The sequence below is a fragment of the Labrus bergylta genome, chromosome 11, assembly GCF_963930695.1.
Source record: "Labrus bergylta chromosome 11, fLabBer1.1, whole genome shotgun sequence".
NCBI classification, from domain to species: domain Eukaryota; kingdom Metazoa; phylum Chordata; class Actinopteri; order Labriformes; family Labridae; genus Labrus; species Labrus bergylta.
Window position 1 is genome coordinate 24,893,348 of NC_089205.1, and position 144,179 is coordinate 25,037,526.

General features: G+C 40.2%; 1 protein-coding gene across 2 annotated transcripts; it reads right to left on the reverse strand.

Annotated features, from left to right (window-relative positions):
- Positions 1–659: 659 nt before the first annotated feature.
- On the reverse strand, positions 660–111,275 carry cntn5 (contactin 5). 2 transcript variants are annotated; one of them, XM_020634915.2, is made up of 24 exons: positions 110,906–111,275; positions 78,801–78,918; positions 65,043–65,249; positions 60,171–60,294; positions 59,881–60,056; positions 51,941–52,036; positions 47,230–47,433; positions 40,696–40,798; positions 34,660–34,841; positions 30,584–30,720; positions 30,278–30,407; positions 27,447–27,591; positions 22,382–22,509; positions 21,787–21,974; positions 19,154–19,274; positions 17,504–17,662; positions 12,505–12,654; positions 11,458–11,528; positions 4,457–4,691; positions 4,242–4,351; positions 3,925–4,111; positions 3,637–3,749; positions 2,577–2,745; positions 660–2,049 (listed from the first exon to the last, which is right to left on the reverse strand). In XM_020634915.2, exons 2-24 carry the CDS (start codon positions 78,853–78,855, stop codon positions 1,946–1,948), a joined length of 3,294 nt encoding a protein of 1,097 aa, XP_020490571.2. In that variant the 5' UTR covers positions 78,856–78,918; positions 110,906–111,275; the 3' UTR covers positions 660–1,945. The 2 variants fall into 2 exon arrangements, with proteins under 2 accessions (XP_020490571.2, XP_020490572.2); XM_020634916.2 differs by having other exon boundaries at positions 661–2,049; positions 21,799–21,974.
- Positions 111,276–144,179: the final 32,904 nt, after the last annotated feature.

Sequence of the window (144,179 nt, forward strand, 5' to 3'; positions counted from 1 at the left end):
GGGATAGACAGCGCTCAGAGCAGCGTTTGTCCTCTGCGTAGCCGTGTGGTCCTATCTCTCGTGCTTGAGCTGGTACCCTTGTCTGAACCTGAGCGGGTAAGCCACGTTGCTATGAATGTGTAATGGAGAGTCCAGGGAGCTGCAGGCAGAGCAGGGGAAAAAGGTCTGCTCTGGCAAGCAGGTCTTAGGTCTACAGATCTCCATTCTAACATTAATTACACTTGAGGCAAATTCATTTGGATTCTTGCCCAGTGAGAGATAAGCTCTTACTGCAGACAAGGCAAGCAGAGGAGCCGGAGAGGAAAGGAGAGATACTCCTGATGCTGCCCTGTTCTGCTCTGCAGTGGCTCTTTTATCACACTAAGTTTTGTGGCCTCTAATGCCACGTGTGCGGAATTCAATCATCCAGACTTTAACACTGCTTCTTAAAAATACAGAAACGTCTCACAGCCCTGCAGCATTCTTACAGTGACAGATGGAATCTATGATTCAACTTTAAGGCTAAGTTTATAAAGTAGGGCATAACACCAAGTTGATATTTCATATAATTTATTACTAAATGGTTCCACCAGAATAAAGTGTATTTTGTTGTAGACAGATGAAATCCAGCTGTCACCATGGCGACTGCATCCATCCCCTCCCCTTCCCCCCTACACACCACACCCAGATAACCAACCCACAGACCCAGGAACACCCACCTCATGGATCGCTGCCTCCATTTCCTCAGATGCCTTCAAACATCTCTCATCTAACTTTGATGGTAGACAAAGAATGAAATGGTAAAAATGTTTTCCTTTACATTTTTAGTCAGTACACTTCAGATGTAACTGTGTAGTCGTTAATCATTTGTTTATTATTAAGCTAAAATATTTTCTGACTTCTATTACGTGTGAATCAAAAGACTTTCTTTCTTGTATTGATTGTAAATTGAATTCCTTTGGATCCTGGACTATAAGACAAACAAAGCCTTTTGAAGACGCCCCTTGGTGTTTAGAAATCACTGAATAGATAAAATGATTAATGTGTTCATCATTCAAAACACAACCGACAGATCAGTAATGCAAGTCATAGTTTGGCCCCTGAATGCATGGTCAGAAATTACAAACAACGAGCTTTTAAAAAATATACATCACATTTATTTGTACTGATACCAAGAGTCCGTACAGAGTTGTCTTTGTCTATTGATGTGTTTGGGCTCTACAGGTGACGACCTGTTTCCTACTTCCATACATCCAACAGTCAACAAACTGGATCACCAAGCGTTGCTTAACCACTACCAAAAAACAGAGAGTTTGACATAGCACACAACTGTGTTTGTTCTCTAAAGGTAACACAATGTACAAAAAGCAAGTCTGGAAATAGTAAGATTCTTGTTTCCATATAAAACTTTTTTTTTCCTCCTCAATGTGTGAATAAGAAAACAATGCACTTATCTCTACTGAGCTTCTGCTGCATTGCCTGTTAGGCGGCCAAGGGGTAAATTGATGCAGATAAGTAATGAAAAGAAACAGGCCGGCTGATCCCTGTATTACGACCACAGCAGCTTTTCGAGGAATTGTTCACGCTCTGCAGAGCCGCAGAGCTGCAGCAGCCGCCTGAAAGTGGTTAGACGCCAGTCAATGAGGGCAACACATGATGTTAAGAGTGAATGATTAAACAAACCTTTCCACACAATGTTCACTACAGTACAACACTACTGTCATGGTGGAAAGTTCTGTGCAAATCAAATGTCTGGGGCCTCAAAATGAAACAGGGAACTAAAAAAAAAAAAAAAAAAAAAAAAAGGGTGACGTCCGAAGAGAGCCGTATGTTAAACTGGCACACTGAACCCCCTTTGGCAGACCTCGGCCCCTCTGGGATGGTTTAAGGCCAAAGCAATCAGGCAGTCGGAGGGAGCGGAAGACCGGGTGGCTCCCACCGTGACAATGAGGACGCCACAGTGGCCTCACCAGGAAGCTGAAGGCACCAGAAGAACCAGCAGCAGTGCTGTCCATGTTAGGCTCTGTGGCGGGCAGTGCACAGAGCACTGGTTGCTTTTTGCTCGAACACCTGAGACATGGAACGAGGGAGAGAGAGGGAGAGAGAGAGAAAGGGTCAATGCTGATGAAAACAAAGATGCTTCACTAAATCTTGGCTGTGCATTCATAACTCTATTGATCTTTTGAATGAATTCTTCCTAGTGGTGATTTGTCTAGTAGGAAAAAAATAGATAAATGTATTTTTTTTGTAAGACAAGAAAATGGACGGTGAGGGGGAAATGGAAATGAGTAGGAAAGCAGCAATCCATCGCACTGAAAAGCCGCCTGTCCACATCACACTCAGGACTGCACACTTTCTCCTCATCCTGTTGCTCAGAAGTTAATTGGCTGTGCAGGAGTAGGAAGGCTTGTGTGGGCGATGTAATTAAAACAGTATTAGCCAAGGAAAACTTGGCTCGCACAACAGCTGTGGCGACTCAATTAAGGGCAGAACACAAGATTAGTACAAAGAGAAATGAGGCTGTGCATAGAGATGGGATTTCAGAGGTCATGTAATGCAGTGTGAGGGAGGAGATGAGTCGCTAACTCCCTGCTCACCGGAGGAGGTGACCAGTCGGACCTGGGAGCTGACCGCTCCCTCTCCCCCTTCGCTGAGAGCCCGCACCTCGATGATGTAGGTGCCTCCCTCTGGCAGTGAGAGGATGGTGGAGGGGTTAATGGTTCTTGTCACCTGGTTGTGGCCTCTGCCCTCCTGTTTGAGTAACACCTGCAGCACAGCGTTACACAATACACAACAGGTCAAACACACAGACATAACAAAAAGACATTAAAAGTTCAGTTTTTCCTCAGAGACAGTTCATTTCCGCTGTCAACAAATCCAGATAAGAAGTCTAAACCTTTGAAAGTAATTTGTATCTGTTTGTTCTAAGGCTTAGTACGTAAAGCTTACGTACATATTTAGATATTTGAATTTAAAGTTGACAGACTATGTGACTGCACGTGTCAGCAGAGAGGTCAAATAGGGGAACAAGGGGCTTTTTTAATGTTATAGCAAATAAGTGAGCTTCATTTTATGGCACATGCCACTAACAGCCGACTGAAGCTAACGGTTTAGAAAGCCTTATTTCACATTCGGCAGTTGAAACAGCTTGGCTCTCATATTGTGGATCATTGTTGGATGAATTCATAAACTTCTGGCAGATATCTTGCTTCCTTCTCGATAATGAGTTGTTCTGATTTCTGTTCTGCGGCCCCTCTCACCAGCTAAAACAACTTTAGTTTTATTAGTTTAAAGAACTTTTTGTCAAACCCCTCAGACAGTGCAAACTCATTGTCTCCGTCTCTCAGTTTAAGAGGTTACATGTACGGCTTTAAAATAAATCTAGAGAAGTATTGAGTAGTGTTAATGTATATTTGAATATTTAACTTAATCTACATTTCACAGCTTTTGTCCCTTCTATGATAACATGTGACAAACAGACTTGATTCATTATGAGTAGTGTTATCAAGCAGAGTCTCGTGTTTCTGCTCATCGTTGGTAAATATTGCTCCGATAACTTGTGTCCTCTCTCTGTTAGCATATTGGGTCTTCCCATGAATGTTTATGTCTTTTTTGTTTTGAAAGTGAAGAAACTCGACTTCAGACTCGGATAATTACCATGTACCCGATGACATCTGATTCGTTGTCTTTGGCCTTCACTGGGTCCCAGCTAAAAGTCACGTTGTTGCCCTCTTGAATCCACATGAGGTTGGATGGAGGCTGAGCCGGAGCTGAGGACAGAACGCAAAAAAAAACTCTGGGTGCAAATTCAAACAGACTTTTTAAGCTGAGTTTCAACCAAGTGGGTCAATTACTACACTTTTCCCCGGGGATTTGGAGCCAACTTAACAGGTAGCCTCTATTCCATAAATAGCATTACATGATTAGTGTCAGTGCTGCACTCACGGGCTTTCCTGGTCCTGGCTGTGACAGCGGCAGTGGCAGGACCCTGCCCGATGCTGTTGAATCCTTTTACTGTGATGAGATACATACTGTTGCCCTCCAGTCCTGTCAGAACCATGGACGTTTCATTCTTTAAAGTTCTCTGTTTCCTCCCAGACTCTTCCTGCTCTGAATCGTTCCAGTAGCTGACCTGTTTAAAAAGAGACAACAAAAACTTAAAAATAAGTACCTAAACCCGTGCAGTCAGGTGATCTTGCTCTGGAGAACTGTCGGATAGCGTTGGCAAATAGAAAACTGTGAATAAATCAGTTCACAAGCACCTCGTATCCTCTTGGTTTTCCAGGGCCAGGATTGGGCGGTTTCCAAGTGACCCTAATTTCTGATGAAGAAATGCTGTGAGCTTTCACATCAGACGGTGCTTCTCTTGGCTCTGTGAATATGAGGTCAGAGTGAAGGCTTTTAGAAATGCTGAAAACTGACTTCCCTCAGTACTGTTTTTTTTCAAATCCATGCAACCACACAAATATGAACTCACCCCCCTCGGCAGAATGGATGACGACAACTTTGCTGAACGGCCCGTCTCCTTTGTTGTTATACACTCCGACCTTCACTTCAAACGGGGTGAGGGGAGGGAAAGTCTCGTCTCTGTATTTGTAGGTCGTCGAGTCTGCTGAAGTCACCATCTTCTCCTTCCAGCCTCTGGACCCGTTGGCACGGAATGCAACAATATACCCAAAGCCCTCGCCGTTTTGAAACTCCTCCGATACAGGCTGAAAACACAGGAGAGAGAAACACAAGGATCAAAGAGGGCCTTTCGCTGAGAAGAAGTGCAAACGTGGTTGAATAGCACTGTGAAGGTGGATTATTCTCATATTTGACGAGCATCTTCAGCATGAACAATGACTCTTTCCTCGATGTTATTTTCAGATTTCACTTCACCCCCCCCCCCCCCCCCCCTTCACTGTAGCTGCCTGCCAGTGTTAATAAAGATGCGGTCAGTCTCCAGTAATGGAAACAAATTATATCTGGCTCTGTTGTTCCCATCATGTAGCAGTTTATCTTTCCATGTGTGACAGCAGGATTTTTTGGGACACAGGTTCTGTGTGCTGGCTTCCATGTGTATCTGCGGTTTTGTGCGGAAGTGGTGGAACTGGGAGCCGTCTTCCACAGCTGCTCCGTGTTTAATCAAATCAAACGGCAATTTATTAAGTGAGCTGGAATTTAATTAAAAATATGAGCTGCAGGGATTGAATCGTTGGCTATATTTAATAAATGACAAACACCTGTACACCTGTTTCTGGCTCCAAAAAACGGCTCCTGCTGTAAAGTGTTGATTTGCATAGGCTTCAAAGTAATATTGTCCCCTGAAGGCATCCGCCAAATTAGCCATCTAGTCTGCGGAGGGTTTGCTGCGAGATGGAGTTGTAGTTCACATTTCATTCAACAGGCACCAATCACAATGACTGCGTAATTACAGGGATGATCAGTGGAAATAAATGAGCTGCCATCAAAGTTATTATCGAAAGCTGGCGATACTTTTAAAGAGATGCAAAGGAGTGAGAGTCTTTAAAAAACAGCATGAAGAAATTATCTGGTTAAGCCCAGGCAGACTTGCTGGTTTGGGAATGGAGAAAGTGACAGAAAAGTGTGGACACAGTGAGAGGGCCGATCCACCTGAGGAGAGGCTTTTGGATGAAATTGAGGGGCCCTGCTGGACTCAGTGACGGTGACTGTGGGGGCATCACTAATGGTCCTCCTCCCAATGGCTCCCCGTGACAAAAAAAAAAGAAAAGAAAATCTCTCTCTCTCGCCGTCGACTGTAATGAGACGCCTGAATGAAGCTGCAGAGACTGTTTAGTCATTCATCCTGCTTAATAACCCTGCCCACCATGGCCGTCCACTCTCTGACAACTCTCCACAGATGATTGGAGAGGCAGAACTGCCATGCGGCTCACATGCCTCGACTGCCAAAAAGGGCCGACATTCCTGCTCCGTCTCCTTTAATATCCATCTCCATTGATCACTGACAAAGTCCTGATTTATTTCCAAAAGCGTTTAGCAGGAGCGGGGAGAAATAGGGCAGAGCTTAAAGCGACTTAAAAATGCAGAGAAGCAAAAAAAGGAGGACGCGGCACTAAGCGAAGCGTCTCAGCATCGGCCCGTTGTACTCTGAAAAAAAAACAACTGACAGAATCATCAATGTGTGACCAATTATTGTACCCTACAACGGGGGAGAAAGAAACACTATGTTTTAGGTAGTGCTTTAATTCTGCACTTTGTACACTCTGTACTTCAGATGGGAATTGATCTTGTGGCTAAACAAACTTCTGAATAAAACTTAGGAACAATCTGACTCACTTCTATGCGGATGCTTGCACAGGATACAAGTTGTTCCAATCTGTAAAAAAATCTGCATATACACAGTTTCTTGAGTACCATAATGAGAGAGGATTCCACACATCACAAAAATCACAGTTTGTAATTAAGATTCAGCACAGTGTGAGGGTCTCTATATCGTGGTTTTTATGTCTAACCAAGCACCAGGGGAGGATGTGTGTAACATTAAAGTATCCCATAATCATCCTGCCAGCACTGGGTCCTGTAGTTATTTATAAGGAGGTCGTCATCGTGTTATACTAGCTACTCTAATGACACTCTTGAGTTATAAATAGGAAATGGTGTAGAAGCAAACATCGACCCCATCTGGAATGGACATTATCCCCCATAATGTGCCACCCAGGGGCACTTCTCCTCATGTGAAGGTTATCCTCCCAGTGGCAGTTGGGCTCCCATACTTAATAACTACAAGAATAACTGTCAGTCGCTTCCACATCTGTTCACTGTTCCCCTGTTAATTTATCCTTCAACTGATCTCAATTGCAAATTCTCAGCTTTTCCTCATAGTGATTCTGTACATGCGGCTCCTTGAACCTGGCTGGGAGCCAAGCTGTCCACTTGGAAACCGCTCATACTAATTTCCTCGTTACTCGGCGTGTGAGATTTATTACCTTTTTGTACAATCATTGTCAAGACTGAGATTGCAAACAGATAGCCGTAAACATCCCTGGATTTTATTGGGAAGGACTCTGAGATTCAAGGTTAATCATCATCGCGCCTCTCTGGTGGGACCAAATTAAAAATTCACAACATCTTAATCACTGGGCCGGCTGATGCAGCTCTGTGTAAAACAACGGGCCACACGGCCCAGCTGGCCTCTCTTTTTCAGCTCGGTCAGCACATTCTGCAATTGTGACAAAGTTGTGCCCTCAAACTCTGAGACCCTGGATGGTTAAACAAATTTCCGGCAGATTTAAAGCGGGACCCGTTTTAAAATGCAATGTGCTCTGTGTCAGTGATGAAGCGGGAGCTTTTGCCCTGCTTGTAATGAAAATCTGCACATGGAAAACACACTTTGACACAACCTCTTAAAAAACTACAACCAAGGTAGTGATGAGGAAATGAAAGCACACCATCCTGGGCTGAAATGATTAGATGTCTGCATTTAAAGATCATCTATAAATCTGCCAATAGCCATGATTTCAATTCAATTTAAGGATGGTCTTAGCAAAATGATCCTCACATCTATCCTCTTGAATACTAATGCTTGTTTTGTATTCTCTACTGCTGCCATGAATGTATTTCCCCTGTGACCAATACAGTTAAATCTTTATCTCACACCCGTGCTTCCTCTTTACAATAACCACTTCAACCTCTGATCTGGTGGAACAGCATCCTGCCCTTCTACACTGAAGCAATTTCCCGTTTGGTTTGTTCCTTTGATGGAACGGTTGAAGCTTTTCTTCCAGGCTCAACCTGCTCAAACACCTCCAATGTAGAATTACGATTCGGTGAAATAGAATGTGACTGAAGATGGGTCCACAATGTCGCCCCTCTCAAATGTGGGAGAAAAAAAGAAGATCACTTTGCCTTAATGATGGGCGCTGACACGACCCCCCCCCCCTCACAAGACAGACCCTTTCTCTCCTGGTAGAGATAACTAACCTCCACCTTTGTGCTCTCCCACTGGATCTGATGTGAATCTCTCTTTTCTATCAGAAGGGTCACAGCTTCCTGGGAGTTCACTGATTCCACACCTGGGTTATTTCACCTCTGTCGCCACAGCTCTGGTGTTGACCTGTTTGTCCGCTGCGCTAGTGGAGGTACACAATTAAACAACAGAGTGTGTGCACCTGTCTTAGCTGGATGGGGTGTTTTTCTGATCAAGGGCGCCAACGTATATGACTTTAGCACTTTATTTAAGCAACACTTTAAAGCTAAGAAAACTCTGGGGCTCCGGTAGCATAGTGGCTAGTGCGAGCATGCCATGTATGGAGGCTATAATCCTCCAAACGAGCTTTCTGGGTTCAAATCCGGCTCCTTTCCTACATGTCATTCTCCACTCTCTCTCCCTCCTTGACTTCAGCCTCAATCCACTGTCCTATCTCTAAAATAAAGGCATAAAAATCCCCCAAATAAACCAGAAGGAAATGCTGACTACAGCTAAAGTCAATCACTGCATGAAGGAACCACAAACTGATTTGCATTTAAACACCAAGCTGTGGTAAATTAAACTATTTAGAAGTCAGTCTAGTTTAAACTTAATCTAATTGAGCTCCTTGTGATGGGAAGGCAAAGAGAATTCACCTGCTTCTTGTAATCGGTTTTAACTGCAAAGTAATACAAATTTAAGATCAAGTACACGTTAACGGGCTTATTAAGAGATTGGTGCAGATAATTCAACAGCCAGAGGACAAAATGGTCAAATGTGGTTTTCTGAATTTGATGCTTCAACTGTTTTCTTTAACCTTAAATAAACTGCTCACCATAAGAATCTCCCCCTCAGAAAGACCTTCCCTTAAACCGAGTGTTTCAGAAAGAGTCTTTAAACCATCGGTGCAGAAGTTGTCTTTGCCCAGATGTCGTCAACCTCGGATGCTCAACGTTCCTCTTTAAATATTCCTTCTGCAAATCCCTCAATGCATCCGCCTCTTCCAGGAACATCCCCACACTCCTCTCTTTATTTTCACTCGAGCCGCTGAAACTTTCCTCTATGTTTTAATTAGATCCCACTGTGATGGTTCAGGGAAAAAGACAGCAAGCACAACACAGGTCCCCAGCACGCAACACACAAAACTGCAGCTCCTCATCCGATCTCACCTGAAGTGAACACAACTGGCTGTAAACTAAATGCAACAATCTGAGCATCTTCAAATCATTAGACCGTTTCCCTTCAAGCGTAGGAACCTCAAGGACTAGCATCTTCCATCAACTGTTCTTCACCCCCCCCCTTAATAACGTCTGACAAGTATTCCCAGGCAACAGAAAGTGAAGGTGTTTAATGAATGGCACATGCAGTATAGCTACCTCTACATGATTATTAAGACACACTCACATGCAGGATTTATTACTTAGTGACAGTTACGCTCCTCAGGGAGCGATGACAAAGCTGTTGTTTCAGAACAGAAGTTTAAAGTCAACCTTTATTCAGCCCCCTTGTTTTCACTCTTGGATTACAACACTGATTCTCAGCCTGCGGGTTTGAAAATGTTTATCGTGGCAGATGGAGGATGATAAAATCTCTTACATACAGATCTTTTATTTATTTATTTTTTTACATGTGGTGAATAATAATATCACGTTATTATTACTCTGCAGGATTCTTTCTATATTTAATCATGAATAAAATCCCTGAAATAGTCATCAGTCTGTATTGGTATGCCTCCAACAGCGCAGAATGTGCTGTATGCAAACTTTCTTATTATGCATGTTCATACATTGTTCATTATGAAGGCAGCCATGATATGTATTATTAGTACGGTTATGTTTCATTGGTGATTATTATAATTAGCTTAACGTGTTTCCTCTTTAATGTAGCGTTCAGGATCCTCATCATGCTTATTAGTATCACTGTGACACCACAGATTATTGTAAGCCTTCTTTAAGGGTGGCTGACTTGATCTGCTTTTGTTTCTGAAACAGGGAATGTAAACTAAACTGCACAAAGTGATTTAAGACCAACGACCAAGCCATGTGTCTAGACTCTTTTTCTCATCTTCTCAATTATTTATGAAGATGAGCACCTATTTCCTTGTTTGTCTTGTTGACAGGAAATAATAACTGAGCATCTCGAGTCGAGGCTCGTCAAACCCACAGACACTTAAGTGTTCTTACGCCCTGAGTTCAGAAAAGAAAAACTGCCACACACAAAAAAAAGCCTTGAACGTGGAATAAAAGAGGACTTTTATGAAAGACAGATCCTATCTCAGCACTGAGACTTTTCAAGAGGTCGAGTGTCATCTGTACTGAATGTTCCAACTGAGAAAGAAACAGACTATGAAATAACATCGACTTATTCTCCAAGACATGATGGGTGTCAAATAAATGTGTGAACGTCAGATGTCTGAGCTTTCTGAAGTTTGAACAATATAAATTCATATTACTTAGTGTGTTTAAAACTGTCATGAACTTCACTGGAAAACACATCAGTGTAAAAAGAACAAATTCTACTTATTTCATATCGATCATCATGGCAGTCTTTATGCTGAACAAGCTAAGATATAAGATCAAATTTAATGGATTATTCCATCACTATCGTTCAGCTCCACATTCAGATCTCTAAAGACAACTCAAGACTTTAGGAGAATGTCATTCTATTATAATTATTTCCCAATGTTTATAACAATATTACAAATAATAATATTAACTGTAATAATAATCCATTTTATTTGTATAGCTCTTTTAAAAACACAGCTTAACAAAGTGCTTTTACACAAAAACAACAAACCACGACAACAAAGCAACCCACGGCAGAAACACCCAACCAACAACAACAACAACAACAACAAGCCCCCGACAGTAACAGAACCCAGACAAAGACCCGACCACCATCAGAACCAAAACATCATCAGAGTTCAGGCGACATCATAGCTTGTAATAACTCTTGTAATAACACAGGAAGCCAGGGAACTTAGGATGAGAATAAGAGGGCTGAGGATGTAAGAAGATCAAAAAGCAATGAAAAGAGAGAGAAACAATAATGGCCAACAGGGTAACCTGTGCACCCGAGCCTCTACGGTCTCAAGTGAGCACTGTTGCAGGAACATACCATGAAAAATGAATCAAAACTCTGTAGCACACTGAAAATAACTTTACTGTATTATATTGTGAGCGAACCCAGCAAGTTCTGATTCAATTTTAATTCAAACATGATCTTTGGTTGTGGCATAAGAATAAAAAAAAAAAGAAGTAACAAAGTCCTTAAAAAATAAGGTAGAAGTAAACAATTTTCATCCCTACACCTTTCTCACTTTTCTGCTATGAACTCATATATTATTAATTCCAAACTCTCTCTTGTTTCATGGAGATAGACATCTACTACACTCTCACTGCAGATTTTTAGATTTTTTTTTCCATTCAACAGAAATCAGAGTTTGCTGTCCTGACTCAAGCAGACCTAATGTGACATGCGTGTGTGTTTTTTTTCCCACATAGGTTGTCATTGCTGGTGCTGCGGAGGATGTTTGACGTGGAACCTACCTCCCACGAGATGACCAGTTCGTGCCTGCGGCCGTTTCCTCCGCTGACGTTGGCCGGTGCCACTGACGGGACTGTGTGAAAGGGAAAAGGTTAACGCTGCATCACTGCCCCAACACAAATAACTCACTTCTGCAAAGTTTTTCTTCAGAGCACTAGACTAAATGAAAGTACAGAGAAAAAAAAACACATTTCCTGAGAGGAGAACGGCCAAATCCTCTAATTATAACCACAGGAATGTGAGCTAAATCAACATGTTATCGATGCTAAAGTTTATCCTATGATAAAGCAAAACAGGAAATTAGTGACTCAACTGAAAAAAAAAAAACATGCTAAAACAAATTCTGAAGGAAACAAACCTTTGAATGATTAGAAAAGATAACACTCTCATTGTTGTTTGTCTGTATTTGTGCCTGCTTTTTAGTACCAGTCAATCATCTTGAGGGGGACAAAAGGGTTTTTCAGAGCTGCATTTTCATTTGGCTCCCTTGTGCTGACATTAGGATCATGGATTATAACTTGAATGTTTGATACCAGAACTTTGTGTGGATCCAGTAATTAGTCTGTTAATTATGCTGAAGAGAAAGGACAGATTAAATAAGCTTCTTCCAAATGACCACTGACCTTTGTAATTATTACATTTTTAGAGATGAGAAATGAGCAGTCAGCGGAGCGGCACGCCTCATCCACTCTGTCTCAGCTCATTTTTTGCAACACCATAAATAGTGCATTCTGTCTTTGCCTCGAGGCACATTCAATGACTGCCTGCTTGAGCAGAACCACTAAACTCGTTGCAATTCATGTAAGCAGCTTATTTTCAACATCTTGCCCAATTAAAATGGAGTATATCGACAATGGAAATTAAACTTGGTCATGAAGTGGCGTGCGGGGGCACAAGTTAATGTAAGCTCTCTAGCTACAATAAATCATCAGCTGGAATTTGAACCCAGCGTGTTATATAAAGTTCCTGGAATCTGGGTGATTATGTCTGTCAAGATGTGACTTGAATGTAGCTTCCACCTGGCACTGATGACGGCTAAGAGGATTTACCTGCTTCTTTAGTCCTGACTCCTCTCGAGGGAGCACTGGGATCTCCGGTGCCGATTGCATTGCTTGCCACCACCCTGAACTCATACTCCACCCACGGGTTGAGCTGCACAGCCATAGCCGACTCCATGTCGCCTGTCACCGGGTCTGGGTCTGCAGACAAGAGTGACTCTGATCAGGATGAGCAGCACATAACAGCTCCTGTACTAATGCTCTATAATGTTCTCATTCTGTGCAGTTTGTAGACAGTGTTTGGCATAATTCCCCCCTAGAAAACAATACCCACATGACCTGCTTCATTATTATTATTATCATTATGTCATGATTTGGTCTTTTCTAGTTTTGTATTTCAGTGTTTAGTGTTTCTTTATGTTCTAGTGTGTTTTGTTCATTCTTGAGTTCTGTGTGTCTTCAGTGTTTCCTGTATTTATTTTGTAGTTGTCCTCAGTGTTTCTTGTGTTCATTCCTTCCTCTGTGTGTTTCCCTCCATTGTGATCGCCCTCATTGTCTTCACCTGTGTCATTAGTCTCACCTGTGTTTGATTACCCCATGTCTATGAGTCTCTGTGTTTCTTCCCTTCTGTGTCAGTTCATTGTATGTGTCGGTTGTTGTATGTCAGTTTATGCTCCTTGTTTTCTCCTGTTTGGATTTTGGAAGTGAGTTTTTGTTTGTCTTTTTGAAGAATAAATAGTTTTTGTTTCATTAATAACATTGTATTATTGTATTATTATACTGTATTATTATTATTTAGCATCTATATATACTGTTCATTCTTATATATATTTTATTATGTTATCATATTAGTCTATATTATATTACATTTCATTATATTACACTAGATTGTTCATATTGCACTATATTATATTATATAACTGCACTCTGCATTACTGTGGTACAACACTGCCTCTCTTCTCTGCTGTTTACATTACTTTCAGCTATTTATCATACCAAGTCACTTTAATCATCACTTGTCACTTTATCTTGTCATTCTCTGCACATACTGTCTCGATTCCCTGCATAGTTAACTTCATCATTCATTCTGTACTTGTATATACCCCCTATTTGTATTTATCTTATCTAATCTATTCTGTTTAATTTGTATTTTGTATAACCTTACTTGTTTGTGCTGCTGTAACGCCTGAATTTCTGGGGATCAATAAAGTACTTTCCTATCCTATTTCACTTTACTAAGTATTACTTTAGAGTACTCACATTTCTTTTTTGTTGTAACGATGAATGCAAATATTAGTACTGCAACTCAAGTAATCCGCTAATTAGTTACTTAAAAGGAAAAACAATTGACATATTTTGATTTAACTTGAAACATCTGCGCTGTTTCTGTTTCTCTCTTACTCGTGTTGTGATGCAACAGTGATGATGAATACAGCATCATTCTCCTTTGAGGACAAACATCGTAGCTCTTGTGAGCAACTTTTGGTTAGTGGTGATTTTGGCGCCCCCTGTGGACAAAGCGGTTCATCGTATATCTTGCTGATGTTGCCCTGCATACGTGTAAAGGCTTTATATGCGATTTTTTGATCCAGCAGATGTCGCCCTTGAGCACCAGAATGAGACCAAAACAACTCGCGCTGCATTGTTGTGTTAGCATGCTAATGCTAGCGATCTTTATTATGCTGGTATCTTCACACTGCATGTAAATTTACCTGAAATGAGCGTGATCTAGAAACACAGTTAAGCAGTGAGTACAGTATGTTATTCTTCTTTTCTCTAGTCCCTCAATTAAACAACTTTTATACGTGAGGGGAGGAGTCAGCCGGCCATCTGGGCGATGTAAACAAACTGAAGATAGGACTCTGAAAACTCTGAAAACATCACAGACAGTGGGACTCGGGTGTTACACCCATTGTAGACAGTCATGACTCACAGAGTTATTACATTTAAGGGACAAGGGACATTACATTTAAATGTGAAAAATCAAATATAAAGCAATAATAATAATGGAAATATCGAACCTGTCTTCCTTTAGAAAGTTCTATCTAATCACAATTTGTAATGGAAAATATTTTTAACAGGGCTGTTTCTTTAGCACGCTTGCCTGACACCTACCCTCTATCTCATTAAAAAGATCAATATAGAAATAATCAATCTAGTTTGTTGATGTTCTTGTTCGCTTCTGTAGCTCATATGAACACATCAGTATTCATTTCAGTCTATTTCAGAAGTAGCTCAAAACTCGTCACAGGAGCTTTAAGTAACATCTCTTGAGTTACTCGATCGATTGAGTATTTTGACAGACTGTGTGAAGATGATCTCTATCCTCTGACTTGTGAAATAGCTGCCTTTCATCCAACTATGTACATCCCTATACATGAAGGGTAAGACAGAGGGAGATAACACGGCCAGGTAGAAATGTCATTATAATTCACTGCACATGTTTTTCTTTTGATTAGTAAATGAAAAGGTTTAAACTATTTACCTATAAACAATGTGAAATGTCGATCAGTCTGGGTCCATTTATTCTGGTGAGGTGTTTATATGAAGCAATCTTATTCAGTTTGGGCTTTTAAACAGATTTTTAATCAGGAAAAATAGGCTCTCTGTTAATGGCTCTAATGATCCTAAACAAACAGAAAAGGCAATAAGAGAGTTTTTTATGGTTGAGCGTTCTTGCTGAAATTGTTGGCTTTCATTGCTCTGTTGCTGGCTAAGGCAGACATCTGACCTCACACCACAGACTGAGCAGCTGTTTATTTCTTTATCCGAAGGCCTGACTGAGACAAGCATGAGTTGAAGATGTCTGGCAGAGCACCAACATGAAGACACCAAGTGCCTGCTGATGTCTGTGTAGCAAACAGGAAGTCTCACCTTCAAAGAATGATAAATCTGATAAACTAAGTCTTCCAAGTCTTTGTCCATTACGTACTTTTGTTCCCTAAAACTGGGGGATAATTCCTACACTGCTAACACCTGTAAGTAAAAGCTGCGAGTTGACAGTTTAAACCTCTTAGCCATTGTTTCATTTTAAATCCAGTTTACTGCTGAACAGAGCCAACAAAAGAAAAGAAAAAAAGACACAGCCATTGTCTTGGTTCTTATAGTCTTGCACAGTTTTGCACCTTCCCTCCGGATTTGCTGTGACTCTGCATATTTCAACACCAGCTGGTGACGACAACACATTTACCTAAACCTTGCATTTGATGTTTTGATGTCTGAACAACAGCTTACAAGCAGCTTTAGAGCACATTTGGAGATACAACTCATTACATGGAGGAAAGCTGATTTCAATCAATTCTTCTGCAGGAGACCGAGAGAGCGACGTGATTATACAACACATCCACAAACCGAAAAAACCTCAAGTTGTATGAACGTACTTTGAGTGGAATTACAAGCAGGTAACACAACTAATCTAGTTTCTTCAGACCTTCCATAATCCACCTCTGTCAATATTGATCCTGCAACAACAAACAAACATTGACTGAGAGCATATCCGTGTCACAAATGAAGCAGAGGTCTCTCTGTGCTAACTAAGGCAACATTCAGCGACGTGGCGGCGCTTACACTCTTATCATCCAAAGCAGCTCACAATGAGAGCGCGCTGTCAGGCAGGCTGCTCTTCAAACACGAGCTGATAACTCTGTTTGCAAGGAGTGGGAGCTAAAAGCCCAATCCCCTTCATGCTAATCTTAACAAGTTCAACACTGACAATACATCACAGAGTCCTAATTGTGCTTTATCAAATTTAATGTGGCTGAACAGACATGATGTGAGAGGAGTGTATACAAAGTATGATTTATATATCTGTGGGGATGAATCATTATCACACCTTAAACTCTGCTATTATGATCTCACGGCATATTAAGATGGATTACACACAATGCCTAGTAAGCCTTCATCCTTTTAAGCTAAGTGATAGTAATTGATAGCTTTTCTGTCAGGGTTCACAAAAAAAAGAAGCTAATGCATTTTTTTTTAAGAAATGAGCGCATTTCTATCAAATGAACATGGATAAGTCTTATAATTCAGGCCCAAAAGGTTAATTTCCCCACTATAATCGCTGATGTATCACAGAATGAATTCACAGTAATGACATTTGATATGGACTTAAATCGCTTTTTGTTAAGTTCTTTTGAACAACAGCCAAGATCAAACACTAAAAACCAGCTAGAGATGGAACTGCATTTCTACTTTTGGAACAGGCATCTAAAAAGTCCTGCACAGAGGTTAGTCCAGAAGAGGCCAGCGTGTCCAGACTTGTTCTATAGGGGTTGCCCAAGTGGTGCACAAGGTAACTTGTTTGTCTGTACACAAACACACAACTTTATAATAGACGGAAAACTTGTATGAGTAACGGTGTAAAAAAAAAAACCCTGAATCCTTTACTTTGTAGATTTGATTTAAAGTCTATTGTGTTAAAGGGATGTATCTCTGTGTCCTTGTGAAGTATACAGTATGAAAAACACCTATAGTTGTTGAAAATGTTCTCTATCTCTTGGTTCACATCTGAAAATCAGTTTCCCCCAGACCACCAGCACTGCCAGAGGACATAGATGTTGGCCTGGGAAAGCTACAGGCTTTGTCTGTTTGGATCTGTAGTCCTCTGCCTTGCCTGAATTGCCGACTAGCTTACTTTTCAAAAAGCGAAAAATGGGACCAAAAATACGAGCTTAGAGGATTTCATGGATGAGGATACACTTGCCTACACAGATATTACACAGAGCCAGGATGAGGCTGTGGTGCGTCCTGGTTCATGTAGGGACAGCCTGTGCGGCCCCTGAAGGTGGAGAACTCGGCCTCCCTCTGTCAATATCGCAAACACTGAGGAATTCATTGCTTTAACCGTTAACACCAGTGACGGACATCTGGGTGAAAAACTGGGTGAATATTCCCTTGAATATATAAAAAGTAATTATGTCCCTTTAATCCGGTGACCTTGTTCTAGTTTGGCTTTTCTTCTCTGCTCCCTACATGACTTTGGACCGGATTAAGGCCCCATATTAACCCCCGCTGCTCTAGATGCTGCAATTTTCACCTTATTGATTACCTGTTTTGACAGTTTGCCAGCCTAATGAAAATGGGCTGCGGGCCTGTAAATTATAGGTGCTGATAGGGCTGTGGTTGTCCAGGCCACGAGTCCAAGAGAGGGTAGCTGTGGTATCTGTGATCTCCTCCACTATCACTACTCCAGGGGGTCCTGGAGGACCTGGTGGGAAAGACAGAGATTAAATTACAAGTGTGAACGGCTGAACCACCAATGCTTCAGAAATGTCAAGACACAGGGGGAAGGTCAGTGTTTAAATCAATTCCAAGCTGGTTCATGATTTGAAGTCTTCATTATGCATTGTAGCTATTAGACACACTAATGAATGCAACCATGCATATATGTGCATCTGTTTGCACATGGTGACAACGTCAATAAATCGTTGTAATCGTCTCACAAGCAAACCACGAAAGAAATTCACCATTTTGGCTGACACAGGTCTGCATGCCGATTTAAGGATACTGAATCTTTTTTGAGTCAGTCTGCCAGTTCTGCGGTGCACGTCTGTGTGGTAGACCTTCCTGTGTTTTAATACAGCTGAACATATGTTTACCTCGGTCTTCAGAAGTAAATGTAATCTGCCAGTGTAGCAAACGTCTGAGGACTCTGGGGGAAACAGCTGTAAACAGAAAGCTGGCAGCTGGCACGCTCAATGAAAACCAATGTAGTGTGTCCCCAAAAAGTGCCCATTAGACTGTTCCACTGAAAGGTGCATTTGCATTTCAGGACATTAAGATGCATTTTGTGTCACTATAGGTACAGCAACCTCTTTCTTTGTGTTACCAGCCCCCGTGGCAATTAATTCTCCTCTGCATCAGTGCTTAATGAGAAAAAAATACATCACATAGTTCTCTGAAGAGGCCTGAACACAATGTCACAACAAAGAAATATGTTTTAGGGGAATTAGAAAGATCCCAAAGGCAGTCTATAAACTTCAATAGGACAGTGAGCTGCATGGACAATACTCATTCTGATATTAATTATCTTCAACAATCAGAATCAGCATCACAGATCCTGACAGCCAGACTCTTTATTCAAGTCTGTTTTACAGCTCATATTAAACTTGTTCATGCAGACAGACCGTCTGTCCAGCAATACTCACTGTGACCATGAAATAATCAGCCCTAATGCCCAAAAGGGGGCAATAAAGTGGAGACAGACATTGTTCAACAGTCTCCTCCATGGAGCACATTTCTTAAGTCTTATGTGATTAAGAAATTCCAAAAATCTTCTGGACGTGTTACATTTGAAGCCTCGTTTCCTGCATTCACAGACATTGTTATATCATCCCACCATAAAGGGATTGTAAGTGAGTAAAGTTTATTTATAAAGCACCTTTCAAGAGGAGACATCACACAATGCTTCGCAGACAAAGGGTTAGAGAAAGCAGAGACATGAAAAACAGACAGTTACATAAAATCAAAAATGAAGACAGATCAAACAAAGGCATGTCTGAACAGATGGGTCTGGAACTGCTTTTTAAAAGTTACAACAGTTTGACACGACATCCTTTTCACTGGACTCAACTTTCCAACAGTTATCAGTATCAGAATGGTCACTTAAATGGAAGCAGTCGGTCACTGATTGTAGTAAAAAAAAAGAAAAAAAGCGTACCACACATCACAGTATATCAGTAATGGACAGATAACTCACCTCTAACGAGAAGCTCAGCCTCTGCAAACACAGTGTCAGCACTGGTCTGGGCCCGGCATCCGTACTTTCCGGCGTGCTTCAACAAAATGCTCCTAATCATCAGGTCCACTGTGGAGGACTGCTGCAAAAGGCAAAGAAAAACAACAACAAAAAAGTGAAGTCTTAAGGAAGCCTAAATGTGCTTGACAGGGAGAAAGTGTGATTCCATTACATCGTGTAGAGGCTCATGCGGCTTGAGAGATTTCTGTTTAATTCAGGTGCTTGCTTGCTTGCTGCTACATTCTTCAGCTCCCAGTATTTTCTGTGTGCTGAAATGAGAAATGCCTAAGGCGAGACTGGGAATAATTCAAGGTCTACAGGCAGCTGTTTAGCTTGAAACCTGATTAAAATTACAAACCATGCATCAGCCAGGAATCTGTTGGGCCTTTAAAGAATTGTCACTGCAAATACTTTCCCTGCAGAGCCTGGCTAGTAGCAGAGGACACATCAGGCCAGATGTGATTTTAACATCCACTGTTGATAAAGGAATAGAGACATAAACAAGACTCCCCAGTCTACAGCAAATGTGGCTTCGAGTTTCATTTCATTGTGTACACATTAATGTTCCTTTTTAAAAACTGTGGAGAGGGGGGATTTAAAAAACTGCCTTGTTCAAACAATAAAAGTGAATTCATCTTCTTTAAACTCTGGAGAGAAAACAAACCTTTAATTGGTAAGTGCCAACAGGGCAGGAGTCATATCTGTCATAAACTTTGTATATTCCCGACAGTTTCTGTGGTAGATAATATTAACTGATCGACACAGACAGCTCATAGATACCATCTAAAACTGCATGCACATGAGGAGAGCACAATTTTCTGATATTGAGCTCAGCAGAACACCTCTGTTTACCATATATGGTCAACAAGGGGAACACAGGTGGTAGTAAGGAAATGTAAGGTAAGGAAGGGTCCACTCAAATGGAGAAAAGGGTTCAAAGGTTGTTAGGTGGGGGTTATTTCTGTGTGAGATGGACAATTATGAAATTGTGAAACAGACTGTGGATCATCTTAGATTTATTCAGCCATGGTCAGACAACACAGAAACACAACACACATGGCTGACAAAGTGCAGACCATCGCTGACCCATGCTGACCAAGATCACACAATCATTGACAAAGTGGCCATCATGGGCAAAATGGCAAAGTCTTCATTACACAGTGTTGCTTATATTCTGCTAGAAGGTACAGCCCACAAATTCCTTTCCATTTGGGTACATCACTATAAAACAATAAAGATGACATGACACTGATTTGTATACGTAACAGATGTAGACTCTCTGTCTAGTAAACAGTTGCTGACAACATATAGTTGGCTCCTATCCATTTATAGATCTGCTACTACTTAGGTGCTTCACCCATATAAGGTTAACGCTTCACAGACCCAAAAGTAGAATTACTGTGAGATGGTTGACACAATTTAAAGATATGTCCACAAAATTATCAAGATGAATGAATCCATGAAAATACGTACTAACAAAGGTGAAATGGAAAAGGTTGAAACTATGTTGTAACCTTGATGCTGAAGGGAGGCAGAAGAAGGCTCTGTGTGTGTGTTTATTTTGTGATTACATGAAGAATTTACAACATCTTCCGTTGAGGATCCTTGACCCTGATCCTTCGACCTCACCTAGAGAGACTCATGTCGAACAGAAAGACCCCTTCATTATCGTTCTTCCTGTTTGTCATTCCAATTTATGGTGCTGGTGAACTTTTTACCTTCTTACCTTTCATTGTCAGAATGAGTCAGCCTATGTGATATCAATGATGATGCGTCATTTTTATTAGCCCCAACCCGATGGGTGTTTTGTGAAATATGTAGAACACTAAAAAAAAACAAAAAGCGTAAAGGGAAATACTTTATGAACTTGAATGTGGAGACAGAAGAATAGTTTGTTGCAGCTTGTAAACACAACATTCAAAGCTGAACCCCTCCTTCTGGGCTCGTCTCCACCAGAAGCGCACATCTACTACAGGATTAGTGAGTACGTTTACTGCACCGCAGGCTACCTGAGAGTACTATATTTGTTGTAGGTGTTAATTAAGCTCTCTAGCACAAGCTAACAGCCAGAGTTTGACATCTGCCTGTCCAACAGAAAGCAGGCCGACTCCACTTCTGTGGGTCGAGGATCACCCACGTTTTGGAAGGAGCTTTATCTGCGTGGCAATTTGCCTCACTATGATTACATTTTCTCTTCTTTGCATCTATTTCAGCGTCCTCAATATTTCTCAACTTTGAACGGCGTCCAATTGCTGAATAACATCCACAACACTCTGCGTCTCTGCAGACACAGTCACCACCACACGTGTCTGGAGGACCATGAGTGATGATTGAGCCGCTTTACTTTTGTCTATATTTGATTTTTTTAGGAAACAGCTACAGAGTCTATTTATAGGTTAATTCTGAAAGTCAAACATTCTGAGAGTTTTTAATAAGATGGAACAGATAGAAATCGTCTTTTACCTGCAGATCAACAACTATACAGACAGACAACAGACGACAGAAACACACAGACAGACGACAGAAACACACAGACAGACGTGCAGAACGACAGAGACAGAAGAGGCCAAGACCAATATGATGAATGCTCTTACTCTCGCTCTTACTGTTTGGATGTATTCAAAGTGACCCCCGTCCTGTTGGAAGTTGATTGGCTTCTGGTTGAAGAACCACTGGAAAGCCACATCCAGCGACGTGTCATGTGCCGCCTTGCAGCTCAGCACCACGCTCTCCCCCACCGTCACCTCCACTCTGCTCGGGCTCAGCTCCACACGCATGGCCTCTGGAAGCACAAAGCTGCTACACTGTCACCTCAGGCTAACCAAAAGCTAGCGTCAAGCAGCTGCATTAGACTGTGACCTCAGTGCCGGAGCAATCACGGGGAACCCAACCCTAACTCGGGCAAAAAAAAAAAAACACTCACCTTTGTCAGATAAATATCCTGCTCGGCTCTGATCTAGACTGTGTACATTGCATCTCTGAGACAGAAGCCTTTACGCGGTTAAAGTGTGTCCTTGTAATATGATTCTTGAATGTGAGAGCCCTTTCGTTCACGCTCGAGCAAGCACAATACATTTCCTGGCACCCAGGCAAAGGTGGAGAGAAAATAAATGACATTGGGGACTGTTTGCTGGGTGCAGACTTGTGCTAATTTGGCAGAAAAATAAAGGCCCCCAGGGCATCACTTACCTTTTACCCACAGTATGGCAGTCATCTCCGCAGAGCCCAGCTGATTCTCCGCCCGGCATACATAGTTCCCCTCATCAGCTCGGCTGGAGTTAACAATTCTCAGAGTGTTGTTCCGTAACAACATAATCCTACGAGGAAGGAGACAAAAATCAATACTGCGTACGAGACACACATTCACGTATGAACAGTTGCACTACAAGAGCAGGCGGTGAGGTTACATGTGTGAGGTTTTGTCAGGAAACGAGAACAGGCAATATTCACGAGGGATGAGGAAAGAAAAAGTTAAAGCAAACTGCTCGGATACTCTTGTAAAAAAAAATAAAAAATCATCCGCTGGAGATTTGAGTGGAAAATATAAACCACACTTGTGTTTACAGCTCGCGAGTTTATTATGTGTGAACTGAAGGACAAAAAGCCTCTGACAGTAAGTTGTTTGTGTTACGAAAAAAGCTCAGAGGACTCTGGGATGTGAAGTCAAGAGCACTGTTTGTGTTTTGCTGTGCAACCTTCAGCGAGGGAACGTGGAAATAAACCTTATTCACCGAAGATCAATCAACACTTTAAATGCGTTAATGAATGTGATCTATAGATAACACTAAGTAGGCCTATCTTGAACAGGATTAAACACAGATGCTCTCAAAGATTCAGATAACGTTAGCGGGGACACGTTTGCAGTAAGAAGACAAAGAAAGTGACAGCACAGTATTGATGCGAGCCACAAAGAAACACAGTTTTCCACTGACTTTCAGTCCGGGCACAATGATGCACCTTATCTGATGTCGTGCCTTTGAAAGAACACAATCGGATGCCATCGGAGTAATGGCAGAGTCACTTTAAATTCATTAAAGCAACATTTAAAAACAACAGACTTTTTGTAGCACACACAAAAAAACTAAAACTAAAGCAGAAGCTCTGTTCCTACATTCCCCTGTATCTAATGTGAATAAAAGGTGCACTCATCCCGCACAGTGCTCATGAATCCACCTGACAATCCCTAAATATTGCTGCATTCAATAAATCTAAAGCAAAAGCTGTCAAACCGAGATGTGCATTTCACTGTGCCGTCCTCCTGGGAAACACAAACGTAATAGACAGAAAAAAGACGAGACTACGCCTGCATTCATAAGTAGCCCCCTTATCCAGCAGAACGATGCATGCAATCTGGATTGAACGTCTCTCTTTGCCGTGTAAATAACAGCTTGGAAATGAAATGCTTTGACAGCCGACAGCATAGGAAGTAACAGCACATGTGTGTAGTACAGATCGCTTCAGAGGAGGAATCATGTAAAAGAATAATATTATGATTTATGTTGAGCCTCTGCTTTCCCCCTGAAGAGTCCGGTGCAAGCCCCCCTTCTTTTTGCAAATATAAATATTTATGTCACATCTGATATGAGCGGTGCCTGCAGAGGTGGAAATGAATATTTACAAAGTTATTCTTCATTAGAATATCAATTTCATCCCCGAATCAAACAATCACGACGATGGGGTGTGACACATTCTCCTCGTCTTTCAATTTAACTGGCATTGTTTGGCATTTATATTTACAACACTAAGCTCTTTCATCACGGGCGAGGTGATTGAAACTGGGCAAAGAGACACTCATGAAGGCGTGACCAAGCCCTGTCACACAAAGACAACTCAGAAGGCAATCTGCAGCCAGGAGACATTTTTCCAAATTAGGGAGGAAATTCACATCCGACAAGGACGCTGAGGTAGAGAGGACAGGACGGGGACTGTGAGGTATACACAGTATAAAAATACAGCTTAGGATGTTTAAAGGAAACATTAAGACGATCAAAACAAATCTATACTGAAGCACTTAAATATGTACTTTTAATCTGAAATGCTCCAATCAATCAGACTGATAGAGGAATCTAATTTTATTTATTTATTTATTTTTTTTAAGATTTATTTTTAGGCATTTTGTGCCTTTAATGGAGAGATAAGATAGTGGATAGAGCTGGAAATCAAGGAGAGAGAGAGAGAGAGTGGGGAATAACATGCGGGAAAGGAGCCACAGGTCGGATTCAAACCTGGGCCGCCTGCTTGGAGGACTACAGCCTCCATACATGGGGCGCACGCTCTAACCACTGTGCCACCAGCGCCCCAAATCTCATTCTTTTTTAGGGTTTACATTCTGTTATTGGGAGACATGCTACTCACACACATAGGACACACCTGCACAAAGCGGACCCGTGGATATATATGGAGAGATGTCAGAGTGAGGGGTCTGCACACAGGGGGCCTCCCTGAACTGTTTGGGGCCACGTGCATTGCTCAAGAACACCTCGGCAGTACCCAGGAAGGGACCTGGCACCTCTCTAGCGACCACACAAATTTCTCATTTCCATACTTTGGTCTGTACCGGGACTTCCTGCGGTTACCAACAAGAGTCTACAGACTAAGCTACTGCCGCGCCCCCCTGTATCTGTAAGAAACACAATATATAAAAGACCTTTCACAGTTTTCCATTTAGAAAAAAACCTGCCTAAATCCTGCCCTGACTCTTGAAACAAAGAGTCTGAGGCTTTCAATAGAGTCTGCCACGTACTTTTAAACTAATGGGATTAATACTTTCTATTTAAGAGACAAAAGCCTCGAACATTAGCGGAAATCCATGTTCATTACCAACCTTCATTAAGTCAGCACAGCTGTCAATGCCAGATAAACGTGAAGCCGTTTCGATTCCTCCCGTTATTCCAAGAATAGAATAGTCTTTCCATCCATAAACTCTTTTCTTTACGACAGGTAATGGCAGAAAATCTCTACAGGAGTCACCCTGTCCAGGACCCCTAAATGAACGGCTCTTCTAGTTTATTTCACCTTTTTTTTTTTCCAGATAGCAATCACCATTTCACAAGCTTGACCTCCTGCTGAGCTGGGAAAAAAAAAAACACTCCTCCACCAAATATATTTATCCACTAGATAACAGAAGAGCTGTACCCTAATAGAGAGTCAAAACTGAATTGGACTTGTGTTTTCAAAAAAAAACATTGTGCAAAGCGGCAAAGAGGAGTCTGCAGGGAGAAGTTAACTTAACCATTAAGGAATGCTAAAATGTGAAGATTATGAAGACAATGAACCACATTCATAATCGCAGCACTTCACAGATAATAATGACCAATTATTCTGAGGGGAGAGATCTACTATCTGCTCGTGCTTTGCCAGTACTTTTTTTCTGAGCAATGTAGTGCCCCATTAAGAGATAAAGAGACGACTTTATCTGACGTCAGATAAAACATTCAGACAGGTATGAATCCTGTGTTGTGCTCCAACAACGCCGAGAAAACAGATTTGCAAGGGTTTGACAAATACCTCAAAAAGCTTTATCGGATCAGACAAGCCGGGGTCATCAATCACCATTTTAGGGCAGCACACTCACATACTTATCCCCATCCATCAGCTGCACCGAGGCCAGCTTTTTTTTTTTTTAAAGAAAATATCCAATATCACATCTGAGGACCTTTCTTAATGGGAAATGAAATATTTTGTTTTGCAGAATTGCCCCACCAAACCCCTGAATTAACAGTGCTAAACTAACTCCTGATTGCTGCTCATCCATCCACCTGTTAAAAGGCTTCAGCATTTGTCGCCGTTTGTTTGAAGCAGCAGCACACAGAGGATCTGATTATCAACTGGCTGCCCTTGCTGCGAGGCTGTCGAACAGACTGCTGAATCTTGGCTGATAAATAAAAAGGTCTTCTTCTCTCACTCAGAACTTAGGACGCTCAGCAGTGACTGATAATTTCACTCGTGTCGCTCAGTGTGATTGATGGACCCCTCGCTCTGCTCCTCCCCCCCCTCCCCCCCCAGGTGCAACACAGAGATGCTGCTCATAAAAGATGATGCATCAAAGCGAATGTGAATTCCAAATGCAATTGCCCGCTCTAAATTGTCAGCATCCCTGAGCAGGAGGTAGGCTTGAGGAAGGGTCTCTCGAGCTTTGCCAGCACCTTAGGTGTTTTATTTTAGTAGTGACACTTAATTTCGGTTACAGTAATGAAACTGTGATGTGTTACAACAGGACATGTTTGCAATTCCTCAAGGGCCCCGCGCCGGAAAAGATAACGCTCACAATTATGGCATGAAAATGAGATGAAAAAACAATATGAAGATATTGAAGGAGGCAAACTTTTAAGACTTCATCCATATTTTACAGGCCAATTAACTTGCTCTCATAATATTCTATTCTCTAAATTGTGCAATGGAAGAAAATCTGGTACTATTTCTAAAACAGAGCTCCAGCAAATCTACCACTGCGTGCAAAGACAGTAAAACAGCTTCTGTCCCGGTGATGAACAGCCAAACTTTACTCCTCCCCAAAGTCTGAAATAGTTTGAAAGGTTTCATGTCTGACTCAGGGAAAAAACATCCTCCAATGTTTTGCTATTTTGGACGCACAGTATAGAGCTCAAGGCCGATCATTACTTCAGCTATGGCACTAATTGATTTGTCTAAGTTTTACACATGTCTCTTACTTTTCAGGACTCAAAATCATGTCTCTAAGGAACATGGATGAAATAAGGATTAACTCTATACTTATACTTATTCAACAGCAGGCATGGGCCGTGCTATTTATTTGAGATATCACCATTTTCTGAATCTATGACTGCTTAGATTAGGTTAATGTCAAAAACATGAGGATCTTCTTTATAAATATTCTTTAACTTTAAAATGTAAAGGCTGCTGTCATGTACTGAGCATGTGTTTGACAGGCCGCTGAAGGTTGAGCTGAGGTTTAATATGATGACCTTAGTCTGTGATCTCAGATGCCAGCCTCTGCACAGGCAAACAACCGTGCCAGCTAAGTGTCCTTGAGCAGAAAACTGGATCTCTATCAGCTTTGTGGCTCTCGTAAGCTGCATTTCAATGAGAAATATTCTGGCACAGAACAAGAACTCAATGTATTTATAATGATTTCATTTAACAATGCAACCTGACAACAAAGGTTGAGGAGATATTCAGAACGAAAAAGGGCTTATTCTTTATGAGAGTTTTGATGATGAGGATGATGCATGATGATGATGATGATGATGCATGATACGTTTTTTTTTTGCTCTACCTTTTACTTTGCTGTATTCTTCGGTCTCCTCTCCTCCAGGTTATCCGCGGTTTGGGTGATGCTCTGGGTTTGCATTCCAGTGAAACATCTTTTCCAAGTGTGGCGATGACTCGGACAGGATTGTGGACAAAGACAGGTGCAGACGCTGCGTAGAGAGGAGACACAATATCTTCAAATAGAATACAATAATGCAGACATTGCATGGCTAACACACCGATTTCAAATTATTATTAGTAAAAAATAAATGTGTCTCTTGTGAAAGCAGCATGCTTTTGACTTTTAGGACATTTAAAAAATGCTATTAAACATTCATGAAGGGGCTGATCAAACGGTCTAACTTTGGACACATGAGGTTACACCTTTTGTGAAGCATGCATTTGGGTCTACTTACTTTCATGACATAATGTTTATATTTGTTTTTTCAAAACTCAACCCATTCTTTCATTGATAAAAATGTGGGCAGTGTTTTAACACTAAGTGCCAGCCAGACTCTGATTGTACACAAGCTGCTAAATAGATAATTACACTGAAGAGACTCTCAAGTCGTCCGATTCTGGATTTTATTTGATTTTTTTGCCCCTTTGTGATGAAACCACCCCTTATTGCAGATTGAATCACCGTGTTTGCTAAGAAGTAATAGATTAATAAAGGTAACAGCCGTTACACCTCTTCAACTGCGGCATTTGAAACTAATTACTTTGAAAATGCTAGAGGGTTTTAGACTGACATGTCGCTGCTTGATCAAAATGCTAATATATTTGGAAGAAATAACTAGATTTTCCACATGAACTATGACAAAGAATGCACGTACATCTGATTAAAAAATGCTTTTATGTACAGTATTCTAATGTGCCATACTTCTTAGTTCTGACTTAATTCAGCACTCACTTCAGTTAAATAAACATGCATTGTGTTCTGCGGCTTAATTACTGAATAACCGGCATAATGTTAATGATGACATGGTTGGATGGTTTGAACTGCTTTTAATGGAAATTGTACTTAACCCATATTTAACAAGGCAGCCTGAGTGAATGACAAATACATTATACAAACATTTGAACAATCACGGCTCGCTGGCAGGAAGGAATTAAGCGGTAATGGTCTAAATAAAAGCTTCAGGCTTCAAGTTGACGTGGTGCCGGTATACAGCTGCCTTACACATCAAGGCCATCTACAGGCTGCAAGGCCCTGTCAGCTGAGATTATTCAAATCCTGACTGATGCTTTATAGGTGACATTATACACAATGACAATTCAATCCCGTCTGTAGCTACAGGCTGACCCCTCTCCCTGTAACACTTGTGTCTTTGAGCCTGAGTAGTCGCCTGAGTGGCAGAGGTCCCTCTAGACACAAAAAGCAGCAGAAAACAGAGCAGTTGCTGTGTGTATTTGTTCTAATCAAAATAAGAGCAAGCCTGCAGCTGGTGGCAGCGGTACCCTTATTACTTCAGCCGGCACCCTCCCAGAAGAGCTGGATCTGGGACAAGATCACAGGCACGAGGGCAGCCGCTGCCCCGGCGTCGCCTCCAGTGATCGCTCATCTGCAGGCTGTTATTAACCATGTAATCTGTCCTGATAGTGTTTGCTTGTGGACATCACCACGGAGCACAGGTCACTCGGAAGAGATACCTTGGGGGTATAGTTATGAAAACATTCATCACAGGCTTCCGCACATCATCGTTGCGACTTTGACTCTGAGGGAGGCTAAAGCACCTCCTCGTCAGCTGAGACAAAGCTTTTGAAAATCCAGAACTTCTCACTCTCACAGACATCACTGTGGATTGCAGACAGTTGCAGACAGTGGGCAGTTTTACACAGATAATAAACTGATGGTTTGAAGATACACATTTTATAGATTTTGCACACACACATAAAAATCCCCCCAAAAATGTGTGCATCTGCCGCAAGATTTTTAAAATGCCACAGATTCCCCTTCAAAAAAGGGCATGCCACACAGACAGTAAATCAAACTGCCCCCTGGGGAAACATGAAAGGGGAACGGGTGTCACCAGATGTGTCCCAGTATAGAAGATGACAAGGAGAAAATAGTGCGTCAACACAGAACCGTGGACAGCCAGCCGGTATGACTGCTGTGTTTTAGCCTGAAGCCTTAAATCTGAAGAGCAGAATCCCTTTTTTCATGTCTTTACATTTAAAAGTGCATGCAATGAATTCTATGAACAAACACACAGTTCAAATACTAGAAAACATTGTGCATTTCATGAGTCTACAATTATGAATAATTAAAATGGTTCATCAAATGATAATTAGAAACTCTTGACTAATAAATACCAGACGAGCGTCATGCAGGAAGTGAAGCTTTTCTAAGTAATGGGGATTGTGATGTATGCCGTGCTTTGATGACAAACGATAGAGCTCAGATAAGATCCTAATGGAGTCATTAAACTCCATCAAACAAACCATTGATGTCTCTCTCCCAGTGTTTGCTCCCATTAGTATAAATCTATACCTACAAGTCATTGCTTTTCATTCTCAGCAGGATAACGTAGTACTGTTCCAGGCTCTCGTCTACTTGATGCGTGCAGACAGCTCGTTGACGATAACCATAAGGGTCCTTCTTTTATTCATGACGTCCACTGCCGGGGTTAAATCAGGGACGATTGATTGGCAATCAGCACATCTCGCAGTTTTTCCTTTCCCCCTCTTGCATTTCAATCTCCCCCAACCTATCATGTGGAACCTGGCTCACATGCCAATACTTGGTCTGAGGTTATATTCTTTGCGGAGTGCTTGGCTGAAAATGGCTCGAACATTTAAACCTTGATGCTTCATCCCGTCTTACTTCAGTAAAAATCCACAAGTATAACCTACCTAAAATCTTCAGTTCTGCATTCGAGTAGATGGCTCCATATTTATTTTCAGCAACACACTGGTACATTCCCGAGTCCGCCTGCTGCACTTTGTGTATCGTCAGCTCTCCATTCAGTATTTCAACTCGACCCTTTAACAAGAAAAAAAAAAAAAAAAGCACACAGGAACATTATATCTGAATATAGACATACTTTACATGATAATGCTGCATATAATGGATGCGAAGTTTCAAAGGAATAATTCAGATGTTTCATGGTACAATCAACCAAAAAGAGAGGGTAGTGTGCAGGGAGGTAAGGGAGGTACCTGGGATGTCAAGGGCAACCCATTACGGAGCCAGCGATAGGTGGGCCGGGGCCTCCCCATGGCCTTGCACTCCCATTGGAGCTTCTCTCCACTATCCATCTGAGTGTCATTAATCATTCTGACCCACACAGGGAGAGCTGGAGACAGAAAAAAAAAAAAGATTTCAGAATAAGTAATTTATCCTTGAAAGCCATACGAGGCACACTTATGGTTAGTCGTACTTTTACAAGAAGAAAAAAGCACTTTCTGAACACTGTTGAGTTTAATCTTTGATTTAATTCTTAAAGGTTATGATCGAGAAAGAAGCAGATATATAGCTTAGGATCAATTAGAAGACAATAGTTACCTATGGCACACTGGTTGTGTCTGAAATCACAGAATTCTCATATAGTGCACTATATAGAGTGAGCATGATCATACCCTATACAGTGGACTCACTGTATCCCACAATGCACTGTGAAAAGTACAGCCTATTTTCCCTAACCAAGCAATATCTTCAATCATGCATTGTGGTGCAAAGCTTTGGAAAGTGACATTCAACTGCTCTCATCCATGGTGGACGGAACAAGAAACACAAAGCAGTTAGGTTCAAGGGGAATTTTTTAATCAAAATCTAGAAGCTGTTTAAATAATAATTAAAGGATTTTTAAATGAGTTACGTTAATTTTTACCTCATGATGATGACAGGCATGAGAATATAGTCTGCTCAGGCATTAAAACTATGGTCTGTACGCATTCATTCAATTGTTTTGTGAACATATGCTCATTATAATATTAGTTAGCACTGAATTTTATAACGTTATTCTTCATCCCCAGCCAGCATTAAGCTGCATGTTTTAGCTATGCAACAGCAATGACTTCATTATCAGCAGCCAGAGAGAGAGAGACAGAGAGAGAGAGAGAGAGAGAGAGAGAGAGAGACAGAGAGAGAGAGACAGAGAGAGACAGAGAGAGAGAGAGCAGTGTCCAAAGTACTTTTTTTATTGTGCTGATGAGTGCACTATGTAGTTCCCTACAGAGGACCCCCTATGTAGAGAGGAGGGAATTCATGTGTGATTTTGGACACAGCACTGACTCTCAATAGTCCAGCCCCTTCATAAATCACTGAACAGTTTTGTCTTCATTTCATGATGTGTATCTTCTCTGTCTGATCCTCTTTTAAGCTCTTTAACCCTGAAGAACTGAAGGGGAATGAAAATGCTCCCCTTTTTTAATGAGCAGCTGGCTTACAGGCAGGAATGTTTAAAATGTGTACAGTACAAAATACCCCGGTGTTCTTTAAGCTTGACCTGGATGAAATATTTACAGAAGTAAACCTTCAGACTTGACAAAAACTATCCATACATTCGATCCAGTTATTATAATAATTTGAATGAATTTATTTTGGAGGTTGTTTTGAGTCTCAACATGTTCTTTTTTATTCCTCTTCCTCTGCATGACTGGCCTGTTGCAAAGGAAACCAGGCAACTGCCCTTTTCTTCTCTTTCTTTTTCCTGCAGCCGACTTGTTTGTTTCCAAGGCTGCATCCACAGTTACTGTCCAACTCCACATGCTGCAAAGACTCTCTCTTTCTCAACTCCACATCTGAGCACTGTATGGGCTGTATGTTCTTCCTTTTCATCTTGTAGTCTCTTTCCAACGTCCGAGTCTCATGCAGTGTGTGGTTCTGCATTTTTCACTTCTTGTACATTAAAGATTATAAAAATGTACACAGACGTTTGACTGGGGATAGATCACTCTGCCAGTTCTGTGTGATGAATGTTAATCAGTGAGTTAGTCACTAATCAAAGCCCCCTTCCCCCTTTAACGTCCAGCTCCTTTATCAGTGCCCTAATGTTGTTTATAAATGCACATGCTGTCATCAACATGATCAACATGTTAAGATGCAAATGTCATAATAATACCATACACTTTAATCAAAAAATGTAATACCATTTACAATATATAACCTTTTGTTCTGAGTCAATTTAATTAACAGGTATTAATAATGACATGATATTATTATATGGTGAAAGTTCAAACCAGTAGAGGTGTAATTAAACAATGCACATTGCAAACAGTGTGTGCAGGAAGGAGAACCCCCCCCCCCCCCCCCCCCCCGAGCTTCTTCTCTTACAGTAACATGCCGAGAACGTCCTTTGCTTTTCTTTGCATACGGCGGCACCTTGGTGGAACACTTTTCTTTTTGGCTGCTTTGATTGAATGATTATGGTCATGGAGGTCTCCCTCACAATGGAGGTTCAAACAAGCAGCTGACCTGTGTAAATTACATTTAGCGTGAGCCTGCTACAAATTAGGCTCCCTATTCTCCTTGTGATGTCAACAGAATGGAGGTTGCCAAGAAGTGCAGGGCCTCGGAAAATGTGTCCTACCAAGGCTGAGGCGGTCCATTATCTTGGTCCTGTGCACCTCGGGTTCAGAACAGGGAGGAATAGGGGACATGCACCCGCACGGATACGTTTATGATAACATGCGAAGGTGCAGACACTTTCTTAGCACTAAGAATGATGAGAACACTTTAAGCCTTCTGACTTAGTATAATTTCATGTGGTCTGTCATAAGAACTGATATGAAATCCGGATACAATAAGAATGATCATTGTGGTTTATGAAGGTGGTGGTGGGACTAGAATAAATGTCTGCGTACATAAGATTAGAACATTAGGATATTAGTAAAGATCTAATGAGGAGCGCTGGGTCTCATTATTGGTATCGAACCGCCTACAATTAATTTATCTTATTTGAAGAGATTTTTCCAATCTGTTTACTAAAACATTTTTTCCTAAGTATATAATTGAGTTTTCTCAGCACATTTATAGTAAGCACTGGCAGAGCAATTCAAAATAAATACATGTCAGTTTAACTAAATCATTTTTTTCTTTTTTATTGATTGATTGTTTAAGATGTGAGCACAATTTCAACAAACACAATTAGCACTTTTTTTGTTTGTCGAAATTGAGATTTAATGGATTATTTTGGGACTTTAGTAGGAAATGAGAGAGAGAGAGATAGAGAGAGAGAGTGGGAGAGAGGGGGGAATGACATGGGGGAAATCTGCTTGGAGCTTCTGTTTAATTTTTTAAATTATGTTTTTATTATTTATTGTGTTATTGTTCTAGTTTTGCATTTTTGTATTATTTTATAACACGTATTAATGCCTGATTCAAGTATGGTTAACTTTTATTTCAATTGTACAATGCTTGATCTCAACTGCAAAGGGTTAAATTGTGACAATAAAGAGCACTTACAAGAAGTTTTGTATGAAACAATATAAACCTACCTTCACACGGGTTTTTAAATGACAAACCTGTCAAATGTTCCATTGTCTAGAATAAATGTGGACCTCCTTTAAGTCATAATTCATTTGATAAATATGAAATATATCCATGTCTCTCATCAGTTTCATGTTATCTTCCCATCAGATTGACTTCATCGGGTGTTCTTCCTTTTCTGATTACAGCTTGATGAAGATTGCTACGATTACAGTGCTGTCTGAACTCCTGATATAATCCGATGTATCTGTTTGGAGTTAACATGTTGTATCCACGACTGATGCTGCTGAATATCATGTAATTCAATCTGCCTGTTTTGGTTTAATTCTGAGCAGCAGAACATCTACATTAGAACTAATTCAGTATTTTTAAGTTAGCGTCCAGTGCGCAATTGTTGAAAGATTTGAATTTGGGCATTCCTAATCTCTCTCTCTCTCTCTTATTTCGACTTTGTTCTCTTTTCAGTTCGGTGCGATCTCTGTGTGCGCACCCAGACATGCATTGACATGCCCTTATATGGGCATAAAAGGGGCATTTTTCTATGCTAATTAGGAATACCATGCACGAGCCTCCAGTTTACGAAGACTAGGCATTCATTAATTTGACAACATAGCTGTTTAAGAATAAAAAGTCATCAGAGTTATTTGTGAATGAAGCCGTGACTTACTAGAAATGTAACCTCATGAAATATCCCTCATAACTCTGCAGACAAAGCTCAGATGGCTTAAAACACATCAGCATGTGTTTCTATTCTTCTGTGAGGCTAATGTAAAGTGAACATGAATGAGAGCATGCTCACACTCACTGTACACTTGTAGATGTCCTTTGAAGGCGGTGCCGCCTCTCGGATTCTCGGCTTTGCATTCATAAGTTCCCGAGTCATCCAGCTGAATGTTGGGTATTTCCAGCACAGCCTGCGACTTCCTGAGTCGTGCTTTCTTGGGGATGTTGCCATTTATCTTCCTCCATGTGATTGTTGGCACTGGGCTGTGAGGAGAAGAGAGTGGGATTACACACTGTACTTTGCAAAGTTAAAAAAACAACATGCAGTATTTACACACAGAAGAGGCTGTTAGCTGTCCTGATGCTATTAGTTTTGTAAAACGATCACATTTTATCAAATTAACAACACTTCCATAAAGGTGGGTATGTTATATATATATATATTCTAATAAATCACCAGTAAGTGACCTTAAAGATCATATATGAACAAAGCAGTACATCCCATCTCTTTGCCAATTATTTCCTTGAAATAGCCATCCTTACATGTGAAAAAAAAAAGAACATCTCGACCCCCCTCAAACCTTTTTTTTAACAGTCAAATGTGTCAGGCACTTTGAAGCTTTGGAAAGTGTCAAAAAAAAAAAATAATCTGTTTCGGAAGTTTTTTTTACACCTACCCTCCTGAAGTGCTTTCCAACATAAAAAAAAACTCTATAGAAATAACCATTGTTGTCAATGACTGTCTTATTTGCTTTTGTAGGTCACATCCAGGTTTCAGTATAACTTTAACCCTGTTTCATTTCAAGTTAAAAACCCTCAGGAGCTTTAAATTAATAATAGAGTACTACAGATTTGTATGTGTACATTTATTTATATGATAACCACCTCATCACCTGGAGCGTTTGGAAATCTTTGTTTACCCAATCATTTAGAGCATGTCAATAAATGTAAAATAATCATCAGTATACTCAAGCATGAACATGAAGTCATCTGTAGAGACAACACAAGATATTTAAATGTTGGCAGTAACAAGTATAGGCGATGACATATGAGTCCATGAAGTCCTTCTTTTGTCTTTCAGTGTTACGTTTGGTTAGGTGAGGTTACTATCTGTTTCACAGTGAGGGAAATGTCCTCTTTTTACACAAACAATCCAAAGCACAAGACAAGACCACAGTGACGACAGAGCTTAATACTCAAAGGAGAACCCGGATACAACAAGACAAAAAGAAAACAAAAAGCTAAAAAGGCCAAAGAATACATCCTAAGTCATAAATAAAGTAAATAAACACAACGTAAACAGCATTGTTGGTTCTCCTCTACATGTGAATCACTGATCTCTGACCTCCTGTTATACATTCACTGCAAACATTGTCACATTAGACAACACGTTTCAGGGGAACAGAGAAAATATTTAAATCAGCTATTACACCAGCCGGACAGATTTCCATGATTAGTGTTCCAGCGACGTCACCTCTCCCTGTTTATTCACGGCTTGCCCTTATAGATGCTCATGATAGATGACTCGCACACGCCGGCAGAGAATGTCTTACCCATGTGCTCGCTTTCAGCAGCGGCCCTGTACGACAACTAGATTTGACAGGTGTCTGAAAGATGGAAATGTGACACCATACAAACCTCCAGTGAACCCATCAATCATTTAGGCAAGATGGAAATGTTACATCCCTGAGCTTTTTTTTTTATCTGCTCCAAACTCACAAGGACATCTGAGTGCTCTTGACTGCGTGAACTCGAATTAGGATTCAGCGCAGGTTTTCTATTAAAACACAACATTCTTTTTTTTTTTCTTTTCATTTTTGGACAGGAGTTTCTCATCATGTTGTGCGTACACTATTTGTCTGGACATATTCATTTACTTTTTGTTTTTGAATAGCTACATCATTACCTTACAGCGTGCATTAAGGCTGCCACACATCACTGAGAGCTCTGGAAAAAAAAAAAAAAAACGTACTGAAAAACAGTCGTTTCAAAATGGACTTCAGTTATTGAGAGCACAGAACTTCTGCTCATGAACTGGAGAATAATTCTGTGACTTTAAACTTGGAAAAGAATATAGAAACCTGTATCTTTGACCCTCATATAATATATGAGCAGTCATAGATAGTCACAATATCTCCAATTTTATTGCTATTTATGCAAAATGCATTCAGTTATGCACTTATTATACTGAATCCTTACCAACTATTGTAATGAATCAAACAATAATCCATACAAATAGTTTAGAGAACCATCATTATTTAGATATTGTCCCTGTTTTGTGCACATCTGCAGAATAGACAGTGCTACATATAAAGTATTCGGTATATCAATAACACATATCCTCTCATACAGCAGGGAGTGCAGAGACAGTATCTGGAGCCTGAGGTAAAACCAAATATCTCTGCTCTAATGTGGCTCCATTTGTTAGTACTTGGCATTCTTATTTTTAATGCCCTCCAGTGTTGCAAAGAAACAACATAAATAAATGCGAGAAACAGGCACAGAGATTGAATCAGTGCTCATGAATATGGCATGCCGTTGTTTAGAAGGCCTTCCTTATACGTTATTGATGGAGGATTTCTTTCGCTGGAGACCTTTGCTCCAACTAAACTCTCGACCAGTCAGAGAACAGTGCAAATCTATGGAGACCTTGAAGGTCTGGAACATGAGTTTGAAGCTTCCTGAGTCCGTGGCAGGATTTCTCTTTGGAGGCTGAATAATGAGCACCAGGCTTGTACATGTCGACAGCACTGAGGGTGGGCAGGAGGGAATAGTCTTTTTTTTTTCACTTTAAAAATGTGAAACTTTGCCTGTCAGTGTCTTCTGCATGAAACTGTAGGCATAAACTCCTGAACTCACAGACTCTGGTCATATCCATTTAATCAAAGCGTACACACTGAGGGCTTTCTTCCCTAACATTGTGAATGTGTTACACTCAAACACTCACACACCGAGTTTATGTAAGAAGCTACAGTTTTTCAATTTAGGACCATGCCCACAGGCAGGTTCTGTAGATTACATCTTAATTAGCATTCCGCACAACTGCGGTGCCCTCATCTGGACTTGCTCCATAATAAAAGGCTGAAAATTAAATCTAATACCAAAATACAGAGGAGAATGAGTTTGCTCCCCATCATTAAGATCAAGATATTATCCCACCACTTAGCTCGATTGGTAAGCTCTCAATTTATTGGTCCCTCGTGGCAATTCTATACTATATTTAGAAAATAATGTAACTGGATCAGAGAGCCTTATTTTAAATCAACTGAGCAAAAAAAAAAAAAACAGCTGTCTTTCAAAGGCATTAAGTGTAGAAACAAGAGAATAAAATGTTCTGTAGTTAAGAGGCACTTTGTGTTGCTGCTGACCCGTGTAGCTCCATGTGGAAAGTAACCACGAGGGTTTCAAGAGTCTGGTTCCCTCTGGGGTCACTGAAACTAAAAGTATATTGTCTGCTCTCAGGCAATTTAGATGAAAGCATCCACTGCATGCCACATATTGTGCTTTAAGTGGAAATGAGTGGGAGAATGTATAACCAATCAAATGTACAAGGCTCTTTGAACTCAAATCAACTTCATACTGTCATTTCCTTTGAAATAAAAGCAGCTAAGAGCACTGCACTTCTCAACAGTTTCTTGACTGCGATCCATAGTTTGAAATTCAATTTGTGTTATTTTAAGCGAGTATAGCAGCATCTTTAGTAGGCTAAAATTATATCCTGCTTTTTTTAATTTATAAAAAACAATAGTGACTGAATGTAAACATTTTTGTATCAATCAGGAATGATGATGAAGTGCAAGAATGTGTATTAAACATTAAATATTGCTTCAAAATACACAATACTACAATTGTTACGACACTAGGATTTTAAACTCCCATATGAGTCATAATGATACGGTACTCATACCTTTTCGTTACCATGGCAACTGAAAACTACAACTTCTAGTCACCCAATGTTGGGTAATTCTCTCGTTTAAGTTATCAAAACCTCCTGTACCCTTTATGTTATTGCACAAATACACTGGCAACATTTCAGTACCAAAATGATGCTAATGAATTATTAAAATAATATAGTTTATAGCATTTAAAAAAACCTGTGGTATCGCAAAGTACAATATCAAAAACATAAAATGTTGCTAACCGTATTGCTAACTATTTCTTGTTATTGGAGTGACCTTCTGTAACCGATTTCTAAAGCTGGTAAATTCAAATTCAAATTCAGATGATGACGTCTGCTCAAAGAACGGGCCAAACATCCGTTTATGTCTATTGACAGAGCCAATCTAACCCAGTAGAATGCCTTTTGTGCCTTGCTAGACCACATTATATGTATTTAAATGCAGGTTACATAAAATAGGTTCAAGCCCTTTGGGAAAGTCTTATTGATCGGGCGGCGGTGGCCTAGTGGCTGGTGCACGTGGGCCTCCCCCCCCCGCCAAGCAGGCGTCTCGGATTCAAAGCCGACCTATGGTTCTTTTCCCGCTTGTCTTTCCCCACTCTCTCTCTCTCTCCCTGGTTTCTGATGCAATCCACTGTCCTATCTCTAAATGAAGGCATAACCTCCCCCACCCACCCCCAACACACACACATGCAGAAGTGAAAATGATGTCCTTTTTCCAGACAAAACTCCCATTAAATAAGTCCTGCAGACATAACTTAAAGTTAAATTAAAAGGGGACCCACGATGTCAAACTATTGAAAGTTAAGAGGACCATACATCGTTTCCTCTCTCGTTGTCTCGGTATCATTAATCCCTTCTGCCCTTGACTGTGGCCTACAAAGCACTGTGACTGGTTAATATCCCAGCAGACAATCACTTCAAGGAGCTTTGGCATTCACACACAAAGAGCTCTCCTGTCCCGTCTGAGCTAGTGGTGGCATCATAAATATTGATCAACAGCAGAACAAAACCCATTTTAACTTCATTTTCAGTGCTATATAAAGACTGGCATTTCTTAATAGGGTGCATTGATAAATCATTCATCTCTATGTAAAAGGGTAAGTCACTGGGATCACTGTCTGAATGAAAGCCGTCGTGCACAAATTACTTCGCTGAGGGAGGCTCAGGACGAGGACTCAAGCTGTCCTACAAGCATCACAAAAAAAAAAAAAAAAGACCTGCTGCTTGGCTTGATAGGAAAAACAAAGGGCTGTGATATGATAAGGCAGTGTGTCTATATGTTCAGGAAATGACTTGGCATAATGTGGATAATTAATTGAAATAAGGGTAAACAATTATGAGGTCCTTAGTCGTGTGTAGATCAGTGAATGTTTGCACTTAAGATCGGAGTCGGCCGTGAATAATTCATGATGAATAATTCTAAACAAAATGGAGTGGGGATAATAAAGGATTGTGCCGTACGATGAAAATTACTTCTTGTACTAGCAAACACTTCTTCAACATTTCTTTGGAAACAAAAAAGAACAGATTGAAAATAACTGAGATGTTGCCTGGTTTGATTTTACGAATGAGGCTGACTTCCAACCCTCTCCACAGTTAAGCTATCGCGATTATTTTTGATAAAAAAAAAAAACTGTATTTTGAAATATTTCCACATGAAAAGGCACCGCTTTTGTCCACCATGCAGCTGAAAATGCTAACTTTAGTAACCGTGGTAAGTGGTTTAGATTTGAGTCTCTGTGGACAAAAGTGTGTTTTCCCTCCTGGCTGACAACTATAACCAATTTCTTCCTTTTTTTCCCCCCTCACAGACATAACCTTGGCTCTCTACATTCATAACAGAGCCTGAAAGCACCCAGGAAACACAGATACATTAGGGCTCTCAATTATGTGAACACATGGGTCCCTAGGGCTGAATTCCCTACTCAGTCTTCCCCCCCATGCACTAACATGCCATCTAACAGGCGAGCTCCGACGCTGCACTTCTCTACACTCACTTAACATCCTGCCTGAAGACAAGATATGCCTGATTCCCATTCAGGTAATGCAATAATGTCATTTAAGGAGGAGAGAGAGAACAACACAAGGAGTATTATCTCAAGAATCTTTCAGCAACAGAGCAGTGACGTGCTGTACTTCACCCTTCCTGGTGATTAATACGATAGTGCTGTAATAAACAGCTCGCCATATTTGAGCAATATGTCCTTGTTTACTTACTTCCCCAGAGCGAAGCACTCCAGCCTGACAGTCACTCCCTTGGCAGCCAGGACAGATGTAGGGAAATGCACTTCAATTTTGGGCTCATATTCACCCATGACACCTGGAAAAGGTTAAAAAAAGAGGAATAGCAGACATTAGCACGCAGCAGATTGAAACCGCTACTTACCTCTGTTTCACATCATTCTGGTCTTTGCTCGTGGTGTGCTGCTCAGAGACTGGCCACAGTGGTTTGAAGATAATGGGGATGTTCACTTCCTATGTCCCTGGTTCCCTTTTTTTTTTTATGAATATGTACAAGCAACAACCGAAGAGGGAAAAATAATGAAACAGCAAAATCTTAATGTCCTGAGGATACCTGATGTATAGACCTCTCAAAAAACTCCCACTACTTTGAATCATAGAGTGTACGCGTGTGGGACTGCACATTATGCACACCATCTGGCACACTATCGCTCAGCTAGCCACCTATACTTCACACACATTTATCAATGGAGTTAATGATAGTAGTTTGGACCAGTTACAGGAAAGAAAATGCGGTTTTTGATCTCTCAAATGTATAGCAGAGTATTGAAAATATGTCAAAATGAATTAAAACAATATTTTATTGTAGATTATATTTCATTGTCTGAAGTAAAACGTGAGCAAAAATGTGCTAACTAGTAAATTCCCATTCATGCATGACCCCAAAATCTACTATGAAAGACATTCTCACTCATCCAGATATCACAAAAAACAAACCATTGTGATGATGAACCAGCAAATATTCACCAATGACAAAAGGAACAAGGAGTGTATTGCTCTAAGGAATCTCTACACCACTGTATCCACTGAACACAGGTGATGGTATTTTGTCAGATTTGCTAAGCTCCACAGTGACTCTCACCTTCCCACTAAATTCAAGGTTCAAAGAAACTTTATTAGAACCCAAACAGGTACATTTGTGTGTGCAGGTGCAGAGATTTGGAATTCAAAGATAAAAACAACCTGTTAGAGCAATTCTAGTAACGTTCTTACCACTGTAACTTTTGCTGCTTTGCTAAAGTGCTCATGATGGATAGGCCGGCTCTTTGTAATAAAGCAATAAGTAAGTAAGGTCTTTTTACCTGCTTTTTGTAACATAACAATGAGTAAGGTCTTTTTACCTGTTCTTTTGTAATGTTAACAGACAAAGAGTAAGGTCTTTTACCTGCTTTTTGTAAAGTGTCTCGAGATAACACTTGTCATGAGATGACGCTATACAAATAAAAATTAATAGAAATTGATTGATTGATACATACAAAACAAACAAACGTTAAAATACATTGGATGGCCGAGTGGTTAGTTTGCACGCCCCATGTATGGAGGCCATAGTCCTAGCACGCAGCCTCGGTTCAAATCTGACCTGTGGCTTCTGTCACGCATGTCCTTCCCAACTCTCTCTCTCTCTCTCTAAAACTCTCTCATGTCTCCAAAACAAAATGTAAAAAAAAAATCAATTAAATCGAGTCATGATGAAGTGCTTTCAAAGAGTCAAAAAGTCATAAACAGAGGACGTTTTCTTTCTTTGTTCATGTGTACGGTATGTTGAGGTGGCCATTAATATTATTTACCTGCACAATATGTCACATGGCACTGAGCAAACTCAGAGTTACACAGAAAACCACCTTCACCTGGGATCTAATTACTATTACATGGCTTATTAAACAGGAGTTTGTGATATGAATATAACATGAGCATTACACTCATTTGAAGATTGGTTAACACAAACACACGCACACGCACGCCTACACACACACACACACACACACACAGACACACACCTACACCCACAGAGACACACACACAAACACACACACAATGATTACATGTGAGCACCACTGATGGACTCGTCCTGAACCTGAGCACCTTCCTGTGTTCACAACAAAACATATCAGGTTGTTAGCAGTGCTGCTGCTCATGCACCGTGACGTTCACGATCAGTAAGACAAATGACCGGCGTGACATTTGAGAAAGAATAATTACACTCTGAAGTGTAGGCTACCTGACACTTTTTTATGTGATAAAAAAGAATTCTGCAAAGGAGGAGTGTCGTTATTGAATTGTGACCCACTATGTATGGAAAAGGAGTTTTATGATATTTGTTCCAAAGAACTTTTCAATTTCAATCTCATTCTCAACATTTATGGCTCCGGAGCAGCCCTTCACATATAATGAATTTGCAATATTTCACAGGCTCATGCCACGGTATATTCAATATCTTATTCAGTCTCAGTGGCTAGACTTGATAGAATTGAAAGAAATAAAGTCTAGGCTGGTGTAATAAAACATTACCGGCTCTAATTTGTTGCACAGCTTTATACTTTATGTTCTAGTTTCATTTATTAATCACTGGGAAATTACTTTTTTTTTTTTTTCCTGTTGTGCTCTGTTCTTCTGCAAACTAATTTCAAAGTTTGAAGCCCGTCCTAAAATTTACTGGAACCCCAGGCTTAGAGCATTAAAAAAAGGTGTGTTTTATTAGCGCTCTGGAGTCGATGGGCGTTTTAAGGTGTCTCTCAGAAGCACTAAGGCGAAAGAACTTTGAAAAGAAAAAAAGTAATAAAACAAACAATACATCGAATGAAACTTTGTAAAACTAACTAACTAAAAGGCTAATAAGACCTCATTTCAAATATCTAAAAATGCTTATAAATATGATTTAGACCCAAATTAACATTTTTTTGGATCACTACAAAATAAAAAATCCTAATTTCATTATCCTTGTACATTTCAGTTGATCTGATCGCTTCATGGACAGCTGGACTTTCCCCCCTGATTGTCTTTAGATTGTCATCCTCATTATCATTTAGCAAAGCGCCCTGAAGGCATTGATGAGAATTTTGCTAGCACCAAAGCTGTGAATTTGATTAGAGTCACACAGAATGCTGTAATGTTCCAAATGATATCTAATAATGTGACTTTAAATATTGATTCTTAGAAGATTGGATCTTTGAACTATGCCTGCTAGCAGCCAATCTGGAGGCAGTAATTCTACACGACGACAGGGAGAACGTCACGTCAGCAAATACGTGTTTTTTCAACCCACACACAAAGCACTGAAAAGTGTTTCTGTAAATCTAATGACTGCATTACACTACTTCACTGTACCAGTGTTCCTGTGCTCTGCATAGAACAGTGTGTACATTCACTGTAAAGGATCATCTGTTTGTTTTGACTGCGCCACTGAAAATATGCCGGTTAGTAAAAAAATCACGCTGACATCCAATATGCCTCCGGGCCAAAAGGTCTTCCATAACAATTTACAGTGTAGTACAGAGAACGCGTCCCAATGACATGTGTCTGCAGATATTATGCTTTCTATAAAAGTGAGGAGAGAGAAAATATCTAAACACCCACAGTACAGTCCAAAAGGGAGATTCAACACTAACCAGGAATAAAAGCAGAAACTATATATAGTAATACATTTATATAGAAGACATCAGTGGTTAGCAGCGCTGCATGGATCCTTGATCAAGCTGAACAGCAAACAGGTGCTAACTGGGGAGGTAGAATTAGACGATACTGGGACTTATTTTTTATATATTTTTTTAAACATACCTATATATAAAACATTTTTACTCTTCTTTCCTCTCATTGACAGGAATTCATTTCACATATTCTATACTTTTTGTTGTACACTACTTTTTACCTTTTTTTTTTAGCGTATGTATTGCACTATATAATGACGTACTTCAATGATTTATGCACCCTGATGAAGGCTCTGATTGGCTGAAACGAGTCGGTGTGCCACACAATTTTAACTTTACCTGTAGCCAGGAATTAATAAAGGCTTTTTAACTTTTGTAACAGAACAGACTGCCTCTGATATTTTTTTGAGTTTGCCTACTTAACGCTTCAGAGGATTTTTTTTCACTCAAGTGACAAACACATCAAGCCTATACATTTATATTAAACATATATTTTTGAGGTGTATTATAGATGGATTAGTCACATATTGAATTGTCATAAATAAATGTGCAAATCCATAACTCATATCCTTCATAGTTGAGTGTACCTCAGTATGGTAAATGACCCGTCAATCATTTTAAGCAGGGTTTTTTTTACACTGACAGCTGCCATTGACATACGTCTGTGAAACATCTGCTGCAGATGATGTAGCATTTAAAACGATCCGACATGTAAAAACATAACACATAAAAGTAAGTGAGCTGCAACTCCCTTAAAAACAACATTAATGTGAACACACACACACACTGCTGGATACAAACACGGGGATGTAATCTAGACAATTATAACACAAGAGGAATGTTAGTTTACTGCTTGTACTGAACTGTTCCATATTAAATGTGTAAAATATATGCACACTGTTGGAATTAAAACAATGTCATCCAGCTGTGCATTCCCTTTTATTAATAAAGAAATGCTAAAGGTGTCCTGATCCAGAGCCATTTCAAAGTGACTGTCATTAAAGTTTAATCTATGCACTGCTGCCTCTATCTACAGCATACAGATAAATCAAAGCAGTGTGTTTGTGAGATGAGCACTACGTCTGTTTTAAACCAGTGCATTAGTCCAGAGCTCAGCGCTTAGCTCTGCTCTACTCGGGGTGGATCGTGAATTGGCGATCAATGGCTTCCAGCAGAGTATAATGGAGCCCAGATGCTTGTTTTGATTAAGTGACTCATGGTTGGAGCTGACAGTGGTTAGTCACACACACACACACATGAAGCCTGAACTGTCTGTTGTGTAATAATCGCTCACTTTCACTGAGGCACAGATTGTAGTATCTGATTGGTCAGAATCCAATGACTGAAGGGTGCGCGCAGACTTTTCAGTGTCTGCCGTGAGAGTTGCCAATGCAATTTTTCAGCGTTTTAGATCCAAATTCCCAATACAGAGAAGGCTGCTGAACATCATGAGATTTGTCAGGCGAGAGGTGCCAAGGCATTCTTTGGCTAAACGGGACCTACAGCTGTAGAGGTTTGATTTGGCCGTGTTGTGTTGCAGGTGAGAGTGCTGTCCTTCAGAACTGCATCACGGCCACACAGCACCATGTGGACGCTGCAAAGGTCAATTTTCCATCCATCAATCATTTAGAAAACTAGTTCAAGCAAGGTGTGTAATTTTACATCACGGCCTGTTGAATTTCACAATACAAGTGTTGTTCTGTAAAAATCAATTTACAAATAGTTTACAATAAGCGCACGATACTGAATATCATTTGATTATTAACTTATATATATTTAATAATATAACACCTGCCTCACACGAGATTACTACTTTACTAGACTTTACTAACAAGGTTCCTGAATAAGACCTTTTCAGCTTTTCAGGAGCCGAGTTCAACAGGTGCTATGCCTTTGCCTTTTAATTAACACCTTCACTTTCCACCTCCATGTCTGCCAAATGGCATCAACCTGTACGATAGCTGGATTTGCATAATCCCAAGAGAATCATAAGAATCACTAGACTAGCTTCCGCAGTGGAACTGGTGTTGATGAATCTGTCCGATTTCTACCATTGCACAGTACGTACCTCAATATAATCAAACCCTAATTATGTATTCTTTAACAGTGGCTTTTTCCTTCTCCAACATGACCTGTGTTAGAAATCTGTTAGCAGGCTGACCACATGTCCTTCTGAATGCATCTCGTTTATGAGAGACAAAAAAAACAGTTCAACACGGTTATGTTCTGAGTATTATGTACGTAGCCGTGGGCAGTTTCATGCATTGTTATGTAAAATACAAAGCAGGGATCTTGCTGGAAGGACTGTAATCCCACAGAGGTAAAATCTGTGTTGCAACGTTTGGAGCAATCCTGGTTGCGAGGCACAGAGGCCTTTTTCACAGCTTCACCGGGGATGTAATCGGAGCAGCGCTTTGAAACCTTGACAATGACAGGCACCTGTGTGAAGATGGACGTTGCTCTGTGTAGTCGGATGAAAAAAGCCTGTAGGTGAAATCCACACCTGAACCCAACAAACGGCTCAGCAGCACGGCTCCTGAGAGGCCAGTATAAAAGAGCAAAAATCCCATCCAGCAAGGGCCATTGATTCAGTTAATTTTATGCTGGAAAATGATTTCCCTCATGGCCAGTTTCACTAAAGCTCATTGTGAGGGAAGACGACTCCCCACACTAATGTTAAAGCATTGCTCACTATCTATTTACTGTGTGTATGGAAATCATAACGCCCCCCACTAACAGGAGGCCCTGTTGAAAGCAGGAGACCAGACAACTTTTATTAACCTGTCAGATCCGAAAATGTTTCTCCAAATGCGTTCAAATACAACCAAAAGCACCATCGGAATATTAAATATGCTTTTAGATTCTGATGTGTGCAACTCAGAGGGAGGAAGCAGGATCGTGAAATACATTAATAAAGGGAAAAATCTAAATATTTTTTTACGCTTTTAAACAAACATAGAGAGGAAGCTGTCAGATTTTGTGTGTGGTTTGTACCGTTAAATCCATTAATTGTGTCTGCCTACGACACTCATACTGTACAATTCAGAGCAGCTGATGTGTGAGATGTGTTATCTGAAAGCCTCACCGTCGGTTTTCAGTGTGAGGGGTGTCGGAGGGCTCAGGACCCTTGCGTTTGTCACTGTGTTCTTCACCAGGCAGATGTAACTTCCTACGTCAGAGGGTTGCACCTTGGAGATGTACAGGTTTCCTGTGTCCTGGGAGATGAAGCGCCGACTGTCCTCGGCAACGAAGGACGGGAACTCATTAAACACCCAGCTGTAGATGATCTCTGTGAGAGAGAGAGAGAGAGAGAGAGAGAGAGAGACGCCATCATGCAGATTAGAAAGAGCAGCGCCTCTCTGAGTGCTTTATTTAAACAGGTCTGTATGTTTGCGTTAGTCGTCTAATAAACATCTCCAAAGCATTATGCATCGTGTAGGTTAGCATGTATTTCAAATAATCCTGAAAACGCATTATAAATGAGCAATAAAAAGTGTCTTTCATATCGAGCTATAGTCTTTAAATGTCTTCATATTCAATAAGTCAGAGCTGTTCTATTTCGAATGCACACTCACATTGAATTTTCCCTGAGTTTTTGATTGAGTTTTTGCCATATGAACTTCTCTGACATGTTGCCAATTGCTTTGCTCTGGAAAATATATATTTTGCACAATTTTTTTTCATTACAATACTGAATTAATGACAACAACAACAACAACAACAAATACAATGAGGTCATTATTAACCACCAAGGGTGATACGTTATTTTTCATTCTCTTGATCAAAGTTTGAAATAGATGAAAAAACATAATTTTAAAGAAGCAATGAGTACAGGACATAGCTCAAATGGAGCAGTTTATTACATACAATGACTGGTAGTCTATGGGAAGTCTAAAAAGGCATAAGTGAGGTAATTTAAGATGTTTAAAAAAGGGCTGTAACGGACATGTTATTAGCAGTGAGCTGATTTTTATTTAATTAGTGATATCAAAAGAAAGGTGAAATTGGTCAATGATCAAAAACAAAAGGAGCATCGATTCTCTAGAAAAGTATTTAAAGGTTTCATATTTACATAAAACACTTTACTATGTTTTTCTAACACTAATATGTGTTCCTTGTCTGTCTACAAACCCCCAAATATGAGAAAAGTCCATCCATTCCATCTTTTGTCTGCTATACTTTTCTGAAAATGTGTGCTCAAACAGGACGTTTGACATCACAAAGGGCAGTAACCCCTCCCCCAGGTGGGTGACACTCCCACAGCTAGGTGTTTGTTCTGCCCTCTGAGTCAGCCTTCTCACTGTTAACAATAGGGCATGATGCAAGAAAGCCTGAGGCACACTAGCCCTTCCAGAGAGGGGGCGTGGCCAGACACAGCTCATTTGCATTTAAAGCTACAGACACAGAAACAGCATGTTCTGAGCAGGGCTGAAATAGAGGGGTTTACAGGCATGAGAGGATTTAGAACAAGAATCTTCACAGACATGTTTAGTGTAGCTCTGAGACTTATTTACAATAGTTGAAAAGGAGGATAATGTGTGACCTTTAATACATTTACTGCTAATACTATTTTATAGTGTAATCTATTTTCACATCCAGACTCAAAGTTTAATATTTTGGTCATGGAAAACCATTTGCGATAGTGTTTAGGATGTAAACTTTTGATCCCTGGCAGACTTGGCAGCACAGATGTTCTTCAGTGTTTAGTATTCTGCACAACTCTCGCTGATAAACAAAATCAAATGCTCGAAAAGAAAGTTGCACAATGCTTAAAATAAAATATGTGGGTTTGCAGATAAAAGGATTAGGAGTGGTCAAAGTGACCCTGAATTGTAATAAGTGGGTGATAAAATGAACGGGTGGATGGGTGCAACGTGACGATGAGGAACATGGAGCACACTTTGACATCCTGCTGTTTGCTTTGTGTTATTGTGCTTCCTGCAGTTCTACAAAACCACATCCATCATTCTATTAAAAAAGATGACTGTCAAACTCTGAGACAAACTCGTCCATTCAATGTTCCTGACAATATTCCCCAACTGTTTGACTCTCCATTAAAATCTGTCTGTTCTGAAAAGATTGTTTTTTTTAACTATTTATGTCCCCGGTGCTAAATAATGAATGACTGTTTCAAAGTCGCTCAGATCACTCTACTCAACAGAGATGTAAGCTCAAAGCGAGGATGGATATCGTAAGAAATACAGGATTCTTAGTCTATTATTATTTCATATAGATCAATATGCAAAGACAGCATCCCTTGCTGAATCTAAGGAGAGGACCACTTCATCACGAGAGAGGAGCAGGAACCGATGTAATCCTGACTGTGAGCACCGACATTAACCACCTCTGTACTTTATATTACAGACTAGAAAATATACTGATTCTTATAATACAATAAAGCACATGTCTAAAGTACACCACACTTCCAATAGGTATTATTCAGAGGTCATCGTACATTGGATTCATAAAAGTAAAACTATTTACCAAAGACACATAAAAAGCCAGTGTTCAAAGCCATGAAATGAAAATAATAAACTTTTCACGTCTCGCTGATTCCAAATTATTTCCACTCATGAGACCTATCTCGTTTAAGTGTCATCTTAATGTCTTTGAGCCCTCCCACAACCAACCCGAAGACAAACCCTGTTGAACACTCCCTCTCCAATATGAATCTCATCTGCGACACGCTCTGACTCACCGAGGCATTCATCACACTGGAAAATTCTACGTCTATGGCATTTTCAAAAAGACGTTTTAGTTGTTGGAGATCATTTTTCATTTCGTGTCAGCGACAAACATTTTTTTAAATTTCATTTTTCACCTGTAATGTGAATTTCAGTCATATCTGTAACCATGGCAATACAAATCGAAATAAAGGCCAAACAGTCTGATGAGGTTGGTCTGTTATTTACAAATGTATAAAAAGAGGTAATGTTTTCACAATGTTATAATCTATAGTATGATTACAGCTGGCTTTCAAACTTTGTAGATGGAATCTGATGACTTGTGGACCACTCTTCACAGATTAATAATCTTAGAATCCCTCACCGAAGCGCTTAAAGCTTAAAAGAATAATTATTATGGTTTGATCATGGGGCGCTAAAATAGTATTCTTACCTGAAGACAAAATGTATAATGATGTTCCCATCATAAATTTGTTCCATTTTAAACACATTTTCCACAGAAACAGAGGAAGCCTTCAACCCCATTTTGATACGTATACAGGGATGGTGGCCTTTAGTGGACATTTCCCGACATTCTATTTACTTTATTTTCCAATGATGATGAGTCAACTGTGGTCGTTTTCTCAAAATCTCGATTTATTCATCCAGTTATCTTGGAAATGTTTTTTTTCCCGGTGATAATTAGTTAATTTTTAGCCATTTTCCAGAGATCTCAAGGAATTAACTCATAATGACGGGAAAACCAGCATTGTTGTTCTGAGATAACTCGATCAGTAAGGCGAGATTTCAAGAAAACTGAAATCTGAAATGAAATCTACTCGTTGTCCCGGGGAAACTGAGTATAATTGAATAACTGGATGTGTGTCTAGTTAAAGCTCTTCATATCTGATCTTTTATATCTCGTCTATAGATTTGTTTGCCATCTTCAGTTGATAAATGCTGATTCCACACTCTGTCACAGTGAATTTAGTTCCTTCTTTCAGATAATATCAAAAAGAATGCAAAGATTACAGTATTAAAATGACTCACATTGTTCTGCTACACTAGGCTTTTGATATGGAAGTAATATGATGATATCTGATGTTAAATCTCATTGTTATAAATTGCACATTTAACAGTTGGCTGATTATTTATATCACACATTCTGTATTGATCGAGTCGGCGAATCTAATACAAGCAACATGAGGGTCTTACAGAATGTCATCATGACTGAAACCTGGGCCAATTTAAAGCTCATTTTAAAGCTCATAGCAGCCAGACTGTAACAAACCTTAAACGACAGAAAATCACTATTTCCATTATACTGATCTCACTCCAAAACATCATAACCACTGTTTGACGTCCACGTCAGTCACACCTTTAACCGTCAGAGACAGAGGCTTTGTTGAATGGCAGGAATAAAAGCATGCATCCATGGCGTGGTAAATGCAGCATAAAGAAATTACATACACCTGCTGTAAAGGCAACAATCGTGCCATGATTGATGGAGAACTTCCACGATAAAAATCATCCACACTACACTTTAATCTGTCAATCATTAGGCGTCATTAATCATTAATCGTCTCTTTGTTTTATCTGCCCCTCTGTTACTGACTCTCTGGCTGCTATCATGTCATTCAAAAAGGCATCCAGAAATGGAAGCGGGTGCTGAAGAGCACTCGGCAAACACTCCCATGGGTGCAGTGCAGCTGATGCAAACAGAAAGCTTGGATGATTCATGGCACACATAAGAGCTTACATTAGAGGACTACTGCAGAGAGAGGGATATTCAAAATAAGCCATTAAAGAGCACTGCCTATGGGAAATAATTGGCTGTGTAACACTTCTTTTCAATTCTAATGATCCAGCAAATTTGATCTGTGAGAATCTGTTCTGCGGCTCTGTTGTCACCATGACTTTACACACTCTTCATTCAAACAGCATGAATGCATGGAGAGGAGAGGGGGCGGCTACACAACCTAACCATCAAACACAAAGCGATTAATAAAAAAATCAGAACATTAGTCACCTTACCAGTTATGTCATCAGAATTCTGATGGGCTTACTGACAGTACCAATGGTAGTGGAAAGAATAAAATGGCTTTCTTCTGTCTGTGTCTGAATGTCTCTTACCTGGTGAATGAGGAGGAGGGGTACACATGAGCACCACACCTTGGCCTTCACGTACAGAAACTCCACCTCTGGTCTTCCCACTGAAAGCGCCGAGATCTGGTACGACACACAAAAAGAATCCTTCTCAACAATCAGGACAATTTACCACAAGTCAAGTGATTTTGAAGGAGTTAGAAAACTTATCCTTAAATACATTTTGGAAGAACACTAACATAACAACGCACTTGAAAGTTAATGTGGTACAAGGATAACGTTTGAGTCCATTGTTTGATTCCTGACAGCAGTACCTCGGGTTCAGTTGTGTGCTCTCACACACACACGCACGCACACACACACAGTTGATTGTGTTTGGGCTTCTTGTCCTTGTTACAGCGCCATCAACTCCCACTGGTTGCCTGCACAGTGATTAACCTTAACAATGGCTACACAATGGTTAAGGTTAAGCACCTAAAGGTACTTGATTAAGCATCATGGTAAAAAAAAAAAAGCTAACATTAATCATGGGTTTACTGCCTCTAAAGGTCTCCATTTCCATCCACCAGCCCAGAATAAAACTAGAATACCAAAATAAGGACCTCAGAGATGTTCAAACTGTTATGTCAATAGACTGTGTTGAAGTTGTTGTGCTATATTGTGCACCAGGCATTGTATATTGGACTAAAGCAAGGATGTGCCGATTAAAGTAGAAGTATGATATTTGTATTAATTCAGGCTCAAAATGCCCGTTAAATGTTGTGTGTAAGCTGTAATGCAGCCGCCCACTACTATTAGTGTCTGAAGCTCCAGCTAATGGCTACTGCTGCTCTGCTATAATGCTCTCTTACTCTACAGCACAGTGAGAGGACGCTATCTCGCTGTGAGTAGCGGTTTGGCATCTTTTCTTTTAATCTAGAAAATGGAAACAAAGTTGTATACGGGCTGTGTCAGGTTGAGCTGGTATATACTTTTTGGCTGGGGGAATGTGTAACCATCACAGACATGTGGACGTTAACCTTCAAGTAGGTCTGAAGGCTGGCTGTTTTAAGCACTGCTAGCGTTAGCCACACTCTGAAAACTAATTTGACATTGTTTACCAAGAACCACGCTTTGATCCTTTGTTTGACAAAAATCTTGCTCAGATTTGACTGTTGACTGACCGTTCTGCAAGCATGACTTTTTTTGCAAGCAGTTTTTTGTTGATGTGTTGTTAACAGATTTTTCTGACATCAGGCTAAGGTTATACACCGTACTAGCGTGGCACAACATTTCCCAGCTTTCTTTAATGAACTAGAATTGCTGGCCTCTCTTTATTTTTGTATTTCTCTTTGTTTTGGGGATTAGAAGAGGCTAGACAGCATGAACATGGAAAAACCCCCACTGTGAACTACAGTTTCTGTTGTTCTGGTTGGAGGATAATTGTTTCAAAGACGGTTGAAGAATGGTAACCATTGTTTAAACACACATCAATGCAGAGTCATATCCATTTCTTTGACTCTGCTGTTGTTAGACTTAGACTGAGTTAAGAGTAAGATGTTTTCTCCAGAGCTATCCTGCTGACCGAAATTTTGGAATTTGAGTTCAGATAGATTAGAATTGCTAGAATCAGATTTTAGAAGAAATAGTCCCTAAGAAATACTTTTTTTTCCAAGTCAGAGCCTTTCCCGACAGCATTTTGAATCCTGTAACGTAACAGGTTGTATTTTCACCTACTGATGTGTATGTGCTAGCTGGTACAACAAAGCAGGCCTCATTTGGAGTCCCAGATCTTGTTCCAAAAACAGCCTTTTTAATTTCTAGTTGAAGCGAGTCCAAAGTGTGGAAAACGAGCGACAGACTGCTGACCCAGGGCGGGTCCCTGCGTCTCCACCACTTTCATTTCATCACTTTGAGGGGCAGTGTTTACCGTCACCCTGAACTGTTGGATAATTATGCCCCCGAGTGACTTGTGAAACCTGCGTTTCTTTTAAGATTCTGGCACATTTAATAATGATGGCCTTCATCTCGAAATGTAACACCCGGCCAATTTCCTGTCAAAGTGTATATCTCTGTTTTTCAATCAGTCTCTTTTTCTCCTTGTTGAAGCACTGAGGTGTGTTACATTTGATATTCTGGTCACGCAACTTAAGAAAAAAAAACATTCATCAGGAAAATAAATAAAAAAAACAGCTCATACATGAATAAATGTACAAACAGAAGGTAAATTTAAACCATTAAAACCTGGAGAGAAAATAGCTCAAATATATCCAAAAAGGAATAGTGGGAGCATAAATATTTAATGTGCTATGCTGCACTTTTTCTGGAGAATAAGAGCAGCCTGTCATACATCCTGAATTCAATCCACACCACATATCAACCTTCCATGCCCACAAATCAACCTCGGCCTCTGCAGCAAACACAAGGAAAACCCTGAATAAACAACAAGCACAAAGCAAAGATTTCTAAAATACAGCCGACTGTACATGGGCTCGTTCAGCTCCCCATGTAATTAAATATGAATGTAGATCGATTGAACCTTTACCTTCAATTGATTTCCAAGAGATTGGATTTTCTGGTCAATGGAAGGAGCCAACATTCAAGCTGAGGGCTTACTACTCTTTTAGTTTTATTGTAGGTTTCTTGGACTGCTATGCTATTAGTGACACTGGATCCCGCTATCTAGGCCCATTTGCAGAGTTTGACAAGTGTTGATTTATTTGTGCTAACAACCTGCCATAGGGATAGAGAGCTGCTGATCTTCATGTTAATTATTCATTCACAAGTTGCCGTCCCTGGCCTGACAGTTTTGTCGGAGAAGTTTTTCGTCTTGTTCTTTTTTTAATTTAAACTAAACTCCCGAGTTTTTGCAGATCACTGTTTTCCTCTTTTAAGAGCAAATAGACGAGATGTAGGTGAAGAAGATCTTTCTACTATTGATACAGAGGGTAAGGACATTATTAATCATGAATAAAACGAGTGAATAAATGACCCTGAGTTGTAAACACTTACTGTAGAAGAGGTTTTTTCCATATGCATAACAACAAAAACAGAAATAAGTGGCCTACAACACTGCAGCGCTGTATGTGATCCTCTGAATTATTCAGCCAGGACGCTTATGTTGGAAACTCAACACTTCTTGACTAATTTAATAAATAATGAATGTAATTTTCATCTCTATGTGTTACAATTTGGCTCCTGGAAATGGCCGTGTACTGCAGAATGGTAACAATTCAACCTAGAGTACGATATATCCAGTGTAAGAGACCCATTACGCCCGTTTCTAAACACAACCATGTAATCGAGGGCTTTCCTGGAAAACATCAGCGGGCCCAGAAGAAATTATACATTTCACATTCAGGCAGCAGCAACACTGGCTGTTTGGAGTAAATACGCCATGCTAAGCAGTAATAGCCACCCTGACTGAGAAAGAAAGCTCCACAGAAACACACAATAGTGTCTGATTGCCAGCTGAGAAGTACGTTATTGAGGCACATGAATGATCACTTAACATGCAACTATATAATAAACAAATAAAGACCAAACAGATGCTCCAGTGATTTCTAAATAAGTCAGTGAACCTGGGGATGAGGCTCAAATGAATCCTCATCATTTCTCTGTACAAACTACAGCTCTGTCAGTGAAGCTATGTCAAACTCTAAATAATGTCAAAACAGCAGTCACTGAATTAGTCTAAAACTGACAAGTAAACATATGTCCACATGAATGTTTAAAATGAAGGAATGCAGGGATGTAATTTGTAGTGAGCACAGGAGCAGGTGCTCGATGCTAATTAGTTATTTCAAGATGAGTTTGAATTCAATCAATGGACATTAACTACAGATCATTTCAGTGTAGACTGGAGTGTGGAGCGTATGTGTGTGTGCGGGTCTCCCAATGCTCAAGTCAAAGCATCCCGTTAATTTCATTTGTACTGTACTGCTCAGAGTGGCTCAATACCTGAGCCGCAGCCAGACTCACGTCTGCAGAGAGGGAAGGAGTCTTTGGGGAGTAAGATCAGAGGCCTCCTTTCTGCCTGCTGCCTTCAAAGTCACGGCTGAAAAACAGCCCGAGTGTGAGTTCAGCAGCTCAGAACTTCAAAACAAAGAGGGGGGAAAAAAAGCATCCTTTTGAAACATCTTTGGAGCATACACAGGACCAGTGGACAGAATACAGAGAGCCCTGACTCCTCATTCACTTCATCTCGTCCACTGTACATCTCCCCTGATTCCCTGCATCAGGGCTGCATTCAGTCTCCCTGCTTGACTTAACAACCAGCCGGACTACAGGGTGCAGAGGAACGCTGCACAGGAACTCAATGTCAACCGCTATACAGCCCTGCAAAATCATTCAGGCTGACCAGCTCGTTTATCTAGCACAACTAAGCTAAAAACTATTGTTGTTGTTATTTCTGACCATTATCAAAAAACAGAATATTTTAACAGTCAACATCCAAAAGTCTCCCCTATGCATACAAATAGAAGACCTTGCTTATACGTATAAACACCTGCAAAGTAAGGAACGATGAAACAAGGCATAGTGAAGAAATGAGGGTTCAACATGGACATCTTGATACCATGGACCTCTCACTTGTCCAAGCAAAACGTTAGTTGTCTTGGGTACTTTATATTTATAGATATTTATAATAATGTTTTGTAGCATCATTTAAGATGACTTACCCTTTGAAAAACAAGATCATACATTTATTATGAGTTGTAATTATACAAGATTAAAATTTAAAAGCATTAGTTGAATTTATAAAGAAAAATAAGAAAAAAGGATATGTAGCACTTTTATTGTCAGAGAATGTAAATAAAATATAAATCATAATTATTCGTAAATTGACATTCAATTAATTTCTTTACACAACAGAAAATAGCAGATCTTGATGAAATCGTATTGTGAACCTATCATGTGATAAGTATTGTGAGTTCAGTGGATCGTTACACAATTTCACAATTCCACAATTCCACAATTTCCCAGTTTGGGATCAATAAAGTAATTCTATTCTATTTTATTCTATATCCCTATGCTTAGCTAATGTTATCCAGTAAGTAGCTGCTAACAGTAGCTAGCAGACAACACTAACCTCTCAGACAATACGAGACGATGCGAAGCGATAAGATACAATTTTTTGTTCCCTTTGAAAATGTGTCTTAGACTTAAGTGCTGCACAAGTTTAGCTGCCTTTATAGTAGCATCATTAAATAACAATAACAACTGAAAACAATCAAAACATTGATACTGTCATCACCGTTACAGGCCTGACCTGAAAGCTTAGTAGATACTTTAAATGTTACACACGTCTAATATGTTTACCAATTCTTTTTAAGTCTTCATAAAATATAAAAGGATGCAATTACTTCCTTAAAATGCTCAGTTTATGTAGGAAAGATTTGCTCATGTGTATCTGAACCGGTTAAAGCCGGGGACAACTGTGTCAGAGCCTGCAAATGTGCAGTGCCAACATGAAAAGGGAACAAAAAAAGTTGAGCTCCACGCTGAGTGATAAATACCCGCCATTTGTTATGCTGGAAAAGAGAGGGAAGGTTCTGCATCTAAATGTGTGCTGCAGGGCACCGCTCTTTGTTTCTGTGACTAGCCCTTGAAGGGTCGCATTTGAAGAAATGTGGACTGAGTGCGAGGCTATTACACATTGATGCTGTTGAATATTTGTACTGCACAAAGCAGAAGAAAAAGACAGGCCTGCTGCTTCATACACAGAGCAGTCGGGGATAACATTAAAGGAAGACTACATTCTGACATGGGATGAAACGACCTGAAAGGTTTCATGAATACAGCTTATTAAAAGTTCAGTGAGCAGTCAGAGCTATTGAGCCCGCATGTCAAGATACGCTTATTTGGGAAACACCGTAAACACAGAGCTTGCTCTATCTCTATTACAAAAAATATTGAAACAACATCCATCCATGCAGAGCAAATACATTTTTCAGCATTTCTTTACCTGTATGATGACTCAATGTGCTATACACAGAATCACACATGGATATTTCAGACTGTTTCCTCAGAGCTCACCACCACAACAACAACAGGTGGTGAGATGAGGGATTTGTTGCTGACTCAGTAGTACAACTGAGACAGCCCCGCATGTTTATTCAATGAGTGATATTTACGGGTTGTGACTCCAAACCCCAGGGCCACACAAAAGTTGCTGCACTGCAAGTAAACGATATGATTTGTCAAAAAAAAAAGAGTTGAATAATAATGATTTTGTGTTGTGGGCGATTATAGACTATATTTGATGTGATGCCTTTAACCTGACACAGGCTGTTTGTCTGTGCTGCAGATTTTACACATTGTGCCCTCTCATGTCCTCCCCCTTGCCCCCCAGGGTACAGGATACTCACTGACCGGTCTGTTATAGGAAGAAAAAAAAATCCAATTTAGTGCAAAAGGTGGCTGAGGTGCAGCTGATGTGTGACTGACAGGTGGCCATCGTCTCAGCTGCCACACCTGCCAATAGACCCAACCTGCCCCCCGGACAAATCCTCTGCTGCAGCTCTGGAATGTGCTCTTAACCCTTTATTTTATAAAGAGCAAGATTGCTGCAAAGGCACAATTTAAAAGAATGCATAACCGGATGCAATTAGAATCAGTACACAGATTCATTTGGTAGGCGGAAGTAATGATTGGGAGGGGGAAACACTGGAACTTGCTTCTAACACCTGAAGAAATGAAAGGTACCAATAAAAAACTTGAGCTTCAACAGATGAAATACTTAAAAAAGGCGATGTATTGCAGAACACCATCCTGATCGATAGAAGACATTACTATGCCTGAGTCTTGCACGTTGGCACTAGGAATTTAATGGATAATGTAATGTCAAGCAAATGTACAGTATTTATGTCTAACTAAAAATAGCTCGCCATGTCTCGGCTTGGACTGAAAAATGAGTGCCATCACGTCACATTGCTCATTCTGAGGCGAGGTTCAATATTTCAGAAAGAGAGTCTCATGCTCATTTTTTACACACTGATTTGACTCTGAAGTGCAGAGAGGGGGAGGAACAGATCTTCCTGGTTAAGAGGACAGATGAAGGTACATGTCGAGGTGCAGTTTCACTCCCTCAGTAACTAGCAGCACTTTTTTTTTTTTTTTGAAGTCTGCGCTTCACCATCTGGGCATCTTTGCCTGCCAACACAGTCTGGCTTATATTTAATTTAGGACAGGTCTACTTCTGATTCATGCTCACTTTTTTTGATTACACTAATAAACAAGAAACTTTCTAAAGTAATGATGGAAAGGAGAGCTTCCTCTTGATACATTTAAAACTGAACTTTAAGTACTTTTCTTATAAAACAGAACTCTGTTCCTTTCTTTGCCTACATAGTTTCAGGCATATCGAGCCATTTGTTTCCCCAGTCATCCCTGTAAAGTAACTACAATAAGCCCCTATAACAACGCAGCAGACCATGTACTATACTTTCCAGCAACAGCTCATAAGTGAGGCCGGTAATCTCCCTGTGGAGATGCCAATAAGGCCGTAATGGTCATTGCTCTTGAGGAAAACCGTAAACCCAACAACACATTTTCCTCAGAGCATAGAGGCCCCGGTCTCTCTCCGCGTGTGCTGCCTCAGCCCGGTGATGATGTTTTGGAGTTAGGCCAGGGGATTACTGGGAGAAGAAATGTGCTACTCGCTCTCATTTACCATCGAGACGTGGCATTTGAGGGCACACACCCTGTTAGCAGTGCAGCTCAACAGTATCAGATGGAGCCTCTGGGAACTAGACTCGGCAACAAGACCTCACCGTAGATGAGGTAGTGTTTATTTACCCCTGGAACCAAACACGTTTATTTTGACCAGAGAGACAAAGAGCTTGAAGCTAATTATTCGCTGCACACGAGAGCCATGTTTTCCAACACAGACCTACCTGTATAAAGCGCATCATATATGTACTGTATTGTTTGACCTTGTGTAACTGTGAAGATTTTTGAATGAATGAATAAATAAAAAGTCCACTCACATGCAAACTGTAGAACAGACTCTCGACTGAGCACGGTCCCAAAGCTGTTCTCTGCTTTGCACTGGTACTTCCCGTAATCATGGATCTCACTTGCATTGGTAATAATTAAATTCCCATCAATGAAGCTGTAGCGATAATCTGCCTCCGCGTCAACCTCTGTCCGATTGATGTACCAACTGAAAAACAAGAGAAGAATTGCAGATTTTAAATATATATTCCGCATGAATGGCAGGCTAATGAGACGTTAGAGTAGGGGCTGCAATTAGGAGACGGACCAATCTATGTCTCACCTGTATGTGGGTGGTGGATTCCCCCGCGCTTCACAGTGCATCACCACTTTCTTTTCATCCGAATCCAAAGGAAAAATCACATCATCTGGCTCCTGGGTTAATACAGGTCCAAACTCTTCACTTTCTATAAGAAGAAAAAAAGGGAAGAGAAGAATGATTGCAATTAGAGGAGAGGACCATTCAGTTTTAACATCCAATTACTTATTCTATTATTTTCCAGGTCGGTTGGCACAACGGCGTATTTCCTGCAAACCTCTATTTTAGTAAACGAGAGATAAGCAGAAATGTACGGTGGCACAGAGTGATACAATTACAACAAAACAGACAGCTAAAACTAGCAAGGCATTCTGCAGCAGACGACAGGTGATGGCTCTGAATATTGTAGAACTGATTTGTTTTTTTTCAACGTTGGCATATCATTCCAGTCAACCCTTAAAGAGCAGAGTCTAAATCTGTTTGAGTGAGAAACACCTGGAGGAGGGAGGTAAAAGAACATCTCCTAAAGGCTGTTTACCTGCTCTGACATGATTCATATGGTGACAAATAAGAGACTTCACACCTTTATGTTCAACCTTTAAGCTATCAGATAATTGCTTCTTCACATTTGGACACTGTGTTGTTTGGTTTACGGGGCCAAGTGGTGACACACGGCAGCCCTGCTGACATGAGTTTTTTTTTACACTTTGCACTCTCTGTGGAGTGTTTCTAAATATGTAGTCACATGACACCTTATGGATAGGATTTGTTAACTGTAACACCCCTAATGACACTCGTTGTTCACTCTTCTGTCAGTCCAATAAAAATTGTTTAGTAGAGTCTGAGTTTCTGAAATGCTATATTGTGTGTGACAGGCATAATTGTTTTTATAGCAAGCTTTACAAGCCTATTGTAAAATGTTGTAAGGGAATTTTGGCAAACTAAATCTTTGTAGCAGGAGAAGCTAAGAGTGGAAGGTGAAACATTTCCTAAACTGTCATTTTGATGACCTGCCACCTGGTGGTTTCACAATTTTACGAGAGGTGCGATTGCCCTTAAGACTTTATATTGTTATCGGGTGTTGGTTTATTGTTTTTACTAATGTTCATTGATACTGTGGAGTTCAAAAAGGCAGCATGAGCTGACGATCTTCAGAGAACAACTGTGACGTCTTCTCTCCGTGCTGCATGTAAAATGTTTTCTAAATCATATCACCCTGTGTTTGTATTACTTTAGAGCAACTAGCAATTCTCATTGGAAGAGATTTCTCTCACCCTGATGAGAAATTTAACAATTCCAATCAATCATTTTTAAAAAGGGGGTGCCAGTGGATGAGAGGTTAGGGCACGGGCCCCGTGTACAGAGGCTGTAGTCCTCCAAGCAGGCGGCCCAGGTCCAAATCAGACCTGTGGTTCCTTCCCCGCTTGTCCTCGCTTACCTCTCTCTCTGTCCCTGATTTCTGACGCTATCCACTGTAACATCTCTACAATAAAGGCCTAAAAAGCCCAAAAAGGAATCTTTAAAAGAAAAAAAATAAATCTAACAGAATCATTGAGGAATTCTAAAATTAGTATTCAAATGAATAAGCAAAATAAATAATTGTATATTACACATCAAGATGAGAGAAAGGTGCTATTGACTGTATTAAAACTATTCTCCATTTGGGACCATTAAAGTGTTTATCTCTGTTAATTGTACTTTGAGAGTATTACTGATATTTCTGCATTAAGGCATTAATAACACGCCTGAAGAACAAATGCAAAAAGAGTTATTTAATACCTACTTGTGTAAGACTACACTTAAGCAACATGGATTTTGTTACAGATGCGGCCACATATCAATAAGCTTACAGCTTGAGTATGTTTTTTTGCTCGACAGTCGTTGTTTCGATCCCTCCTGTTTCCTCAGAGTGCTTGTCTCTTTGATCTCATCCTCTGTTAACAGAAGTGATGCACTTATTGTGGAAGGCTTTCCAGAAATGTTGCATTCAAAAAAAAAAAATCTGACTCTACAGAAGAGAACTACGTCTTTGTTGTTTGGAAGATTAATTCTCATAACGTAATGATTTCATGAGATAATATGAAACCAATTCACACACCGTGGTGTGCTCTTTGTATGTCTATGTTCATCTTGGTTTAGACAGATGTCATAATGAGCTCTTACCTTAGATGGCATTACATGACTTAAAACTTTTTTATCTGAAACCTACATTACACAAAAATACAACGTACCAACCTTGAGTTCTTCTTACTATTCAGGAATGATGGTGACAAAAGAATATTTTATTTTTCTAAGGGCATGTAGACTAACACCCACCCTTTGTCAGCAATCTACTGCTCCACAGGGAAATAAAAGCTCTTAAAATAATACCTTAATCAGTGGAGCGGGATGAATCAATATTAAGCTACAAAACCTGGCTGTGCATATTAAGTCAAGAAAACCATCAATACCTGCAGTATTACTAGTCCTTACAAAGCAGCAGCTTGTTAGATCCCATGTACAAGTCCATTCTATCATCCATCAGGACATTAACCAAGTGGTCTCCACCGGCCCCCTGTTAACTGAGGCGTATGGAGAGGTTCATGATCTAAGGTTATGTTTTTTAGTATTTATGGGAGGTTTCTTATTCATTTCATGAGTTCCAACCTTTCTTTTCAAGAAAAGATTTATAATTTTTGAAAATCTACCATCAAGATTCAGTGTTTGCTGATGTCTGCGGGTCACAGACTACAGTCAACTAAGTCAAATGAAATCTGGCATGAAGGGCTAAAGGGGCTTCAGATCTCCCTGTGTACAACTCATGTGGATGTTAAATCCTGTCAAAAGCTGAAAGTTGGCCCTTTAATATCAAAGTTATCTTTTCTTATTTCAAAACCAGAGTGCTCGAGTTAAAAAGAGCATCACATTCCTCTTTGACAAACTCATTGTTCAGCTATAATGTAGATTGTGATCGCTTTGGATAAATGAGCTGTTGTGAAGAGCTATGCGTTCAGTAGCAGACGGTATGTGAGGTCATGTATTCGTGAATAAACTGAGCTTGAATGGACAATTTAAGAGCAAACCTCTTGTTGCCTTTGAATTTGTCTGGTGAAAGTATGACCATGACATTAGAGGTGACCCACATGTCAATAAACGGAGTAAGGAAAGCTTCCAATCCTTATAAGGACATTGAGTTTCCTCATTATGGTTTCATTCATGGAGCCGTGTCAACCTGTTACACACTGTTGACAATATTTGAAAAGATGAAAGAGTTGAGATGAAACAATGACAAAGGCAAGTTTCAGAGCTAAGAGACATATGGTGTATGTGTGCATGTGTGTGTATAAGAGTATAAATTCAGCACATACACAAGCATGGAAGTTGTTAAAATCATTCAATCTCGAGTGCCATGGCCATCTGTCAGTCACAGAGCCAAAAAAGCAATATCCCCCTTTAAGCCACCAAAGGTGCATTACTTTTTTGGCATCCATTTCCTCCGCTGAACATCAATCCGGTGCCATGCTATAATGCTCTTGTCACCACTGACAATGGAGAGGCATTACTCTCGCCTTGGTGATAGAGATGTAACTCATTTTATGGCTACATAGTGATAATGCTGTCAGAGAGTAAAAGAGACAGGGCTCAAAAAGAAGAGAGAAATAAGCTAATAATAAGTAAAGAAAGTGTGTTTTTATTCCAGTTTTCTACCTTCTCTTCATGTGGCTAGCTCATCACTTTCAATGTGTGCTGAGATCAGTTCTGCAAATTCAGCAGTCACTTCAGACTTCATTAATTAAGCTCTCCATAAGCAATGAGCATGATGTGATTAATCACATATTAAAGCATGAATGTGTCATGAAGTCCAGCAGGATTACTCATATTGTAGGACAGGATGTAAGCAAGTGACCCATGTAGATTTATGACGGTCTGTTTCCATGCTGGGTTTGGAGTCTTAAATCTTCCCCTTTGACAAAGAGATCCGTCATATCTATAGTTCCTACACTGACAGGAACACAGAGAGAGCTGGATATTGCCATGATCCCTCTTCAATTTCACAAAGGGCGTGACCCCGGCCACTGCAGACCATGCACAGCGGTGATGGATAGGTGAGATTCATTTCCAGACCAAATCTAAACAAGCAGGAGGCCTTCACACTCAAAGTGTGAGCAGAGATGGCCGACTGTTGGAGGAGTGAAGAGATAGCAGAGTGCATTCACACCAATCATGTTTGGAGGGGTTTAATCAAACTCTGGAAGGTCGACCAGTTTAGTTTGGGTCATTTCAGCAGGGGAGTAAAATGCCATCTGAACCAGTATGGCACCTCCCGTTAACACTAATCCTACCTGAAAATTCTGGTCTCACCCTGCATTCATGTGTGTGTGTGTGTGTGTGTCTGTGTGTGTGGGGGGGGGGGGGATAATGGGAAAAGTAGGGTTTCCAACTGGGGAAGTTCATGTGAAAGCTCCTTGAAGTTGGACTTCAGTCGTATTAGAATTTAGCATGATGTGTTTAGAAAATCGTTTTTCAGAATAAAGAATGTCATCCAGGAGTTATAGCTGGAAATGAGAGGTGCTTGTGTTCAAATCATAGCGAGCCATAAAGCCAAAACAAATAAACTAAAGGCAAACCAGTCTTAATCACATTAAGCCCTTTCCTGCCAATTTCTAAATAACTACTACACCACAGCAGGTACTAAATTGCTCATTAGCCCCTGGCTAAGGCTGCATTAAAAATGTTTAAAGCAAGACAAATACTTTAATTGTACAATTAAAGAGCCAATTTTGTGGTTATTGACATTTGTGTACAATTTGCTTGCAAGTCTGAAGTTGAACTTTCACAAACCCAAAGCAAAACTTTTCCATTCCGGCTCAGACAAGAGCAAACAAAGTGTAGTGTTGAGCGCACCATTAGCTTTACCTTCACTCCTGTAGTCCTCCTGAGAGCTGAACAGACTCACAGCTGACAGGGGGTGACTGGAGAAAGCGGGCCAGTCAGGAGTCACCAGCCCACCGCTGTGGTGTTGTCGAGGTCTGCTGCGCGAGTCGAGCACTGACGAGCTGTCCGGTTTCATCCGTAATATCGCTGCATAGGATATAGGCCGCGCTGCAACCGCTCTGGCAAAGTCTGGAAAAAGAGGTGAGACAGAGCAGGGAGTTACATTACGTGCCGTCGGTATGATGGTTCTGCTGCTCAAATGTGGCAAACATTTGAGCAGCAGAATGGTGCTGTGGATGGAAAGTATTTTACATCAGAGTCCATATGGACAGAACACTTTTTTGCAAATGCTAACTGGATGCTTTAAAAAAAATGTCAAATCTGTCATTTCTGATCCTGCAACTCTCTCCTTCCCTGCAGTAACCTTCGCTTCCCTGCCATTTCCAATCACACCACCTCCCCTGCCCACCGCTTCCCCAATCACCCTGCAGCATATATACCAGACCTTTTCCATTTATCTTCTGCCAGATCGTCTTATGTGCTTTTAACTTGGCGATGAACTCCCTTCCTTCCTTTTTGGACTTGTGCTCATTTGCCTGATCCCAAACTGAATAAGTTTCCCTTATCTTCTTAGTCTGCCGGCTGTTACATAACGCCACAAGTAAAACTGAACTTTTAACTTCACCTGCTCTCTGACTTTTGAGATTATACCATAACAGAGCAGCTACAGTACTATACCATAACCTCTATAATCAATGGCTTATATTCTGTACTACCTTCCTCCTACATTAAACTGAGGCGCTCCCATGCATCGGTATGAGTAGAAACATTTTTTGGTTTTCATACATAGAGTTTTGCAGGTCAGAAATGTTGCTGAACACGTGAAAAGAAAAGAAAAGAAAAGAGTGGAGACAGCAGAAAAAGGGAGGTGTCAAGATTCAGAGACAGCTCTGAGTGAAAAAAGGAGGAAAAACCTGGAATGCATTTCCAACAGTCTGCAGAAAAATAAAAGCATTGTTGAAAAACAAGACACAGTATCGGGGATTTCTGCAGAAAAATCCATATTTAGGAAACTAGGTGTGGATTTGGAGGTTTGAAGCCTCAGTGAGCCTGGATCTATTCCTTTCTTTGGAGTTAATACAGCCTACTAGAACAGTAATTGTCCTCATCACGGCAGAGGCACCTGTTTAGTAGAAGACAAATAAACAACAGAACCTACCTTCTGAAACTATTTTATTCTCTAAAACAATTCACTGAGTTTCCTGGTTGGCTTTTGAAACTGTCAGTATTTTCCTGGAGCATCTACCATATAGTCATTATCATGTAAATTCACCTATGATGCATTTAGGCAAAAAGATGCACTTCTCAAGAGGTGCCTAAGACACTCTTTAGACGTTACTGTTATCAAAGGCTCACAATGAATGGAATAGTGTATTTAACAGAACAGGAGAGAAACAGCTCCCTTTAAAGTGAAACAGCCAATGATGGTTCAGAAAACACTCTCTCTGAAATGTAAACTACTAGTGTTGAGTCTGTCACTACTCATTGCCTTCACCATATTCTTCTCCCACTGTCGTTTGAAGAATTCAGTCCGCTTCACGTTGGGTGATGTGCCAATGTGTCGTCTTTTATGATCTATGAATGTAACAGATCAAGATTACAAACACAATCATTTCACCCAGGACAGCTGATCATCAGAACCAAAGCCACTGCACAATCCGGCTGAAACAGAAAGCTGTAAATTAGAGATGATATGGAAGCATTTCTGCTCAGATGTAATGCTTAAAGAGAAATCCAAAAGACTAGAAAATCGACGCACAGCCGGAGTCGAAAGCGGAGCTCTGCAAGAGGGGGGACGGGACTGTTTTGCACTACATGATAAAGTGGTGTGAAAGAGCTGAACACAACTGAGAAATAATTATGTGTCCTTGGGGACTTGTCAGCTGAAAAAAAAAACAAAAAACTCATATCTACAAACTGAGAGCGAGCAATTACAGAGTTACATATTGTGCAGAAAGGCAGGAAAAAGAAAACCATTTGAGATTAAAGGTATTTCTGAGTTTAAAAATTGTTAAGCAAAGCAATTAGTAGTTGGTTGGTAGTCAGTTTAACAGTCTATCTGGCTGAGAATCGGCTTTATTGAGGTCTGGAGCTCCCAAGCCAAGTCAATTTTACACATTTTGTTAATTGAATCCCATTTCAAGGTTGTTTGAAAATGACCACTAAATAACAGCACCACCAGCATCACAGTATTCCTCTGATCAATTCAGCACTGACACACACACAAAAATCTTTCAAAGAAATTCAGCAGTGTCAGCTGCCACCTCTCCTCGGGGGATTTAAATCAATATATTTGCAGGTATAAGTCTAAATAGATGCATTCAAACAATTTTAAGACCCCCCCTAAATGTGTGTGACACTTGAATAATGATGCTAAATCCTGGTAAACTGATGCTTCATTGTGAACTACTTCTAGTACTTAATAAGTGAAACAAACCTTTCCAGGAGATAAGTTGCAATCATGTGTAGTATGACTCTGCACAGCTCAGCATCTCCCTGCCTGACAGCTGTGCTCCTGACAGCAGCACTGTGGTTTAGAGAAGCAGCGAGTGATGACAAGGAAAGAGCTTTTTTATGAAATAGGTTGATACTGTTGAAATATGACAGCTGCATGAGTGTATGTGTCAGGTTTGAAAATACTGTAAGGCGAAATAGACGATTTCTCTTGGTAAGTGGGAGATGTTAACATGTCATTGCACCTGAATGAAAGTTGCCACACAGACAATATAAAAAGCAATAATGTTTAGAATAACAAAGTAAAGAAGACCATCAGGTCTTATTTGTTGCTGGTGAATGAATGCAGTATTGTTGATGTTGGCTTACATCTTGACTTACATGAATCAAGTTATATCCAGAACTGTTTTAATGTTCATAGCATGAATGAAAATGAAAATGAAAATGAAAAGAGCGGAGGCTCCAATCATAAACTGGGAACAACACAATTGCATGCAAGTTGTACCAGGCCTGCACAAGGGGAAAAGCACAGTAATCAGAGTGCCTGAGCCAAGCCATGACGTTCTTCAGTGTGAACATGGTGTTTACATTGACGCTATTCTGACATTTTCAGTTATGTTGCAGGTGTTGATTAGATAAAGAGTCAGTTTGAAAGCCGTGTTGTTGCACTGCTTAATTGTACTGCATTATAGATTCCTTTTCCCACCCTGATATCTGTGGGGGTGGAGCGTGTTACATTGGGTGATAAGAGTCAGAGATGACACTGGGTGTACCTTCAGTGACGGCCAGTATTAGATCCTGACTGGAGAAAATGGTAACATGGGATATTTAGAGAGGCCCGCTCCCCCAACGCCCCCCATTACATTATGGTGCGACCAATATACCAGTATAAAATGAGTCAAACCAGAAAGCAGTCCAATAATAAAAAAAATGAATATGACAGGCAGTAAGAATGGATATAACCAGGAACACACACACACACACACAAAGCTGGGTTATAAAATGCAGAGCCATGTGCCATCACCGACTGCGAGCTATCTGACAACACTTTTTAACAGCATTTATCCCCCAATTAAATCATAATCATGCATTCAAAGAAAACAGTGTATATTATTTGGTAAATAAACCTTGTTTGACTGAAAATCATTCTCAGTTAAAAAGACATCCAAGTGACCAGCAGAGTTAGGTAGCTAGACTCAAGTCAAATTGGCCGCGGGCTGTGGGTGAGTAATTTACAACCGTCAATGTTTCCTCAGGCTTTGAGCTCTTCTAACATACCGGAAGCTAGCAGGATTTGCTAACTCCCCGTGGGGAAAACAGATGGTACTAGAAAAAGCTACACAGCTGCATAGAAACTTCCCATTGTGGACTGAACACAATGGAAATAGCCCTGCAGGAAAACACTTAAAACCTTTTTTTCCCTCTGGGTGACCCTTAAAAATAGAAAACGTCTTGCACACGGGTGCAACTTAGACTCCGGGTTTTACAATAAGTTTAAGTGGCAGTTGTCTGTTATTCTATTTTGTGCGACCTCACAGTTAAATGGCAGCGTGTGAATCTATTTACAGTGGAAGCATTGGAGTATACATATTTTCGATACCTGTCATGGAATGTTTCAGGGACACCCTGTCAATGAGAGACTATTTATTCTGCAAACTGTTTTGTCAGCTGCAAGTTTCTTTTCTCTGGAAAGCAACATTTTATAAACTGAAGCTGAATCCTGACAAATGCAAAAAAAAAAGAAAAAAAAAAAAAGAAAGAAGCTTTTTTGTTTGTTTGACTACTGCAGTCAACAGGCACTTGCTCTTGTCAGCTGTCACCTTCATCTGATAAAAGCACTGACCCTTGCAGTTCCCGCTGATCCTCATCTTTCACAGGGTGCAAAATCAGAAACACTCATTGTTGTTGAAAAAGGCTGCACCTGCTGCCTTTCGGGGAAGCTACAGAGCAATGCCATCAGTGATCGTGTCAGGTCTTAACACCCCCCCTCGTAACGATAACATCAGCAAAGGAGACAAAGGCCGTTTTAGACTTCAGGATAAAGCGCAATATGTTCCTTTACCTTGTCCTTTTTTTTTTTTTATCCCAGACTGTGTGTTTCCTTTAATGGAGATCACCTTTCAGTGTAGAAACAAGCATTTTAGAACGTGTTCATGCAGAATAGAGACCTACAGTGCGGACACAACATGCTAGCACTCACACAGGGGTAAAGGTGAGACTAAAGGAAGAGGACATGTTTTAAGGCAGTAGAGGAGAGACCTGGGGAAACTCATCTACTTGTATTGGGTCATTGGGTTGGCAGATGACAGTAGAGAATGTGCGAGTCTCAGGTTGATCTGCAGCCCCTTGAATATGGTGAGCAATTTAATTTGAATAACATACAGTAAAGAGGTGAGACGCTCATGGGGCCTCAAGTAGACCGACATGATTAGCCATGGCCTGTAAGATTAATGAAGACCTTCACAGGGAGATTATATTGACTGAAGCTGATTATGCTTGAGACCATTTATTCAGCTGAATATCATTACAGAACGAACAATCCATACATCATATGCAACCTCACCTCACCTCATATCACAGCGGACTACTTGTTAAAACCCCGTCATTATTTTAGATCCTCGGTGTACTTTGGGAGATTGTGTGAGTCGCTTCAACCTTGCCAGAGACGCAATGAAGCCACAGTGGTGATGAACGATGGGAGGGATTATGTTGTCATTTCTCTTAATGGGAAGTAAGGAAGTCTCTATCCAGCAGGATCTGTTAGTTGGAACATTAGATGGGATGGTTTGAATGAGGCAGGACAGTCACGTATGGTGGAAACAGAAACAAAAGGGGATTGGACCTGAAAGGCGACTGCTAATGGAGAGCTTGTGTCGTTCAAATTAGGGTATTTGGAATAGGGAAAGCATTAGCCTGCGTAATGGTGATGCAGGCCAGAGTTAAACCAGAAAGCAGTCCAATAATTGAAAAATAAAAATAAGACAGGCAGTAAGAATGAATACGACCAGAAAACACACACACACACAGCTGGGACACATGACATTTGGGCAAAGAGAAGCTAAAAAAAAAAACGCGAAGAAATGGACTAAATACTCTGAGGCAGACAGGTTACAATGGACAGGTGAAACAAAACAGGCGTGGGGCATGCTTCCAATGTTTAATGCTTCATAAAATGTGGCAGACAATAACATCCTAGTTTCCTCTGCCAATAAAGGAGCCATCCAGTGCAGCCTTCTGAGCCCAACATATCACGAGAAAAGAGCTGGCAGAAATTAAGAACTATCTTTAAAATACACCGGTTAGTTAGCTAGTTCTTGTGCAGCTGCTGAGGTTGCTAGGCGACAGGAGCAGGGCTTAGAAACGGATGGGTAAGGGTAGGAAGAGCTGGTGATGGAAATGGGAAATCCACTATATACCAGACTGAGCAGTCTATGCAGTCTACCAAGGCCAGGTCTTTCTTAAACTGGGACTTTGTACTTTGTGGGATGCTGCCTGTGAATTGTGACAAGGCTAATGACCAAATACTGATGGGATGTGAAGCTTCAGAAACATTAGGAAAGTAAAGTTACAAGATAAAATGAACGCATGACCAGGAGCACGATGAGACATGCCTCAGATCTAAAATTCCATTTCTATCTTCTGTATCTAAAATAATAAGCAAAGCGTGACAAACTTTTCTAATTGGCAAATCAGACTGTGCGGCACATGTTAGACTCTATTTCACAGGCTTTGGCGTCAGCACACAGGCTCATTGTATGTTCTCATGCACTCTGAAACACATTTTCAAAAAATCCCAGGGTACTGATTGTAGTGTTGATGGCTGTACCCTCGAACGGGAGTGTGACTGCCAAGACTTGAATGTTGCGTCCAACGCTTCATGCCTGCAGAAATCAACAATGACTTCTTTTTTCTCCTCTGTATTTCAGTTCCTGGGCTCAAGCTTTGAGTGTAGGAGAGGCCCTCAGAGCTCAGGTTCTCCTGCCAGATGGAGAAAGTCCATCATCCCCTGATGGTGGGACCATAAATAGATGTGTGTATTTTTATGTACAGTGTTGATAACCTGCAGAACAACTATTTATTCTTTATTTATTGTGCATTAGAAAGTTTACCTCGAAGGCTTCAGAGTGACTTTTAACAAAGCTCTGCATTTTAATGTTTATTTATCAAGGTATGCAATCACAGCAATGTATTCATTGCATGGTCCAGCTCCAAGGAATGCATGCAAATACTCATCCATTTCTCACATGCAGCCATATTTCTGGTGTATGACTCCTTCGCCCTTGGTGAAAATGACTTCATGCATCACTTATACAGCGGCGCACATCGATATTCCCTGCAACCTGCTTTTAATATTGAGGAACCTGAGAGTCAGACGAGGAACAGTTAAATTACTATTCCACACTTAACACAGAGAGCAACATCATATTTCAATCAGAGGCAGACTAGAGGGAGAGGAAAAAAAATAGCCCCAGACAACATGCCAGCCCGGCCCACTTTTAGAGATGAGTGAAATCTAATTGTGCTGGCCTCTCTTTGTCAGTGTGATTTAAATAACTATGGAACAAAAAAGGGACTGTGCTGCAGAGATAGGTGCAAAGAAGAAACAAATATTACATGGCACCTATTCTCTTCAAAGTGATGTTTTTTTTTAGCATATTCACACAGAACAGTAGGTCAAAAATCCATTACAAAAGCCATCATGTCAAAAGTATCATAATAGACAAAGACTGCCTCACACCCCCGGGAGTGGCTGCCATCGCTCCCGCTGCTGATAATATTGAAAACCAGTTTGAAGTGCAGCACTTTTACTAAAATGTGACACATTCCTGACTGGAGAACACTCAGCTCTCAGCGCTGTTTTGAGTAGAATGGGGAAAAAACCCTTCCTTTTATCTATTTTCTTTGTTACCTATGGTCCAACAAAAGTAATTGTTGGGCAAAAGGAAAAATTCTCATGAGATCATCAAATCTGTGGACGTCAAATTCTACACTGTGCTGTCTTACATATGTAAACCGATTATTTTCCTTTTACAGTTTAAAATCAAGAGCATGGTGGTATCAGGACTGTAGAAACATTTGCAACACAAATTTAATCTAACTGATGGTCTTCAGTTTTATCGGGGTCTTGCTTAGCTTTAGATGAGAGGATGGATAATGACAGGAATGACAAATGTGTGAGTGTGTGAGTATGAGTGTGAGTGTGTGTGTGTGTCAATCAACTGAATTTAGTCTGTCTAGTAACCAGTGTAATGATCGACTCGTCAAGTCACGAACAAGACGTTATCAAAGTCATCTGAGCATACGCTCCAGTCGCAAATGACTTTACTGTGTAATCTGCAAACCTTTATATCAATGAACACAATGGGATATTTCAGTATGAGAGACATTATTACCATTAGTTTTTGCGATGTCAGAATGTTAATAAAAACTGCACTGGGTTAGTTGTTTTAATGAATGTGATTCCAGTAAATGTTTTAAACTGTAATAAATCAGTTCAACATAAACTCCACACGCTTGTGCATTAAGCTGCCACACAATCTCAGACGACAGTTTCACTGGGATGTGTGCAGAGAAAACAGCCGTTGTTAAACCGGACATGCATTTACAGCATGCTAATGTGAAACCAGTGTGAGTGAGATTTAATGTTCGTTCAATGGAAATTGTTTGGAGACATAATCATTGCTCAAAGGTTAATGACTTGCCATTTAATAATTTGCATTTCATCACATTTGATTGACAGCAAAAAACATGAACAGAACTCCCCAAAGGGGAGTCTCAGTTCCTGTGACATCATTCAGATACACAGTTTTCTTAATTGGAGACTTCATTTATGAGCTTCTATTTGTCTTAAACCTGCGATTTTTAATTGTTGGTGCTTCAGGAAATGTATTCACCTTTTAAATGACTATTCTGTAAAGTGGACACGGTCACATACAGTATTTCTCTCAACATGCAATACCAAGGTGGAAAAATCAATCCAGGAATAAAACCCGAAAAGTCCTGCGAGAGACACCACATTTTCTGGGAGGCAATTATTTTGGGAAGCAGAAAGACAACTGGGGTGAATGAGGTAACAGAGAGCAGAGATACAAATAATGAACAAGTAGAGCAAATTCTGTCAACTCTATGCACCCAAGGTACCCTGGAACCAACTCCTAAGATTAAAAAAAAAAAAATCAATGGACAGAATGGACTCAGCTGAAACAAATTAACTGCACAAGCCACTAAAGTCCTGTTTATAAACCTGATGAACTCACTGAAGTCTTGATTTCAAATCAACAGCTTAACCATGTTGGTCTTTTTTTTTTTCAAATGAGATGATTGCAGAAGTTTAGCTCAAGCTTTAATACAAATATCTGTTCTTATACTGAATCATCTTTGTGTCTATGTTTCAGAGCTATGCATGGTATGAATGCTGAGCTTAATCAGGAATATACATTTAGTTAGTGATGATACTCACCATGATATGATGATAATATTGAGTAGGGTCAGAAACAGGGCCAGGATAGAGTGAAGGGGGAGTTAAAAATGTGGTCTGGATGTCCAATGTAAAACATTTAAATGAACCTCTACTTGGTCCAGTGAAGGCTTTGAGGTTTTTTTCTACAGAGAGACGAGGCGGTGTTAAAATGCAAAGCTCAACTTGCAGCATAAATTCTCTTTCATACAGTCCCCATCAGACTAACACCAAGAGATGATTTTATAGCCTCCCTGTTTGAGATAATTAGGGAGACCAGACCACTTAGGTTGGAAGACGACCATATGATAATACTAATGTGAAATCAAACCAATCTAACACAACACAGAGTATAAAGACGTTTTTTTTTAATGAAAACACATAAAACATGAATAATAAAATAAATAACTGAAGTCAACATTATTGAAGCCTGTACTTCCCCCTCCCTTCTGGTTTAAATGGTTTATTCCTGGAGCTGATGAGCAGGTGCTCTGGCTTCCAAACTCTTTTGACTCCGCCCCCTACTGGAGAAGCAACCAGGAAGAGGTGAGTACTTCTTGTGATTTAAAAAAAAGAAGGTGTTGAGTAAGCTGTATGAGTACATATAAAACTAAATTATGACAAAAAACATCAAGATTGAAATGTTTAAACAAAAAAAAGTAACTGAATGTTTAACAAGACATAAAAATAAATCAATGCATGAGCGGTCTACTGTTCTGTGTCAGGAAACCTTCAAGGAAAATACCTCCTGATTTCCATTTTTACTTTTAACTAGGAGAACTGTTCACATCATGTTACTGACTCTACAAAGATCTTAATGCATACTGTCGAGTAATGATACATAAGAGATGATACACATGAGAACATAAACACTTTACAGTGCTGTAGATCATTTGCAATTGAGTCCCACATTGGACATTGGTATTCAAGAGTCTGTTGATATTCCATTAAGTTTCCATTTATTTCACCATCACCTGCAGTAGGAGCCATGGCCTTTGCTATTATCTCACATCAAGCAGACAGACACCCACCACAGATGAGGCCTTTTCACGAATCTCTTAAGTGCCTGTGTTGGTCTGAATAGCTTTCAATAGTCATTGCACTTTGCGGCTACACTGCCATTGAATTTATTTTTCTTTTTATTATCTTTGAATGTGTGTCAGTCTGACTCATTCATTCTGCAATCTGATTGACTTCGACTGACAAAATATTTTTACACATTGTGTGGGCCAAATCATGTTATCTTGTTCAATTCTTAAAAGCTGATTAAGAAAAAAAAAGAGAGTTTCTTTATGCTCTTAAGAGGGTACCAGCACAGTATGTGACAGCTAGATAATGATGCTGGCTTTCAATTTGCCTTGAGAAGAAATACATTTTACTCCATCATGCCTTTATCTGTTTCAAGAGCTGTACAAGACAAAGCAGTGGAGCTGTCAGAAGTGCAATTATCACAATTTTGCAAATATCCACCACTCTCTGTTATACACTGCAGCACTGAAGCAGCAGGACCTGTGAAATGGGTCTATGGTCTATGGTCTATGGTTGAAAGTGTCTTTGGTTCTGGTTATAAAGAGAGATTATCTCTGGTTTAAGTTTTTCATTCAACATCCTTTCGGTTTATGTGTACTTTGGCGGCCCCTGTGGACAAAGCAGTACATTCCATCTCTTTGCAGATTTGTCCTGTTTTTGTGCAAGTAGCATATTTTTTTCCATTTTAAGTTGTATTTTTTGGCATTTTTGGATTTGATATTAAAACTGAAGAGAAAAAGGAAATGTTGGTAGCAGGGAGTGGGGGTTGACATGCAGCAAAGAGCTGAGCAGATTCAAACCCACTTCCGCTACGACGAGAACCGCATAGCCTCCGTACATTGGGTGGCGGACATCACGGCTGGTCCCCCAAGTAGCATCTTTTAACAAAACAATTGAATACTCCCGTCTTTAGCAGTCAAATATTTCACTCATGAAGAGTCTCTTTGACACCGAAGTTTCAGGCATTTAAAATAACTGGATAGAAATAATCAATCTTGTCAATGAATGTCTCACTTGCTTTTGTGGATCATTTAGAGACACTGGTAACAATTTCAGTCAATTTCATAACCAGTTAAAAACTCATCACAGGGGCTTTAAGCAGTGTGTCCTATACTGTTTTGTAAGTTGATTGTTTGAATGTGCCTGTAAGAGAGAGCAGCAGAATGTCTTTCTTTTGAATCTATATATTTTTGTGTGGTACATAATTTGAATGAAGGGTAAACTTGATAAAACCTCGCTACATGGATAATGATTGAAATAAGTAGTGAGCTTGTGTTGTCAATATTTCTCCTGATTTCTCCCACACATCCCCACGCCTCTCTAAAATCCCTTTCACCAACTCCATGGGGAGGTGAGATTTACACTTTCAAGACAACTGCTTAAAATGCTCATGATTAGACTACAATAATCCTCCGAGTGCTCATGCAAATAAAACCATAGAACAGTCTCCCCTTTTGGTACAGACACAGGGAATAATACATAGAGTAGTTTACTGTACACAGTATTCTATAGAGGCTTTATTCTGCTCTTTACCTGCAAAGAATGATGTGACATATTGAAAAAGCTTTGCTGTTTGTTTATACTGCATTGTTGCTTCTTATCTTGTCCATGCAAGCACAAACTGTTACTACCCAGTGGTGCAGGCTGCAGCAGTGGCCAACAAATTAACTACCAAGATGTTGAATAACACTAAAAACACTATTTTGAACATAAAACCTTCGACCGTGATTGTAGAAGAATAAATCATCCAGCCATTTTTGCTTATGAAACAGTTTGTGTAAAAATAATAATTGCTATTAGAATTCCCAATAAAATTAAGAAGAATGCGGTCGAAATATATCATTGTAATATGCACTATATGGTCAACAGGCATAAACCTATGAACATAAATGTTTTTCTTATGCAAGGCCAGGCAGTGCAGAGTCACAGACTCAAAGAGCAGCAGTGTGACAATGTAAGAGGTTACAGAGAGCCAGGGTCACAATGAATAACCTTCATTCCTTTATTTTGCCCTTTAAAAGTCTGATGTTTGCCATGACATAAAGCCAACACAACATGCCATAAACCAGGGGCATGCAAAATGTCACCTTTCAAATCTCCTTCATGTTAAGATGGTAGGTACCCCCCAGGCCCACCTGCAGAATCAGCTTGGCCTCTGAAAGTCCCGGTGAATTAAGCATTCCCAGTATATGATTTAAATCAATGTGTGCACTTTCTCTCAGTAGTTGACGCGCTAGCCTCATGGCTAGCATTAGCTCCCTCTGCCTGGCTCCCATCAGCCTTTGGAGCCAACTGAATTAAGTTCTTGTCGGGGTCAACTGTCCGAGCCAGCTCCCTCCTTTTCTGGCATGCTAACTTAACTTTGCGCAGGTCCTGGCATGACTATACTCATCCCAACATAACTGGTATAACAGTGAAGTTCACTGGGCGCAACAACAACAAAAAAGCTCATGTCACTTTAAGAAAAGGGGGATAACATTTTGAAATAGGCAACATTTAACTGAAGCGACAATTGATGGAATGGGTATTTTTGGGTTTTAGAAGAAATGGTGAGTATTTAGGTGTAAAAATCAAATTTGGTAATTCTTCCTTAAAATTAGGATGGACCATGTTTGTTTTGCTGACCTCCATGGGCCCTCCCGATGTGACACGGCCCCCCCGATGTGACACGGCCCCAGAAAACTTTCCCCTTCATCCTCCCTTATGGGCAGCATTGGGTACCCCTATGGGTGAATTTGTAGTGCTTGTGATCACAGTTTACTAAAAGCGTCATACCCAACATACAATATATACAGAATCAGTTTGTCCTCTCTCAGGATGACGGTCATTTATTCAGTCTCTAACAGACCCTGGAAACCAGACTAAAAACTTGAGAAACAGTTGTCTCCATTTAATGTTACAGTTTAACAAGCAGACCAGTGCGGTCAGCGCTCTCCGTCTGACTCGCAGAGCGCAGCTCTGAGACGCACGCAGTGCATGAACCCTGGTCTGGTGGGTTGAAAGAACCATTAAAAGGGCAGAATCCATTAGAGCGCTAAGCACATGCTCAAGACTGACTGAAAGAGATACTTGATCTGGAACTTCAAATTGTGCAGTTCCTAGATACTATAGGAAACTCAGTGTAAGGAGCAGAGCAGTGTCATGCTTGGGTTTTACTCCTACTGGGGCTCTAAAGCGCAATAAAGGAAGACTCTTAAAGGTGTGTTTCATAAGCATGTTTCAGGGGTTGTTTTTCTTTTTTGACAAAGCACAAAAGTATCTATTAGGTCGTATTTCTCATGCCAACCAGGACTTCCATTAAAAACCAGTCACAAAAAGAGGACTGTGAAACTACAGCAATAATGCAGCCTTTATCACAGGCTGATGCATTTTCTGAGAGTCTGCGCTGTTTACAGCCACAGCAGACCTCCGCTGAAAAGGTGTGGAAAACCCTGTCAGAAATCTGAGACTCAGAAGCCAAACAGAATAGAAATGACCAATGAGCCGTGGCGTCTTCACTCCTTCTCAGATTTAAGTGCAGAATTCATCATTTCAAAGATGTGGCTTCATCCGCCAAGTGTGAAAATACAAGCCTGCTCTCACATCTATAAAAGATGATTCTGCCGGCTGCATCACATTTACAACTGCCACGTACACGGCAGATTTCACTGTGTGCTGTACAGTTTCTTCTTAAACCAGTGCTCAAGAAAACAACTTTTTTCCTACAATTACGAGTGAACACTAGCTTTTGAATGTCTTACCTGAAAGGCCACTGATGATAGACAGGAGCAGAAATGGTTTCCATGGTGACCCCATACTTGTAAAGAGGGTCCCTTCTGCAAAAATGTTAGCAGGTCTGCTTCTTCATTAAAGCTGCGCCTAAAAGCAGAGAGAGAAAACAACATCAACATAGCTCTCATTTGAAGACCCATCCTGGAGAAAAGCACAGAACTCTAATCTCATTAGATGATATCCCTGCAGTTTGGATTAAAAAGCGTAGATAATATGAGAAACAACTATTTTGTGTAAAAATAAGAGGTCTCATTGTACAGTGGGTTTTGTTATTCTTCAGTAATTGGTGTAAAAAAACAGCCAGAGCCTTTGCATGTCTTCTTATTTATAGAACAGACTGTGTGATACAGAGTCATCAGTACGATCACAAACATAATGTTTAAATACGTGACATAGGGCATGTGGTGTTGCTACATGTTGTCAGTTTCTATCACTTCCTGCTTTTTCAACACTCTCTAATTGCCTGCAGTCTCTCACAGCTCTTCAAAGTTCCCCCTCATACTATGAGACTGTTGCAGGGTTGGTGCTGGGAAAAAAAGCAAATCACACGTTTCATGGAATCAGTCAGATTGTGAGTGGCACACACAGCACTAATGAGATGGGTTATCAGTCATTTGTCACCGTTAAATGTATTTGTATACAGAAAAAGCTGGAGCAATATCCAATGTTTGCATGGCTTATTTCCAGAGCTTGTGAACTAAAAAATTCTCAAACCTTCAAAGCAAATGAAAACAAAAAAAGTGTTGCTCTGATATATATTTGAAGATATTTAAATGTGTTCGTGACAAACAAACATTAAAGTCGTCTCGCATTCAGTTCACATGAACGAAAGTGACACGTGTGTGCTCCAAAAACACGGTGTGAAGAGTTTGTGTGTATAGTAACATTGTCATTTAGGCTTGCAGCCTTCAGATTGTGTTGCTGCGACTGTGAATCAATGACACTGAGCAAACATGACAGTTAGCTTTATGTTTAAAACAAGATGTTTCCCACATTAATACAATCATGCTTTAGCTTTTAATCACAATATCATGTTCCATAGAAGAAGGCAAAGTGGAGCCTCTACAGACAGGAAGGGCCAGAGAAAAAACTGTCACAAATATTTTCTTATGGTGAAGTTTCTACTGAAGTAGGGGTGTGCGCGATCAGCTGATCACGATTAAAGTCAACACCCTCTCTGGTCAGCCCCACAATTACTAATTGGTTTGAATATTTCTTATCAAATTAGGCCCGTAATGCCAGTCAAATTCTAAATCTAAACAGTAACGCAGCCGTTAGCCAGTGCTGAAGCTCTAGGTAATAGCTGCTACTTCCCAAATGCTCTACTACCTTGATGTCAACAAGCACAGTAGACAGATCTTATGTCGTAGTGTATTGTATGTCGGCTGCGCCAATGTGTAGCCACGATCAGCACAGGCATGTGGACATCATTTTTAATTTGCGTTTAACCAATCCCCTGTGTGTTGCTTTCATGACATTTTACTGCCATCATAATCAATAGTGTGGTTTTAAGTTCTGTAAGAGAACCTGGCTCCAAAAGCAAAATTGACATTCTCGGAAAAATGTGTTAAAGAAAAGCACCTGTACTTACGGATGCCAACAGCACTAATGGGATACATTTCATGTAATGAGAGTAAGACCTGCTGACATTGTTAGTCTCCCACACTGCCATTCTTTTCAACCAAAAATAATAATATCTCTTCTCCATTAATGTGACACATTCCGACTCTTCTTGAACTCCTTTTGAATGTATGCTCGGCCCTCTTTGTTTGTCTCTCTCTCTCTCCCTCGATCTCATTTGCAGACTCTCTCTCATCTTCGTTCAAGATGTCTGTCATTTAGCTCATTAATGCAGCGGCACAGACAGCGCAGAGGTTTGAGGGAAGCATGTCCAGATCCAGCAGGAGTTGGAGTCTCACATCCATCATTTATGCCTTCTCGTCTTTTGCCTCACCTCATTTGCTCCCTGTCCTCCCAGAATGCAACAGCAGCCGTCTCAGCGGGTTAAACAATTAGTGACTTGGCAATCAGGCTGTCTGTTATTTGGTGAGAGAGAAACAAACACAATGATCCGTTGTCTTCTTGATATATAAGTTGTTTCATAGTCTTTTTGCAAGTTGCTCACCGTATGTGATCAGGCAGAGTTCTCTTTGAGTTTAAGCCCTTTCCCTTCAGCTGGAAATAAAAAATTAAAAATAACTAAAAAATGAGGGGGCCACACTCTATATCGCTTCTTCTTAGTTTTTACTGTCTATGCTCACTGATGCAAAGAATTAAATAGCTGAAGGTCTGCTGTCTAGACAGCTGTCTGCAAGGGATGGTGAAAACATTTCTCCTTTTGGGAAAGAGGTTCTCGCCCTTCTCACCTCACTGTGAACTTTTGTTACATCTCACTTGCAAACAGCAGCATGAAAATAGAGCAGTGTGATGGAAAGTGAGCGGAAGCCCATTGCATACATTAAAACACCACAAATCCCCTGAGGAAAGGAAGCCTTCTCTGTCCCTTTCTTCCCTGTATTCTTGACTGCATGGGTCAGCTTGTCGTTGTACAAACCCCTGGCTACATGTTGGAGGAACTGCAATCCAGCAGCAGCAGCAGCAGCAGCGTATCTTGGCAGAAGAGATGACAAAACTTTTCCAGGGTCATTTTCAAACCAAACTCGGCACTCATGAAGCTTTTCTCATTTTGTAAAGCAGGAAGGATACTTTTCAACCTCAGGCCTAACCAAACACCGAGAGACATAATCTGAAGCTCTTGCTGTCTCACCCAAGCGGCAACTTTTCAGTGTTGTAAAATGAAGCAATGCGGAAGTGCAGAAAACTACAGCTCCACAAGTGTCTGCTTGAGGCTGGATGCAAAAGACCCCGACGTCCCATACACACCCCACAATAAAAAGTACATTTTTGACAGCAGAAGTTGTGAACACCCTGGTACAACAAAACGATTTTGGTCTGATTAGTCAACGTCTTTATCGGCACACACTGTACAGGTGGTGGATTTTTGTCTAACTCAGCCTTTCACTCTCTCACCTCAGCTCCAGCTCTCTTACTGTTGTTAGGCTGACTTAAAGTTTAGTAGAATCAGCATTTCAATATGGCAACCCCCATGTATGGGCTTACATTTAGAGATTTTTTTTAACATATACGGTAAACTTGTCAGGAATTTAAGAGATCTCTGTGCAGACTCCACATTTTTTTTTACATTTTACTGCCATACACAGCCTCACATTAGCATGTCCCACATATCAACAATCTGTGACACTGAAACATTAACAATTCAGTTATCCTGCTGCAGCTGTCAGTCTGACAGTGCAATGACTAGTTTGATGTCTCGTCATCGAAAAAAGAGCTGAACACTGAGCTTAAGATCATTCACGACCCACCCACAGTGAATATGAACGTCTCCGAGACGACAAGTACAACTGAGGAAGAAGAAGAGGAGGGAAGTAGCACATCAGATACTACTTGTTATTTTACAAGTATTGAAAATAAAGTAGTAGTTTTAAATAATGACTCATCTGAATTAAAAATAAAATATATAGTAACACAAATCTGTCTGTAAAGTATTAGTCATTATACAGTGAATATAGGTCCTTTGTCTAAACTGAAAGTGCCATTAAACTACTTTTTTATAACCTTAAATAGAGTTACAGGGTTTTTGGATGTGAAACTCTTCACTTGTCAAGTATTTATCACTGACAGAGAACATGTGTCTCTTGTGTATACCAACTAAAGCTGGTCTGCACTCAGACAACCTAAAGTTCACCCCACTCCACTGCACAGTGTCTCTCAGAACTCACAAAGACATGTCATTTGTGGACGTGGCTTTCACTTTCCACTCATACATATATACCTCAAGGAGATGATTTAAAAAAAAAAAAAAGAAAAAAAAAAAAAGAAAGCTATAGAATCGGGTCGGCTTCACAAACAAAAAGGCTTTCCACATTACAAGAGCTATACAGAGAATGGAAAAAAAGGCTCAGTTAGATAGGAATAAGACTCAACCAATGATGACACAAAAGACAGAAAATGACATGCAAAGCAATGAAAAAACAAATAAATAACCCACAATTAAATAGACTAAATAATCCTAATTCAACTACCCACTCAAAGATATCATATGTCCACTCTTCTGCCATCTAATGCACACAGACTGTTGTGCAGATTGAAACTAATGAATCTGGTCCAGCAGAGTAACTGTATATCTGAGAGAGGCTGATTTTTTTTATGTCTTTGTTTCCCTTACAGTAGTAGCCTAGAAAAACAGCACAATGCTTTTCACTTCTCCATAGCACCGTGCAGCATTTCCAGGTGTGTCCCACATAGATCAGTGGGGCGGTGAATCTGGATCCTGGCACACTTCTGTCCAGGCGATCACAGCACAGCCAGATGGTTATTAATGAGGTAGTGCGCAGGGTGAACCAAGGTGCACTGACACTTCTTAATGCAACGCCTCTACCTGGTCTCGCGTCTGTGTTTTCCACACGGCGTGTTAACACAGGAAACTAATGCTGACAATGTTTGCCAGGCCGAGCCTGGACAAAAACAAGCATCGCCTGATAACATTAGCACAGACGCTGCACTCTTGTCAGCCCCGGGTAGCTTCATCATTGTGTATTTTTTTCCAAGACCAGACGGTGACAAAAGAAATAAATGAATGATGTTTGCACTTCCACAGCACAGTGAGCCTTTGCTTTGTGCTGTTATGGAGCTGTGGCAGTACTTAAATGTTCGCTATTCATCAGCTCTTAAATAGCAGGTATTTTAGGCTAAATTAATCAAATTGTGGATTAACTGGCTTGTTTCCCTTTTTTCGTGCTCCAACACAAAGACGTCATACACCTAGCCACTTTATTTTTAAACAGAGGGATAAGAGAAACACAGGTTGAGTCACAAAGGCAAGCGGAGGCAATGATGACTAATGTAATACCCAGATAAATCTAGATCCTGATTGTAATTATCGTTTTCTGAACCCCCTGTCTCACCTTGTCACAGATTCCAATTAGCATACATATTGTGCATCGAGGAAGTGCCATCTTCGTCGAGTGCAGCACTTGTTCCTGATAGCACATATTTCCTGTGGTTTTTCCATCATGAGGTTTTTATTTTTAAGTTTTTGATCATTTTAAATACAGCGTTTTTGCTTTCTTTTGTATTGAAGATAAAGGGATGAAGGAGGTGTGTCTGATAAAAGCATTGTTTTGGTTTGAAAATCTGCTGTGAAAGTCCCATAGTAACCCTTTTTAATTGACTGATTGATTTGGCACCAGTGATTGAATATCTGTATCATACAGGTCAAGATGTAGATATATTGTTGTATCAAAATTTTGTACCATCCATCCATAGTAGTTTTAGCACATGTAGTAGCACAAGTTAGAAAGGATCTGCGTTTTCCTCAGTAGTTATTTGAACTTTATAATCCTAACAATGTTTCTGAGACGGTGGGTGAGTGACATTTCACTGCTCTCTGTGGTTCTCTTCTCTGCTGCGGTTGCTCATTGATTTATGGATATTGTGACATGAACCCTTGAAGACAGGGGAGTATATTAGATGTTTTGTACAAGACTAGTTCATAGTTGCTGTAATATGAATAGCCAAATCATTTTGAGTAGATCTTATACAGAGCGATGCTCCCTCCTTCCATATAAGGGACTACAGATGGAACTTGTCTTCTGGCTATTTCTGGCATATTAACAGTATTTTATATGCATTTAAAAAAAATGAATAAATGCAGTGAATAATCAAACACTGTGCAGCTACAAAGTTTTATAAGGGTAAGCTCAATAAGCATACACTGTAGGTGGACACAGACCAGGAGAGAAAAGGACACAGTGGCGCCTCATGCCAGAGTAGTGTTGGAGTTCATTTGGAGAGCCGCCCGCAAGCATACCTTGACCTACTTCAAAAGCTTCATTTTACAGTGACACTTGGACCTGGACAATAGTTGCTCTTTGTAACCCCTCTCTCCCATACACTTTCATCTGTAAGTGTTCAAGCAATTGTACATGTCATCATGTTCAAACAAGAGCTGGAGTGCTTTTCCCCCTTAAGTTACTTTGCTGACTCCAGACTTGGTTAAAGCTGACTTACTCTCTTTAAATGTCTGTAGAGTGAACAAAAGCGTTTTGCGGTAAAGCACACACAATAGAAGTCTTTGTTTTATAGAGACAGCATCCTCAGGGAGCCTGACGACTTGATACACAAAATTTAAAGTCAGTTCTCTCAGTTAAAAGTGACTACTGCAGGGGAATATTTAGTTTCTTTGTCTTAGATTAGCTTGACCTTCATGAAAGGTTGACCAACAAGCCCCATTTCTGAATTGAATTGGAAGTCTAGATGAGTTCCAAAAGCAGTCAACTGTGCAGCCAAATTAACAGTTTTTGCATGTCTGCCATGTTTGAATTATTGTAACATATATGCTAACTTTATAAGTGTTTAGTTAAGGAGGACAGCAAACACTTTGGGATTTCTGTATTTCATCCTACACAAGCTTCTAAGCTCTTTAGAATTTGTGTCTTGTTACACACACGGGAGGTTTTAATCCCAGTGCAAGGGGATGACGTTTAAAGATGATAATAAGGGGATTATCTCACCACAGTTTCCCTCCTTTGACCAAAACAAGCCCTTTGTTGGAAGGAAATCTTCCACAGATTAGCCTTTAGCTTCGTTATGTTGAAGCAAGCTCTATAAAAAGTAGCAACAAGGGGCACCATGGTGCAGGAGGGGATGCTGGTGAAGGTTGGAGAAAGTGGCCTTTTGATTGTAATTTCCCCATTTTCAGAGCCTTGACTGGCAGAGAAAATATGGCTGAAGTAAACTCTGTGGTTGACTAAATTCTATTGAGTTGATTCCCCTCAGCAGACACGACTGAGCATGCCCTTGAGCACTTTACCTCCATTTGTGCTGACAAGCCTCACAGTGGCCAGCACTCAAACTTCGGTGGGGAACTCCTGTAGCTGTATGAGTGAAAGGAAAGAAACTGCAGAAAATGAAGATTCATACCAGATTCCAAAAAGGTTCAAATAGTACTGAAGCGATAATGTGCAACGTTCTGCTTAGAGGCTGATAGTGTAACAATTGTCCCACTATCAACACTCTCAGTTGGTCAGGCTCCCACTCCCTCACTTGCCACTCATGGTGATGAGCTGTCTGTTTAGAAATGGCATGCAGCCTAAGGATGAGGTAAACAGCATCTATAAAGCCACCAAAGGTGTTGTAGAAGCAGCTGGCGAATGCAACCAACGCAGCCAATCTGTTAGAAGTGTCAGTGTTCATCCAGTTTGAGAACGGGTCCTGTCTGCAGCACAATAATAAATTACATTCAGATTTTTACCATCGGTTCTTAAGCTCCAGCCAATAGACTCCTCAACTGCTCCAATATCAGAAACTCACAATCCAAAAACAAATAGTGGAAGAGAGATGAATTGTTGCTGCAGAAATCATTGGTTGAAAAAGTTACATATTGTAGCTTTAAATTACACCATCTCCTATTTATTTATTTTTTAAATGTCTGAATATGGTTCAGCTCACCAGTGAAAATATCATGTCAACTGCATTCATCATTTTTTCATTACACGCAAGGAAACATATTGCTTTTAAAATCTATCTTCACCACTTAAACCTGCAGCGGGACCACACAGATCTGTGGGAGTTCTGCATTAATGCAAACATCTATAGAACATTACATTTCATTCTAAAAGCTAAATCTAGTGTTTTTCCTGGAACTCCCTTGTACCGTACACTAAGCGGTGCAATGGGAATGACTCATACAACATTTAATCTCATGTTTACAAGATGCTATCTTTAGATAGTTATTCAGTTCAATAATGAATTAGCCTATATTTGCTTCTTTTTAAGTAAGGAGAACAAACTGGAAATCAGATTATAGGAAACTTAAACAGAAATATGAAGTTATAAATGCAAAAACTTAAAATAGTGCATTCTGCACAGAAAGGTCGGTGAATAGATCTGCATAGGATGTTTCTTCCTTTTAAATGAAGCCCGATTGACACATGCACAAACTCCTGATATTTTTGGGGTGAAAATACAAACAGCACCCCGACTTTATCCACATTTTCCAGCCATCCCCCTTGTCAAATGTTCTCAAGAAGTCTGGTATGTGGGGATGTGTGAAAGCAGCAGGGATTTTTCAGGACAAAGTCCCCACGAGCGAGTGGGAGGGTGTGATGATGACGTTAAATTCTGCGATCTGTGCAATCTTTATCACCATGTTTCCTGTCACCAGTCAGTTTTCTTCCACTCTTTTGTGTATTCTGTAAATACGTGATTATGTCAAATTACAAAAGGCAAAAACCATCATCTAGTATTGGGTCTCTCCTCCATCTTGGCGTTTCCTTTCTAGATCATGGCTCGCCTCCTGAGACCCCCCCCCCCACCTCCACCCCCATCTCCCATCTGAGAGGAAACTTGCTGTACTCTAAACGAGTTAACAAGCAGCTGAAGAATATTGGGCAGGCTGCCTGAAACTTTTCAAGAGTAAAATTTCAGAAAAATGCTCAAGTAAGCTAACTAAAGATGTCTATGAATTCAGAATTTGTTGAAACCCCTCTGGGATCAAATTAGTACGGTATATTAAAAGCTAATTCAAATATCAAACTTTAATCATTTTGTAGATATAATAATGTTAAGTGGGTTTTTTTCACCCTAAGTATACTATGAATCTGACAGAACTTGGAGGAAAAAGTCAGAGGTTGAAAAAGGTAAAAACATGAAATCAACATGAAGCTCATCTAGTCACTTATAGTTCTGCTTCCTCTGATTTGGCTCAGATATGCATAATGTAATACGAATGAAATCCATTAACCCAGCAGATATACAACCAGAAAATCTCTATTTTAGTCTAAGGAAATAATCCATTACACGAGTATGTACTTGCTTTTAAAGAGAGGAGCTGATACAGTTTGACAGGATACCATTTTTATTTCATTACCACAACAAGCATCCTGAGTAAATGCTGTGCAGCACTATAGCAGCTTTGGATCGACACACAAATGACAATTAAGTCATCTTCACTCTGATAAAACATTTATTCTACAGACTTAATGTCATTTGCACATAGTTGGTGTTATTATCGAGGAAAACAGGAAAACTGTGGTGGTCTTGTTACAATGCCTTGAGGGATACATGCACTTAATAAGGACATATCAAGTGTAATAGTGGGAGGTTAACTTGATGTCCCCAAATGACTTTTAACTTCTTGACTATGACTCATTATTGATAATTGTTACTTGAATGTAGGTTTCCGACTATTTAAAGGGACATAAAGCTCCATTATTGGCACATGTCATTGAACTCCACACAGCTGAAGAATGTGCATTGAGTCTCCGTGAAAAGCAGAGAGACAAACTGTACTGATGATGTCATTCACAGACAAATCCTGGAGCTGCTTCATAGACAGTAAATAATGACACAACTCCGGGGACTGTGTGACGGCACCCACAGAGATTTTCACTGGGACGAGGGGAAGTTTTCTGAATCACAGCTGAAAGCCTCACATTCAAAGAAAACTCATTTGGATGCAAAATTTAACACGAAAATCCTCTGAGCCCACAGCGTCATTCATTAATGCAGTTTCGCTGGATCAGCTCCAAAAAGGTCACCTGATGACATCACGATTCAAGGCTTCCAGCTCAGATTTATGGCTTAGGGAGGCACTGTGTTTGTAGATACTGAATTTACTGAAATAATGTGAATAATAGAATGCAAATTCTGTGAAGACTGAAATGTGTCCTCAAGATGGTTTTGTGGAACATACAAACTAAAACCAGGTCATCTTTATTACTGGGACCAAAGCAGCTTCTACACATGGCTGATTGATATCCTGAGTTGTAAAGACAGGCTTTCTGGTTTAATACTTTTAATGCCCTGTAAATGTTCATTTTTTTAATCAACACTTTCACTGTGTAAAGAGTTTATAATCTATACAGAATGGGTTCCCAGCCTGGGGTCTGACTCCAAGATCTCAGGTCTATTTTTGACAGCCATGTATCACCGTGTGGGTCCTGAGGGGGGCTCAGCTTTTCTAAGATACAAGTAGGGAGCTCCAAGGAGAACGGTTTTGAACGACAGTGATCAATAGGATTTAATAATCTGTCGCCTTCTTCTATCGCTGTTCTCAACTGAATTTTCAAATGAATTGTTTCCTTACTTTTTTGTGTCTGTTGTTCAAATGAGCTATGCGATTGGATGTGTTTAAAATGTTGTGAGTAGTCCCTCCTCTTGAAATGTCACTGGAACATGTCTTAAAAATATTTGAAATATAGAATGTTTGAGATACTTACGAGGAATAACATAGTGAACCCGACAAATTTAGTTAATAGGGGAGACTTCAAAGGATGAGCATAATAGTTAAAATATATTGAAGGTAAATATATTAAAAGACACATGAACATTTGTTGGAAAATATCAGAGAAAAAAATCATTCAAAACTGTTTAATAAGGAGTAAAATAATTTATGATTAGCTTAATTGTTACTTTAAATGGGAGTATCATATTGGCTCTGATTTTCACGATCAGTACATCTCTGAAAAAAAATATTTTTTTCTATAAATTGATGCTTTATTGATACCTTGTATGTATCAAATAAAAGAAATGAGGTTAGAAAAAAAATCATTGACTCATTTTGATGTATAATATGGCCTATACGGTAAAATGTTAATTTTCTTAACTGATGGGTTACAGCATATCAACCATGAAGCTTTTTTCTCTTCCTAGAAAAAGTAATAGTCATTGGGAAAACTCCTCTCCATCATTGCGCCAAACCCTGTCCCCTACTTTGAAACTCTTCATATCATGGCCACCAATATGTCAGTCTTTTTCTCCACTTAGCTGCAATATTACATTCAGATAAGAACATATTTAACTGCATCTTCTGGTGTAACAAGAGCAACATGAATGTGCCTTATCAGTGGGTGATTGTCTTGAATGAGGCTCATATGCATCCAATGTTTGAATGGAACAATAAGCGCTATCAGCAGCATTCCCACGAGAGACAACATTTCCCCCTCTGTAGTCATTAAGTCTCTTAGAACAATCCTCCAGTGATTGTAAAGACATACTTTAACACTTCTAACTGTATCAATCCAACTCCAGGATGAACTCGATGAATGGTTGTCCAAATGGGTAATGAAATCTAATTGTGGTAAATCGGGGTATTCTAAGCATCAGTGCTCAAGCCTCAATGATCTGTATTCATTCATTCGTATCAGCTCCATGCTACTTTTGATGCTCAATCGTCCTTTCAGCTGGAAAGAATGTCTCAAAGTTTGTGTCAAAATGCCTCAAAACCTCCAAGATTGGAGGGAGAGTGTAAGCCGGACGGCTGCTGCTACGAGACACAATTAAAGTTATTTTTAGTAGCCTTGCAAAAAAAAAAAAGTTATCGCCACATGAAAAGGACAAAACTTCAGCCCAAGAAATGTTACTCATACACCCTCAGACTCTTTGGTGCAGTGGTAGAGATCCACCAGCATCTCAGACACTTGGACAGGAAAGACAACTTTGTGCTGCCCACACTTCATTCGTGCACAATCGCAGAGGCCGGCTGGTGTAGATGAAAAAAAAAAAAATTTAAAAAAAAAAGAGAGAAGAAGTGATTGTCACAGAATACACGAGGGATTCCTGGAGATGAGAGCCTCATACCTGACATTCATCTGACTGTTCCAGTCGAAACAAACGATGTGTGAATGCTCCAAACTGTTTCCTATTCATTACTTGAACAGTTTATCTGCCTCTATCTCCTTCGTCACATGCGACATCGCAGAAACTACTGACCCGATTTTGACGAAACTTGGCTGAATGATGTGTCTTTATTCTAAGAAGCAGCATTTCTCTAAATTACAATGATTTGTCTAAGGAGGGCCCGCAGCAAAAAAGAGGAATCATGTCTGAGTCCTGTCTGACAAGCCATCATGAATTTTTTCGTAGGGATGTAAATCATTACGACAAATGTCCCCATACTGACACAACTAATTGGTATTTTCCACATTTTTGCAAAACAAAGTGGATGTCTTCATTATTTCTGTGTGACAGCATTGTTTGGCTTTTGTTTAGGTCAAGCGTTATTTGCTAGAGGGCCATCACACCCCAGAATAAAATCATAGTAATTTGGACCATGATACTGAATTCATAAGACACATTTTTTTGTTTGTTTTTTCCCGTTAAAAAAGGCAAGTCTCCCTGTGCTTTAAGCTTATGTGGTTAAACATTCAACTATTTCTCTGCTACAAGTTTAACATCATATATCTTGGACTACATGCATCTCGTTGCCTTTTTGGTCAAAGTGCTTCCAGACATCACTTTTCCTGGTCACAGCTGACACGGTGCATGTAATGCTAACTGAGTTGAATCATTGTGATCATGGGAGAATAGTCCTGTATTTACCATTACTTGATTATTCAAGTAGTCTTTGTCGACATCAGTATTCACATAACATTTCACTACTACAGTTACACACCTGCGCACACATCGTGTTGGGCTACAGATGAAACCCTGCAGCTTCATTCAATAGAGAGATAAAAGCAAAAGGACACATGGTTGACATGTCCTGTAGTAGACAAAGCCGTTACAGTGTCCTACCCTGACTTCAGTGAGCCTCCTGACGTGCAATTACCTCTTCTGTACGTTCTGTTCATCCTTTCCACATGGTATAGCTGTCTCAGGTCTCCTGCTGCCACTTTTCACCCCTCAATGGTTTTAATTGTCCTGATGACCTCAATCAAAAGACAATTACCAAAGGGAAGAGCAGCACAGGCAATTATTGTCTTCAGCGCGAGATAGAGCACACCTGAATGGAGCGAGCACCTTTCACAGTAGTAAAATTACATGTGCAGCCTGTGACGGCTGCCGTGATGAAGGAGGGAAAATTATATATGTGCCTGAAATGCTTATGGGTCCCTCAAAGGAGAGCAAGTGTAAGAAGACAGGGACACTTCAAAGCCAAAAGAACAGGTTGCTCAGTTAGAAGCAGCCCACATACATGAAGTCGTGTGGAGGAATTCAGGGCAAGCTGACTCGAAAAAAATGGGTTAAGAAGGAATGCAAGAACAGACACATTTTTCTTCCAAATGTGTCTGCTACTAAGTACTGAGACAAATTTCCTCATAATTTAGAAATTATCTTACGCTGGCCGTGCAGTCTGCAGGTTATTGATCGTGCAGATTGTCACTGCAGTAAAAACAAGGCATATCGCACAAACCTGTACACAAAAGAAATGCACTGTCAGACGTTACAATCAATCATTGTTTCAAGAATCAATGCAGTGATGCACAGTGAGGCTGCCGAAATGACAGCCATTCATGGACAGAGGGAGGAGTGAGCCACCAAAGTGTTTATCATCTCTGCAGCTGATGGGGATCATGGGAAGGGCAAACTGTTAGTTTGTGTGTTTATGAAGCGATTGATAAATCCATGTGACAAACACAATGAGAAATCCAATGATTTTGTAAATGCAGGACAATATATTTCAGGACTGTGCATAGCCGCTGAACTTAAAGCTATGGCGTAGAATGATAATTCATCACAATGAAATGTAGTGCAAGTGTTGTCCTCGATCAAACGGCAGATTCAACATTTCAAACTTTTCAAACAAAGAACAGTCAGAACTCCCCACTGAGAAGGAAATCTGAGCATGACAATTCTTAAATGTCACTGGTCCCGTCATCATACTGCTACATTCACAAGGTCATCTCACTCAAATGAAAGTGGAAAAAAAAAACGTAATATCCTTAAAATAGGTCATAACTAAGTGATTTATTCTTAAGGACACGCCCTGCCCCAAGTGTCTCCACTCAGCCCTCTCCTCCAAACTATTTACTGCCTTATTTTCCAAAATAACAAGGATGTCAGGACATTTTAATGTTGGGGGCCACAGGGAACTACACAGACCCGACGTAGAGGGGGTTGCAGGGGGAGCACACACAATCGTGAAGCCTCTTTAAAGGTCGGAAAGACGCATGAAGAGGATTTCATAAACTATTTCCTCATGGTTTATAAATGTTTTATTTTTCTTCTTAATGTTTTTTGCTTTCCGGTCTTTTAAGGAATGCAACAACAGAAACATTTTACTTTAGAATGCCTCTCCTTTGCCTCTTTTATGAAAGGAAAGCAGGTTTTCACATTATACACATACTACACAGGTGTCTTAGGATCTTTACAGGATGCGGTTCTGTAGCAGCGAGTTAACGATGTTTCACCTTCATGTGTCCCTGTACTTACTGTACACATTGTATCCTGAACGGCAAAATACAGGTGTCCCATAGTTTGAATTCACATTGCGTTGGAAAAACGCAGTAGGCAAGGGGTGTGAGCACAACGGGAGCTTCACATACACACACACTCACACATGCGCACACACACAGGACTGTTCTGCCTCGCTGGCTCCAACAATGCACATCCCCGCAGTCTTCCCCCTTGTCACACCTCTCTTACTATACCTCCAATAGTAGATGTGGGGTGAAACAACTTCGCCCCACCATTCTGCAACTGAGCGTTACTCATGACACACAGGGCGTAACAGGGGAACAGAAGAAGTATCCCGCCTTTCACTGGCAAACCGTTAGCGCCATATGGGTACTTGATCCAACAAAGATTCATGTTCTACCCAAGACAAAACCATCAAAAGTGAAGAGGTGAAAATTGTCTCTTTCTTTTGGCAGTTTAGCTTCCTAAAGGGGGGGTTGGAATCTCCCTCAATGTACTCACCCAGCACTATAACATAAATACTGCCTATTGTCTTTATCTTTACTCAAAGTGCACTAAAAGAATCCTCAAATCGATCAATAATCCTCGGATGAAAAGTTTCTCTGTAACTTCCCGTGGCTGAGTCATGATGCTACACCCAACCCACTCCATTTTGCTGTGGCAGGGCAGCATCGTGTGTTTTCCTCGGTTATCTCCCCTTTAAAAGCAGACGCCAGATAACAACATTTCCACCAAATATCAGGGCTTGCTGTGTTATTGTGGAGATTTGTCATTCAAGGAAGAAGATTTTGTTCCTGCTGTAGAACTCACAGAAACACCAGAGGAAAAAAGAAAAAGCTTTTTTTCTGCATGATGTTTCAGTAAATTGTTCTTTCTTTCATTAAAACAATCTTTTGAAACCCTTAACACATCACCCGACATCGTCCCTGCATCTCATTTAGTCCTTTGGCAAAATTACACTGTTAAAAATAATTAGCTACAGTCGATAAAAATAAGTCTTCTTGAGCCAACATTGAATGGCATTGTAAAAAAAAAAAACAGAAAACTTGTGAACTTTGTAAATAATTCACCATAGTAGAGATTAAAATCCATACAAGGTCTACAACCTCTCTGGAAGCCCAGATAGAGTCGCACCACAGGAAAGGCCATGCTGTTACAATATCATTCCCCCAAGGAGCTACACAGAGCACAAACACCTGCCCGATCTTTTTAAAGGGGAGTAGTAGTACAGCTCAAAAAGAGGTCAGGAAAACTGTGTTACCTCCAACCTCAGCTTCTCTTAAAGCCTGCCTATCCAAAATACAACGCTGGATATCCCAGAACTGGCTTCATCTGAACACAGATAAATCACAGATTCTCATCTTCAGCTCTTAACCTCCCAGATCCAAAATACGAGACGTTCTCTTTGTCAGATGATGTAGAAGTGGCTGCTATAGAGTCCATGGTGTTTTTATTTTACTCTGAACAGTGGTCTTTTAGATGATCATCAAAATAAAGCTCAATCTGCTCTCATGCACATGGGAAACACTAACAAAATCAGAACCTCTTTATCTCGTCAGGGTGTAAATAGAGCTGTTAATGACATTGTCGCTTCATCGCTCCAAACGTGACCTGCGGCTGCTGCAGTATGTGGCAGATAGACTCATTACTGCGTAGAGACGGTTTGAACACATCACTCTGCTTGAGCTCACTGGCGACCAGTTACATTAAGAATTGAAGTTAAGATATATTTTTCACTTTTGAAGCTGTACATGGTTGGGCATCAGGTTATTTGACAGAACTACTAATCCCACATGGGCCAGGGCTGACGGGGCTCAGCTGGGTTTGCTTTTCAGGGCGGAAACACTGGAAGAATCCGAGACTCACGGATACGCAACGGCCAGCTCCACTCAACGCCGCTGCTCACTGGTTGTCTTGAATGAGTGGTCATGACAGGCAGCGCCACTTTTAAACAGCTTTTCTCCCACATTATATCAAAACCATTCATTTCAAGAACATGGTGATATATTCTGTATATTATTTAGTAAATGAACCTTGTGGGGGTGCTGGTTTTTATTACTATGACTCCTCAATTTAAGACAACAACTGAGCAGCAGGGCTGGTGGTGCATCTCTACACGTCTTGGATTTGTTCTGTGTGTTCACACTGTTAGTCGAGGATGGTGACCAGCAAACCATTTGGATTATGTTTTTCGATAATTATTTAATTTTATTATTTCTAAAGATTTATTTTTGGGCTTTTTTTTTTGCCCTTAATGGGGAGATAGGACAGTGGATAGAGTCGGAAATCAGGGAGAGAGAGTGGGGAACGACATGCGGGAAAGGAGCCACAGGTGGGATGTGAACCCGGGCCGCCCGCTTGAGGCGACAGCCTCCATACATGGGGCGTGCGCACTAACCATTGTGCCACCAGCGCCCCCTTCCACCTATTTTTAAAAAGGCCAAAACCATTTGACTGATCGTTCATTTCACTGATCAATCTTTCCCCTCAAAAATCATCTGTTCATCTGATCGATGGTGTGGAAAAATCTGACATGTGAGACAGGTGAACAGACACTGTCAACAGGAGAAGACGTCTGAGGTGTGAAAGTGATAAGAAGGATTACACTTGACAGTTTTAAGAATGAGCAGGTGATAAGCAGGAAACCATCTGAAGTGGTCGTCTTTTTTTAGATTCTATAGTCATCTAGTGGATCACTATGGGTGCAAAAGCACACCAGGAAGTGGTAACCAGAGTGAAACGCTTCAGCTCTTTCAATGAAATGTGTTTACCTCCAGTTATTTACAGCTCAGATTCATCAAGGAGACAATTACTGTCTGATATATATAAAAAAATATATATTTTTTTTACCTTTGTGCTCAAAACGTGTAATTCTCAGTTGTAAAAGTAACTCTTTGACGACCAATGAGTCATTGTTCTGTAATTTTGAATAATCAGAACTACACATTTCTGTCCTTTATATGTACATTTAATCTGATTGATTGTGATTGTTTGCCGTTCCTTATGAGATCAAACCAGCAGTTACTCTTCCTTCACGGCTCACCCATTCAGCCTTTACAATCTGAGTTTAGATCAGGCCCTTTAATGACGTCATAAATAAGAGCAACAGCTCAGTAAGGGATGCGTCAACAATTTGATCGCTACCTTCATTCACTTTCATCGGTGCAGGTTAAACCTCCCTTAGTTTAACAGGATATTTTGAGTTCTCTTCATGTTAATATTTGCACCAAAATATTTCCTCTTTCTTTGTGTGTGTGTGTGTGTTTGTGTGTCTCTGTGTGTGTGTGTCTCTGTGTGTGTGTGTGTACGAGCGGTCTCTTGAGTGAAGTGAAAGATGTGCCCCTGGCTGAGAGGTTGCACCACCTGCTCTTCTATTGTTTGTCACTTACTAGCTCTGTCTCCTACTTCTCCGAGTGTTGCATCTCTCCTAAGGGCTCCTTGAACATGTGATATTTACCAGTTTCAGGGAGATAAACAGAAGGTGCACCTTCTGTTTGAACTCCAACAGTAATATATTCGGATAAAACTATTTCACGCTGCAAAAACACAGCTGTAAACTCAAACAGTCCCATACAGATTGGAATGAAATTATCGGATTGGTTTAACATAAATTATTTAACGAAGGATCATTCTAGTTACTACATGTGAATAGTTATGAGTGTTTTTGATCTGACGATTGATCAAATAAAATAGCAGCTCAGGACGGAGGATGTTAGTGTACGTCCAGCCATGAAACTGAGATGGATCTCTATAAACATCATTCCAATAATCAGTGGATTAATATAACATCCTCAACAGAAATTGTACATCCATAGCACACCAAAAAGTGCAGAAATATGAGTGCATGTCCTCAATGAGGTTTCAGAAGAAGAAGCTTTTTCAAGTATTTTATTATGCAAGCTTTCTGCACAAAAAGGCAATTGTATGTATGCATAACCATTCATACAGTCGAGCAATACAAAGTACAGAACACTAGAACGTTTACAGCATTAAGAGAGATATGACATTAAGCAAACATTGACATATTCAAAAGACAGACATGTGGCTATAGGCAACAACAAGCAAAAATAGTGTTAATTAAAAAGAATGGGAGTGATATATAGAACAGTAAATTATTATATTTCACATCTCTGCACAACTGTACAGCTGTTCATTCATTACTCCTTTTGTACATGTGTTATATTGTTTTTATACTTCAATCTTTAATTGAGTTTATTCTGTTTGTATTTTAGATTATAACTTTGTATTCTACATAAAGAGACCAAGACTAGTTCCTTCTATATGCTAACCTTTGTCAATAAACCTGCCTGAGATTCAGATTAGTACCACCCTGCAGAATATAGCACCTCAGTTTGACAACAACACAACTCCTCCTGAGGTGGGCGTGCTACTAAAAGACAGAAGCAGAGAACAGTCAGCGGGTAAAGCAGGTGTTTGCAGAAAACAAGGGTGTAAAGACTTAATGGCTTACCCACTGAGTTGTTAAAAGAAACTACACAGTTGATGTTGTTGCGACTGTTTCGCAGCGAAAGTCAGACTCTGTTCGTGCTCAACATGAAGGCGTTTCCATACTCTTTGGTTCTCTTATTCTAAGGTGCTTTATATCTCATACTGTGTAGTTATTGTTGGAGAAAATCCCCTGCAGTAAAAGTACTCAACTTGGACAAACTGTTGGTTAAAAACATGACCACTCCACCTCAGCTATCCATCAAGATCACAACAAGGTCATGATGTAGCTGACCCCTTTCATAGGACGGTGAGAGTAATGGTACAAAACATCAAGAGACTTGAATGTTTCTCAACCCTACTGTCTCGAGGTGTTATCAAAGGGCAGCTCACACTCAAAAATAACGAGCCTGTCAAGAACAAAACCATGTCTGATTAAATATACAGTTCATTTATGTGTTTATTATAATACGCATGTCGACTGTGTCTTCTCAAACGGTCAGGAGTAAAGATGGTTTCATGGTGCCACAGTGTGTCAGCGTTCTAATCCTTCAAAAAGCTGACTTGAACTTTTCTTTCAAGGTTTAGTTTCATTCCAGGTCTCAGGTCAGATGATTGGGTGCAGACAGGTCATGCAATGAGGGGAATTTTCTGGATCCAAATAGGCTTTTGCGGGAGCCAAGGTCGACTAAAAGGCTGAGCCTAATTTGTAGATAATGCAATGTAGCCCGATATCTAAACATCTCTGAATCACTTAGTGGTCGTCATTAAAAATGGTTCCTCCACCACAGATGAAAAACATTTACAGTGTGACATTTGAGTCTGCCAAAGAGCACCACCCCTAAAAGCATTGGGTTATTGAAAGGTTGAAGACAATTACTTTCCTTTCAGAATATGAATTAATTAATGAATTTTTATTTAAACGACGACAAATCATGACCTTGCTACAGGAAGCTTCACATTAAATAATCCAGAAGTTTCTATGTGCACAATGACACACAAACATGTATGGATGGTACCTTAAGAATCACATGGAATACATTTACATGCATCTTCCTCATGTGCACACACTGAATGCATGCAGAATCATAAGGTTGTCCAGCCTCAGTTGCTGCAGACACACACAAACACACACATAAAACACACACACCGGGGCTGTATTCGAATTGCCTAGTACCTACTCAATCTGTCAGTAGGCAGGAGACAGTACCTACTATCCGTGCTGTATACTGTTAATACCTACTATTCAGTATGCGCACAGTAGGCAGATATTTGTTCCTACTTCTTCTGATTCATTCAGTATGGAAGTGCCGTCATTTACGTTTCCCGAACCGGCCGCATCCACCCGGTTTTTTGTTTATTTTTTTTAGCTTTATTCAAGAAGAGTAATGCGCATATACAGTCAGGTAAACAAAAAACAATATCACACTGTAAAAGACAGATTAAATGACTAAATAACATACAGTACATAAAGGAAAGTACAAATGAAAGACAGTAATATACAGAATATAAAATAAACCAATAAAGACGCATTTAAATAGTGAAATCATTCTTTAAATAGAGGGGGAAAGGTTTTATAACAATGCAGATATTTGTTATATTGTCTGTTGTTAATTTAAAGTAGTGATTTCAGTCGAGACTTTAACTCTAGATTAAAAATTGATTAAATTAATCCACGCTCGTTTGTTTTGATTTGGAGGCAGACGCGAAGTGACGATTTACATTTAATTTCGCACAGCATTGTGGGTGGTAAAATAAAATTCATTTCCTGTAATCACGCATCCGATCCATACTGCATGAAACCCGGAAGTTAGTATCCATACTGAGGTGGACCCAAAAAATGCATACTGAATGACCACGACAGTTCAGTATACTGAAACTCCCTACTGAAAAGTACGTACTGCCTACTGAACTGTGGCTATTCGGAAAAGGGCCCAGTTCTGAGCACCTGAAGCTCAGCACTTGAATTCGTCCCCATTCACAGGAAATGATGGAGCGCAGCTTGTGTGTGTGTGTGTGTGTCACACAATTGTGCTTTCAATGAGCTCTGCTGAAATTGAGATTTAATGAGCATGTGATCTGGCACATGAGGGGACTGTTTCTCTCCAGGCTCTTTGTTGGATCTCTACAACCTGCAGGTCAGGACAGTTAACACGCAGGAATGGTACAGCGTTAACAACACACACAAAAACAGGCGATACTTACAAAGAATTTATCTGAATCCAAACTGGCAACAAAAAAAACAAAAAAAAGAAGGTAACACTGATGTTTTCATTTTGTTATTTGGATGGTGCAGCACTAACAGGATGGACACAGAACACAAGAAAAAAAACATGTAAAAGAATAATGAAACAGAAGATTGGACAGCTGCGACGCAAAACTTGCTGTTACGACCCAATCGACAAAAAAACACAACTATCAGTGCCTTTGTGCCCAACGTTGCTTTTCTGCTAACAGAAAGTAAGAAAAACAGATGACTTCACACAACAAATAATTACACAGCTACACTGTCAGCTTTACACTTGAGTTGCAAGTTCAGAAATCTATCTGTTGGAAAAAAAACAAGCTGCTTCTCGGATTGTTTCTTTCCTGCATGTTATAGCGTCTAACAACATATCTGACATGCTTACCTCTGTATAATTAGTCTATGTGTATGTACAGTATTTGTATCAGCACACAGATACCTCGTGATGACACACAGGAGACACAGAGAGAAAAATAAAAGGACAGATGGTCTTTTGAAAGTCTTTGCTTTGATGGTACAATCCCTGTCAATTAGCCAGGACACTTTTAATGCTGATTAAAAAAAAAAACATGATTTCATTTATATTGATGTGTGACTGCATGCAAACAGTTATGGGAACAAGCAGAGATGCACACCGTGTGGCAGGTTGGAAAGGAGAAACAAACTATTAGGTTTGAATCTAAGCAAAGGTCGCATCCAACATATCCATAATGTGACCTGATTTCTCCTGCTCGAATCAAGAGGCACAGGTTGCTATGGTAACTATAGTATTGTCCATAGAGTTAAAGCTGGCAGTAAAGGTGCTTTTGGAAAAACCCTGCAATCTCTGTTCATCCTCTGAAAATAGCTTTCATTGGATAGTGTCAGGGTTGTTGTGACAGGGACAGTGTTTTGAACACGTGGTCACTTTTTCAGAGTCACGGCTGAATAGAGGAGCACAGCAGCCACCGACCGACAGGTAGATATGAATGTGTCACATGCTCAGTCCCAGTGCAGTGCTGCATAATCCCATGGCACATCTGTGCTGATGATCTATAGATGTCATTAAATCTCAGTTCATTTGAATGTGATCCCCCCCCCCCCTGCCTAGTTCCCTTGGTGATCAAGCACCTTCATCTATTTGTTGGACAACGTAGTGAAGCTGCTCGCTGGCTAACATTCGTGGCTGCACCAGGGATTTACTTTTAACATCATTAATTTAATCAATGTCCATTAATTGTAATGAACAAATCAGAGATAAAAGATTATGTAAATTTGATAACAAAGCATAATGAATCAGTAGGGCTGTCAAACGACAATGTCTATAAAATCATGATTAAACGCTGAATTTCAGTTGATCGTGTTCAATCACGTTTTTAATCACGCTGAGAGTGCTTTACTTCCTGTTTGAATTCAACCCTGCTTTTATTTTGAAATAAAGTAGGGGGGCATTCAAAGAGGCAGCAGTGTTGTTCTTTTTCATCACTGTGACTACAGGGAGACTGTGTCGAGGCTCATCGTAGGTCTGCTAAAGTGACAACATTGCATGTGATTTATCGCAATTTAAAAAAAGAATGGATTCACTTCAGACCTTCATTAATAGTGATTAACTATGCAATGCTGTCAGTCCTATTAATAAGGAATTCAATGGTAAGAGAACAGGATTAAGATTAAAAACTGGCTTTCACTCATTCATAACACAATGGACCAACACATGATGCTAGTAACATTAAACATATTCAAATAATGGACACAGCTTTAAAGGTCTTCTTCTGCCTGTTTTGAACATCCACATGATCATTTGGATTAATGTTATTTTGAATCCCCTCCTTAACAGTACACAATTAAGGAAATGTATGAAGTTGTGTGTGTCAATTATTTAATAAAATATATTTAGTTAGTTTAGAAACTGAAGGAAAACATTTTCTGTTACGCTTCCAACCTTAAACATTAAAGTTAAATGTCATTGTCAAATAATTGATGAATTGTTAGTTATTCATGAGCTGACACATGAATGCAGACTACTGTTTATGCAAATGAAGTTTGATTAAAGGTGGATGGTGTTGCTATGACAATAAAGGTCTTCATATTTATTAACATATAACTGAGAAAGCCAATTTATTGGTTTTCCATCATCTCACCGTCTATCATTTTTTAAGAGAAGAGAATCAGTCTTGTTCAAAAATTTGGTCCAATCAGAGCTCATCGTACAAATTCACTCAAGACCGCAGAAGAATCTCCTCTGGTAGAAATAAAAGAATAAACTTAAGGGTTTCCTGTGGAGTTTTATACAGCTGGTATAGTGCTATTAAGATCTTTTTTGTAATCTGGATGAGGTCACTCTTTCATGTCAATAGTTAAATACTTTCGCTGATCAACAATCAGCTGTAATACGACAAGATATTCTGCATCCGCCGGCAAAGACAGGGCTGAAATGGAGTCGAGACAAGTAATCATGGATGTAAATAAAGCCGGCTTTGAAATTCCCTTAACACATTTAATTCAACTCAAACATTCAGAAGATTTGATGAGTAAGGTCCTATCCCAATATCAGCACTTCCACCCTTGTGCCCTCTAATTGTGCGTTCTCGCTATGGAGTGCAAGACGGTAGGGTGTCCCAATCAGACTTCACTTTGCTGAAAGCTATTACCCTGTCGTGATGTTTCAATCAGCAAACCAATGGGGAAGCAACACAAATGTCCCCAGGTTGCTCAGACAGGGAAGTTGAGAAGAGAGATGATGGAGAATAACTTTTTGAAGTTCAGGGCAGAGAATGAGCGGCTGTTTACGAGGTGCAGAAATGCTACCCAGGGATATCAGTAAGTTATCATGGCCATAACATTGGAAGACAAGTTTGTGGTGGTGATTTCTAATCAGTTTTAGCAGCAGTGCTGCAAACAATGCTACTTTCAGCCAGTGGTTTGTTTCCTCTCCTGAACCCAAACAGAAGTGACGTAATAATTGATGTGTACAGAACTGTCCCAATTCTGCTCTTAACAGCTTTTGGTCCCCGGTGCACTTACACCCCGAAGTGCACTTTCAACAAGTCGAGGGAGACCTTGGGTTTGAAGTGCTGATATTGGGACAGGGCCCAAGACTGAAGGAGAACACAATTCTATTTGTTTACAAGAAACATCTGAAGGGCTGCTTTTGCTGTAATGCTTTCAAATCTCAATGACTTTTTATGAAAATGTAGAAAAACTGAAACAAGCAGCTTACTCATTGCGGGTAAAACTCTGCCAAAAAATGAACTAGCTGATCAACTTAAAAGCTAAAAGCCTCAATTTGTTGACAAATTAAAAAGAAAAGGAACTAAATCATAGTCAAAAATCACGACAAAATAAATCTTTAAGACCATTCTTTCATAACAGTTTATTCTTCAATAGCTTGAGGCTGTATTTCAATATTTCACTTTACATTTCTGCTAACGATATTGTTCTGTCATGCAGTTACTTCTTCCATTAACCTCCCATTATATTGGATATTACATTTATCGATCGGCCAGACGGCAGGACAATGAGACAACCAAGGAGCCCCTCACTCTTTACTCACAGGTTGCTTAAAACATTTTACTCAGAGATAATCATTTAACGAGACTTTATTAGGCGGGTTGAACGTTGACGCGTGAATCAAAAAGTCAAAAGTGAATAAATCGATACACAACAAAAAATGAAGGTAAAGCTTGTTTCAAATCATAATCAGTGCATACATGATGCTCTCCACACCGTCTGCAGCTGATATCAAGAGATTGTGTAAAACCAAACATCAGTATTCAACACTCAATAAGAGCTTTAAATAGAAGCTTGAGTAAGAATCCCTCTCTGCTTTATTTCCTTTAAAATGCATCAGTGCCTCTGTCTTATCCCGATGCCTAATGATGCTTCACATAATCCTAATGTCTTGGGGACATTTTGCTGGTATTAAGTCCTACATTTGTTAAAGCATGCTCTCTGTGTCCGGATGTTTTCTGTAGAATATGATGGTTAATGTTGCCAGGATATTGAAGTTGGTCATTTACTGCGTTTATAGTTAATGTATTAGATCAAGATTTTCATCAGAAAGCCACTGCTAGCATGAAATCACTAAACATCAATCATTATGGCTTCATACGGGCAACTTTATGTCAGAGCGATATAGAGGGAATGATTCTACATCTACCTTGCATGGGTAGAATGAATCCAGTGTTTGTCACAGCACAATGAACAGGGAAGTACTGCACAGGCACAGCTAAGCAGAGCAGCCCTGTTAGTTGTGTTCTGACAGATACCTCCATACACATCTCATCTCTCGGGAGAAAGGAGGCATGAGAGTGGAACGCAGCAACTCATCACGAGCCTGCAGGATGCATGACTTAGTAGTGTAAGAAAGGTGACCCTAAAACTCTCCTCCTCTGCTTTTAATGTGTTTTCAAAAATGCCCATTGGCTTGCAAGAGACATCACTGTGTGCATTTTCTCCAGGAGTTAGTGAACACTAAGAAGGCTTTGACTAAAAGATATCTGAGAGCGACTGAACGGTATTGTGACCTCAGGGGTTACTTTTATGGATTCAAAAACTCCTCTTGCTTCTGAAAGACCATGCATTTCAACTCTAAATGGCATGTATGATCAAAGATTCAAAAAAAGCTTTGAAAAACATTTTAACAGCCTTTTCAAGAGCCAAACAAATTCATACATGTCCACACTTACAACCCACCTCAGAAAGGAAAATATAACACCACAAAAGCAGGTGCTGTTTTGTTGGTGAGAAGGACAGTTAGAGCCTGACTGATGCATCAGTTGGAAAATCTATCGCAGGGATATTGGCTTATCGCAAATATATCAGTATCTGCACGAAATAAGATAAGATAATCCTTGATTTATCTCACAATGGGGAAATTTACAAATGAAACTTCTGCTCACATAATTTAATGCAGGAAACAATGCTTGTGGTGATTTAGACTTGGCACCATCAGAAAGATTGTCCAGCAGAGTTGGCTGAGACTCAAATGTTTGAAACACTCTCTGCACTGTCTGCAGAACATCACAGCTGAGCAGAGTGTAGTCAGTAGTAGAAATATTTGAATAAAAAAAAAAAAAATCATAAATAGGGATGTCATGACATCTCAGGATACAATTAAAGATCGATGCATATGAGGGACAATTCAAATGCATGAGAATTGTGAAGGATGTGTCTTGTATCAAAGTATGGCTCTTCCCCCCTCATGACATCACAAAGGGCAGTAACCCCTCCCCCAGGTGGGTGACACCCCCACAGCTAGGTGTTTGTTCTGCCCTCTGAGTCTGCCTTCTCACCGTTAACAATTGGACGTAGTGCAAGAAAGCCCAAGCCCTTCCAGAGAGGGGCGTGGTCAGACACAGCTCATTTGTATTTAAAGGTACAGAGACAGAAACAGCCTGTTCTGAGCAGGGCTGAAATAAAGGGGTTTACAGGCACGATCAAATACAGGACACTTCACAGACATGTTTAGGGTAGCTCTGAGACTTAGTTAAACTGGTTCGTAATGTAAACCCAATATCATTATACGTATCCGATCATGAGTTGAGGGCATCAATCCCAGACTCATAAATGGTGTTATCTGTTTGAGAAGGCAGCCTTTTCATTGCCAGTGCCAAGTCCTAATGGTGCAAAATTCATGAAGAAAATCCATCGTAAAAAATTCACTGTATTTGTGGCTCGTTTTGGGATTGGGCTTTAGTAAAAACCCCAATAAAACAATATAAATGATGCAACAACACAGGATTTAACATCAAATAAATAATTGAAAACATAATGTGCAAGGTTGCCGCGTGAAGTTTGTTCTACAACTTCCTTTTACAAGAAACTGAGGAGCTCTTTTGCATTAATGAGCCAGCCAAAAGGACTGTCAACCAGCGGGGCCTGAAGGCATCTTCATTGAGGTTAAAGATCAAAACGTAAAAAGGTACTTCTACATAATCAGGCATAATAATAAATGTTAGTAGAAAACTCATTGATCTCTGGAGGTGCCTTTGATTTCTGTCGACGCTGTTGATGCTTGCCCAGAGTTACTCTCTAAGTCTTCTGAGGCCTGACTTATTAAGATACCACAGAAATCGAGGAAGACTTGTAAAGAAAGGTTTGAGCTCCAATGAATTTTAAGCGGGGTAAAAAAAAAAAAGCACCTCAGACTTATTCTTTAGGGGATCAATGTGCTGTCTAAGATAATGAGGAGCAGAAGTAAATGTGGAGTAGAAAAGAGACTGCAAATCAGATGCTGTTACACTGAAAAAAACAAAGAGATTTTGGAATAAAATGCCTCCAGTGGATTAAGGGACGAGAACATGGAGTTTATATTAAATGTAATGTCAGATTACGGCAGAAAAACCTACATGTCATCGCCTTTTACTCCCTTTCACTGTTCTCTACACATGCTATTGTTTACTAATGCACAAATAATGAAGTCATGCCAAAAGGCAAATCACATTTTTTGACTTTGATGAACCAGAGGGTCAAAAGTAGCTCAGTAATTTCAGCTAATCTTTTGTTTTGTACTATCAGCATGATGCAGATATCGCCTTAGACCCCGTCTCTCAGCTGTATTAGACTCCCCTGGAACGACATAGTAGGTTTTTTTTTATTTTTTACACCTTTTTCTCACTAATCTTTCTCGAGCATGAGATTGTTAGACACGTGGAAGATAAACAAATCTAAGAGTGTTGTGCTTCATCATGGCCCTGGAAGATAAGGCCCTTTACTGTCACATAAAATCAGGAGCTGCCTACTGAAAAACACTCCATCCCCGGGCTATTCCCCACCATCACCATCATCACTCCACTCTCTGTACCATCTCTACAAATACTTGATGTTCACATCACTGACAAACTATTTTCAAAGACGCATCAAACCAACTGGCACCTATTTCAGCACATGAGTGATGTAACTAAAGAAGAACTCTTGGGGGACTCAAGTAGAGACGGCTACCCTGCAGATTTTAACATCACCTGCAAGCTAAAATTTGCACCTTGTTCCCCCCCAAAAAAACTGCCAAATTAACAATTTGTTTTCTGCTCTTTTTGTTTTAACTTTACTGAAAAGGCTTCATACATGCAATAAATAACCTTTCACATTTTTCACAACAGATCAGAGCTGTGGCACAAAGAGAACCTGTATCTGCAGGTGATTTGCAGAAATTGAACACAATGAGGACAGCACAAAGACAAAGCGATTCAGAGGCGGCTTAATTAAACAAGTTGAGGCTGTGGGACGTATTAGCTTAACCAAAACAAGTTATTTCAGCCGTTTAGATCAGCAGTTAAATACCAATGGGCCTTAAAGCTGCAGAAACCAAGAGAGAAAGGCGCTGTAGTGTCGCTCATGTTAATTAAATTACTGCCTCACATGTGTTCACATTTGTCATGGTGCATAGATTTATTGTACAATCTGCTGGCTGCTTCACAGGAGACGTTTCAGAGCGCAGAAACTCGAGATATGAGGCACAAACTGTTTTCTATACAGGGGATGCTTCACTGTAATCAAATTAGCAACTTGTGTTAATTTTATAGATCACATATGCTTCAGCATGACAACATCTGTGTGACTTAAATCTGTCTGTTTGACTCATTGGCCGTCAGATCCAAGTCATTCATAACAGTGACAAGTGGAGGAGGGTGCTGAGAGTCGGTCTTTCTTACGCAGATGCTTCCAAGCAATTATATAAATTAAGTTGTCAGATGAGTCCTGAGGGACGTTCGTCTTCCAGGCTCTGATGGACCAGCGGGCTTTTTCCCACAGACAAAGGGCGAGATAGGAAAGGCAGCGAAGGACGGGTTTGCCACTGTCAAGATCACCCACATTTCTTAAAAAATACTTTCTTTAATCTAACAAATGCATGTCATCCCCGATCGGAGCAGGGAAACATGCCCTCTACAATCTTAGTCATTGTTGTGTTTTGAGAACAAAATTACACCCTTGCGTTTTCTGGACAGTGAAAAAAACATGTTGTTTACAGATTTCAGGATGCCCGGTTGTTCCCGCACACAGCTTCTCCTTTTGTCACTCGATAAGAGAAAACACACACACACACACACACACACAATGCTCCATATACAATACATCCTGCACAGTGTGATACCTCATCCCTGACTTTGAATATCTTTGCTCACAGCCTATAAAAAGTAAAAAAAAAAAAAAAAAACAGTCAGCAGGGACATGCGAGCACCAAGTGTGATCTTCCAAGACATTTTTGTCCTTTTGTCACGTTATTAGTCTCAGATTTGTCGGTGAAAATAGGACTCCCTTGGGTGCCATTGTCTAGCTGAGACAGTTTCTATCCCTGGCCTCTCTGTTGTCACTGCTGGTATGCAATTTTTTTTTTTTTTTTTCCTCAAACGTCCCTAGGGCTAGCTTTCGCCAGAGTTGTCATTTTCAATTAGCTATACCCTAAATGCTTGTCTGTTCCCTATGTCAATAACTGTTTCCTTTAAGAGGATGGGACAGCTGTGACTTCAAGACTGATTCCGTTTTCCATCAAGGTTAGCCAATCTACTCATTTGAATTTCATGGTACACCTGCCCCCAAGTGGATATACAAACATTGTGAAGCATGTACAGCAAGCAAATAAGTGGTTTACATCGGATAAGGATATGGGTAACCTCTAATTCGTGCCTAATGAAACAGGCACAGCTGTCGGTTCCCTCCATCTATTCCCCTGATGTGCAGGTGAAGCTCCTTTTTGATTAGGCCTGTGTCTGCTGACTCTGACTCTGCATCCCTCAGTGAGATGAACCATTCTCAAATGATCTCAGGAAATTAAACTAAGCGCTGGAGTGGGCTGATATGACAATCGTTTAAGCACATTAGGTCTCATGAAATATATATCTGGATTAACATTATGGCAAATGATGGCCCATTTGAAATCACAAGCATGCCTTCAAGTTAGGCTTCCATCATTAACTCCAAATGGACGCTGTGTAACTCAAACAGGAAGCCCTGGCAGCGTAGGATGATGTCGTATAGGGTTCATGGTTTAAGCTCTGATTTACAGGCTTTCAGGTTAGATTCAAATCATTTTGTATTTTTAATATAAAGCACCCTTAGCGAGACACCTGTTAATAAATACAGTATTACAATACATTACAGTATACAGTTAAACACTGTACCAGCCAGAGAGGTGCATCTTAACCAGAGAGGAAACATATCGGTTTGCAAAAAAGCAGCTTTTATTTGAGAAACAAAACGCCTCATGAGTATGCTGAATCGGCGAATGTTTCTTTACATCGCAGCAGAATTGAATATTGATTTTGCCCATGTGCGAACGACATGTGTCAAACGCACTGTACTGCACTGTAGCATAACTACTGTAAAGAGGATATGTGACATAACAGTTTAAAATAGATGTACTCAACTCACAATCCTTCAAAGAACGTGAACAAAATTGTGCTTGAAGCAAAAAAAGACTGAGTAGGCTTCTTTTTCTCTGTGCATATCCCACTCTCACTTACACTCACAACATATAGTGTGTGTTACTCAACCTGGGGGTCAGATCCGTCCTTGAGTGCCCCCCCCGAGAGATTTCTGAGCATCTGACCATAAAAGGCAGAACACATATTTATTCTAAACAGGAAATTATTAACACATTTTTTCAACTTATTGTTGACTTTTTCCCCATTATTCCTGTGAAATTTCTGCCCCAAAGCCACATTATGTTATTTTACATTTGTCATGTTCTGATGCTGTTTGTGTTTACATTAATAACTCAGGTCAATTTGTTTTCATTGTAGCAGTGCAATATAACACATAGGTCTGTTCACTAGTCTTGCTGGTGCACTGTAAAAATAGACAACGTCCCTGACACAAAGGAGTCACACTTTTTGAGACATTCTTACAAACATAAAAACACATGAAGTGTACAGATTAAACACAGGCACTACCAAACCAGAAGAACGTTCTTGGCAAATGTTGGAGTAAGTGAATCATGCAAAACTTACATCCTGTTGTTTTTTTAAAAGGGAAACCAGAAAATCTCTAAAGATTTGTAGTTAAAATCATCAGAAGTTTTAAATATCTCAGGGGCCTAAGTGACTCTAAATTAGAGACTGGCTTCAAAATAATCAGACGACGATTCTTAGTATCTCTTAATGGACCTGCATTAGAAATTCAAAAAAGCCAAAGCAGCAGGGAGATTTACTGACAGCAGACACACTTCACAGAGGTTGTATTTCCCCTTTTGCAGACTCTGTTCCATCTGCCATACCTTGCTAATTGCTGTCACTGAAAAGAAGTTCACATTCACTTCAAGACAATACTGGAAATTATATTTCTCTGTGCTTGAAAATACCCCTCTCTCTTTGTCCATGTACAGCCAAATCAACAAGATCAAACAAGAGACTGTGCAGCCCCGAGCCCACAATGCACAGCCCCACTGTCACAAGCAGAGTCTGATGGTAGCATTAAACTAAACATTGAACCGCAGCGAAGCTGCAGAATTAGAGTTTGGGAAATTAGCATATCTCTGATTAGATAATTCCTGTGGGTCTACTTGTGTGGTAAGTGGTGTGTTGGAAGCCCCCCTGCTCTGCTAACCTAAAGATGCACCCCCCCCCCCCAAAAAAAAGAGGTAAAAAAAAAAAGGACCTGCCTCTTCCCCTGCAGGAGAGGTCTCTTCTTTCACTAAATGTTTCCACGGCTCTCTTTGAGCTCCCTTCAAAAGCAGCAACACCTCAAATCCACTTCACTCTAAATACATTTCAAAACGTCTCTTCCTTTTCACTGCTGCTGAAGGTTCACTTTAAGGCACCTTAAATTTCAGCTTGCATTTTTTTTCCCACTTCATCAAGGTGTAATAAATGTTAGAAATGTCTGTGGGTTTTTTTTTTTTTTTTGGCATCTTGGCACTCATCAGCTCCATCAGCCTCATCATGCTTCATTTCCACTCATTTCACTCTCCGGGGAAACGCAGAAGTTAGTGAAACAATCAGCCACACTGAAGGGCAGAGTTAGTGACTGAGTCTGATGACAAGATAAAGGTCTGAATCCAGAACAGTTCAGCTCCTTTAACATGTTTTTATTTTTATTTTTATCATGTATATTGCTGACCAGTTTTGTCAGCAGAACTCTTCAAATGCATGCGTACTGTATACACACATAGGCTACATCCGTGCCTCCTGTGACACCACAACCCGAGCAAAAACAATTGCACACGATGAAATGAAATAGTTAACTTACAGATAAAGTAGCTCTTTGCTTCACTTTTTCTTTTCTCTGTCAGATGATATCCGTTGGGTTGCTGGCCGTAGTGTCTCTTCCTCTCGACCCAAACAGCGGGATTGCAGCGGTGTAAAGAATATCAAGTCCGGGGTCCTCGCCTCTGCCGCTTTCAGCGTAAACAGTACATCCTCATGTGAAAAAAAATAAAAATAAAACAACAACAATAAACTGATGTTATTTCTTTCCGTGCTCTCCGCCCCTCGAGATCCAAAGCCTGTCTCCCACGTCAGGGAGCTGTGTGTGCCGCCGCTGTGCGTCGTGGTGGACGGAGGTTTGGTCCTCTCTCCGCTGCAGCCGGCTGAGGCTCTCTGCAGCGCAGCATCCAGCTCACTGGAGCTGAGGGAGAAGAAGGTGGCTCTCAGATAGTTACAAGGAGTGGCATCGCGTCAGTTTCTGCCGCTGAGAGGGATGATCCCAGCTGAAATCTGCCCCATTGGTTTTTTTTCTGTCTTTCTGCTAGTTGTTTCCTATTGTAAATGAAAATGCTGTTCAACTAAGGACCAAATATTTGTGCTGTTTGCAGAGATGCATTAATGTGTTTCCCCTATTTCCACTAAGGTGTGGATCTAGACTACTTTTACAACAAACAAACATACAAAAAAAAAAATGTTTTTAAATGTGCAAGTATAAATCATTCATGCATGATGATAAGCTACATAAGCAGTCTTCTGAAGATGTCGTTTTTGATATTAGGCCTATTCATTTAATGAAATTGTTTAGTGATATTTCACATTAGTTAAGTCACATTAGTTGGTAAAAACCTGTGGCCTACATTAGCAAGCACTTAGCCCACCAGTAAAATATTACCTAGCATTAGCCTTCGCCGTAAAACAGAAAGAAATAACAATGTTTGCAAATTCTCTGCTTGGCTATATGTAAGTCGGACAGAACTACAAAATAGATTAGCCCGCTTCATGGAGTCCATAAATCTACATATTATCTACAATAAGTGTTGAGTGATATTGTTAGTGTCCTCCAGTGGTCGCAGGGCTGAACTACACCTGCGATACATTTGTTAAATGTAATAGTAGCCAATAAGATTTTGTGTCTTATTTAACTTGGTCAAGTTCCTTGCTAAGATTCGAGCATTAACTTTGAGTGAAGTTCTATGTGAACAAAACTACAATTCATTTCTGTCTGCTTTGAAAACCAGCGCGGTGCAGTCATACTGTGACCACAAGAGCATAACTAGCATACCCCACAGTGTACAGCAGCTGGTAAGATGCTTTTACGAGCTGCTAATGCTAGCTACGGGGTCTTGTTCATGAGTGAGGGTAGGATGGAGCGTGAGATCGACAAACGGATTGGCGCGGCGTCAGCAGTAATGCAGGCGTTGTGCCGGACCGTTGTGGTGAAGCGGGAGCTGAGCCTGAAGGCAAAGCTCTCGATTTACCGGTCGATCTACGTTCCAACCCTCACCTATGGTCATGAGCTACGGGTAGTGACCGAAAGAATGAGATCGGCCGACAAGCGGCCGAAATGAGCTCCCTCCGGAGCGTGGCTGGGCTCAGCCTTAGAGATTGGGGCGAGGAGCTCGGACATTCGGGGGGGGAGCTCGGAGTACAGCCGCTGCTCCTCCGCATCGAAAGGAGCCAGTTGAGGTGGTTTGGGCATCTGTTAAGGATGCCTCCTGGACGCCTCCCTTTAGAGGTTTTCCTGGCACGACCAACTGGGAGGAGACCCCGGGGCAGACCCAGAGTGCGCTGGAGGGATTATATATCCCGTCTAGCCTGGGAACGCCTCGGAATCCCCCAGGAGGAGCTAGAAAACGTTGCTGGGGAGAGGGAAGTCTGGGTTGACTTACTGCGCCTGCTACCACCACGACCCGACCTCGGATAAGCGGAAGAAAATGGATGGATGGATAATGCTAGCTAGGTTACCATTACATGCTTTTTTATTAACTATGTATGTAGGCTATATTATTAACACTGATTTGTATTTACATTAGCACTATTATTACCTACACAGTAATCAGTATTGAAATCTCCATTAGTCTCAAAGACAAACTTGGGCTACATAAATCTTTCATTTAAACTTGAACTCTTCAAACGAATCCTGCAAGTCTTATGAATTAATAGAATTTCATTCATTAATTGAATAATGAAAACTTGGCTTCATGTCAGATAACCCGGTAGCTACATTAGGACAAAATGCTCATAAGCATGAAACCACTTCCAAGCTAATGGCCTATTAGAGTTTGATGGTGTCATATGATACAATCTTAAAGGGAAGCTCTAAAGCTTTTTTTGTTGTCATCATCACTTTTGCTAAAATTTCAGTTTTTAACACTCTTTGTTTCGCTGTCCAACACGTGCTCTAACCTTGTAGAGGAAGCATTTCGGAGCTTATCTTTATTGGAGATACATTAGCCCAATGAATCAATTAGTGCTGAACTTTGTGTTACAATGTGACACTTTTTCAATCGTCTGTGTTTCTTGTCAAATTTGCCTTTACGATGTATCTGCTCATCAGACACTGACTGTTATTAGTGTGAGCGGGACAAGGAGGGGTTTAGTGCTTGGCCCACAGATTTTTTGACAGGACAAGTGTCTATTGATGATAACAATTGGCCTCCAATCCATACAGGCCTTCCTAATCAATAGAGCACTTTACTACCTCATTGAACTTCAAAGTCAAATTGGGAGGGTTGTTTGATGCAAAGGTCTTTCTTTTGAAGCTCCAGACAATTTGTTCTGGTTTTTGCTTTTGTTTTTCCATGAAGCCTTGGTAATAAACTGTAGTTTAATTTTAAAGGTATATATTTAATGGTATTTGAAACCTATCATCATTTGGAAACTGGAAAAAGAAGAAACGAGTAGAATTAAAGAGATATAAAGATTTTTACAGAGAGTCCAGCCAGTTTAATAGTCATTGTGAACATATTCATAAATACCATGAGTAACTTAAAATTAAATCAGTTTAGTTTTTCTATTTGTCTAGGTGGGATGTTTACTGTGACGTTTATCTATCACCTTGTTAGAGAAGACATTTAGAAATGATATTTATAACCTGTCCCTCCATATTATTGTGTGTTTTTAAGATTTGTTCTTCTACACTCAGAAGAACCAAGAGCAGTGTATGTGTGGCTGCACCCTGCCCTGCTAACCGAGCATTAATGGTACTAGACTGGAGAGTATGGATTAGTTCCTTGTGTTTCACGTATCCGTTGCATAGCTCATATTGCCACCCTCCGCTGTGAGTGTTTGACTGACAATATGGAGCTAACAGCCTATCTCTATCCCCCATCATTAATTAAACAGTGCCCATGACTGAGTGCTCTTCCTATTGCACAATTGATCCAGTCCAATGCTTGTAGCTCTTATCAGCTCCTAGATAGCATCTTTTTAAAAGCAGTATTTTAAGGGGCCGTTTTACAGCTTTGCTGTACGGCATAGATATGGTTTGGTGAGTGTTGCTTATAGAATATACTGTGAAATATATTTCAGCTGGGTGTATTTCTCATGTCTGTTACGTTAAGCTTGGTAGTTTAGGGCTCTGCTTCCCAGTCTTGAGTAATGTTTTAGATTTAAAGGATACAGCGTATTCCATTCGTCTTGCACTTTAAAACCACATGGCTGTAAACTGTGAAGTGTTATTGTTCCAACACAGTGAATATATGCTGTACTATTATCTCTAATGCAGTGGCATTAATTCAGCAGAGACATCTCCTTCTAATACCATCAAAAAGTACAGAAAAAAAAGGTTATGAGACAATAATTACAAGCAATGAAAGTCCAAAGAATCAACCTAAATCATGAACACAGCTTGTTCTGTGTCAAACGTGAACGTTTTTAATCTACAGTAATATTTTGAGGGTGGTATAAGTTAATGTGAGTTTTAACCATGTGTAAAAAACAACAACCTTGCAGTCTTTGTACATCCAAGGAGCAGATTTAGTGGATGAATTTCCTGCAGCTGATTCATTCGTGGTGATTCATCTACCTGTGGTGCAAATAAGATAAGGAACGGTAATTAAACTCGAGATAAACCAGAAACATGCGCCCTATAGCGACATGTTAAAAGCCCCATCAATCACATGACTTTGTTAACGAAGACACAAGAACAGGAGGGCTGACCTGTGCACAAGTCTACTGCAGCATCTGGTTTGATCCTGCTATAAGTTCCAGAGAAACACAACCAAGCTGGTGTTATTTTAGAAGAGACTGACCACAGAGCATCCTATACCAGAAACTTAAGTCATGCAGTTTTTTAAACAATTAATTCTGAATGTTTTTTAGATGTAGATGACCTCACCACCTTAAACCTGTTTGTCTTGATAACAGATACACAAAGGTAGCACAGATTGGAGGGAATGGCACTTTAGCCAGACTCCCAAATAAGCTCTCCTGATGATTTCATACAATAATTATTGCTCATTTATGGATTTTATTTCTTCTTTTCAACATGTGCAGCTCATCCTCATGTCCAAGGGATCAAATACGGATTCTTTGATGCAAAAGGTACCACTCCGTTTCTGCGTTACACACATCGGGCTCTCAAGTATGAGTAATGTAAACCCTTGAAGGGCTATGTATTTGACATTAAACATGTGTTTAAAAGGCAAAACAGATGCGTCTGTATGAGATCAAAAAGAGACGGTGTGCGTCCAAAGGAGGAAATAAAAGGTTATGACAAAGCATCGATATTTGTCAACATGGGATTTTTTGACTCGCTGACATTTCTGTTTGCTTAAACATATAACAGCTACAAACACATGATTTTCAGATGAAGCATAATTACTGATAAGGGTGATGGTGAATTAGAACGTATATAGTTAAGTGCAGGCTACGATTGACTGCACAAACAGTTCTTTAATGTGCATAAAATGCCAGCATGTTATTGGCAGTGAGAACAGAGTAGTCACATATAAAAGGGGTTGGAGGGAGAAGGGGGGAATTAGCGCCTGAGAACAAATGGCAAGTGTTGAAGTGAGTTGTTGTATGACAGGATGCAGTAATTGAGTTGTTGAGCCAAACTTTACCCAGGGCAACAGTGGGGGAAGAGGCCCTTAATGGGCTTGACATAAATATGTAGTTAGATTTTTTTGATTTGTTTCATCAAAAGTCATCACTGTCATAGTTAAGGGAAAACTGTCCAAATGAATGAACATTCATTCTTTAAAAAAAAATGGTAAAACCTCTAAGCCCCTTGAAAAAGTACTGCTTTAAAGTAGTAACAGTACGAGAATTTAAACTCTGATAAGCTACAAGTAAAAACCAAAAAATAGCTGTTATCTGTTTCTATGCCACAGCAACAAAAGTAGAAGTCCTTGGCACCCACATATGATTTATATCTTGTTTTTACTTATCAAAAACTGGAGTCATACCCATGCACAGTCTAAATGGTACAAATATATTGGCAATGTTTCGATACCTTAATAGACATTGTTCTTTTTTATGCTTCGATTATGAAAATAAGAAAACTAAACTGTAATTTACGAGTTAATTTAATTTAATAGTGAAAGCACTTTAATGGGTCATCTGTGTAAGGGAGGTGTGGTTATAGCAGTATTGCAGGGTTGACTTAGGCTGTGATGGAGGGACCAAATGTGATAATGACGCCCCTGATTGGCATGTCAAATCTGCGAGCCACTTGCGAGAGGAAGGAAACAATCCGACCAAATTCCCATGTCACAAAACACAACATTTCAATATTATATGAATGCAAAAGATAAAGAACAAATGTGTGAGTCGGGCTGAGTGATGGCCTGTTTTGTGTATTTATGAGTAGGTGCTGAATAAGGGTTTATATTCTATTCATTTTAATTAAGATGCACTATACATCTAAGCTAACTGCGCTGACAGCCGCCAGTCCCATGAGTTACTGTAGCTGTGGCTGAAGCACCTGTCCAATCAGTCGCATCACCTGGCAGAACCTGTTCTTTACATAATCTTCCTTCACTCAAGTCTGTCTCTCTCTTGTCAGAGCGGGAATGAACACTTTCACACTTCTAGCGACACAAGTTTCTGACATCTGCTCTTTGCAAGGTGCTGTGTGATGTTGCAGCTGACTGAACCCTAATTTCCCAAGAAAAGGCTAAGGAGGCGGCAATCCGCAGCTTTTGGGCCAACACAGCACTATCCACGAAGAAAACGTCTTAATTTATCTTCATTACACACTCAGAGTGCTGTGTTGTGCTACACTGCTTTCAGCCTCACTATACTGCTCAAGCTGCTGCTGCACCAACTTCTGCTGCAAACATGGAGGACAGCTTTTTACTCCTGATGCAATCCAAGGATATTTTTGTTGAATGAATTTGGCAGGGATACTTTAAAGTTTGAACGTAATGCCAGAGTTATGGGGGGCTCATTAATTTCATATGTTTGTACTGTGTTTGTGCCTGTGTTTGCATGTTTGCATATGTGCATGTGTGATTTATTTGCTGAGAGTAAGTCCTGCATCTGTCTGGTTTCACCGTCTCCTGCTATTAAAATGCCACAAAGGAATAAAAGTATACTAGTACAGATGGTGAGTTACATTAACATGCTTAGCAAATTTAAGCAATTTATATTTATTGCTCAGCAGATGCTTACTAGATAGAGGAGGTAAGTTATAATTTGGGTGGTGGACTGACTTTTTTCATTATTTTGTAGCACCAACATCTGCTGTGTGTGAGTGTTTTATGCATGCAATGGCTGCATAGAGTCACACTAAGTGATGAAAGATGTAAAGGCTATTTAATGCATGTAAAAAGAATCCAGGCAGAACAGAAGTCCCAGATCAGTTTGGTTTAATTTGATATATCAAACCTGTCGGGGAGCTGAAGACATATTTACATTACTTTGAACTTAATTCCGTACAACCACTCACAGTACAATCAAAAACAGGTTTTTCTCTAATTCCACAGAAAAGGTGATTTGTTTACCCATGGTCCCCTCATTGGTTTTCATGAGCGTTCAACTAATTCCTAGTCTTTATAAATAAATGCATCTCTTTTACCTGGCTGGGATGTTCAAACCATTCAACACCATGAGATCTGCTGATACACCTGAGAGAAACACTGGAGACGAGTATGACCTCATCGTGACATGACATCAGGGAAATAGCAAGGACCTTTGACAAGACATTGAATGAACACAGGAAATAGACAATATAAGATGTCTGTGAACGCAGACGCAGTCTCTGCACAAATACCGTAGAGGTTTTAAGGTCATTGACCTGGAGTCAGTAAATGACCAGAAGAAGACCAAGGAGGATGTTCACATCTGAGAACAGACAGTCAGGGGGCCTGACCCCCTTGAAGGATATCACTTTGGTCACACGATAAGATCCAACGCCCATTGTTTGAATGTCCAACTTTGATTTAGATTATTTGGTTTCATATTACGGAATAATTATAATGATGTAAGGGTGAAAAGAACTATGTTGATGTCAGGATGAAAAACAGTTTCATTTAAACCGTGGGCTGGATACATGCAGCCTGGATCCCTTTTAATTAGAAGAAACAGCAGGACAGAGACAGTCAGCTTTCTTTAGCAGCTTTATGAGTTCACACTTCATCAGCGACACAATAACAGTCTCTCTTGTGCTTATCTCATGATGATCTCATGTTTAAAGTACAAAAACTAAACATAGACCTGTCAATCAAGTGTCTTCATCTACTCATTCGGTTTATTTAGCTTATTAATTGAGTCGTTTTAATCTTAAAGTATCTGAAATTCAACTTTCAGGTAGATAAGAATATGTTTTTATGAAAAGTATTCTATTTGTAAATCAAATACACCACATCGTACAAATCAACTTGATAGTATTGGGTGGCTTGGGCTTACTTGCAGCATGCCCTATTTCCTATTTATAATAAATATATTTCTCCTACATTCATCAATATTCTCTTTGCTGAATTGTTAGTGTTGAAAACATGCCTACACCCTTTTCATGCTACGTGCCTCTAGTCTCACAGACGTGTTGTCGAAGTCATCCAGCTGCCTCAGCCAGCAGCCGATCCACCTGCAGAGTGTGTGAGATAGTCTGTTGTCTCCCTGCAGAAATACAGAAAGCATTTGTCAGTGCTTGTGCCAGCAGAACGCTTGTATCTCAAATCGCCCCCATCAGAATCATCTAGTGCAGATAGTCACTCCGGTGCTGTCTATGCTGCTGAAATAACACACTCTGACTCCATTCAGCTGTGATTGGAAATAACAATCATAATTACCACAGCGTAATCATATCCCTCAGCAATGACTGTCACCAGAGAAATACCATTACTCTAATGTCATAACAAATCAGCTGGTTTCAAGAACAGGAGCCAGAAAAGAAGAGGGCGTGGAGGCTGGACGCTATAATTGGAAAGGTTCAGTATCTTGTATCATGTAATTTCATGCAATTCTAAAAAAAAACAAAAAAAACCGCTGTGTCAGAGTCTTGCTGGTTGGATGTAAAAATGGGTTTGTAATGCCAAAGTAGGCTGCAACAGATTTTGTTTTGTGTCTCCTTCTCGGAGGGATCTCACCTTGTTCATTCATTCTTCTGCCCCTCTGCCATTCTCTGGTTCTCAATCAATTTGGAGAAAAATAACACATATAGAGGAGTGAAGGCTAGTGTTAGTGGATGCTGCCGTTCACCCTCTGTCTCCACTCTTTGTAGGACGATTCCTCATCTCTCATGTGGCGGCCCATTTGTCCTGGAGTAATTCATTACCTGTTCACTCAGTGGTGACAACACCTCAATTCCATCTGGCTCCTCTGTCTCCCGGGGCCTCGCTAGCCCTGGAATAATAAGGCCCGCCACCAGGAAACATATTTGCTCACCTATTACCTCCATAACTATGTAATGATTGATTCCTTGTTGGATTATCCATGTGTCAGAGCACAGCCAAAAGCCTCTTTAATGAGAGGAGCAGCCCTCACTCCACCTGTGACTCCATTTCTGAATCACAGATGATAAACCAAGCATATAGCAAAGGATATGTGAGTCAGAGGCATGTGATAGGCTCGGTGTGTTTCACAGAGACCACTATATCAGTCAAGTTGTCTCAGTTTCCAGAGCTGACTGCAAAGTAAAATTGCTTCTGTGCCGGGAGTCTGCACGATAAAATAATGTCCCTACAGACACAAAAATATTTTCTACTTGGTCACCAAAGACAAAACTGACCAATTTCTCCCCCCAGGGCGAGGGAAAAAACACAAACAAGTACAACAACTGCTGCTTTGAATTCACTTCTCTTGAGCAAATGTATTCTGTCAGTTTAGCCGGAGCTGCATGCAATTTTCAGAGCAAATGACACGGATTCCTTCAAAAGAAGAAAACACAGAAGCCCTAATGTTCCTATTATGTAAGATCAATAGCAGCACAGCAGCACAGCCAAGGACACATTGATATTTAACAGGGCTGCAGCACTGTCATAACCCAATTGATGGGACCACCTCTGGAGTTGTGTAGCAACCACCCACTGCAGGCTTCACCCACCCAGTGCATCACTTCAGAGGCCAGCAGCTGCGCTTGACAGCTGGACACATGTTGTCATCCTCTCCCTGCAGGAAGCTCTGCAAAGGCTTTCTGTGTCCTGGAGCTAAGAATTGAATCTGCGCTTCATCACAGTCATATCTCTATTCCAGAGCTGCAGCGAACATAGATTGCAAGGCTTGACGCTTCCTATGGTGCCAATCACTTTCCATTTAGCTAACATTTCAGGCGTGTAAATGATGCTTTCATCCAGGAAGATGTAAAAGAGGAATACCTTCCTGATAATCAATACCACAATTATTATTTCAGATACGAAGCATCAGGGAATCTTTTAGACAAACGCAGAGACACATTCAGATCTCATTGTTCAACAGAATCTATCGATCCATCTTCTGCTATCATGGTTTGTTTGTGGTCTAAAAGGCATCATTAGTAGTGAATCTGCCTTCCCTCCAGCCCCTGGGTTTCACACATGAGATGCACACACACACACACACACACACACAACACATTTCCCAGTCTTTTGCTCTCAGGATCATGCGTCTGGGATCTGTTCCAGCTTGGCTAAAATTGATTAATAGTGGCTTTAATTCCACAGAATGCTGACTGCTGTCGGCAAACTGTGTGTCTTGAAACATGCTCCTTCCGGTCTCATCATGAAGATGTGTGTTTTGGAGGAGTTAATGAATAAGTCATTAGGAGGTGACTATGATTGATGTGTTAGAAACAAACAAGCTAAGGGTTTGCAGGCCAGACAAACTGCAGGTGATCCAACTGCAGCATCCAGCAGACAGCACATTCCGGCTTCTGCCATATGTGCATTGTCTTCCTGATGACGAACTATTCTTATGTGGTTTGCTCTTTAAACACACTCTGATTTAGTTCACCTCATGGGAGCTTTCATCGGAAGAGACGGTGAGGCTGAGTGTCCCTTTGCAGACAAGAAGTTGTTTTGTTTTCTACAATCATTGTTAAGCCGAAGTTTCTATTAATGCTCTGACACACAGGTCGGCGTTCAGATCTGCTCATCCTCTCTAAATATATGTTTCCTCACTGCGTGTTTTTATATTAAAATATTTTATTATACCAACAGAAGAAAATGCTAGTGGTTTTACTTAATATAAACTGTGAGAAACTAGGCTTCTCAGAGATCACATCTTTACTTGTGCTTCACCTAGTCTTCCTTCCTCAGTCGGGGATTATTCCCTATGGGTAATTTAAATTCAGTCTCCCTTATTAAATAAATGCGTAAACCAATGTCCTGTCTTCCACACACACACACACACACACACACACAGATCCACTGTCTTCGAATGTTGAAATGACATGAGAAATTTAAAAATAGAGAGTTTCACGAGGGACAGCAGAGAAATATTAAACCATGTATGAGAGGAGAGTGGTTTATTACTTTATTGATCGTTGCCGTGGCTACGTGGGGGGAGTTGGCAGTCCTTTATGTATCCCAGGACTATAGACTGCATAAACATAAATTTGTAGCCTTGGTGACGTCTCGGACCTTGGTTTCTGAAGAGGTTTTATAAGGTCAGTGGTGGTCATCTTGTTGGAAGTACTTTCACTACCTAACTTTTGATTAATCTAGTAACATAGAGGTGGAGCTGAGGCGGGTCGTTAGCCTCCTGGCAAACAGCTACAACACGCCCACCTATCAGTCAACACAGCCATGCCCCTCGGGATGCAAATTATGAATAACTATAATATAATCAAAACCAGGCAGCAGGTATCATGTTCTCCGCTGCAGGTGACATCTCTCACAGATGGACTGGGGGTGTTCTTATTAGTTTGTTGTTAACACATAATGGAAATTGCCATGAATGGACAAATAGAATTAGCATTGCGATTGTGGTACTTTTACCTTGAGAAATAAGATATTTTGCTCAAAGATCTTTAGCAAAAACAGATTGTTTCTTAAGTTAAGAGATGCTCTCTCTTTGGTCTGTAACGCCACAGATGTGTTTGGTCAAGTCCGAGCGATGTGGGCTGAATTAATTTCACCCAAAATGATCGACAAATGGGCCGAAGGGGGCTTGCCATGATACTATGCTACAGGACCTGGGCTGATTGTTTAAAATGTTGGTGGAACCTATGCAGCAATCTGTTGTAATTTATTATAAAAGAAAGGGAGGGCATTACCCTGCTAGCCCATTTATACCAGCTGTCCCTGATCAAACACATGAGCTTTAAAAAAACGATGTCACCCTACAGTGAGTACTAATCAAGTGAAGAGCTATGGATACCAAATCCTTTTTTGTATCAGGCTGTTTCTTTATGTTGTAAAACTGGGCATTTCAGTCTGGGACACTATTGGGATTTCTTGGCTCAATTGTGCATTCAAGGAACTGCAATCCTTTTTAGTACTATTGCATTGACTTAATTTTGGACCACTCTACTAAACCGGACAAATAAGTCCCAGATCATTTCCTTTTGTGAGCTGATCGGCTCTGATTACGACCCAAGGACAATACTGGATGCATTATACCTGTACTTAAGGCTTTTCTTGTGATCCTAGCACCCAGGACAGATGTTGATTCCAAATGTAAACAAAATGTAAAGGAAGTTTCACACTTTTAAACAGGACTTACACAAGCAAATAAAACACAGCTTGTCCTGCTGTTCAAGGGCAAAAAAGGAGAGTTTCTCTCTGTTTCTTTTTTAAGGAAAGGATGGTAAAGCCTCAGCAACCGCACTAAAAGGAGGGAGGCTTTAACCTTCCTCTGAAACATTTAACAAAACTCTTTCAGCTCTTCAGGTCATGGTGGTAAGAGGCACATGCATACTATATCACCTCGATCTCCTAAATTTAGATCTGACTTCGGATCAGGTCCAATTTAGCCCGTGGCTCTCTCAAGCGAACACTTTCAAACCTGGTGAAACAGCACAAGCTACAAGCTGAACTGAGACATGAAACAACACCTGTGTCGGCATCTGTCGGTATGAAAACATGTTTTATGTTCAGTGTCATTCCTCCTGATATTCTGTGTAATTGTCTATTAGAAAAGACACAATAGGAGTTTAGAGTACCCACTCGACTGCAGGGAAACTGCAAAGCTTCTAGAAACATGTCTTGTAGTAATGCAAACTCAACATTGTTCCCTCCCCAGGCGATAATACAGCAGTGAGGTAATAAGCTGCTCTAAAGACAAGAATTCATGCAGAGACAAGCTATTGAAATAGCTCTAAGTTGCATTACCAGCCGACCCCTTTAGCAAAACAATTTCCAATGAATAACTGCTGTGTAAAACATAAACTCATATAATTCCAGCCTTGCTTTTAAGTGCCTTATAAAAAAGGAAGCAGCAGTCTTGTGAAGGAGAGCACTGCAGTCATTACAGATGATTATGTTGGGTGAGCTAAGGTAAACATTAGGACCTTAAAAGCTGCTGGTTGAAATCCCCAAACATATTCCTTGAACACAAACCACTGGTGTGTCCTTTAAAAATGCTTCCCCGGAGCTCTGAATGCGAATGTCGGCACACACCGTGGTTGTACTGGGCAGCTCCGACATGGAAATGTGTGTTTGTGTCTATGGAGCTGCCTGAGTGTGAAATAAGTGCTGCAGAAGAAGTGGCAGCAAGTTCAGCCTTTTCTGGATGAGTAAAGGTTTATTCAGAACTTAATTTAGAGACTATAGAGCAATTCATTTTCAGTGTTCACAGAGGCAGATAGTACATGTTCATTTCACTCCAACATTCATGTTCTCTTTCTTTCTGCAGCACAAACTGGAATCTTCTAGATCTCCTATAAACATAGTTTAAGATGTAAAAAATCTGCATTGTTGAGACTACTTCACATCACCTTGTTTTTGCCTCATTTGAACTCAGGAATCTGTTAATATGCAAATATGGTTCATTAAAAGGTTTAATTGCTGGCACAAGATGTCCCTACTTCACTAAAAAGTCAATTTATGCTCGTACCTCCACTCCTAAACTCAAATTAATGGTGAGCTCATTTACCTGATGAATGTGAAACTTCCTAATTATGTTTTTTTTTTCTTTTTAAAACTGCACATAAATCATTCTGTAAAATGAAAAAAATATAACACACAGGACACATGTTTGATATCCACATCATATGCAAAGATAACTTTATTAGGAATCCAAGACGAATCACCACATCTGAGAATGAAATGTGGAAGTATATGTTTTAAAAATAATATGTTTCTGCCGTTGTGTCTACAGGTACCAGGATGTACTGCGAGCCCGCAGACGCAGCTTTCTGGTCATTTATTTGTCTGTAAACTTAGATGGGAGAGTTTAGTTCATTAGTTTATTTGACAGAAGCCAAAATCAACACAACTGTTGGGCCATAGTTGGCTAAGTAGCCAATTTACACCTGCGGACCCTGGACAGCAAGATCTAAAAACATACATTATAATCCAAACCATCACATAAAATGACATATTACAAAAATACTTTTCATTCTACTCAAGATGGCTCTATACATCGGTATAAATCAGTTAAAACAGAATTGGCTTGCTTGTTTAATGTGTAACCCTAACCCTGCCATGTTTTATGTGTAATACATGCTGCAGAGAGTCGGACATCACTTTGAGTCCCAACCTTGCAGCAACATGTCCCATGTGTCCTTGGGCAAGACACTTAACCCCTGATGTATGTATGGGGTTAGTTACTTCTGATGTACACTTTACATTGCAGCCTCTGCCATCAGTGTGTGAATGTGTCTACACTCTGAGTAGTCAGAAGACTATAAAAGTGTTTTAAAAACTCAAGTCCAGTTACCATTTATGTGTGTTTGTTTTTAAACACTGAAGTCAATACAGTCTCTGATATGGGTGGGATGGAATTGAGTTCCACTTTTCTGTGGCTCTCACTGAAAATGTTGGTTTTCCAAAGGCAGTTTTCTTAAACTAGAGCTGAACTGTCACCTCCTGTTGGTGCTGCAGGTCTCCCTCGCATTTCTCCTGCAGAGTGACACACATTGTTTTGGTGGTGATGGTGGTGCCTGATCATGAATTAATTTATACACCAGACAAATATCTGCATAAGAATGAAAACTGTCACAGGTGAATTATATTATACTTTTAAATGATGTTACAAAAGTGGTAGCTCTTTATTTTTTCATCAAGAATTTTTCAGCGATTGTTTGTAAAGAGTGTATTGTGGTTTAAGTGCGGCCACTCCTGCCTGGAACAGCTTGTGACCCAGTAAGTGTTAAAAATCATTGAATGCATAAAAAAGCTTAGCAGCGGTTGAAGGTAATTGATGCCTGAATAAATCCTGCGAATAGCCAAGTCTGACAAAGACCTTTTGTCTATAATGACCTTTTGTCTATAACATCTCTGAACAACATGATGCCATGTTCACTTCTTTACAGTTGTCATGTAGAAATCCATGTGTACATTGTCTGTAGTTCCTCTAGACCGCTGGTTCTCAACTGGTCTAGCCTCATGACCCACTACCAAGAGTTCTGATCATTTTCAACCAATCATGCATGTTGGACCTCAGATAGTAGGCTATGTGTGACAGAACAAAGAAACAGAACAAAACATGTTTGAAGCGTGCTTCTCAGACTTTTTGACACAATCTTTGCAACCCGTTGAAAATGGCCAGTGACCCACTTTCAGGTCCCGACCCACCAGTTAAGAACCGCTGCTCTAGATCACCAACAAAGATCATAGGATTTTGCGACTGATAAAGCTGATCCCCAGACACACAGAGAACATCAAGTGCAACTGATTACCACATGCTCATAGGTAGAGATAAGCAACCAGCTAAAAGTACAAGTTTGAATCTTGGAGTTAAAATAAACATAAAAAAGTTTGTCAGTATAATGGCAACATAAAACCCCTCCTACACTGGGCATCCTGGAGGCCTGAGGGGGTCTGAGACTCATAAAGTACGGTGCTATAATAAAATAATAAAAACTCGAAGCAAAAGCCCACAGCATTTATCAATAGATAATACAGCTCTTCTTCCTCCGAAGTGCCTCCGCTTCTAAAAGACAGATAATGTGAAGATTTTCTAACCAAACTCACAGCGGACGGTTTAATTCCTCTGCATGTCTGAGGGGCAGAGAGTGAGCTCTGCAGCACCGAGGAGACCACGGTGACTTTCAGCGTGACTCTGCAGAGACACGAGAGCAAGACCCTCAGCTGTGAGCTTTAAGCGGGGAACAATCATCAACACTGCACTGTTAAATAAATTAAAAAAGATTATCAACTGCAGGAGAAGCTGTCATGGCTCGAAGGTGTTTGCGTGTTTGTAAGAGTGTCAGATCAGCTTTTCTCAGGCGCAGCCATCCGGGCTAAACAGTTCATTTAACTACATCTAGTTCACAAACAGATTACATAAAGGTGACGGTGAGGGGAAGAGTGTCGTCTCCGGCACAGCTGACAGTGTCACAAATAAGGGAATCACACTTTAAGGGTAGAGGCTGAATAATAAATCATGTCACAGCATCACCTTAATTTAAAAGTCAACAGAAAACAACAAAACGTTGTACAGAATTTATTCTAACAATTTATTCATACAAAATGTTGTGTTCACATTTTTTTTTTTCCAAGAAGTCTTTTTGTGTGGCTGTGAAATGCAGCGTGAACTGGTCAGAACCAGATTCAGAATACAGCTTTATTGGATGTAGGGGCTTTCAAAAACAAGCCTTCATAAAACAAAGGTGCAATGGTGAGTGTGAAATGATAATAAATGATGTAATTATATAACCGATTTACATTTAAACAGTGTGCATGGGTACATGACAGGTAAGGGAATGTTTAAACATGATAAAACGTGTCCACATAATCGTATTAACAGGTACAGTTGATGTTTATCTCACAGGGGTTATTGTCAGAACCTTGCAGGTAGAGGTCAGTTGCAGTGAAAACAAAAATATTGACATGATTTGATTTGTTGTAGCCCAAAGACCCAAACAGCTGTTTTGCTTTCAGGTCAGCGATTTCCTCAGATTATTATCAGAGTGTCTCCCAATCTTGCTTCGTAGCGCACATGTTGTTGTTGGGTTCTTTCTCCTCGCAACAAATCTACCTTTACTCTTCTCCACCTGCCATGGAAACCTTCTCTATGGGGCTCAAAGGGAATTATTCACAGTCTCCTCAGGGCTCTGACAAGGTCGTGGGCTCTGTGTCTCCCTCTGTCTTGGCTTCTGTTCTGAACCATAATTGATTAGGTTAAGCAGCAAGAGAGGGAAGGTCACGCCTGCAGCGGCTGATGTGAAGCACTCAACAGCACGCGTGGCCACAGACACATGCTCTCCATCACCCAGAGACAACCACGCCGTGGACAGGATGAACCACACCTCTGAGATGGATCTGCTCACAACGACAATCCTCCAGTGGTGAGCTGCTACTCAGTTTCAGATCAGATCATGTATAAAAGACAAATAGGAATCTGGTATTTTATCTCTGTAAGTAAGATGTCCCTTTTAAAAATGAAAACATTTTTATTCAGGCATCAGTGGCCTGTCAAAGAAGAGCGTCCAGTCACACGTTAATGCACAGAGAAGAGCTGAAAGTAAATCCCACCAAGAACTTTGTTCCTGGAATGAGATGGGATAAAAAAAAAAACGGATGCCGTGTGCAATTTGTGCAGCTCGGGTGCCTCTAAATCAGCTTGGCTTCATTAGTCAGAGCAGAATTGTTCTTGAAGGACATAAAACTCAGCGAGTCAGGAGGCGGGCATGATGTGGGTAAGTAAAATCTGGGGGAGAGATCTGAGGTTGTTTTTTTTTTTGTTTTTTTTTATCTGCACTGGAATCAGTCAGCCAACACAGCAAATCCAAAATGCAGCAGCTGCTGGCTGAGGTTGATACTATTCAGATGGATATATATAAAAAAAGTGACAATGCAGAGAAATGAGTAAAATCCATCTTTAAACAGCAGGAAAAAAAATCATCCACTTAAAAATACATATTCGTCATGTTTATTTTTGTTCTCTGATGATGGTCTGAGGAGAGTTAGGAGATAGCATGGACAATCATTGGAGATGTTTGAACATGAGATGTGACCAAAAACAAGATAAACATACAGTAAGAATTAATAATAATACAAAAAAACAGGTTGGAATCGGGTTGGAAGGTTCCTCGTTCATAACCTCCTCCGCCTGCACCAGTGTAGCTTGTGGTTCTGGACTAGATCTTTCCTTTGCATTGCTCAGAGGGGAAGTAGTTGTATCCACGGGAGTTGAAAGGAGAGGATGGAAGCGGAATAGAGTCCACCTCTCTGAGAGGTTCCACATCCATGACCTTAACCTTCAGGATTGACCATAAACATTAGCTACAGCTGGCAAGGTAACAGGTGGAGCTGGGCTTTCCGTAGCCTGGCTGATATTCACTGACCCCTGGACAGCCGTGGTGGCAGGAGGTACGTCAGTGGGAATGTCTGCATGAGTTTTAGGCTCAAACAGCATACAGATTTGATCCACAGCAACACTGGTGATGATGTGTAACACCTCTGCTTCAAAGCTGTTCAGCTTCCTCCTTAGAGTTACTGCCGGGTACATCTGCCTCACAGTTCCGTCAACAGAGACGACCATTTCATCTCTTACTTATTGGGAGAAGGTGACGAGATTTATCACCATCTCTTGTGGCCTTAACAGTTTGGAGATGGGAGCCTTCTGCTTTATACGCTATCAGTATCCTGACATATTTTTTAACCAGGCTGAAGATCGTTGGATGTTTGGAAAAGGCAGGCATGCCCTCTGGAGGATTCCAGCAGTCTTTAAGCTTGAAACTCGACATCTCTGTTTTGCATACTGGTGTTCATTTCCCACACCAGATTGAGAAGAGGCTTGACCTCTTCATCGAAATCCTGCATTTCAAATTCCCAGAGCTGCACTCTCAGAGACCTCATGCCCTCCACCAGCAGGCCAGTCATAGCCTCGACAGTTACCTCTTACCTCTCATCTGTTGAAGCTGTGAAACATCGGCCACCACAGCAACCTTAAATTTTATAGGACTGAATGTGCCGGCAGATCTGCTTAGCACGTTCATCATTTGGGGTGTTGAATTACACCTTGATGGCTTTATGCCTCTACTTCCTTCCATGAACTCCATTAGAATTCAGTTTCTGTTTGTGACAATAGAGAAAAAGATAACACATACACTGATATAAAACAATTTCAAACGTTAAGTAACATGACAGACACAAGGACTAGCTGTATAAATTATAATGTATCTAAAATTACGCCTTGTTTAAATCCTCATTTATTGTCCCTTACAATGAAATAGTTTAAATATATCACACTGCAACAGAGACACAAACTATAAAGTGGATTTATTTTGTCCTCCACAGATAAATTAACTTCATTGATTTGAGCATTTGCCCCAAAACAACAAAGGTTTTCCTCTCCAAGTCCTCAAAGGCCCATAGAAATGATAAAACTAAAAGTCTGATGAGGTTGTTGGAGAGCAACAAATTCAATATAAGCCCCAAACTGTGATGATCAGGCCCTTGCAATCTTGTGTTCGTTGGAGTGTGCCGCAACCGTAGGAGTGACACAGCCGTGGGGTGTGGCTCATCTTTGGAGAGAGACAGCCATGATTTTATTTTTAATGACGTTTTGTTTAGGATGGCGCTGTCATGACACGTGTTAGATTTGACTCCTCCACATAGGTGGCCCTCTACCTATATGACTGAATATCACTACAGTATGTAGAGCTGTTAATGTTGGCACAATCAAACCAGTGACAGTTGGAGCATATTGAACATTGAATGAGTTATTTCTGCTTCTTTCCACTATGTGGTGCAATGGCCATGCAGATCTGTTCTTCCTGGAACTGTTGTCAATCGTGTACATTTTTGCAATTGCAAAGTATTTGCATGTAAGTGTGGTCAGGTCAGGACTGTTGTCATACTTTTAAAATTTGAAGGAGATAGAATATTGTACATGAAAGTTAAACCAATTTTCTGTCAAATTGCAAATAGGCAGAAAACATCAAAGTTCTGACACTCCTTTAGATGAAAACTCTTTTATTTACTTTTGGGCTTCAAACAAAAAGGGAAGGCTTCCTGATGGGTTTATACCACCAGAATAAGAAATGATTTTGTTGGTCTGGATATGATACATATGCCTACCAATTTTCATGCATATACCTGAATTTTTCAATATTTCTAGGGGGCACTGTGGAGCTGTTCAGCTGCACTCATGCATGAATGCACTGTCATACATTTCTCTTACTTCTGATGTGCTTTCACATTTTGGTGAGTTTTGGGGAATGTTATAGCCCCCAAATATGCAATTCAGTTGGGACAAATGAAGAATAATAATAATTCCTTGCATTCCACTAGGATCGTTGCACTTCCCATTTATATTATAATTATATTTATGGCTCTAACATGAAATAACATTTCTTCTTTAGCAGTTTGAAACTACAATGTTGTAAAGCCAAGTTCTCTGTATTTTCTGAATACAGTCACTGTTAGTACGTATTTTCATGGATTCATTCATCTTGATAATTTTGTGGACATATCTTTAAATTGTGTCAACTATCTCACAGTAATTCTACTTTTGGGTCTGTGAAGTGTTAACCTTATATGGGTGAAGCACCTAAGTAGTAGCAGATCTATAAATGGATAGGAGCCAACTATATGTTGTCAGCAACTGTTTGCTAGACAGAGAGTCTACATCTGATACGTATACAAATCAGTGTCATGTCATCTTTATTTTTTTATAGTGATGTACCCAAATGGAATTTGTGGGCTGTACCTTCTAGCAGAATATAAGCCACACTGTGTGATGAAGACTTTGCCATTTTGCCCATGATAGCCACTTTGCCAATGAGTGTCAATGATTGTGAGATCTTGGTCAGCATGGGTCAGCGATGGTCTGCACTTTGTCAGCCATGTGTGTTGTGTTTCTGTGTTGTCTGACCATGGCTGAATAAATCTAAGATGATCCACAGTCTGTTTCACGATCTCATAATTGTCCATCTCACACAGAAATAACCCCCACCTAACAGACACCATGAGTACAGTCTAGTAATTCTATGTTATAACTGTTGTTAGATACAGCCTGCATTTCTTTACAACCTTTTTACACACCTCGTAAAAATGTGTAGGGAAAATCCATAATAACTATTATCTAAATTAGAGATTCATGGATTCAGTGATATTTTGAATTTCCCACAAAAACGAGTTATTACAAATGACTTAACCCCTATATGATGAGCATGAATTGAATTTCATTCGTGGTGGTCACACAATAAAAAAAATACTATTAAAAGTAATTCAGCCCAAGCAAAGAGAACTAAAATGATTTGCATTGTTAGATGGAGGTTATGTCTTTTTATCATTTGGTAGAAGCATCACTTGAAATGGATCCCCAGGGAACAATTATCAGGTGACTGGGTGTGCAGACTGATACAGATGGGATGTGATATTTCACAGAATTGCATGCATTTAGCACTTCTGTGTCATTTAAATTATTAATTGCCCGTTCATCTGAATGCAGCTGCTGTTTGGAATTTACTCTCACTGACCAGGGTTCATTGTGACTCAGAGTCCTGATATATAAAATCCAGCAGGAGGGGCTGCATGCGAATGAGCAGCAGGGCTCTGTTATCCCCATGCAGAGTGCGACTCGCAGAGAGGCAGGCCGGAGCGATGATGAGTCCATCCCCGGCGAATAAATTGGGGTTGACTTTGTGAGGGCCTTGAAGGAAGGGAAAAGGAATGGAATGAGAATGTGCTGTTGCTATGCTGCAGGATAATATTCATGGAAGATGAGAGGCAATGCTAATGCTGGGGAGAGAGGCGTCCAAGCTTCCTGAAACCTTTGTCAGGGTGAAGGGCGGGCGACCCTGGCTACTGGCATTGCCGTGAAAGAAGAGGAAGCTCCTACTCAAACAGCGACGTCAAACTGACACGACACTCTCCGTTTTCATCAGTGACCCGAGAGAAAAAACAATAACTTTGCCTCATGTCATCATGTTGTCTTTTCTTGATGGAAAGAACAAGCTTGAAAAGGAAAAGAAGTCAAAAAATAGCATGCAGCCAAGACTTCCTGGAGAAATTTCCTTCTTTTTTTTTCCTTCCCTTTGACAGCATATCACTAAAGGCTGTGCTTTTTCTTTCCTTATTAAAGGGCAAAGCCTTATTTGAATATTCATAAACAGCTCGTTCTGCAGACGTCTCTGTTTGAATGCATTAATAAAACTCAAAATGTTTTTTTTAAATCAATGCAGCAGTCGAAATGCAATAAAAGTGTATGACTTTCTGAAGGAGGTCATTAAAATTTGAGGGAATAATAAATGCTTTTTTGAGGAATAGCACTCTGGATGTAGCGATGAAGTTCAGCAATTAAATTATTTAGACCTCCCACAGCGCGAGATAGTGCTAATTAGCATCAAACTACTTCGGCATGATGAGATGAGCCGGTATCACACAGGTGCAATTGTCACTATGTTTTGTTGAATAATGAAGGAGCTGACACTTGTTTCTGCTGCTTGTTACTTGGTGTAGCGAGATCTGTGCAGAGAGTCAGAGCTGCTCAGTGAAAGGACACATGTAAAAACTATCCGCTGCATGTTTAATCTCCTCTGAGCTGCACTTAAAGGTGGAATAACACAACACTTTTTTGTAAACAGTCTTTAATTATGCCAACCAATGGCAAAACATTAAGCGAAATAAATTATATGACAAACAAAAGCATTGTGCTAATGCATTAGAAATGAAAAAGCTGATGGGCTATGACAGGAGGTATTCGTCCTCACATATCTGGCTCTTCCATATTTTTGCAGCATCGCGTGTTGTGAGTAATCCTGTCACGGTTGCGTCTCTGGCTGGAGGAGTGTGACAGTAAAGTGGGAAGGAGGGAGGTTGGAAGGGGTTTCTGGGGGTCGGAGTGGAGCACACACAGCTTGTTACCCAGACACAAGGAAGGGGAGCTCCCTGCCGGGGAGTGAAGGCAGCGTGCACAGGGACAGCATGATGAATGAGGGAGGAAATCTGCAGGAGGCCATAAATCAATATCTCCTCTTCCCTCCTCTGTTTTAAGGTGGATACTCCCATACACATCTTGTCCTGTCTCATTTTAAAGATGATGGAGGAACACCGGCACTAACACAGTGATATCCCTGAACTTCACCTCTGGGCAGCTGTTAGCCATCCCACTCCCTTAATAGCTCTTTCTGCACAATATCATAGCTTTTTCCAGCAGCAGCAAACTAAACAAATGAAGTCCCTCTCTGGGGGGTCTTACAGCACTGAGTGCTCTACCACTAAATGCATCGGTCTGACTGCATGAATGATTTATCAAATGCTTTGTAGCTCATTTTGGAGCTGTTGTGTCTCCCGAGCCAAGACTTGAGAGCATTAATCCCATCCTCATTCACTCTTTTTCTCTTAACAATAGCACATTACTGAATAAATACACTGTCTGCAACACTGTCTGTGACTGCCATTATTCTTACAACATAATACACATATCTATGTGGAGGGACTGCTTCATATTGGTATAATTAAGATATTCAGTTACTTTATTGCATTAGGAGAATGATTTACTGTTATATGCTGTATGACTTTGTGTATGTATATTCTGATTGACTAAAGGAGGTAAAGGGCATTTTATTACGACGCTATCACATAATACATGTTAGAGAATGAATGTCCTGGTTTAGTTTGAAGCTTTGTCATTGACTGTTCACAGCAAGAAAGAGAAAAAACATTCAGGGAATCTTTAATTCTTCCATGTGTGCGTTAGTACACACTTTAAAAAATATAGTTGTTGCCTATAAGTATATGCAATCATCTGAGTTTTGTTTAAAATAATTATTTGATCATTAAAAATATGCAATGTTCTTTAGGAGTTTAACATGTGATTCTAACTGTGTAAGTCAAATTAAGTGGATTTGTTTCAAACACAGACACTGGATGCATTTTTGCAATCTAATGACGTTTTTAAAGGCTCAAAAATGATGAAGATGTTGATAGGGGGAGATCAAGAACAAGCATCTCACAGAAATCCTTCAATACTAAATGATTTATATACAGCACTTGATATTTTTGTCATCAAAATATTGCAGAAAATCATGATAAGTGTGTCAGTCTTGTTAATAACATTCACCTCCAGTGTATATGGGTGTTACTGCAAAGACCTGAAAGGAAATGGTTAACCTCTGTGTGCAGCAGGGATGCCAGCGGTATGGATTGACAGGTCATAAAGAAGCAAGAGCTCAGGTGTGCATTCACTCATTCTGACCTGCAGCTGCACACAGACCCTCTTCGGTGATCGTTGTTTGACTGCAAGGAAATAGAAAACCAGTTGACTTCATAGTCATAGTAACATGGAATTACATAAACCTTTTAAAATTAACAGATCTTTCTTAGGCTTTTTGTGCATGACCCACACACCTGCAGTATTTTATTCATCCTGGAAATACTGCAAATCCTATACCAGTCCTCCGACATCTACGCAAAAATATATACAGTACGTATATTTTAGTAGCACTGTGCTTTAAAACAAATAGTGTAATAAAAAAAAAAAGCTGCTTGTCAGCAGACATTTGTCCAGGCCGGCCTCATCCAGCGAGCAGACATCTGCTCAGGATCTTCCTCCTTTATTGACTTGTGTGTATCAGGTCTTCCCAGGAGTATTGAGCAAACAGAGTGTCCTGCAGGGAGCTGTCTCTCATCATCTCCTGCCTCTTTACTCTCCTTGACAGCATCTGCGGGCAAATATTTGACTTGAGATAAGTTTCGCATTACCGGGGGGATCTAAAATCGTAGGCAGAAATGGCACGGCCACCTTCTTCATTTGGGAGGCTAAATTGAGCTGAAACATCGGAGCTTCCCTGGCTGAGTGATCTCCACAGACTGATGTTTTTGTAGCCTTTATATGAACTGCTCCACTGTGAACACTAACATAGCAAATGGGATGGTGTCATTTTTTCAGGGACAAAGACATCATTTGGTTTAATGATTGACTCAGTGTTTGGTTTTAGAATGAAATAATCTCATGATAATATCTCTCAGAGAGAGTAAATAATAAAAAAAATGGTGTTGCCACATATTTTGACTGCATGTGCAGACTGTGTAACTGATGCGTCAATAAAGTGTGACAAGCTTTTTTCTCGCCGTGTATGTTATTATGCTGAATAAATAATTATCCAAGCAGAACTATTTCCACTACACCTGTTGTCTTACTCTCAGCGGAGAGTCGCCTCACTGAAGCTCAAAAAAGGGACGAAAATAACAAAGTTTGAGCCGGAGCCGAAGGAGAAAGTCAATGAAGCGGGAAGAAAATATACCCGCGGTTCACAATGTTAATGAAGTCCAAGGTTGTTCAGGGAAGAGAAGTTTAGGTGCTGACAAGGCTTAATAACTTATTAATATGAATTTGACTTGAAAACTTGACAAAAAAAAGAAGTTCTCCCCCGTGGAATAAACAAGGCCCTGAAACATTAAAACGTGTCGACAGTGAATTGATGATGTGAAATTACAAACACACAGAAATACACATTCAATATTTCATCCATTTATTCTCGGGGAACAAAGAGCCGTTGCAAACGTCAAGAAGACAACATTCAAACAGAAGTGGCTTTTCATTCAGCTGCTGAAAGCGTGTCTTTGCTATTTGTAGCCCAGACTGTTTTTATCTGATATATCAATATCGAGATTAGGCTCGGGAGAGAAAGAAAGGGAAGGAAAGACAGAGCAGCAGGAGGTTTGCTTGTGGTTCACAGCGATCAATATTGGTATCAGTGGGCTACTTCCAACTGCTGACCGACATCAAAGAAACAGACTGCAGGGGGGCTTCCAGCTTCACACAATGCAAATTGTGCAGCGAGGAGTGCTGGAAACAAGGCGGGTGTGTGTGAGGAAACTGTTACAGCCGTGTGTGTGTGTGCAGGAGGCCTTAAGAAGGAGGTGCATTCGGGGACAGCAATTCTCCATATTCAAATGTTTTTCTTCCTGTCTTTTGGGGTGAAATGATTCAGCTGGAGTTAAGCAAAAGTTGAATATTTGGATTGGCCCAACCTGCTCTGTAAATCTAATACCCCGGTGGGGGGGGGAGGGGGGGTGGCTTGCAGATTATTTTGCAGCATAATAACCTGCAGCTCTGAGGATAAGTCTTCAACTTCTCAGCAGGCTCACCTTCCCTTTCTCCTCTGAAGAAAGCAATCGCTCAGAGAATTGCACAATGCATCTCGCTAATGCCTCTTTCCGATTGTCAATCAATTTTATGCACAACAGAACCAAACAGTTGCTCTAATTGAGTTTTGTATAAGATCTGTTTGGTATTACATTGGCAAACGGTGCTGAACCACCCGCTTCCACTTCACTGAACAAGAAAATAGGGCCTCAGTTATGTTGGCAGGGGAGGATAAATCTGCCACTCCTTGGGAACCATCACACCCCTATTGGACTGCAAATGTTTCCACGCATGTACTCATCAAAAGAGCGTTTTCATGATTAACAACTTCTGTGAAGGGGCTGTGTGCCGGAAGGATAGCTGCCATTATAATCACCTCATGCTCATGGACACTCATCGTCGTCTTTGCTCATGCTACAGTAGGAGAGGCTGAGGCTCTTCTATGGAGCCACTGCCAAAATAAAGTTGTCAAAACAAGAGTAATATTTCAAGCCTGTGCAAATCATCCAGACCGTATGGCAGATGCTACAACCTCAATAAAACACAGCTAAAACAGGAGGTCAGCAAGTTGTACAACTTCAGACTGAGCCAAAAGTAATCATTTATTTATCATAAAATCTCGGTGTTGTGTTGTACTGCATATTTTCACTGGACACGAGGACCGGAGACCCTTAATATAAAGAGAATGTACTGAAAAGTTGGATGTTTTTTAACATTCAGAATCAGTTTTCTGTTAGTTTACTTTTCTCTAGGTGAAAATGTATCACTTGTGCAGCAACACAGTAAAATATTAATAATAATAATAATAATAATAATAGAATAGTACCAGTGCAGAATCCTATGTTAAGAATTTAAGAAAAGAATAAAGGTCCCTCTGTGCACTGCAGTAAGTATAATTAGCTTTATAGACCATCGGGTTCAATGTCTCTCAAGAGGAGTGCAGAGTTAGTTTGTTGTGTCGTCACTGAGGTGGAATTGATGATGAGACCGATTTTGGTTTTACTGTCCCATTAAATGTTTTTTAAAGATTTATTTTGAGGCTTTTGATGCCTTCATTTAGAGATACAGTGGATAGAGTCAGAATCAGGGAGAGAGAGAGAGAGTAGGGAATGACTTGATCAAATGGAGCCAAAGGTCGGACTCAAACCTGGGCCGCCCACTTGGAGGACTCCAGCCTCTGTACATGATGCACGCCAACTAACCACTAGGCGACCTGCGACCCTTTACTGTTCCATCTATGATAACATAAGGGATGTACTTTGTTTAAGAAAGTTGTTTTTAGTCATTGTTGTTGCTGCCTTGTTTGTCACTATCCCTCTTCCTGCATCTTCATCTATCCATTCTTCAGTGTTTCAGCAGTTGGCTGTTCATCATGAGTCTGGTTCTGCTCGAGGTTTCTGTCTCTTAAAATGACTTTTTACCACCTTCCTTACCACTATAACTTTGTTAAATGTTGCTTAGTGTTCATAATGGATTAATGTTGGGTCTTTGTAGATAATATAACAATGCTCTTTCTAAAGTGTCTCGAGATAACATTTGTTATGAACAGGTGCTATGCAAATAAAGATTGATTGATTGAAGAAGGTCTTCCATTAATGCTGATTTATTCTGGTTGGATTGGTCTGATTTTGAAGACATTTTGGTGTGCTTTAGCAGAGGGACCTTTTTGTTTTGCAGCAACTTTTATCTAAAAGCCCGGGAGAAAAGGCTGAATACAATGTTGAATACTGAGCTGTAAAAGGAAAATGCAACTCAGTAATGACTTGTAATCATTTCTTTTCTTTCCTTCTTTCTTTCTTTTATTAGGATCCCCATTAGCGCCAGCCTGCACATTGGCTATTCTTCCTGGGGTCCAACACACATACAGTCATACACACTTATAACAAAACAAGCTAAGACAAACAGCAAGACCAGCTCCTCTCATAGAATTAACAAAGTTCATACAGAGGAGAGAAAATGGCCGGCATTTAACAGAACACAAAATCATCGTCCTCAAAAGTCTTCAAAATTCATTCAGATTAGTTGGAACACTGCGACTGTATTCTGGTGACTTGTTAAGCCATGGGGGTTGGTCACATTGTGTGCATGACATGTAAATAAATGACAATCAATCAATCAACACAGTCTGTGTTTGATCTGGAAAGCCTGCAACTTTGCATATTTATTGAAGATTGAGTCTTTATTTTTCTAAATAGCTCAAAAATATCTCCAGAAAACAACATACGACGTGGTGCTGCTGGGCCAAGGCTGATAAAACGCTCGGAAATTAAAAAATGTTTTTCACTGACGTGCTTTGAAATCTATTAAAACATGCAGTGGTGATTGCTAATATGTGTAGTTGAATGGATTTCTTAATATTGAATTCCTCATGTTCAATGTTAGCCGCTTCAAAGTGGCTTTCTGGTTCAAAGTGTGTTTGAACTCAGCAGACTCCCTGGTGTCGTGGGTCCTTTTTTTAGAAGATAATTAATCACGCTGGACTCCCACTATCTCAATATTGCAATTAGGGAAACAAATGCATGTGTGTAAACCAATAACGGGCAACATAAGCAGCTTCAAATTCAATAACACAAGCAGTCACATCCATCACATCTTGATACTTGTGCTGTTTTATCTCAGATTAGTTTTTACTTAAACCGACAGCAGTTCAAAGACTTACCGCCTGTGCTTCCAATCGTGTGTTGGCTGGAGGAAGAAACAAACGTTGATTTGAGATTAATTCTGAAACAAATTTAAAGCTCTTTTATCATCTATTATTAGATGCTACCAGACAAACCTACAACAGAGGTTTTTATTTGTGTGAACAACATGCCTATACTGCAGCACTAAAGATGTGTGGCACACCAAATATAGCCTACTAAAAAAGGTGAGTGTTATATGGGGAGGGAAAAGATTCTCATGTTTTGTGTTTCGTTCATATTTGGTTGTTTAGTGTAATTTCCTGTTTTATTTTGACACTTCCCTCTCATATTGCTTTATTTCCTACTTTTTGTGTGTTTTCCCTCCTTTTTGTTTTTTTGCCCAGCCCTCTTTTTTTTCACCTGTGTTTGTCAGTCTCACCTGTGTCTGATTAAACAGTGTGTGAATTTCATCTGCTCCTAGTTTGAATCTTTCATTGATCTTTGCTGTTTTGGACCTCGTCATTTTATTTGGACACTGATTTTACCAGACTGTTATAGTAAGTCTTTTTTTGTATTTTTGTTAATATTACCACAGGGTAAAAGTCTTCTTCTGGCTTCTTTACTTCCTTAACCAAATGTGAAATGTTATTGTGAGGAATGTACATAGAAAATAATTTTTAAGGGGTTAGGTACATGTGTATAGACCAGCGTGCTCTGACACAGCCAATGAAAAACTGCCCTTTTCTGTACTGAATGCATCTGCTGGCGTGTCAGAATGTCTTCAACTTAAGTTGCAAAGGTAATTTTGACTTGTATTACCTTTCAGAGGCATTTTGAGTCATGTTGTGTCGCAGAGAAAACTTTTATACTTCTCTGATTCCGAATATATTTTTATATTTAAAGAGCAGGTGAGGAAATATTTCAAAAGAAAATACATGCATTGAAGCCATTAAAGTTATGACAGACTTTTATCATCCTGAGGAGGTTTGTATTCTTCTGATTTTTCATTGAGAGTGACCAGCAATATTCCTACCTGGTCAGCGCTTCAGTTCATGACACTGTGAATCTAATTATACAATGACTGTGACCACATTGTATCGTCAGCTGTTCACAGTGGAGATGCTGACCTGCAGATACTGTTGGAGCAGGTATACTGTAACATTTGTTTGGTACAGCTGAAACAGATTGGGGTGTAAGTGGTGTTGAAGATATTTAGTCGTCAACGTTAGAACATTTCAAATCTTGACCTCAAGATGATGATGTATGTGCACTACATACATCATACGATGGTATATTTAACTTTGAACCAGAAATGTAAACCTCTCAGAAGCAGTAGAGGGAGCGTCAGGGGATTAGCAAAGTTATTAAGACTTATAAACTGGGCAGCATAGATATCATTTCCAATCCTTTCCATAGATGTTTCACAGGAACATCTGAGGAACATGACTGGCAGACAATTTCCGTCAGTCTGTTTGATAGTTGTTAACATTTTTAGTCTGGAGTGGCACAGTGGAAGGCGGCATGGTGGTACAGTGGTTAACGCTGTTGTGTCACAACAAGAAGGTTCCTGGTTTGAATCCATGTAAGACAGGGGCCTTTCTGTCGGGAGTATGCATCATCTCCTCGTACATGTCGGTCAAGATGTGACTGGTAATGGTTGATTTTCTCTGTGTATACCCTGCGATTGACTGGTGACCAGTCAGGGAGTATATCCCGCCTTTCGCCCATTGCTGGGACGAGCTCAAGTATTGAAAAGATATGAACGGATGGACTGACACAGATGTCCAGCAGACAGACATAATACAGAAAAGTATTAAGCTGCTAGCACAAATGTTAGTATCCTAAACAGCTACATTGCAGATAATGTATTGTAAGAACAATAAGATACAGACATGGCGCTTTGATTTCACCAATACAATTTGGTCTAACTTGAACATACATGGTGTTGATGCAATGTTTCAGACATGCCTTAAGTCTCTCACAGCTCCCGACACCAGCTGAAGTTGGACTTTGGAGGTGGCTGAGGACTTGCGAGACAGAGTGTTAGTTTCAACACCTATTACACACTGTCATCTCACCTCTTGGAGGGACAAGAAACCTACATTTTTACAGAGGACATCGTACATAAAGCTTTCTGGAAGCACTAGTAAAGCCTCGGGCTGTATCAGAGTCTCAGCTCACATCCTCAGTGCACCAAAAAGCTGTGGTGCTCTTCTCAACGCACAGAGCTTTTACTTCTTACCCTGCCTCATAAAATGTTTGTAAGGGTGATAAAGAACATGTAAATCTAGCCTGCTCTGTAAACGTTTTTATTTTCTTGCTAGCAGTCATCTTCTCTCCATCCTTAGCTGGTGCATTTCTTTATTACCATCCCCTGTAGAGAAGTAGAAAAGGGTAAATCTGGTATTCATTGTCTTTCCTGTATGTGTGTATAAATATGCATCCTCATGTTCATGCATGAGAACCAATAAAACAGGACCCACTAAAGAAAGTAGTTCCAAAGTGATGCTGGTGATCAATCCACAGAAGACTATCAACCCAACATTGCTAGAGCTGCAGGAACAGAGACTATTCTGAAAGTTGGTTTAACCTTTCCATTAACTGGATGATGAATTTGTTCAACTGTCTGGACTAGATTTCTTCATCTTTATAAATCTAATATGAATTAATGCCGTATCTTCACTTCAATTTATGAATTTAATGAGTGTAGACTATCAAACTTCCTATCAAGGTTTGCAGATTACACTTATAGCCTCAGAGAAAGACCACATTCAGGCCTGTGTTAGCCCACTGAGTATTACTCAAAGAGTAAAGGGATGAAAATATAACTTATCAGAAACGCTGAACCGTCTTGACTGTTAAAAGTTTCCCCTACACTGTCAGTCTTTCAGGTTGTTACAACTTCATGAAGGTTAATTGTTATTCTCCTTTTTAACTCCATATGTCTCTGAAAAAATGAGGATTTGAGATGGCTGGCATGACCTTTGTGCCTTTACATTTCTTGTGTTGTATTTTTACCTTTTATATGAAGTTGGGGGAAGGCTGTGTGAGGCGAGCTTTGTGGTTTAGTTCATGGATGAATAAATGAAACTCCAATGTTAATGTCTGCAACAAAGCTGATTTTTAGAAATCTCATGCTTCTGCATAATCTAAAATTAAAATCCAGATGTCCTTTCTGAAAGGGTTAGTGTCCTCAAAACAAGATCTGGTGCAGTTTTGGTAAAATATAAACGATTTACATTCCATTGAAACTCTATTTGTGCATCTCGGATTAATCAGCATCTACTGAAATCTGAAGGAAAACAAAGAAAGTCAAGCTGCTGCTTGAAAGTTTAAAGAAAAACTGAATTAAATCCTCCCAAAATGTATTTTTCATGAAGCCTATGTCTCTGTGAGGCCGCCTATGAATAAATGTATACTAAAACAACAGCTGCATGTGGCTCGCACTGTAATGGGAAAGCACATTACTCCCAAACTTTTGGACCCCCCTTGTCTTTTCCTTTTTCATAGTTGACTTCAGATTGAGATACCCTCGAAGTCTTCACTCCCGCTCTACCCATTTGTCTTTAGTGGATTTCTTACCTCTGACATCTCAATCAAAAGTGGAGATATTACTCTCAAAGAAAAGTGAAAAAGATGCTCAGGGCACGTCAGCACATCCCTGCTTAAACAACAATCATTCATGACAACATCACAGCTTTCTTAAGTCACTGATGTTAAATGTAGCTTGAAATTGCATTGTCTGCTTTCCCCCAGTGGAACAAGTGTTTGAAAATCAGCAACCATAAAAGTAGACATATTAACCAGAAATGACTGACAGGCTCAGGACATTTTGATCCTCCATTTCAAAAAATCTTGACATCAGGGAAGTTTTTTCAATCCCATATTCTAATTTTTTATTCTTTTTTTCTTATGAATGCTAAAGTGAAGACAATAGCTTTGCTTAAATCCAGGTGTTAGGCACCTAGTGTTTACTGTGTTCACTAACTTAGTGCAGCATGATGGTATGCTAGCTCTTTGTGCTAATGATGAGATGCAGCTACTGCTAATTTAGCAGGTATTAGACAAACAGCAGCATCGGAGATGAAAAGTCAAGCCATTTCCTGGACTTCAAAAGTGAGTCAGTCCCCTTAAGGCCCATGTGAAACTGCCCAATTTTGAAACCAAATTAAACTTTAGCCTGATGTAAAAAAAACAGTTCTGCTCTGCATAGCTTTCTTCTATTCATGTCAACTGTGCAAGGATGCCTGTGAGATGTTACTACAGTACTAACTTTAATTCATCTAAAGCAACATCTCAGCCGTGTTTGTGCTGTTGGTGACTTTTGGAGCTTTATTCCTGCAAGTATTGAAATCATTAAGGCAAATGGCTATCAGTGTGGTTCATTGTTCCAAGAGGCCATCCAATAATTCTGTATTTAAATATTTTCAGTGAGTGAAATTAGTATAATTTTATGCATGTGTCAGCACTGACACACAGGTATCATGTCTGCACTTTCACTTATGAGCTGGTTTCAATATTTTAACTTAATATAATAATAAAGGGTCTTGTGAAATGTATTGGGAAATTCCCATTTTTCTAGGAGCTTTAGTTTTTTAAACTGCAACTATTGTTCAAAGACAACAAACATGTTATACAAAGCAGTGATATCACAATAACTAAATCCAAGTCATGTTTCAATCCACCTGAAATAATTGCTTTATTAAGTGTTAGTTTAAATGGAGCATTTACTGTATGTTATACAAATTATTTAGATTTACATTCGCTTTACTGTGCGGTCATTCTGTTGGTGTTTTGTTGCTTCTTCACGCACAGTTCAGTTAAATAAATTTCACATGCATGAAGTGAGCAGATCACCCTTTATATTTATACACTGAAAGTGCTCATGTTGTTGCACATGTCTGTGAGGGCTTAGAATATATATATATATACAGTGGTTTGGTCTGAACATGCAGGTCTAGACATTTGTCCTTTGAGGAGTTCTCTAAACCCTGCAGGACTTTCAAGAACACTGGAAGAGCATATGCTGCCCCCAGCATGTATAATGACCCCCTCCAAAGCCATCAATAACCATAATGGTCACACAGACGTTTATGTTACTGTTACTGAGATGAAGAATGAGGCTTT

Excerpts from the sequence above, each read along its gene's own strand:
- cntn5 (XM_020634915.2), bottom strand. The coding sequence starts at position 78,855 with ATGGGGTCACCATGGAAACCATTTCTGCTCCTGTCTATCATCAGTGGC. Across the intron at positions 19,275-21,786 it reads TCCAAACAGTAAGAGCGAGA|CAGTCCTCCACAGTGGACCT; the intron begins GTAAGAGCATTC and ends TGCCTTTTGCAG. Across the intron at positions 12,655-17,503 it reads CTGGCAAACTGTCAAAACAG|ACCCAGACCCGGTGACAGGC; the intron begins GTAATCAATAAG and ends TCTTGTCTGCAG.